The sequence below is a fragment of the Schistocerca cancellata genome, chromosome 1, assembly GCF_023864275.1.
Source record: "Schistocerca cancellata isolate TAMUIC-IGC-003103 chromosome 1, iqSchCanc2.1, whole genome shotgun sequence".
Classification (NCBI taxonomy): Eukaryota; Metazoa; Arthropoda; class Insecta; order Orthoptera; family Acrididae; genus Schistocerca; species Schistocerca cancellata.
This window is the reverse complement of record NC_064626.1, coordinates 478,353,924-478,488,874: the sequence shown is the minus strand read 5'-3', so window position 1 is coordinate 478,488,874 and position 134,951 is coordinate 478,353,924. Positions and strand designations below refer to the sequence as shown.

The 134,951-nt window shown below is 41.1% G+C and overlaps 1 protein-coding gene and 1 non-coding gene across 2 annotated transcripts; one reads left to right on the top strand and one right to left on the bottom strand.

Moving 5' to 3' along the window:
• Positions 1–45,709: 45,709 nt before the first annotated feature.
• LOC126184198 (CLIP domain-containing serine protease HP8-like) lies at positions 45,710–125,149 on the top strand. Its single transcript, XM_049926601.1, has 7 exons — positions 45,710–45,791; positions 69,875–69,950; positions 71,319–71,413; positions 101,152–101,257; positions 103,200–103,390; positions 105,525–105,626; positions 124,839–125,149. The coding sequence occupies exons 1-7, from the start codon at positions 45,710–45,712 to the stop codon at positions 125,147–125,149; spliced, it is 963 nt and encodes a 320-aa protein (XP_049782558.1).
• On the bottom strand, positions 122,293–122,366 carry Trnat-ugu (transfer RNA threonine (anticodon UGU)). Its single transcript has one exon. It is a non-coding gene; the product is annotated as a tRNA-Thr (tRNA).
• Positions 125,150–134,951: the final 9,802 nt, after the last annotated feature.

Sequence of the window (134,951 nt, the reverse complement as noted above, 5' to 3'; positions counted from 1 at the left end):
AATAAAACTTACCAAGTTTTAAAAAAAATTGTGGTTAATTCACATTTTGAAATATTTGATTGATTTGATATAATATTTAAATACTCAGCAGCCTGTAACAATTTGAACCGACGTTTTATTCATACTAGTTTATAATTCAGTGAAGTTCATAGGTTTGACATCTGGGTTGGGAGACAGTGGAACATGATTCTCTGCTTGAATAAATAATCAGTGACGTGGAAACACAGTCCAAGTGGCGCCACATCGAAACGGTTCCAACAGACATACAGAACCATACAATACTGCTATCATTGTTAAGCTTAGATACGATACCATCAAAGCTGTGCTGTTCTTTGTTCACGTGCTGAGATTATAACACTTACGATAACCATCAAAACGATGTCTGTTGTCTATACACTATTTCACCACATGAAATTGAAATTCGAAACAAATCATAACTTGACTGTAAATTTTTCTTGTCACATCGATAATATAGACTGCTATCCACTGAAAATAATATTTCATCAAATCAAATTCTAAAATCAGGTAAATCAAAGTGACTAGTTACCTGACATGACTAGAAAACCATCTATGTGAATGACATAAGACATCGCCTCATTTATTATTCATAAATGAGCGGAAAATTTTATTTTCTGCGTAGCAGGACACATGCCTATAAGAATTAATATAGCAGATAATGCTCAATGGACAATTAAAACCTTATGATGTATTTACGAAATTTCTCACATTAAACTAAGCCATTCTTGGACCATTACTCTCAAGGGAATCTCCCCATCGCGCCCCGCCCCTCAGATTTAGAGGCAAAATGAATCAATGGCTAGCCCATCAAAGACTGAACACAGATTAAGCATGAAACCGGACGGAGGTGTACTGAACTTTGAAAAAAGAAGCAAAATACACTCCTGGAAATGGAAAAAAGAACACATTGACACCGGTGTGTCAGACCCACCATACTTGCTCCGGACACTGCGAGAGGGCTGTACAAGCAATGATCACACGCACGGCACAGCGGACACACCAGGAAACGCGGTGTTGGCCGTCGAATGGCGCTAGCTGCGCAGCATTTGTGCACCGCCGCCGTCAGTGTCAGCCAGTTTGCCGTGGCATACGGAGCTCCATCGCAGTCTTTAACACTGGTAGCATGCCGCGACAGCGTGGACGTGAACCGTATGTGCAGTTGACGGACTTTGAGCGAGGGCGTATAGTGGGCATGCGGGAGGCCGGGTGGACGTACCGCCGAATTGCTCAACACGTGCGGCGTGAGGTCTCCACAGTACATCGATGTTGTCGCCAGTGGTCGGCGGAAGGTGCACGTGCCCGTCGACCTGGGACCGGACCGCAGCGACGCACGGATGCACGCCAAGACCGTAGGATCCTACGCAGTGCCGTAGGGGACCGCACCGCCACTTCCCAGCAAATTAGGGACACTGTTGCTCCTGGGGTATCGGCGAGGACCATTCGCAACCGTCTCCATGAAGCTGGGCTACGGTCCCGCACACCGTTAGGCCGTCTTCCGCTCACGCCCCAACATCGTGCAGCCCGCCTCCAGTGGTGTCGCGACAGGTGTGAATGGAGGGACGAATGGAGACGTGTCGTCTTCAGCGATGAGAGTCGCTTCTGCCTTGGTGCCAATGATGGTCGTATGCGTGTTTGGCGCCGTGTAGGTGAGCGCCACAATCAGGACTGCATACGACCGAGGCACACAGGGCCAACACCCGGCATCATGGTGTGGGGAGCGATCTCCTACACTGGCCGTACACCACTGGTGATCGTCGAGGGGACACTGAATAGTGCACGGTACATCCAAACCGTCATCGAACCCATCGTTCTACCATTCCTAGACCGGCAAGGGAACTTGCTGTTTCAACAGGACAATGCACGTCCGCATGTATCCCGTGCCACCCAACGTGCTCTAGAAGGTGTAAGTCAACTACCCTGGCCAGCAAGATCTCCGGATCTGTCCCCCATTGAGCATGTTTGGGACTGGATGAAGCGTCGTCTCACGCGGTCTGCACGTCCAGCACGAACGCTGGTCCAACTGAGGCGCCAGGTGGAAATGGCATGGCAAGCCGTTCCACAGGACTACATCCAGCATCTCTACGATCGTCTCCATGGGAGAATAGCAGCCTGCATTGCTGCGAAAGGTGGATATACACTGTACTAGTGCTGACATTGTGCATGCTCTGTTGCCTGTGTCTATGTGCCTGTGGTTCTGTCAGTGTGATCATGTGATGTATCTGACCCCAGGAATGTGTCAATAAAGTTTCCCCTTCCTGGGACAATGAATTCACGGTGTTCTTATTTCAATTTCCAGGAGTGTAGAAACAGTGAACGGTCCAAGCTCAAGCTGTGCAACATCGAGAGAACTGCAAGAACCACAGCGTGTGGTTGTGTGGTCACAGTGTGGGAGTGCGACGTGGGAGATCTGTGTTGAAATCTGTCTCGTGCCCTAGTTTTTTGTTTCCTCTCCACGAAATTATGAACTTCCCACCCACTCATTGACGTGTCTGTTCTCCTTCTGTAGTCTTGGCAGTTGTGATACTGAACATTGGTTATAGAATTTGAGTCATGTGGTAAGAATATATTATGTCACAAGTAAATGTGATGAATATTGGGAGCAGGCGAGATGCCACATAGACCTGTCACAGAAATGAAAACAACAAATAAACAGGTGAGAACTATATTAAAACGAAAGAATCCAAGAGTCCAAACTTCCAAAACAGAACGCAAGAGTCATAACATGTGGTACTTGTATAGAACAAATAGGACGTACATACATCTGGAGGCTGCTTCCTCAGACCTCGCTGTTGCAAACGGACGTTACACCATGACACAGACAAAAATTGGAATACTGAGGACAGACACGTCAGTGACCAGATGGACAGTGTATAATTTTGTGAAAAAAATGGGACACGAGGGAGATTTGAACATGGATCTCCCCCTCCAGACTCCAACACCGTGACCACATAACCACGACGACGTGGCTATTGAATTTTACATGATGTTACACATCTTGAGCTTAGACCATTCACTGTTTCTATTTTTCTTCCTTTTTCACAGTTCAGTATACCTTCTACTCGGTTTCATGCCAGATCTGTGTTCAGCTTTTGCTGGGCTATCCACTGAGCAAGCTTACCACTGAATCTGCGCGGGGTGAGATGGTGAGTTTCTATTGTAAGGCAGGAATTAAGGTGAAGAAACCGTTCAGTTATTGTGCATATGTAATTCATGGAAGATGTATTTAACGACCCAGCTACAATAAGACCATTATGCAATGATCTCAAGGTCGAATGAGGAATGGAGAGAAATGAGTAAGGAAATCGGCCTATCTTGGATTTTGGACCTTAGTATTCGGGATCCTTTTGTAGATGCCCAAGTACCGCAGGAGTTCCGGCCAACCAATTTTGCAACACGGGAGGAAATGATTACAACAGTGAAAGAAAAGCTGTTTATTCACATTCATGGTCATCACTACTGGGTGCCCAGAGAGATTATATGAATGGAAGAAATGGCGAGGCCATTTAAAAATTCCAAGCAGCAGAAACTTAAGCAAACAGCAACATTATTGCCCACCTGACAAACTAGGCGTGCAGACTGAGCAACGAAAATATAACTGCGTGAATAAAAGCCGATGTTTGTTGGCAAACTTTTGAATAGAAATTTCAGGATTTGAAAGATAAAAGTTTAGATTTCTTCGTAAGTATGCCAAATTATAAGAAGGTGCTTATAAAGAATGCATAGATAGAGGCTAGACACAGTAGCACTGCAAGAGGTAGATGGCCCAGAGAAAGGACGTTTAAAGATAAGTTCTACAGTTTGTTCTGTAATGAAAATAGAGAAAGTAAACAGGACTTGGTTTTGCAGTAACCAACAGAATAAGAGGAAATACCTTAGACTACAAGATTCTGAATGAAATAATATGCTGTATAAGAATGAAAGGAAAGTTTTACAACTTAACAATGGTCTCGTAGCATACACCTACAGAAGATAAAGACCATGGTAAAAAAGACAGTTTCTACGAAGACATGGAATCAGGAAATGAAGATGCACTGTTCTACGATGTGAAAGTGTTCCTAGGTGATGCTAGTGCCAAAGTAGGAAGATAAACCGTTATGAGACCCTAGAATGGCCCCCGTAGTCTAAACGATTTCTCCAACAACAATGGCATGAGACTAATCAATCTTGGAACTTATAAAAAACTAAAGATTATAGGTACCTACTTTCCTCAGAGAACATACATATGATAACGTGGAAATCACCTGAACAAGTTTCAAAGAGGTGCAAAAACAGAATCACACCACCATCTTGTGCTGATAACTATTCATGAAAGGACAGAATGAAGAATCTGCATGAGAAGAACAGCAGACCGGAAAATAAACGCAGATATACCGAAAGACGATTACATAAAAGACTGATATGCAATTGAAATTCGAAACAGGTTTGCTGCACTTTGAGGGAGATCATGTAGACAAGATGATTTCCAATCGCAAGGTTCAAGTCAAACATACCGCAGACAACGAGCTGAAAAAGCAGTACAAATGATAACAGATGAAACGAAAGTTGTGGAGGAATGAAAAAAATATTTCGAAAAACTCCTGAATGTGGGCGACGCCATCAACAGTGATGCCATGGCAGCATGAGACGAAGAAGAATAAGAATTACACAGAGAAAATCGAGTGAGAATAACAACAGCGGAAAATGAATTGCCAGGCATGAAAGAAGTAGGAGAAAGAGAGGAAAGACACTAGAAAGAGACGGCAGCAGAGACGCTCAAAGAGGGAATAGGCATCCTGCTAGAGAGAGTGTTCCACCTTATCCGCTTAATTTGGAAGATAAAAGGGCTCCCGGCGGAATGGAAGCAGTCTGATATCAGTCCAATATTTAAGAAAGGACACCCAATGGGTGACTCTAGACGAATTACCTTTCTGTTTACTGCTCATAATATAGTGAACATGTTATTGTTGGAGCGGCTAACACCATATGTCGAAGGCGTACTCGCATTCCAACAAGCAAGGTTTAGAAAAGGAAAGTCAAGCGTAGAGCAACTAAATATAACAAGAGGTAGTAATTTCACTGAGACGACGATTCTCAATAACGTTGATAGTGTGAACAGGCAAGCATTATGGCAAGAACTAACGAAACTACAACAAGCATCTATACAAGAGACGACATGCATAGTTCAAAGTGACGACTAGAGTGTGACAGGGAGACTGCCTCTGCCCCTTTCTGTTTAATCTGGTTCTGGAAAGATCATCCAAAACAGATAACAAGCCTGGAGACACGAATTCATTTAGGGAGAAGGATCAACAACGTGGCCTATGCGGATGATGTAGTTTTAAAACGACGTGATGAGCAAGATCTGGTTCACGTGGTAAGAGTGTTAATGGAAGAGACAATGAGAGCAGGCTTGAAGATTATTGTGCGTATAGCCAAATACCACGTAGTGAGCAGAGAGAACGATGACAGACCTTTACATGTGGATGATAAAATCCTTGAAAGGGTAAAAAAAGCTGAAATATCATGCGACAGCAGTCTGTGAAAGGAATATGAGAGACCAGGGAATAACAGCAAGAATCCAAACAGGAAACAGGTTAGATTTGTGCTTGGAGAACTGGTTTTTATTGAGATCCACGAAGATTAGGATCTGCACGACAGTAATACAACCTGTCGTCCTATACGAGTGGCCAGTCTAGTACGTAAGTATGAGAACTGCAAACTGCAACGTGTAAAGCAAGAAGGGAAGCTATCGGTACCACACAGAAGCCTGAGAATAGTTCGGAGTTTCGACTGACCGAAGAGATTATAAAATTAATTGAAGCTTAGAGATTTTGAAAACTGACCACGGATCTGTTTCTGAGAAAAGAATCATGGCATTTGAATGTGAAGAAGCGGAGAAAACCCTGCGTGAAAATGGAACTTTTCTTATTGCTGCGATATTTGACTGTTGTTCTAAACAATTCAAACAACTTTACACCGTACACATTGACATCGAATGTCACAGAACAAGAGAAGAGAGGCACAGAAGAAGACGGTATTTCCTGTTTTATTTGTTTTGTTCCCAGAAAAAAGTGGAAATACATATGAAAGGGTATTTTTTTGGTTGTAAAATAAAATACCTGGATAGCAATGTGCTGCAAGACTAAAATTAAAGCTATGAAAAAAGTGTTCACTGAAATATACCTTTGTGTTTGCAATTTTCACTTCAGCCGAAGTCTGTGGAAGAAAATACAAGAACTGTGGTAATGGGAGGTATGCACAGATAAGGAATAAGTCCGATTGTTTTGCTATATGTCTACTGCAGTGGCATATCTTCTACCAAAAAATGTTGACGAAACGTGAATAGTAGTAATACAGGAAATTCACAATCGAGAAAAAGCCATTAAATTCGCTGACTGCATGGTTGGAAAATATTTCTATATACCCATTGAATATGGAACTTTTTTAACCAGCCGCACATGACCAAGAATGCTGTCGAAGTTTCGAATAGGAATGAAAAGCCCTCAGTAAGTCAAAAACATACGAAAGAAAATTTTCTGAAAAAAAAAACAGGACGAGGAAGCAGTAAATACTACATTTTGAATTAAAAAAGTCCATTGGACTGCCCCTTCAAAAAGAAAAAAATATCATATATCTTGCAAAACATTAAAAGATATTATAAGAATACACAGAGTGATCCCGTGATGATGTTACATACTTTCAGCGATGGTGGGGAAGACTGAATGTATCGATTTCCTGTAAGCTTATGGAATGAGCATTATGAGGGGGAGAGTATGCCCAAACATATGGTTTCAGAAGGAATGGTCGTGTGTGTGTGTGTGTGTGTGTGTGTGTGTGTGTGTGTGTGCATCAGACCTTCGAGGCTTACTCTCGGTCCGTATAGCTGCTCAGAGATTCGATGTTTTTCTTTCCACACTGTGCAACACGTGGAAGCAAATTGAGGTGGAACCCTTTACGCCCATGGAGAACGCCAGGTATCTATATTAGTAAACGGATTAAATGGTTCTCCATTCCTCGTAGCAGGTCGCCTATTTAAACAGCTCCCAAAAGCAACAAAAATTTGACGTTCACTATATCATATAGTCCATAAATATTATAAAATCTCTCTCTCTCTCTCTCTCTCTCTCTCTCTCTCTGTGTGTGTGTGTGTGTGTGTGTGTGTGTGTGTGTATGTTCCAGATAGCTTCCTAAGGGCCTGGACCTATTCCAACCAAGCTTGGTATATATTCCCTTACTGCTAGGCAACAATTGCTGTGGAGGTAAAAGCCACCTACCAGCACAGCTCAGCAGATAAGACGCTATAAACAATGAGGAAATTGCCTTATCATGTATGACGTTTAAATGTATTAATTCTTTTCTACCAGTTCTGTTCTCAAAACGTTTTGCAGACAATATCCATATATGCCACTGAATGCAACTACAAAATTATATCATTGTATGACTCATAGATGAGGAGATATGACGTCATACACAATACCGTACGTGTAAAACGGCCGCATCGTCGATGACTTTCACATTTCTTACTTCTTTGCTACGGACTCTATTTGAAACACATTTCACTGACAGCATCTACCTATGCCGCTAAATATGCCTACATAAATATATCATTCTACGACCCATAGTTCAAGAGATATGACGTCATAAAAACAGACAGACATGAAAAATGGCTTATTATGCTTGAAGTTGTAATACATTTATTCTTTACTAATACGATCCGTTACACCTGGCATCGCTTTTGACAGCTTTCAACTGTGAAGCGCAAAAGGCTGTAGGCGTAAATACTGTGCTGATACATCCATATGTCATGCATGTTCCTTTGTACAACTATTTCATAATTTCAGAGATATTCGGACGAGTACATGCAAATGATACTTTTTCGATACTTTACTACAAGCACAGTTTATTTTTTGTTTTCTTTTCTAACAGAAAATTGGAAAAACGATTACACAGGGAAAGTCAGGTTTGTCAACTAGTTATTAAGTAAAATTAAAGATTGAAAATGTTCTCACAACCCACTCATTGAGATTTATAATCTTACATTAAATCAAGTATTATAGGAACTGTATATACATATTGACACATGACAAATCATGATATGCAAATTACCCAGACTGTAGTTAACCATTATTTGAGAATGGGGGCACTTAGTGCCATGCAACACACTTTTCTCGCTGAGATCCCACCCTGAATGATGAAGGAAAAAAGTTTATCGCTTTCTACATTTTAGATTTTCATGCAGTAGAACTAGTGTGACAGTTAATTCAGTCATTTGATGTTTCAAGGTTTACTAATTTTTTAGTTATTTTAGACTGACACTCTAATGTTATATTTTAACTAACTCCTTAGATTATTAACGGTAATAACTTAGTAAATAAGTTCACTGAAGATCTTTCAACTAAAATTGGCATAAATCAATTATTTGCTTCACAAATTTCTGAGCACTGACTGAAAAATAATCGAGGCCAATTTTTTGTAAATACTCCTTGGTTTAATCGGCCAGATGTGGCATGAGTTTTAATTCCTAATGCAGTACTACTCATGGATGAAGAACATCTGAGGCTCTTGTTAGTATTTTTACTTCTGTGTTCATAAGTAAAATTGTTCAATTATCTACATTTAATAATCAGAATCTGTCATTTTCTAGCTCTTATTCTGGAGCTATGTAACTGTCAAATTCTACATCTATGAAGTCTGAATATTCATATCCTGATTATCATTGTTGTCCAATTGTTTAATTTGTGATTATTGCATCTACTGAACAAACTAGTAAGTATAGTAGATGTATGTAATGCAATAAAAATTAGAGTAATAGCTGGTAATGCTCTTCCAATGGCTTCAATCAAGTGCGTGTGAAGAATACTTCGATTTGTGTAGGCAATGAATAGTATACCTCAGAGTGTAACCTACAGTTACTGTAATTAATAATAGTACAACTATAGTATGGCCATGGAAGAATGATAATTCCTCCATTAGTGGTGAAACTCTGTCTTAAAGTGATAAATTTGATCATGTCGCCATTAAAAACTTTTCTAATAAAATGTCAAAACTTTATTTGTAGTGCTTAAATCTACTGCACTAATCTACTATATTAGAGTCTAGAAATTAGTGGTAGTTCTGAATAACTGTGTTCTGCAGGAGGCTTTTTTTGTAGTCATTCATTTGATTTACTTATGTTAACTCTCAGTATAATTGCTCGATTTGTAACCATTCATTCTCATGTAATTACAATGAATATAATGAATCCCACAATTGACATTTTTGTTCCAATTCTTGATACTACATTTCATGATGTATATGAGTCTGGATAGTCAGAATAATGTTGTGGTATTAATGCTAGATCTGTCAAATGTTAAGGAAACAATGTTAGGTTCACTCCAATTAATAAAATTGCGAATTGGATTTTTAATCATGTATTATTTATAGTTATACCTGTAAATAATCGGTATATTGAATGATACCTCCTATAATTGAAAATACTGCTCCTATAGATAATATATAGTGGAAGTGTGCTACTACTTAATAAGCGTCCTGTTATATAATATCAAGAGATGAATTTGCTAATACTAGTCCTGTTAACCTTCAAATTGTGAATAGGAAAATAAATCCTAGATCTCATAGTAATGGTGGGTGAACTTTATTCCATATAATGTTGCTAATCATGTGAATACCTTAATTCCTATTAGTACAGCAATTATTATTTTTGTGATGTAAAGTATGGAGAAGTATCAACATCCATTTCTACTGTAAATATATGGTGTGCTCATACAGTAAATTCTATTAGTCCAGTTGATAATATATCATAAATTATACCTAGTGTTCTAAATTATTCAATTTTTCATCATTCTTGATGTATGATGTGTGAGATAATACCAAGCCTTGGTAAAATTAAAATATAAACCTCTGGGGCTCAAAGAATCAGAATAAGTGTTGATATAGAGTAGAGTCCCCCACCCCCCATCCTGCAGGGTAAAAAATGGTGTATTTAGGTTTTGGTCGGTTAGTAGAATAGTAATAACATCTGCTAAAACAGGAAGTGAAAGCAGAAGAAGATGGGCTGTGATAGTGACAGATCAAACAAATAATGATGCCAGAACTACAGTTCTTCTTTCTGTTTGTATATTAATTGCTGTTGTAATGAAATTTACTTCTCCAAGAACATATGAAACACCTGCTAGGTGTAATGAGAGCCAGCTAGCTCTACTGATGTTTCTCTGAGGAGCGATAGCACCTGCTAGTGAGGGCTCAACTGTAATCCTGTACCAGCAAAATTGTCTACTAGAGAAGATGTAAGAAGAAGGGTTGATGAAAGCGACAGTAATCAAAAATTTACATTATTTATTTGGGGAAATGGTATATCTGGTGACACAATTATGGTACAAGTCAATTACCAAATGCACCAATCATAATAAGTATTACTATTGGTCTTTTATTCAGTTTTGATTCTATACTGCAATTGTAGTGGTGTAAATTTTTTCCAAGACCTAAGAGATTATGCTTCTAATTATAACTGACAGTTGTTAGTTTAATTAATTTGAGTACTTAGTATAGTGAGGTTAAGGTTGATGTCCTGAATCCTATCGTTGAAGTTATAACTATTAAAGGAAAAATAAATCTTGATTTTTGAGGCTTGATTTTTATTGATCATGAGCTCTAAGTATATAATATGGGTGCTGAAAATCTAATACGTATATAATAATAAATTGTACTGATAATTAGTACTACTATGACTGTTATAAGGGTTGTTATGTTGTTTTCTGTAAGTGATTGTATAACAATTCATTTTGGTAAGAATCCAAAGAATGGGGGTAAACCCATTGATAGCCTTCTCATCACCCACGTTCTGCTTGTCGCAGATTGCATCCTTCAATGGAAGAAACGTATAGAATCTGGAAGGTGCGAGATCTGCGTTGTAGGGTGGAAGAGGAAGAACAGCCTAATAAAGTTTTGTGGGCTGCTCTCGGTTGCGCGTACTCGTGTGAGGCCTTGCATTGCTTGGACAAGGAGAAGTTCGTTTCCATTTCCTTGTCGGCAAACTCGCTGAAGTCGCTTGTTCAGTTTCCTGAGGCTGCGTGCTGCCGACACCCACACGGGAGATCGGACAGGGTTGCGCGACCTTGTTGCGATGATGAAACCCGCCTCGCCTAATGACTCGACGAGCTTTTGTTCACTGCCGCGTCTCCGTAGACGTTCTCCAAGCGAATATGAATATCTGCAATGCTTTGGTTTACCGCCAAAAGCAACTCCATGTCAGCTATCTGCTTGGAACACACCTCCGCTACAGACGCCATTTTGACCACTACGTACAGCGCCGCCAGGTATAGGAACCTCACGAAACAATGGGAACTGAAGCGAGTATATTCCACGATGTCCTACAACAAATTATACATACTTAGAACAGAAATTGTCCTAGAAAAAATTTGTTGTATTACGTATTGAAAGCCCCTCATATAATTATTTGCTATTTGAACTATGTTCCACGGTCAGCTGCTAATATTTGAAACATAATCTTTATTTATTGGGGAACCATTACTCTCTAAATGGAATTTGTATTTAATCTTATTAATATGAGCTCTTATTCACTATTAGTCACATGCATAAATATTACATAAAATATTTTATATTGAAAATGTAGTACGCTGTTCATGAGCTTTGTCTGTAATAAGACTTTTGCACGTTATTCACATTGACATGTACCTTCTTCAGGAGTTAAGTGGCTACAAGTTGGATTTTATACTGTGTAGTGGTTTTCAATAAATATTCCGAGTCGTAATAAATGATAAACCCAGTCCTCGTACTCCTTTGTCGCTCCATAACTATAAGTTGTGGAGCGATAAAGAGTTACGGTTTCCGCGTTTCAGATTTCATTGTTATACTTTCACAACAGCAAAATAAATAAACAAGCCACTGTTTAGGTAGTAAGTGTACGTAACATTTTCTTTTGCCATAAACAGCACGGACACAATTGTCCAACTTAACAAGAACGGTACGTTCCGCGAAAAGAATTTAAAAGGATCACTGACAAGAGCGTCAGTTACGTATAGAGAATTAACACCCGATGAAATGGGAGTTCAAAGACAGAAATACTAACCTAAAACAAATACGCTCAGAAGTTTAGCAACGTAGCCAATTAAGGTACAAAATCTGCGAACAGTCATACAAAATTTTATCTGAAATTATTTTGACTGTACCAAGAGATGACTGGCGCACAGGTTGTAAGCGGAGCACCTAGCGACGAACTTCTTCAGGATGACATCGCTATTAAGACAACGCCAGTCATATTTTTCTTCACTGCCTGATACTTATTAAATATAATAACACTAGTGTTGTGCTTACTTTTGCAGATGATGAAGAGATGAAGAGAAGCTCCAAGTCTAGACATTCATTTCTCCAGAAACCTTATAGTCTCACATAGCATGACCCTTTTAACGTCCGTTTCTAATGACACCTCATACTAACAAACATTTTCGAGATCCAGGACACAGAAGGGTCGTAATCATTGAACGAAAGAAAATGAGAAAGACATGCCAGATCAAAGAGCTAAAGATCGACATGTATCGTAAATACTCTCTTCGAATTCCAGGAGACGATCCCGTGTGATTGCATTCAGACACACAGATAGTTACGCGGACTACACTAATCAGTTTGGATTCATAAGGGAAATTCTGCTGAAGAAAGACTGGCTGACGACATTTCTAAGAAATATACCGTTGCTATAACAGCAGACATCGCAGACAGTAGACAGCCTCTTGTGGTCTTCAGTGTTCTCAAACGTTTAGAGACATTCAAGAAGCCTAAAAGGTTTTACAACTGTCCAGGGGCCTACTGCAAAAGGACGAACTGTTCAAAGACAAGCTGGGCAGGTGAAGGCAAAAAACGCACTTACTGAAAATAATGGTTACACGAAGTCGCTCGATTCTTTACTCAGTTGTTTGTTTGGTCACTAATGTAGAGAAGCTCAATTTTGCATGTAGATGGTAAGGATTCATATGACCTCTGAAGATTTTAAAGTCGGTTAAAATCCGTTTTCTGTACGATGTGTACATGTTAAGAAGGGATAAAATAAAGACAGCTACTTTCAGATTTTGATTCATTTCTGAGTCAAATGTAAGAAAACAACAAAGAAGACAGTACAGGAATTACATATGTTTAAAAACCATTAAGTAAAGATGGTTTTTTGGAAACATATACGGGAGCTATGAGCGTAAATGCAATTCCATGGGCGAAATTCGTTCCAGTGTTGTTAAGGTTGAAGTTTATAAAAACTAAAAACAACCAGTTGAGCAAACATCGGTTGCGTTAACTGTAATGTATGTGGCCCTGACTCGTTCTTTGAAAGTGCGTATATTAGTTTAAATATTATTAGGTACTTGAGAGAATCAACAAAGCACACCTATGACCACGACAATGGGTCTGCGCAACACTCGCAGATTTTCAGCTGAAATTCATCATATCTTCGAAGTTAGCAACCATGGAATTCAGGTTACAAATTCAGTTGCATTTTGTATTGTAAAATACTGCGGCTTACTGCTTTATAGGGATTAAGATTAAGCGTTCTGATTTCGCACGTGAGCATGAATGTTTTGTATTAACTGGGGAATTTTTAATTTCATAGCTAGCTGCACAAGACACTAGAATAATATATGTAAATATTTATTTCCGCACTTCACCAGCTCGTGATTTACGACGACCGTCATGGACTTTTCCAGAAAACCTGTCAGAATAGGCTTCCCCCTCAAGTTTGCAATCGTTCTGGTTCTCTATCAATTTCGGACGGATGTAGCGTATTATATCCTACAGAAGATCAGAAACCAATTTTCATAACTGGGGCAGGTAAATTAGCTCCTTGTAGTAGGGGGACTGCAAACGCAATGCTAAGTTGTTCAAGTACGCAAATGAACTACCAGCAAGATTATCCATTTTCAACGCAGATTCTTAACTACAACGAAACACAGTATGTAATATGGCTTCATGTTGGTAAGTATGAAAAGATTTTGACAATCTCAAAGGCAAAGTGGCACCCCAAAAAAATCTATTACCAAGTGTGTTCTACAACTTTAACATAAGTCCTTCGCAGGTAACGTTACCCGCAAAATCCTTCACGCGTATGGATGATGTTGAAACACACATCTCTAATAGATGCACTTGTGATGTTCTACAAACACGGCGTAAAGAATCAGATACATAGTAGTTGTAACTAATAACTGTTAACACGTTCGAGAATAGGAACTTAACTTCCTACTTAGTACTTGAATCACATCAAACAGCAACATTTGCTGTTATATTTTTCTGCATGTGTAGAGTGCATTTACACAAGAGAGAAAACCATTCTCCTTGAGTCAATAAGCGCCTACCTTCGTCCCGTGGTCCCTCCCCCGTTCTTAAATGCTTACAGTTCCAACACCGTATGATAGGCATAACTGGTGCTCAGGTGTTCGTGGGCGTCGTATAGTTCTTCGCTTGTAATTATCGTAAATTACGGAAATGGCAACCAGAATCGCTACAGTACACGCAGTTGAAATGAGTGTGTTCATAACCTGGTTACGCTGTTTCTCACGGTGCTACTGGATATGTTGCGACATCTGTTCTGCGAAATCCGGCCTTCTTGATGCTCTTAGCTCGTCACCATGAACCATGGACCTTGCCGCTGGTGGGGAGGCTTGCGTGCCTCAGCGATACAGATGGCCGCACCGTAGGTGCAACCACAACGGAGGGTATCTGTTGAGAGGCCAGACAAACATGTGGTCCCTGAAGAGGGGCAGCAGCCTTTCAGTAGTTGCAGGGGCAGCAGTCTGGATGATTGACTGATCTGGCCTTGTAACACTAACCAAAACGGCCTTGTTGTGCTGGTACTGCGAACGGCTGAAAGCAAGGGGAAACTACAGCCGTAATTTTTCCCGAGGGCATGCAGCATTACTGTATGGTTAAATGATGATGGCATCCTCTTGGGTAAAATATTCCGGAAGTAAAATAGTCCCCCATTCGGATCTCCAGGCGGGGACTACTCAGGAGGACGTTGTTATCAGGAGAAAGAAAACTGACGTTCTACGGGTCGGAGCGTGGAGTGTCAGATCCCTTAATCGGGCAGGTAGTTTAGAAAATTTAAAAAGGGAAATGGATAGGTTAAAATTAGATATAGTGGGAATTAGTGAAGTTCGGTGGCAGGAGGAAAAAGACTTCTGGTCAGGTGAATACATGGTTATAAATATAAAATCAAATAGGGATAATGCAGGAGTAGGTTTCATAATTAATTAAAAAAATAGGAATGCGGGTAAGCTACTACAAACAGCATAGAGAACGCATTATTGTGGCCAAGATAGATACGAAGCCCACGCCTACCACAGTAGTACAAGTTTATATGCCAACTAGCGCTGCAGATGACGAAGAGATTGAAGAAATGTATGATGAGATAAAACAAATTATTCTGGTAGTGAAGGGAGACGAAAATTCAGTAATAATGTGTGACTGGAACTCGACAGTAGGAAAAGGAAGAGAAGGGAACGTAGTACGTGAATATAGAATGGGAGTAAGGAATGAAAGAGTAAGACGCCTTGTAGAATTCTGCACAGAGCATAAACTAATCATAGTAACACTTGGTTCAAGATTCATGAAAGAAGGCTGTATACATGGAAGAAGCCTGGAAATACTAGAAGGTTTCATATAGATTACATATTGGTAAGACAGAGATTCAGGAACCAGGTTTTAAATTGTAAGACATTTCAGGGGCAGATGTGGACTCTGACCACAATCTATTGGTTATGAACTGTAGATTAAAACTGAAGAAACTGCAAAAAGGTGGGAATTCGAGGAGATGGGACCAGGGTAAACTGAAAGAACCAGAGGTTGTAGAGAGTTTCAGACAGAGCATTAGGGAAGGATTGACAAGAATAGGGGAACGAAATACAGTAGAAGAAGAATGGGTAGCTTTGAGAGATTAAATAGTGAAGGCAGCAGAGGATCACGTAGGTAAAAAGACGAGGGTTGGTAGATATCCCTAGGTAACAGAAGATGTATTGAATTTAATTGATGAAAGGAGAAAATACAAAAATTCAGTAAATGAAGCAGGCAAAAAGGAATACAAACGTCTCAAAAATGAAATCGACAGGAAGTGCAAAATGGCTAAGCAGGGATGGCTAGAGGACAAATGTAAGGATGTAGAGGCGCATATCGCTAGGGGTAAGATAGATACTGCCTACAGGAAAATTAAAGACACCTTTGGAGAAACGAGAACCACTTGCATGAATATCAAAAGCTCAGATGGAAACCCTGTTCTAAGCAAAGAAGGGAAAGCAGAAAGGTGGAAGGATTATATAGATCGTCTATACAAGGGCGATGTACTTGAGGACAATATTATGGAAATGGAAGAGAATGTAGATGAAGATTAAATAGGAGATATGATACTGCGTGAAGAGTTTGACAGAGCACTGAAAGACGTAAATCGAAACAAGGCCCCCGTTGTAGACAACATTCCATTAGAACTACTGACGGCCTTGGGAGAGCCAGTCCTGACAAAACTCTACCATCTAGTGAGCAAGATGTATGAGACAGGCGAAATACCCTCAGACTTCAATAAGAATATAATAATTCCAATCCCAAAGAAAGCAAGTGTTGACAGATGAAAAAATTACCGAACTGTCAGTTTAATAAGCCACAGCTGCAAAATACTAACACGAATTCTTTACAGACGAATGGAGAAACTGGTTGAAACCGACCTCGGGGAAGATCAGTTTGGATCCCATAGATATGTTGTGAGGCAAACTGACCCTACGATTTATCATAGAAAATAAATTAAGGAAAGGCAAATCTACGTTTTTAGCTTTTGTAGACTTAGAGAAAGCTTTTGACAATGTTGACTGGAATACTCTCTTTCAATTTCTGAAGGTGGCAGGGGTAAAATACAGGGAGCAAAAGGCTATTTACAATTTGTACAGAAAACAGAAGGCAGTTGCAAGAGTCGAGGGGCATGAAAGGGAAGCAGTGGTTGGGAAGGGGGTGAGACAGGGTTACAGCCTATCCCCGATGTTATTCAATCTATATATTGAGCAAGCAGTAAAGGAAACAAAAGAAAAATTCGGAGTAGGAATTAAAATCCATGGAGAAGAAATAAAAACTTTGAGGTTCACCGATGACATTGTAATTCTGTCAGAGACAGCAAAGGACCTGGAATAGCAGTTGAACGGATTGGACAGCGTCTTGAAAGGAGGGTATAAGATGAACATCAACAAAAGCAAAACGAGGATAATGGAATGTAGTCGAAGTAAATCGGGTGATGGTGAGGGAGTTAGATTAGGATATGAGACACTTAAAGTAGTAAATGAGTTTTGCTATTTTGGGAGCAAAATAACTGATGATGGTCGAAGTAGGATATAAAATGTAGACTGGCAATGGCAAGGAAAGCGTTTCTGAAGAAGAGAAATTTGTTAACATCGAGTATAGGTTTAAGTGTTAGGAAGTCGTTTCTGAAAGTATTTGTGTGGAGTGTAGCCATGTATGGAAGTGAAACGTGGACGATAAATAGTTTAGACAAGAAGAAAATAGAAGCTTTCTAAACGTGGTGCTACAGAAGAATGCTGAAGATTAGATGGGTAGATCACATAACTAATGAGGAGGTACTGAATATAATTGGAGAGAAGAGAAATTTGTGGCACAACTTGACTAGAGGAAGGGATCGGTTGGTAGGGCATATTCTGAGGCATCAAGGGATCACCAATTTGGTATTCGAGGGCAGTGTGGAGGGTAAAAATCCTAGAGGAAGACCAAGAGATGAATACACTAAGCAGACTCAGAAGGATATAGGTTGCAGTAAGTACTGAGAGATGAAGAAGCTTGCGCAGGATAGAGTAGCATGGAGAGCTGCATCAAACCAGTCTCTGGACTGAAGTCCACAACAACAACAGCTCGTCTAATGATAGAAAGATATCTGAATTTAGGGTATCGTTTAGAAACGTTAGGTTTTGGTATGGCAGTACCTCTTAATGGCTTGTATGGCCAAAACTGCAAGGAATTTATTAACTCCATCATTGTCGCTCCCGTAACTGTGGCTTGTAGGCGAATTATTGTCCTGGTATGTCGCAAACCATTCCGTTTATTTAAATTCCGCAGTATTTTAGCTCCATCTTAGTCATACCCTGTGGCTTTCGTTTTTTGTAACAATTCAGAATTATAATCTATGTATCGTATACCGACTATATCCAATGCGCGCACGTTCTTCCAAAATGTATATAGGGGTTAATCTTCCCTCCAACAGTACTGCATCAGATTTCCCCAGAACAACTGCACCGTACATGCCTGTGTGATATTCCACACTACTTGGTCTCGATAGACCGTGATAGTATCTTTTGATCACCCTATAACTCTCCCTTGGACATCAGTGCGTATGTTTACCTGGTTTTTGAAATTAATAGTACTTTGTTAGTGCATTCATGAACCCATTTCCATAATGCGCCCCGTTTCACCAGGTAAGGATGTACAATTATTTAATAAATCGCAGCCAAATAGCCATATACAGTTACTTTTCTTAACATTTTACATTTTTGCATATTCATTTATAGATTTCACTCTTTTACTGCACATTTCTATGTGAAATCGTTCACAGGCTCGGTTACACAGTTCACACACACATTTTGTGGTTGGGTCGTGATATTTTTGTTTTTCAGATTAAATGATGAAATCCGTGAATAGATAATCTAGTTACGACATGCCGCAGTTCGAAGTTTGGTACTCTCTGTGAGCTGTTCATCATTGCTTCGGTGCCATAATACACTGGCCATACTTTATCTCGTTTATCCTCTATGACCTTCAGGTGATTTCTTGAAGCCTTGGTGTGTGTGGCATTGTAACGCCAGAAATGCATATCCTCCTATTTCCATCTATTGTACTGCAAATTTTTTTCCTTTTTTTGTTACCTGAAGATATGACATTTTTGTGTCTTTATATATTGTAATTGTTTTACTATTTGTATATATGTATTTATGCATTTTGTCGATGTGTAATTGGATTGTTTTGTAAATATTATTTGTCTTTTTACGCTGGGTCTTGCCTAGGGAAAACTATGCTATCGACCGATTACATCAATAGGTCGTGTGGAGAACCAAAGTGTTTAGGATCTTTGGTAGTGTTAACTCTGCCGCGTGGAGCGCGGGCAGAGCAGAGTCTGGCTGGAGTAGGGCAGTGGAGCAGGTGTGTTGTGTGACGCTCCTGCGAGTTGCCGCGCTTTCGGGGTTTGGCAGCATGTAAGTGCGCTCGACTTGCTATTATAGTTTCTGACACGGTGTTGCGGACGGAAAGCATTAGTTGGCGCACATCAAGAGCCCGTTTCGCCTGGTGACAGTGTCGAGAAGAAGGCACACCAACATCCACCTTCTGCAACAGCGACGGCCTACAATGAGTGACTGACGCAACCTCCTCGACCGACGACTTCAAACCTTCCATAAACCAACAAGGAAGACTGGACCCAATTTCATTACCAAGCAGGGCCTCTTCCTTTTCCAGAATGAACCTGAGTGTCGTTGAAATTCAAACGCCAGCATTGAAGTAATATCATTCGATTTTACTGCTTAAATTTCAAAGTTCAGTTGAGGTATTCATAGCTCGCTACAATATTTAGATTACACAAGCACAAATTAAGAGTGCGAGTTTTGTTACCATATTTTAGCTTACCTGTGACTGCAGCTCAGCTTGGTACGTACTAAATTTTCCTATCCTAATTGTTCATCATAATCATCATCATCATCATCATTTAAGACTGATTATGCCTTTCAGCGTTCAGTCTGGAGCATAGCCCCCCTTATACAGTTCCTCCATGATCCCCTATTAAGTGCTAACATTGGTGCCTCTTCTGATGTTAAACCTATTACTTCAAAATCATTCTTAACCGAATCCAGGTACCTTCTCCTCGGTCTGCCCCGACTCCTCCTACCCTCTACTGCTGAATCCATGAGTCTCTTGGGTAACCTTGCTTCTCCCATGCGTGTAACATGACCCCACCATCTAAGCCTGTTCGCCCTGACTGCTACGTCTATAGAGTTCATTCCCAGTTTTTCTTTGATTTCCTCATTGTGGACACCCTCCTGCCATTGTTCCCATCTACTAGTACCTGCAATCATCCTAGCTACTTTCATATCCATAACCTCAACCTTGTTGATAAGGTAACCTGAATCCACCCAGCTTTCACTCCCATACAATAAAGTTGGTCGAAAGATTGAACGGTGCACAGATAACTTAGTCTTGGTACTGACTTCCTTCTTGCAGAAGACAGTAGATCGTAGCTGAGCGCTCACTGCATTAGCTTTGCTACACCTCGCTTCCAGTTCTTTCACTATGTTGCCATCCTTTGAGAATATGCATCCTAAGTACTTGAAACCGTCCACCTGTTCTAACTTTGTTCCTCCTATTTGGCACTCAATCCGTTTATATTTCTTTACCACTGACATTACTTTCGTTTTGGAGATGCTAATCTTCATACCATAGTCCTTACATTTCTGATCTAGCTCTGAAATATTACTTCGCAAACTTTCAATCGAATCTGCCATCACAACTAAGTCATCCGCATATGCAAGACTGCTTATTTTGTGTTCACATATCTTAATCTCACCCAGCCAGTCTATTGTTTTCAACATATGATCCATAAATAATATGAACAACAGTGGAGACAGGTTGCAGCCTTGTCTTACCCCTGAAACTACTCTGAACCATGAACTCAATTTACCGTCAACTCTAACTGCTGCCTGACTATCCATGTAAAGACCTTTAATTGCTTGCAAAAGTTTGCCTCCTATTCCATAATCTTGTAGAACAGACAATAACTTCCTCCTAGGAACCCGGTCATATGCCTTTTCTAGATCTATAAAGCATAGATACAATTCCCTGTTCCACTCATAACACTTCTCCATTATTTGCCGTAAGGTAAAGATCTGGTCCTGACAACCTCTAAGAGGCCTAAACCCACACTGATTTTCATCCAATTGGTCCTCAACTAATACTCGCACTTTCCTTTCAACATTACCTGAGAAGATTTTACCCACAACGCCGATTAAAGAGATACCTCTGTAGTTGTTACAATCTTTTCTGTTTCCATGTTTAAAAATTGCTTTTGTCCAGTCTAATGGAACCTGTCCCGACTCCCAGGCCATTTCAATTATCCTTTGTAGCCATTTAAGACCTGACATTCCACTGTATTTGATGAGTTCCGACTTAATTTCATCCACCCCAGCCGCTTCATTGCACTGCAATATATTGACCATTTTTTCCACTTCCTCAAATGTGATCCTATTTCCATCATCATTCCTATCCCAATCTACCTCGAAGTCTGAAACATTACTGATCGCATTTTCACCTACATTGAGCAACTCTTCAAAATATTCCCTCCATCTGCCCAAGGCATCCACAGGATTCACCAGCAGTTTTCCTGACCTGTCCAAAATACTTGCCATTTCCTTCTTACCTCCCTTTCGAAGCCTGCTAATTACACTCCAGAATGGTTTTCCAGCAGCTTGACCCATAGTCTCCAACCTGTTTCCAAAGTCATCCCACGATTTCTTCTTGGATGCTGCAATTATCTGTTTGGCTTTATTTCTTTCTTCAACATAACTTTCTCTGTCTACCTGGGTTCTGGTATGTAGCCATTTTTGGTACGCCTCCTTTTTCCTTTTACAGGCTGCCTTGACTGTATCATTCCACCAAGCTGTTTGCTTCATCCTACTTTTACACACTACTGTTCCAAGACATTCTTTAGCCACTTCTAGTACTGTGTCCCTGTACCTTGTCCATTCCTTTTCCAATGACTGTAACTGACTACATTCAACTAAGTGGTACCTTTCTGAGATCGCTGTTATGTACTTGTGCCTGATTTCCTTATCCTGAAGTTTCTCCACTCTTATCCTCCTACATATGGGCCTGACCTCCTGCACTTTCGGCCTCACAATCCCAATTTCACTGCAGATTAAATAATGATCAGTGTCATCAAAGAATCCCCTGAATACACGTGTGTCCCTCACAGCCTTCCTCAATTCCTGATCTGTTATTATATAGTCAATGACAGATCTGGTTCCCCTGCCTTCCCAAGTATACCGGTGAATGTTCTTATGTTTAAAAAAGGAGTTTGTGATTACTAAGCCCATACTGGCACAGAAATCCAAGAGTTGTTTCCCGTTCCTGTTGGCCTCCATATCCTCTCCAAATTTACCCATAACCTTTTCATACCCTTCTGTTCGATTTCCAATCCTGGCGTTAAAATCACCCATGAGCAGAACACTGTCCTTGTCCTTTACTCTAACAACTACATCACTGAGTGCCACATAAAAACTATCCATCTTATCTTGATCTGTCCCTTCACAATGCGAATATACTGACACAATCCTAATTTTCTTGCTAGACACTGTCAAATCTATCCACATCAGTCGTTCGTTTACATACCATATTGCAACTACGCTGGGTTCCATTTCTTTCCTGATGTAAAGCCCTACACCCCATTGTGCTATTCCTGCTTTGACTCCTGACAGGTAGACCTTGTATTCTCCCATTTCCTCTTCTTTCTCACCCCTTACCCGAATGTCACTAACAGCTAAAACGTCCAGCCCCATCTTACTTGCAGCCTCTGCCAGCTCTATCTTCTTCCCAGAGTAGCCCCCATTGATATTAATAGCTCCCCATCTCATTACCATTTGTTTGCCAAGTCGTATCTTAGGAGTCCCTGGTTTGTCAGTTAGAGGTGGGACTCCGTCACCTCCAAAGGTCCGAGGCATTTTGCTCTGATTGTTGCCAGCATCATATTTAAGATACCAGGGAAGCAGGTTGCTAGCCTTACTTGCCCCGAGTCCCATTGGGTTTTACCCCTAACGGCTGAGGGACTAACCGGTGGATTTGGTAGTCTTTGCCGTATGAGCACAAAGGTGACCACGACTCAGAATATGTCCGAGATGCCCAGCCTTATTCCAAAGTAACTGGTATCCCGACTGTCGGGACCACTTACTTGGCCACTCATACGTTGCCCGTGGTTCATGAACTAGGACATGACTACAGGAACCCACACCACGAACCACCCTAATTGTTCAGAATCATTTAATTCAAGTTCAAAGTTAAATCTCTTATTTCTAAATTGCGTAGATTCAAGTTTCTTTTGAAATGATTTTATTGAATTTCGTAGTGCTTCAGAAACGAAGTTCACTATTAATTCCAGTCACTAAATTAACTTTCAATTTTTCGGTTTTATTAATTCTTTTGCTAAATTAAGTCAGAGTGTAGCGAAATTTATTACTTCTGACAAACATTCAGTTTTCACACAACACGTGTCAACCTTCAGTTGCCACGCTTTTAGTGCTAATTATATGTGCAATAATCTTTCTTTTTCAGTTATTATAGTAGTTGTCTATAGGACTGGCGACCGTAATTTTCCCCAAATCTCAAATATCTAATTAACGCCAGTTAATTGTTAACGCAACGACCGCACATTTACTTTCTTTATTAACTTTACCCCTTTTCAAAATTAATTTCCACCAGTTTCATTTGCATTTTTCCTTTCATTTAGCTGTATCCCTTTCCTCCCTCTTTACCGACAGATTAACTTCGGTGACAATTGCTTTTCCCAAATTTCCATTAGGCAAACACGGTTTAATTTTTACTGTCATTAAGTTCGATAAGTGAGTGGGAGGTTACAGCATCATATATCGAAGTTTGATGTCTTCGATTGCAAATGTCTCTCTCGCTAGCAGGTATACTAGTCTAGATCTTGTTGTCTTTGAGAGACCTAGTGTTCTTTTTAGATAAGTCGATTTTCCCTTTTCTAGTTTGAACTGTTCTCGGGTATCCGACCGGGTAGCGTCGTAATTTCTCCACAATATTTCGGCAGACGTACACGCTGGCTTCTACAGGTGGTTCCTGACAAATGCTGTGCTGTTTCTTTCGGCGCCCTATATATACTAGCCGTTACCCCCTCCACCGTTCCTCTCCTGGTGTCTTTGGTGCGGCCGGCGCGGCGGCTACTGGAGGTGGTGGGGGAAGCGGCGCCTGGTTCTGAACTGGGGTCTGCAGTCTCCCTGCTACCGCCGTCGGGGGCGGTCCTCGATGTCTGGGACCGCATCTTTCTCTCCAGGCTGAGTGCAGGTTTCCAAGCCTGACTAAGTTGAAAGCCGCTGTCTTTATTTATCAGATCGTCCTTTAGTCGGATTTCGATAGCCTCTTTAGTAACGCAGTCGCCGAAGTAGGAGGATTGACAGAGTATTTTTGTTTTTTCATAGTCCATAGTATGGCCAGTCTTTATACAATGGTCAGCTACGACTGTTTTAGTGGCCTGGCGTAATTCGGTATGGCGCTTGTGTTCGCGGCACCTCTCTTCTACAGTGTGGACTGTCTCTCCAATGTATGATTTTCCACACTGACAGGAAATTTGATAAACGCCTGGTTTTCGAAGGCCTAGGTCATCTTTCACTGATCCCAGTAGGGTCAAGGTTTTTGCAGGGGGTCGGAATACACATTTCACGTTGTGTTTCCCCAGGATTTTGCCAGTTTTTCTTGAGGTGTTGCCGACAAACAGAATTCACGCCAATGACTTGTGTTCTTCTGTTTCTTCTTCTGGTTCTCTTGGCGCAGTCTGTATGAGTGCGTGTCTTATTTGCTTCCGGTTGTACCCATTTTTCCGAAATGTTGTCGCGAGGTGCTGCAGTTCTGCTGGAAGGCTCTCGTGATCGCAGATCGATCATGCCCTGTGAACAAGTGTGCGCAAAACGCCTTCACGCTGGGAGTTGTGATGGCAACTGAAGGCATTTAGGTACAAATCGGTGTGTCTAGGTTTTCTGTGTACACTGTGTCCGAGATTGCCGTCAGGTTTCCGTTTCACCAGGACGTCAGGAAACGTTAGGGCACCATGCTGCTCCACCTACATCGTGAACTGTATGTATGTTGGTGCAGCGAGTTGAGGTGTTCGAGAAATTCATTTAAGCTATCACAATTGAAGGTATGATAAAGATAGGAAAAATTATAAAGACGTCTATGTAAGACGATAGTAGCACGGAGCTTAACACAAGGGAAAGAGAATTCATTAATGCAGAAGCTGAAAATTTATGCATTTCAGAATGTGATCTAGAATCGCACTTTGAGAGCGATGCAAACAGTTTAACTGATGATCGTTAATGTAATGTTGACGTTCATGCAGATAATCCTTACTGTGAGGTAAATGCTTAACCCGATGAGGCTTCGTGTGAAGTAAATATTCCAGTAGATGGTATTTAACAAGAAATGAATGTGTAAATTAGTACACTGTCCACAGAACCCATTACACGTTATAAAATTTTCATGCGATGTAAAAAAGTACGAAAATGAAACTTGCAGCATAACAGTACAGTTATAAAAACAGCCACTCAACAGAAAAGAATCTCAGAAGCACTGCACAAACAATCTAATGACTCAGTAAAATTGAATACTAATTTCACCAAATTGTCAGTGCAGTATAATACTTTAGCAAGTGATGCATCACTATTAATGAAAGCTTATAGTAGTCTTCCGGATGCCATGGAGACATCAAAAATAATAAAAAGATACTGTTGTACAGTTCGAAAATAAAGTAGATACTTTCAAGAAAGACCTAACTGCGAAGGTTCATAAACAGTTTAATGATCAGTGCAAGTACATTGTTAATGATTTTTCACATCAGCTGTTGCACAAAGATGTAGAAATAAATGACGAACTACGTTGGGAATTGGAACGTGTCGTAAACGAATCAGTCAAAGCTGTGATGTCCCCGAGACCACGAAGAAACATTATTCTTTGAATACGATAAGTACCAGTTGTGGAGATGAGCACTTCTATAAGTTCTGTTCATAATAGATAGTCTCGAAATTGTACGTAAGATGATTTTTTCAGGGAAATTCGAAACTTCATTAGATATTATTATCCGTCAACAACATCCAGCACTTCAAAGCTACCGTACGAAGCATAAATGTAGTTGTAAACAAACGGCAAAGGTTATATGGACATGGCAAGAATTCTGAGGTCACCAAGCTATGTTTTTAGTAGCCATTTTTTCACCACATCATTTAATGATGCGCTGTCTCTGTAATGGACACCTAACGCCAATTGTGGTACTGCAGTGACAAAATCGGCTGAAAAGGATCTTAACATGCCTGAAAAATCTTAAAATAACAGCCAAAAATTATGTGAAACTGGAAAGACTGTGAAGTCAGTTAAATATTTCGAACAACATTTTCACTTATTTAAGACACAAATCATAAGTCAGGCGTTTTCAGTGAATTGAAATCGATGTGCAAAGTATCCAGAAAAAATGTAAAGCAAACGACTTCTTGTTAACATTATTTTATGCATATTTATTTGTTACTTATGTGTGTCAACGCACTTAAACGTGTGTCGAAGTATGTAAATAAACTATCAAACCTTTAGTGGTATATAGAATTTGTTTTACACAATGCACACAGAGTGCTTTAGCACTGAAAAGAAGGGAACGAGCAGCAAAATGCTACTCTAGAGCACAAAAAAGGCGACTGTGTTCTTCTTTAAAATACTGTGGTATAGAAGTGGTCTGCTGAATCAATCCTCATTCCGCCTTCCTCACCAAAAAATAATCTATGCAGACATATTCGTGCTTTTTTATGGTGAAAGAGAGTAGCAGAGAGACACTTACAGTTGAGGAGAGAGGCTACAAAGCCAGTGGGAGAGAAAGAGACAGTAGAGAGTGATGGTGGGAGACAGAAAGTGGCAGTGAAAGAGAATGAGAGATGAATGAAGACAACAGCTGTGAGAGCTAAAGAGAGAGGGCGATATTAGTCATCAGTGAGAGAAAGTGGCAGTAAAAGATAAGTAGAAATAGATGGAGATTGAAGGAGTCTGAGAAAGAGAGAGATGAGACAGTGGAAATCAAAAATATACGTACATGCCTCCTTTTTTCTTAGTATGGTCTCCACTATCCCCACCCCCCCACCCCCACCCCCAACCCCTTACGACTATTGAGCCGCCGAGGAATGGTGGAGACGGTGGCAGTGGGAAAGAAAAACAAAATAAGGCAGTGTAAGTGAGAGAGAAAACAGTGGCAGTGGGATACACTGCAAATCAATGGGAGAAAAGGGAGATAGCGGGGGAGGCACGTGTATAGGCACAGGCAGTGACAGGGAGATGTTGATCTTCACGACAAAGAGAGACTGGGTACGAGAATTTAGTGTGTTATGTGCTGAAAGAGTGAAAATATATTCGCACGCCAAAATTTTTGGTGAGAAAGGCGGAATGAGGATTGAGGCAGTTGATCCCCACTTTTCTGTCGCAGTCTTTCAAAGAGTAACATATCTGTCTTTTTTGTGCTATAATAGGAACTGTTTCACGCTGGTTGGTGTATGTTTTCAGGCTAACGTGGCCGAAGTCAATTTCTACAAGAGTCTTCTGAACTGTAGCCTGCGTTTTACTGTAAAACACTGAATTAGCATTCTGGCCAATACCGAATGTCAGCTTCATCTGGATAATGACACAATATATTTATAAATAATCGTCCATAAATGAATGGAATATGTTCCTGATATCATAACAACACAAAAACTCCATAAGACCTTGTGTGCGAAAATCTTTCCTTAGGGAGTGACACCGTTTTACTACATTGTCACAGCACTACATTGTCACAGCACATTTAACGATATACGTTTAGAAAAGTTGTTGAAAGTGACCTACCCCATTTTCGATGCACACCCTGAGTCTGCGTTCCATTCTTTGCCGTTCTTTGTTTAAAATTCCTGGAGAGTGTCATATTTGGTCAGATTCAGTACGGATGCACTCCCTCAGAACATCGATATTAGGTACAGAAGTCAAATACACCGAGGATCTCAAATGTCACCACAGGAAAAAATCCATTGTATTGTAGTCTAAAATGAGAAGGGCATGCTATTCACTGGATCCCTTATACCAACCTATCGATTTAGAAATCGGTTATCTAGATACCAGCAAATGATCAAAATGAGGTAGACCACAAATGTACGTAAACCACATCCGTAAGATGACGTCTAGACGTACATTATCAACTACCTGAAGCACTTCATTTCCGAGTAAGAGGTATGTTAATCCAGAATGAGATTGTGGGAAGAAATTTGGACCAGAAATGTGATCATTACGGATTCGAACTCAAACGTTGATTCTGAACAAAACACAACCAGTCGAATTTATAATAAAGGCCAAGGCCATCTGTAAAGGAGAATATAAGTAAACATGCACGTTTGAGGTGTATTGTGCTACCAGGGTTAACTGCAGTAAAAACGAATTCCTTCCATAATGCAATATTGAAGGAGTTTTGAACAATTGTTCATACTGACTTTGATTAATCTTTTACTGTCAGTAACATACGGCTACATTCGACGACACCAATTAATAAACACGATTTACATTAATTATTATGAGGGTCGCTTGCAGCATGACCACAATGTTTTGTAACCGTTTTACAGTAAGGCGTGGGACACATATCATTCCCAGATTCATAGACTCATAGATTCGAGCTTCATGCACATTCCGTATTCCAATAACAACCGAAATTTTCGTACCGATGTACATGATTCACCAATTTGCATTCTCATTAAGCAAATTGAGGAAACGGCCGTCGTGTTTTCGTTTGGTGTGGGGAAGGTTCTACTAACGATGTTTTAAGTACTCTGTGTTATCATCCTGTGTGACGTTCCAAGCTCCAGCACATTTATATAGGAAGACACACCAGTTTTACTTGGAAAGAAGAGAACTGCAGGATGACGAAGTGAGAAAGACTGTCGGATCGGTTTCCTTGCATTCGATACAATATTACGAGACAGAATAAATATATTACTTACTGGAGAAGCTTTCTGGCTTGCGGGCTGTGTAATATTACTCTGGGAAAGTGACGTATGGCTTAACGGCACATTCTCTGCAATCTGCAGTAAAAATATTGAGATAGAACAACGAGACTGCTGACTTCATAGATATCCCGCATGAGACAGGAAGGTGCAACGTACCTAAGGTGTGACTTCTGTCACTATGAAGGAAACACGACACAACTGTTCGCTGCACGTCTGACATCCCAGCAGTTTAATTTACACCATAAAATGAACAGAACGTTCCTTTTCAGAACATATTTCATTTATTACACATCTAAGATTGTGTTTACATTTCTTGGAACCACGGAGGATTTTGCTGCACTAAGACAACGTGGAAGTTCCTCTTCGCGTCTTATTTGTACTTTTCAGAATCTGTTTCTGAGTCATGCAACATATATTTCGATCGATGCTTTTCATAGACTCTTTTAGTGTCGGTGACTTCTGGGATGACAGTCAAGATGTCTGTCACAGCCTGTAGTAAAATATCTCTCAGTATTTTCTTCTTAACGATTACGCTCTAGGACATAGATAATGACGAGCCACAAAGAAATCGGACGGAACTCAGTACATATGAGAAAAACAAATTGTTACAATTTCAGAAAAACTGGATGATTTATTTAAAGGGATGATCTTCAGAAATTGAGCAAGTTCACAACGCGTTGGTCCACCTCTGGCCCTTAGGCAATCAGTTATTGGGCTGGGCGTTAATTGACAGTGTTGTTGGATGTCCTGCTGAGTGATATCATGCCAAATTTCAGTCCAATTGGCGCGTTAAATCGTCAAAATTCCGAGCTGGTTGGAGGTCCCTGTCCATAATGCTCCAAACGTTCTTAATTGGGGAGAGATCCGGATATCTTGCAGGCAAACGTAGGGCTTAGCAAACATGAAGTCAAACGGTACAAACTCTCGCTTGTTGTGGTTGGACATTATTTTGCTGAAATGTAAGGCAAGGATGGATTGCCATTAAGGGCAGTGAAACAGGGCGTACAATATAGTCGATGTAGTTGTCCTGTAAATGTGCCGCGGATGATAACTAAAGGGTCTCTGCTATGAAATGAAAGGGCACGCCAGACCATCACTCCTGCTTGTCGGGCTGTATGGAGGGCGACAGTCAGGATGAAATCCCACTGCTGTTCGGGCGCCTCCAGACACGGCTTTCCTGGTCAGTGGTGCTCAGTTCGACGCGGGGCCCTTCACTGAAGGCATTTCTACTGCAGTCAATGACATTCCAGGCAGAAGGCATGTCTGGAAACCCCCGGACAGCGGTGGAATACCAACTTGACTGTCGTACGCCATACACCCTGACAACCAAGAGTGATGGTTCGGGCGGCCATTTATTTTCATAGGAGGACGCCTTTGGTTGTCATCCGCAGCACCCTTACAACCCAGTGGTACGTGACAATAATCTACGCCTCATTTTGTTGTCTTTTTTGGCAAGCCATCCTGGGTTTACATTTCAGCAAGATAATGGCATGTACACAGCGAGAGCTACTACTGCTTGTCTTCATGCTTGCGAAAACCCTAGCTTGACCAGCACGGTAGCCGGATCTCTCGACAACTGAGAACATTTGGAGCTTTATGGGCAGGCCCCGCCAACCAGCTCGGGATTTTGACGATTTAATGCGCTAAATTAATAGAATTTGCCACAATAACTCAATGAATAAATGCCAAGCCAAATAACTGCTTGCATAAGGGCCAGAAGTGGACCAACGCATTATTGACTTGCTCAGTTTATGAAGCTCTTTCTCTTGAATAACTCATCCAATGTTTCTGAAATGATGTACATCACTATGTGGGCAAACGTGGGCTAAAGTACGCCAGAAGTGCGCTAAGAGTCTGGTATAACCACTCTCTTTAGTACATCTACATCTGCATCTACATTTATACTTCGCAAGCCACCCAACGGTGTGTGGCGGAGGGCACTTTACGAGCCATTGTCATTACCTCCCTTTCCTGTTCCAGTCGCGTATGGTTCGCGGGAAGAATGACTGCCGGAAAGCCTCCGTGCGCGCTCGAATCTCTCTAATTTTACATTCGTGATCGCCTCGGGAAGTATAAGTAGGGGGAAGCAATATATTCGATAGCTCATCCAGAAACGCATCCTCTCGAAACCTGGACAGCAAGCTACACCGCAATGCAGAGCGCCTCTCTTGCAGAATCTACCACTGGAGTTTGCTAAACATCTCCGTAACGCTATCACGCTTACCAAATAACCCTGTGACGAAACGCGCCGCTCTTCTTTGGATCTTCTCTATCTCCTCCGTCAACCCGATCTGGTACGGATCCCACACTGATGAGCAATACTCAAGTATAGGTCGAACGAGTGTTTTTTAAGCCACCTCCTTTGTTGATGGACTACATTTTCTAAGGACTCTCCCAATGAATCTCAACCTGGTACCCGCCTTACCAACAATTAATTTTATATGATCATTCCACTTCAAATCGTTCCGCACGCATACTCTCAGATATTTTACAGAAGTAACTGCTACCAGTGTTCTTTCCGCTATCATATAATCATACAATAAAGGATCCTTCTTTCTATGTATTCTCAATACGTTATATTTGTCTATGTTAAGGGTCAGTTGACACTCCCTGCACCAAGTGCCTATCCGCTTCAGATCTTCCTGCATTTCGCTACAATTTTCTAATGCTACAACTTCTCTGTATAGTACAGCATCATCCGCGGAAAGTCACATGGAACTTCCGACACTATCTACTAGGTCTTTTATATATATTGTGAAAAGCAATGGTCCCATAACACTCCTCTGTGGCACGCCAGAAGTTACTTTAACGTCCGTTGACGTCTCCCCATTGAGAACAACATGCTGTGTTCTGTTTGCTAAAAACTCTTCAATCCAGCCACACAGCTGGTCTGATATTCCGTAGGCTCTTACTTTGTTTATCAGGGGACAGTGCGGAACTGTATCTAACGCCTTCCGGAAGTCAAGGAAAATAGCATCTACCTCGGAGCCTGTATCTAATATTTTCTGGGTCTCATGAACAAATAAAGCTAGTTGGGTCTCACACGATCGCTGTTTCCGGAATCCATGTTGATTCCTACGGACTAGATTCTGGGTTTCCAGAAACGACATGATACGCGAGCAAAAAACATGTTCTAAAATTCTACAACAGATCGACGTCAGAGATATAGGTCTATAGTTTTGCGCATCTGCTCGACGACCCTTCTTGAAGACTGGGACTACCTGTGCTCTTTTCCAATCATTTGGAACCTTCCGTTCCTCTAGAGACTTTCGGTACACGGCTGTTAGAAGGGGGGCAAGTTCTTTCGCGTACTCTGTGTAGAATCGAATTGGTATCCCGTCAGGTCCAGTGGACTTTCCTCTGTTAAGTGATTCCAGTTGCTTTTCTATTCCTTGGACACTTACTTCGAGGTCGGCCCTTTTTTCGTTTGTGCGAGGATTTAGAGAAGGAACTGCAGTTCGGTCTTCCTCTGTGAAACAGCTTTGGAAAAAGGTGTTTAGTATTTCAGCTTTACGCGTGTCATCCTCTGTTTCAATGCCATCATCATCCCGGAGTGTCTGGATATGCTGTTTCGAGCCACTTACTGATTTAAAGTAAGACCAGAACTTCCTAGGATTTTCTGTCAAGTCGGTACATAGAATTTTACTTTCGAATTCACTGAACGCTTCACGCATAGCCCTCCTTACGCTAACTTTGACATCGTTTAGCTTCTGTCTGAGAGGTTTTGGCTGCGTTTAAACTTGCAGTGAAGCTCTCTTTGCTTTCGCAGTAGTTTCCTAACTTTGTTGTTGAACCGCGGTGGGTTTTTCCCGTCCCTCGCAGTTTTACTCGGCATGTACCTGTCTAAAACGCATTTTGCGATTGCCTTGAACTTTTTCCATGAACGCTCAACATTGTCAGTGTCGGAACAGAAATTTTCGTTTTGATCTGTTAGGTCGTCTGAAATCTGCCTCCTATTACTCTTGCTAAACAGATAAACCTTCCTCCCTTTTTTTATATTCCTATTTACTTCCATATTCAGGGATGCTGCAACGGCCTTATTATCACTGATTCTCTGTTCTGCGCTTACAGAGTCGAAATGTTCGGGTCTGTTATCAGAAGGTCCAAAATGTTATCTCCACTAGTCGGTTCTCTGTTTAATTGCTCGAGGTAATTTTCGGATAGTGCACTCAGTATAATGTCACTCGTTGCTCTGTCCTTACCACCCGTCCTAAACATCTGAGTGTCCCAGTCTATATCTGGTAAATTGAAATCTCCACCTAAGACTATAACATGCTGAGAAAATTAATGTGAAATTTATTCCAGATTTTCTCTCAGTTGTGCTGCCACTAATGCTGCTGAGTCGGGAGGTCGGTAAAAGGAGCCAATTATTAACCTAGTTCGGTTGTTGAGTGTAACCTCCACCCCTAATAATTCACAGGAACTATCCACTTCTACTTCACTACAGGATAAACTACTACTAACAGCGACAAACACGCCACCACCGGTTGCATGCAATCTATCCTTTCTAAACACCGTCTGTGCCTTTGTAAAAATTTCGGCAGAATTTATCTCTGGCTTCAGCCAGCTTTCCGTACCTATAACGACCTGTTGCATTTTCTAAATGTTCTGTCAATAAATCGCAGTCTTTCATTTGCTTTCCCCACAAAATTATCTATGTGATCGTTCAAATTTAACGTGTTCGTAATAGTAATCCCTAAGTATTTAGCTGATTTTCCAGCCTTCAGATTTGTGTGATTTATCGTCTAACTGAAATCTTTTAAAACTCATGTTGATGACTTGGCACGTTTCATTATTTAAAGTCAATTCCCACTTTTCGCACACATAATTTTCCTTTGGTTTTGAGCGTCTGATGACTTTACAAGACACTATACAACAGCATCATCTGCAAGCAGTCTAATATGATTGTGACAAAGCAGGTTTGCCCCCGCCACCCTACTTTGTCTCTTACATTCCTAATCGCAATAGCTAGGATCTACACAACTTTTTTTATCCTTTCTTATTGTTACTCTCCCCATAACTTCTGATGACAGAATTCGCCATCTTAGCATATATTACATGAATTTACAAACTAATGTATTTCAATTTCCCCTATGAAACCTATTTATCCAGATTACGCAATTCACAGCTCTGAACGTTTTGTATTAATTAGTTTTGCTGGAAATGATGTATTTCCAACGTTATTGTTATTGTGTTTCAAAGTTATGGATCTAGAAGGCATCCATAAAAATAAAGTGAGCTAAAAAATAGTGTCAGAAAAATAGATTATCTCTAAACTGAAGACCTACTTTTGCTCATTCCCAAGACATGTTTATTTTAGTTCAAATCTAATTAATTCAGAAGCTATAATTAATTAAAGATTTCAGTCAGCCAATACCTTCAGCTTATATTGTGACCAAACCACTACACATTTCTGGAATATATTAACATACTATTGATGGACTATTTTTTCTGAAGCCAACGACATGAGTAATATATATGTAATTGCCATAAGTAAGAACTGTTTAATTTTTATATCCAAATTTTAATAATCAATATGGATGCCATACTTAAAAGTCAGACTGCGAGTGTAACATTTGTAAGCATGCCACTGTGCCCTTTTTTTTCAGTTATCACTCTTCTGAGTGGTTTGGTGTGGCCTGCCACGAATTCCTCTTCTATGCCAACTATTCATCGCAGAGTAGCACTTGCGAACTACGTCCTGAATTATTTGCTGGATGTATTCCAGTCTCTGTCTTCCTCTACAGTTTTTACCCTCTACAGCTCCCTCTTGTGAGGTAACAGGCGAGTCATGGTGCCTTGAATATATTCTAAGTTCGGTGTTGGCGTGGTCGACCTGCGGCCTCTCGGCAGGTCGCGACCCGGCAGCAGCCACGTGGTGCCGAACGTTAGCTTAGCATCCGTGTGACGCGGCGCAATGGCCGGTCCAGCTGCGTGGCTGGGAATTCCATGGTGACGCTGTGTTGTTGAAGGAGACAGGCTGGGAGTGCCTAAGATGGCGGTCTATGTGAAACCTTAACGCAGACATTTCACAGTTCGTATAGAAATTGATAGTAGCCAGATGAATCATGATACCTCAAAAAGGAACATGTACATTACTATTATTTGCACGATGATTCTGATGGTGTAATCAGATTTTCAATATCTTTATTAGTTTAAAGTTTAGTATCTGACAGTAAATTATACAAGTAACACCCAGAAACGAATTTCTAAAATCTAAGCGCTTCTTCCAATTTCGTCGATCGACGTGTCTTTAGAGAGCTATTAGTGTAAACCTAAATTGGTATAAATTACAGGCATATAATTTGAGTAGTACATGAGTTATTGGATGTCAAAGTGGCCGATTACTATCGATCGCGTCAAGCCATAAGTACTCCACAGCTACACGAAAAAACGGTAGTAGCATGCTTATAATTAAATTTATTCATCTATGTCTTCGTTTATACCCGATATATACTATTCATGAATAAATTGGTTAAATATTTACTGTGTTTTAGAAAGCAAAGAGACATTAGGCTACTGGCCTGCCCTTTGTTCTATTCCTTTGATATATGTTTATTTAATTTGTTTATGTATCTAATAATGTGTGTTAGAGCCTGTTTATGGTCCAGTAGTAGGAACATTTATTTAATTTAAAGTTATTTAAATGTAAATCCAGTACTTAGACTGTGTTTCATTATGTCTGTGCGGGTGCGGTGGCTTGAAGACAAGGCGCGAGCGCTCCAGCCAGTCACAGCACTCGTGAATGGGGAGACTGGATGGAAGTGAGGACAGAGGAGTACAGACAGCATAGGGCACGGCAAGTGCTGGACGGTACGGCGCGACGGACGCAAGGTCGGTGGAAAGACTTGGACAGTGAAGCAGTTTGCGCGCGGTGCGGAAGATAGAAATATTTCGGAGTGCTGACCTGTGCACTTGTGTGATTTCCGTAGCTTCTGCAGTGGAGACATAAAATGCGTTCAGAAGTGAATATCTTGCGAGCTAAGTTGTTGCTCATAACTAATTATGTGAAGTAGGTATCTATTGTTTCCCTGTTATTCAACATATATTTTATTTAATTGCTGGACCATCGACACCAAAAAGTGTTTTGCAGAAATATAACGCATTCTAAAGAGTACTTCTACTATCGTACTCATCATTTAAAGTCGTTAAGATAGCACCTGCAGATTTTATTTATTTAAATCTTTCATTTATGAATCTATATGTTACATTCATAATTTTCAATTTCCGAGTAATAGAAACCTTGGACCATTCGATTCTTGTGTATATTCTTATCGTATACCGTAGACTCATCATTATATGACCTGTAATGCCGCAACTACGTATCCCAGCCCCCAGACAACGAAACCAGCCAAAACTTTTAATATTTCAACGTTGAGTCAGAGGGTACGTAGTTGAGGGTCACCTCATTTCATCACACCACATCATATCTATTTGAAAGCCCACACTCTTGTACCATGGAAGTCATTTCCTGATATCTTAACAGATGTCCTACCGTCCTGTCCCTCCTCCTTGTCAGTGTTTTCCACATATTCCTTTCCTCTCGGATTCTGCGCAGAACCTCCTCATTCCTTAGCTTATCGATCCACATAATTTTCTGCATTAGTCTGTAACACCACATCTCAAATGCTTCGATTCTGTTCTGTTTCGGTTTTCCCACAGTTCATGTTTGACTACCATACAACGCTGCGCTCCGAACGTACATCCCCAGAAATTTCTTCCTCAAATTAAGACCTATGTTTGATGCTAGTAGACTTCCCTTGAACAGGAATGCCTGTTTTGCCAGTGCTACTCTGCTTTTGATGTCCTCCTTGCTCCATTCGCCACTCATTATTTTGCTGCCTAGGTAGTAGAATTCGTTAACATCATCTACTTCGTGACTGTCAATCCTGATGTTCAGCTTCTCGCTGTTTTCATTTCTGCTACTTCTCATTACTTTCGTTTTTCTTCGATTTACTCTCAGTCCTTATTCTCAACTCATTACACTGTTCATTCCATTCAGTATATCATGTAATTCTCCTTAAGTTTCACTCAGGATGTCATCAGCGAGTCGTATCAGTGATATCCTTTCACCTTGAATTTTAACTCCATTCCTGAAACTTTCTTTTATTTCCATCATTGCTGCTTCAGTGTACAGACTGAACGGTAGTGGCAAAAGACTATATCCTTTTCGAACATCTTTTTTAATCCAAACACTTTGCTCTTGATCGTCCACTGTTATGATTCCCTCTTGGCTCTTGTACATGTTGTATATTAACCGTCAATCCCTATAGCTTAGGCCTCTTTTCCTCAGAATTTCGGTCATCTTGCACTATTTTCAGATCGACAAATCCTACGAACGTGCCTTGACTTCTATTTTGCTTCCATGATCAAGCGGAACGTCAGAATTACCTCTTCAGTACCTTTACCTTTCCTAAAGCCAAACTGATCGCCATCTAACTCAACCTCAATTTTGTTTCTCATTCTTCTGTATGTTAGTCTTGTAAGCAACTTGGATGCTGATGTATGATAATTCTCGCACTTTTCAGCTCTTGCAGTCTTCGGAATTGTGTGGATGATATTTCTCCTGAAGTCAGACTCATACGTTCTACATATCAAGTGAATAGTCTTTTTGTTGCTACTTCCCCCAATGATTTTATAAATTCTGATGCAATGTTAGCCATCACTTCTGCCTTATTTGACCTTAAGTCCTCAAGAGCTCTTTGAAACTCTGATTCTAATTCTGAATCCCCAATCTCTTCTAAATCGACTTCCGTTTATTCTTCTGACACATCAAACAAATCTTCCCCCTCATAAAGGCCTTCAATGCACTCTTTCCACCTACCCGCTCTCTTCTCTCCATTTAACAATGGAATTTAGGTTACACTCTTAGTGTTATCACCCTTGCTTTTAATTTCACCAGAGGATGTTTTGACTTTTCTATATGCTGAGTCAGTCTTTCCGACAATCATTTCTTTTTCGATTTCTTCACATTTTTCTCGCACCCATTTCATTTTAGCTTCCCTACACTTCCTACACTCCTGGAAATGGAAAAAAGAACACATTGACACCGGTGTGTCAGACCCACCATACTTGCTCCGGACACTGCGAGAGGGCTGTACAAGCAATGATCACACGCACGGCACAGCGGACACACCAGGAACCGCGGTGTTGGCCGTCGAATGGCGCTAGCTGCGCAGCATTTGTGCACCGCCGCCGTCAGTGTCAGCCAGTTTGCCGTAGCATACGGAGCTCCGTCGCAGTCTTTAACACTGGTAGCATGCCGCGACAGCGTGGACGTGAACCGTATGTGCAGTTGACGGACTTTGAGAGAGGGCGTATAGTGGGCATGCGGGAGGCCGGATGGACGTACCGCCGAATTGCTCACACGTGGGGCGTGAGGTCGCCAGTGGTCGGCGGAAGGTGCACGTGCCCGTCGACCTGGGACCGGACCGCAGCGACGCACGGATGCACGCCAAGACCGTAGGATCCTACGCAGTGCCGTAGGGGACCGCATCGCCACATCCCAGCAAATTAGGGACACTGTTGCTCCTGGGGTATCGGCGAGGACCATTCGCAACCGTCTCCATGAAGCTGGGCTACGGTCCCGCATACCGTTAGGCCGTCTTCCGCTCACGCCCCAACATCGTGCAGCCCGCCTCCAGTGGTGTCGCGACAGGCGTGAATGGAGGGACGAATGGAGACGTGTCGTCTTCAGCGACGAAAGTCGCTTCTGCCTTGGTGCCAATGATGGTCGTATGCGTGTTTGGCGCCGTGCAGGTGAGCACCACAATCAGGACTGCATACGACCGAGGCACACAGGGCCAACACCCGGCATCATGGTGTGGGGAGCGATCTCCTACACTGGCCGTACACCACTGGTGATCGTCGAGGGGACACTGAATAGTGCACGGTACATCCAAACCGTCATCGAACCCATCGTTTTACCATTCCTAGACCGGCAAGGGAACTTGCTGTTCCAACAGGACAATGCACGTCCGCATGTATCCCGTGCCACCCAACGTGCTCTAGAAGGTGTAAGTCAACTACCCTGGCCAGCAAGATCTCCGGATCTGTCCCCCATTGAGCGTGTTTGGGACTGGATGAAGCGTCGTCTCACGCGGTCTGCACGTCCAGCACGAACGCTGGTCCAACTGAGGCGCCAGGTGGAAATGGCATGGCAAGCCGTTCCACAGGACTACATCCAGCATCTCTACGATCGTCTCCATGGGAGAATAGCAGCCTGCATTGCTGCGAAAGGTGGATATACACTGTACTAGTGCCGACATTGTGCATGCTCTGTTGCCTGTGTCTATGTGCCTGTGGTTCTGTCAGTGTGATCATGTGATGTATCTGACCCCAGGAATGTGTCAATAAAGTTTCCCCTTCCTGGGACAATGAATTCACGGTGTTCTTATTTCAATTTCCAGGAGTGTATTTATTTCAATCCTCAGTGACTTGTATTTCTGTATTCCTGAATTTCCCAACATTTTTTAACATCCTTCTTTCATCGATTAACTGAAGTATTTCTTCCATTACCCATTGCTTCTACGCAGTTAACTTGTATGTACCTATGTTTTTCTGTCCAACTTCTATGATTGCCCGTTTTAGAGATGTCCATTCCTCTTCAACTATACTGCCTTCTCAGCTATTCCTTATTGCTGTATCTATGGCCTTAGAGAAATTCAATCGTATCTCGTCATTCCTTAATACTTCCATGTTAGCGAGCTACTGTCGTCATTTTGTGTGCCTTTTAGACAATTTGTTGATCAGCTGTACTTTATTTTGTGTGACAATTAATTCATGACTGTCATCCTTTTGGCGGAGTGTAACTGAAAGTTATCCGTCAAGTGTGAGTACAAGCAGACCTGCATAAACATTTTTGATCTGTAATGATGCGTGAAGGTTACACCTGTGGTGCAGGGGTAGCGTCTTTGATTAGTAATTGGAACGCCCGCCCCTGGTAGCTGAGTGGTCAGCGCGATGGATTGTCATACCTAACGGCCCGAGTTCGATTCCCGGCTCGGTCGGAAATCTTCTCCGCTCAGGGAATGGGTGTTGTGTTGTCCTTATCATCGTTTCATTCCCGTTGACACGCAAGTCGCCGAAGAACTCGGAAGTGTTGTGGTTGGCAGGAGAGCCAACACCGTGTTACTAGAGGAGGCCGAAAGGCACGCGTTTTAGCTCACGCAGGCTGGCGTGAGGTCTGGAACATGGCACGGAAATTAGAAGTTAGAAAAACGGACGTAGCTGGTGGAATACTTAACTTTAATCCATTAATGATGAACGTCGGTTTTGACGGTACATGATTCACAATATCAATAGTAACTGATAATGGCGGCTTGCTAGGTCGTAGCAAATGACGTAGCTGAAGGCTATGCTAAACTATCGTCTCAGCAAATGAGAACGTAAGTAGGCAGTGAACCATCGCTAGCAAAGTCGGCTGTACAACTGGGGCGAGTGCTAGGGTGTCTCTCTAGACTAGACCTGCCGTGTGGCGGCGATCGGTCTGCAATCACTGATAGTGGCGACACGCGATTCCGACGTATACTAACGGACCGCGGCCGATTTAAAGGCTACCACCTAGCAAGTGTGGTGTCTGGCGGTGACACCAAAGGAAGACTTGCACCAGGCGAGCGGTGTACCCGACGGGAGGCCCTAGCCACACGGCATTTACATTTTAGTAATCAAAACGTCCTGTGTCCCAGGTTCGAAACCAGCAATTGCTTAAATTATGATTAGTAATCAGCACTGGCCGCTGAAGACTTCCGGCATAAGAAGTCACCCTATCTCTGCCAACGGCCTTGGCAAGGAGGGTGGAGGAGCGGAAAGAGGTTCAGGACACACTCTTGTCCTTGGGATGGTTAACTGTGCCTAAAGACGGAAGAATCAGCAATTATCAACGGGATGAAGATACAGAAGGCAGTGGAAACCACCGCATTAAAGACACATAACGTGTATCCACAGGACATGTAACATGTAATTGAAAAGATGTCATGATGATCTCTCCGTTGGCAAAAGATTCCGGAATTGTCCTGCATTTGGATCTGCTGGAGAGGACCATGAAGGAGGAGATGACTATGAGAAAAAAACTCAATAGTCAACGAAAGGAGTCGGAGCGTGAGATGTCAGAAGTTTGAACGTGGTAGGGAACCTATAAAATCTGAGAAAGCAAAGTCTAAGGCTCAGTCTAGATATAGTAGGCGTCAGTGAAGTGAAATGGAAAGAAGACAAAGATTTCTGGTCAGATTAATATACGGTAATATCAACAGCTGCAGAAAAAGGTATTACGGGAGTGCCGTTCGATACCGTCAAATGGGAAAGATTTTCGAAATTCTGAGAAAAACAGGGACGAGCTGTAAGGACAGACGGTTAATATACAATATGTACAAGAGCCAAGAGGGAATCATAAGAGTGGACAACCAAGAACGAAGTGACAGGTTAAAAAGGATGTAAGAGAGGGATATAGTCTTTCGCTCTTACTTTTCAGTCTGTACATCGAAGAAGGAATGATAGAAATAAATGAAGGGTCATGAATGGAATTAAAATTCAAGGTGAAGGGATATCAATGACACAATTCGCTGATGACATTGCTATCCCGAGCAAAAGTGAAGCCGAATTACATGATCTGCTGAATGGAAAGAACAGTCTAATGAGTTCAGAATATGGATTGAGAGAAAAAGGAAGAAAGACGAAAGCAATGAGAAGTAGCACAAATAAGAACAGCGAGTAGCTTAACATCAGTTACGAAATAAATAGGCAGTAAAATAACGAATGGCGGACGGAGCAAGAAGGACATGAAAAGCAGACTAGCACTGGCAAAATGGGCGTTCCTGGTCAAGAGAAGTCTACTAGTGTCAAACATAAGCCTTAATTTGAGGAAGAAATTTCTGAGGATATACGCTTAGAGCATAGCATTGTGTGGTAGTTAAACATGGACTGTGGGAAAACCGGAACAGAATAGAATCGAAGCATTTGAGATGTGGTGCTACAGAAGAATGTTGAAAAGTTGGTGGACTGGTAAGCTAAGGAATGATGAGGTTTCCGCACAGAAACCAAGAGGAAAAGAAAATGTGCAAAACACTGGCAAGAAAGGGCGACAGGATGATAATACATCTGTTAAGACATGATGGGATGACTTCCTTAGTAGCCGGCCGGAGTGGCCGAGCGGTTCTAGGGGCTACAGTCTGGAACCGCGTGACCGCTACTGTCGCAGGTTCGAATCCTGCCTCGGGCATGGATGTGTGTGATGTCGTTAGGTTAGTTAGGTTTAAGTAGTTCTAAGTTCTAGGGGATTGATGACCTCATAAGTTAATTCCCATAGTGCTCAGAGACATTTGAACCATTTTTGAACTTCCTTAGTACTAGAGGGAGCTATAGAGGGCAGAAAGTGAAGAGCAAGACCGAGACTGGAATACATCCAGCAAATAATTGAAGATGTTGTTGCGTGTGCTACTCTGAGATGAAGAGGTTGGTACAGAAGAGGAATTCGTGGCGCGCCGCATCGAATGAGTTAGAAGACTAGTAATTTAAAAAAAAAAAAAAGAAGGGGCTTGGCCTTTAACGTTAGGACTCAAACTCCGTAAATAAACATGCGAAGTGATTTCGTGTGAACATTTGAAAAAAAAAACACTGCAATTCTTTTTTTATTTATTAATAGATACAATCCTATCACGGAAATTTTCAGGTTAAGGACCACCGGCGCACCCTCCGAGAGACAACATGAGCCCACAGGTAGGTTCCCATCGTATCCTTACAGGCTGCTCAGACTGTCGCCTATGTCCCTTATGCAGATCAGGAACAGCAGAGGGCCTATAACACAACACTTCCTTTGGGAACGCCAGATATTACCACTGTTTTATTCGATGACTTCCCGTCGATTATTACGAACTGTGACCTTTCTGGCAAGAAATCATTAATTCAGTAGAACAACTGAGGCAGTACTCCATAGCCGCGCAATTTGATTACAAGCCGCTTGTGAGGAACGGTGTCAAAAGACTTCTGGAAAGCTAAAAATATGAAATCCATTTGGCGTCGATTGTCGATAGCACTCATTACTTCGTGAGAACAAAGAGCTATTTGTGTTTCACAAGAATAATATTTTGTTATTCTATTTGTCTATTTGTCAGTAAATCTTTTTCTTCTGGATAATTCTTAATATTCTAACACAGTATACGTCCCAGAATCCTACTGCTAAGCGGCTTTAGCGATATGGGTCTCTAATTTAGTGGATTACTCCTGTTTCAGGTTCTTAGGGTTTGTGTGCCTTGTTCAGTCTTTATGCATGTGTTTTTCGACGAGCCAGCGCTTGTATATAATTGCTAGATATGGAGCTACTGTACCAACATACTCTGAAAGGAACCTGACTGTTATACAATCTGGAGCGGCAGACTTGCTTTTATTAAGTGATTTAAGGTGCCTCACCAGTTCGAGGATATCTACTTCTATGTTACTCATATTGTCGGGTTCGTCTATATTCGAATTCTGGAATATTTTCCTCCTCTTCTTTGGTGAAGGAATTTCGGGAGGGTGGTGGGGGCTGTTTAATAACTATGCTTTAGCGACAGTGTCATCACTGACATGAACATTGTTATCTAGCAGTGGAGCTATTGATTGCGTCTTGCCACTTGCGTACTATACATTGGACCAGAATGTCTTCGGGTTTTCTATCACACTTAGAGGCAAGGTTAGGTTTCATTGTGGGAACTACACTCCTGGAAATGGAAAAAAGAACACATTGACACCGGTGTGTCAGACCCACCATACTTGCTCCAGACACTGCGAGAGGGCTATACAAGCAATGATCACACGCACGGCACAGCGGACACACCAGGAACCGCGGTGTTGGCCGTCGAATGGCGCTAGCTGCGCAGCATTTGTGCACCGCCGCCGTCAGTGTCAGCCAGTTTGCCGTGGCATACGGAGCTCCATCGCAGTCTTTAACACTGGTAGCATGCCGCGACAGCGTGGACGTGAACCGTATGTGCAGTTGACGGACTTTGAGCGAGGGCGTATAGTGGGCATGCGGGAGGCCGGGTGGACGTACCGCCGAATTGCTCAACACGTGGGGCGTGAGGTCTCCACAGCACATCGATGTTGTCGCCAGTGGTCGGCGGAAGGTGCACGTGCCCGTCGACCTGGGACCGGACCGCAGCGATGCACGGATGCACGCCAAGACCGTAGGATCCTACGCAGTGCCGTAGGCGACCGCACCGCCACTTCCCAGCAAATTAGGGACACTGTTGCTCCTGGGGTATCGGCGAGGACCATTCGCAACCGTCTCCATGAAGCTGGGCTACGGTCCCGCACACCGTTAGGCCGTCTTCCGCTCACGCCCCAACATCGTGCAGCCCGCCTCCAGTGGGCCGCGACAGGCGTGAATAGAGGGACGAATGGAGACGTGTTGTCTTCAGCGATGAGAGTCGCTTCTGCCTTGGTGCCAATGATGGTCGTATGCGTGTTTGGCGCCGTGCAGGTGAGCGCCACAATCAGGACTGCATACGACCGAGGCACACAGGGCCAACACCTGGCATCATGGTGTGGGGAGCGATCTCCTACACTGGCCGTACACCACTGGTGATCGTCGAGGGGACACTGAATAGTGCACGGTACATCCAAACCGTCATCGAACCCATCGTTCTACCATTCCTAGACCGGCAAGGGAACTTGCTGTTCCAACAGGACAATGCACGTCCGCATGTATCCCGTGCCACCCAACGTGCTCTAGAAGGTGTAAGTCAACTACCCTGGCCAGCAAGATCTCCGGATCTGTCCCCCATTGAGCATGTTTGGGACTGGATGAAGCGTCTTCTCACGCGGTCTGCACGTCCAGCACGAACGCTGGTCCAACTGAGGCGCCAGGTGGAAATGACATGGCAAGCCGTTCCACAGGACTACATCCAGCATCTCTACGATCGTCTCCATGGGAGAATAGCAGCCTGCATTGCTTCGAAAGGTGGATATACACTGTACTAGTGCCGACATTGTGCATGCTCTGTTGCCTGTGTCTATGTGCCTGTGATTCTGTCAGTGTGATCATGTGATGTATCTGACCCCAGGAATGTGTCAATAAAGTTTCCCCTTCCTGGGACAATGAATTCACGGTGTTCTTATTTCAATTTCCAGGAGTGTATTAAAAGCATCTCGCATTGAAGTTCGCGCTAAATTTCGAGCGTCTTTAAAATTTTGCCAATCTTGGTGATTTTGCGTTATTTTAAATTTGGAATGCTATTTTCGTTGATTCTGCAACAGTTTTCTGAACTGTTTAGTGTGGTATAGGGGATCAGTACCGTCTCTTATTAATTTGTTTCGGATATGTTTCTCAGTTGCTGTCGATACTGTTTCTCTGAAATTAGACCGCATGTGTTCTACGCTTACATAGTCAGATTGGAAGGAGTGGAGACTTTCTCTAGAAAGACATCAACCTATTTTTATATTTCTTTTTTAAAGAGATATACTTCTAGTTTATTTTTTGTGGGTTTGAATGTTGCAGTTTTCAGTCTCGCTACGGCAACCGTGTGGTTGGTGATCTCTGCAACCGTTATGATGCTCCCCATCTCTTCACGATTGTTTGTTATATTGGTCTGTTAACGACTATTTGTTGGTAAGAGGTCAAGTTTGTTTTTGCAGCCAATTACACTTAGAGTGGACTCCTGAACTAACTATTTAAAATAATTTTCTGTGAAAGCATGAATAATGTTTTAGCCTGTGTACTTATCGGAGCAGTAGCCTACCGTGTCCACGACGTCTGCAGTGCGTCGCGTGAGATTAACCCTTAAGGCCGCGCTGTCTGGGGGAGTCCGCAGAGCTATTTATTGGTTTGGTGTCGGAATCGCGGGCGGTGTGTGTCAGCGGGCTGCGACCGTCGCCCATTTATAACGGAGCTCTGCGCCGTGGGCCGCCAGTGCGTGTGCAGAGCCCACAGCGCAGCCATGGCCAGACGAGGAGCAGGGCTCGCCTACCGATCGTGCGCGGTCGCCGTCTTCGCAGCCTTCGTGGCCACAGCAAGTGCGCGTGAGTACACTGCCACCGCCTACTAAGGGTAGCGTGATCCTCGTATTTCAGCTCGAAACTACGCCGCTCTTGACCGATGCCCAGTGTGTTCCATCTGCTGTTTGTGAAGGCTTTCTGTAGCTGTATTTTGATGTTAGCAAACCGTAGAAAAGCGCACGGGTACTGCCCAAGTTTCTTATGTAGTGTCCAAGCCGTAAGAATGCAAGCAAAAGAGTCTGTTATGCCTATGACTCCGACGCATATAAGATGTTTCAAATTTACCCACAACAACAAAGTGGCTGTGGGGACTGACCCATTCGAATAGTTGTTATTTAATATCGTGAAACTGTTCTTTTTAGTTCAAATGGCTCTGAGCACTATGGGACTTAACATCTGAGGTCATCGGTCCCATAGAACTCAGAACTACTTAAATATAACTAACCCAACGACGTCACATACGTCCATGCCCGAGGCAGGATTCGAACCTGCGACCGTAGCGGTCGTGCGGTTCCAGACTGAAGCGCCCAGAGCCGCTCGGCCACACTGGCCGGCGTTCTTTAGTTACTGCGGTTAATATTTTTGAGTCTTGTATTATCACTTGTGAACCTACGAATAATGATTTTAATTATTCTTTCCCACCCTTCTGCAAAACTGTTTCTTATTTACTTCAAATTCGTCGAGGTATGTTCCGTCTTTGCAGCTGAATGAAAGGCAGTTTGTCTTTTGCCGTACGCGTTTCGCTTCTTTTATTTATTTAGCATATTCAATGGCCTGTAATACATGTTTCTTTTAATATACGTAATAAACGTAGTATATAATAGTTACTATGTTAGATTTGTCATATTTTTCTCTCGTTTTTCAAATTGAAAACAACTTTTGTAGCGCAAATTTCATGAGATTCAAGTATCGTTCGGTGTAAAGATTTCCCAGTGTCGTTAGTCCATGTATGTGGTCCTGGAGATGTGTTCATTCGGTTCCCATATTCCACCTGGCCCATTTCCCCCACATTTATCACAACACATAACTTGAACTTAGCATTTTGTGATCAACATGCGTGTGTTTACAGTGTTTAGTGTTACCAACAGTCACAATGTGTTTATCTTTCGTCTTTTTTGGAAAATTTGTGGAAATTTGTAGTAAGTTCTTATGAGACCAAACTGCCGAGGTCATCGGTCCTTGGGCTTACACACTACTTAATCTAACTTAAACTGACTTACGCTAAGCGCACACACACACATTCCAGAGAGGACTGACTTCTACTCGAATCTCCGACGGGGGAAGCCGCGCGACCCGTGACCCGTGACCCGTCTTTCATCTTTTGTTTGTGCTCTGTGTCATCCGAGCTTTTCCATTTGTGTGTGTGTGTGTGTGTGTGTGTGTGTGTGTGTATTGGAGAGAGACAGAGACAGAGACAGAGAGAGAGAGAGAGTGGAGGAGGGGGGAGGGGGACAGGGAGAGAAGGGTAGGAAGATTCCTTAATTATTTACTCTGATTATGTTTCAGATTTCCTAACATGACCAGTGAGTTATTTCTTGTATTGATTTGGCCACTGATTACTTTCGATTTCATTGGAAGGGTTCTTTGTAAGTGAAAGTATTCATGTAATGTCAGGAGTCTTGTTGTGATCGTTCACTCTAATAATTTTCATGTCTTGTTCCATGATGAATGGCTCATGTCCCTGTTTCATCGGGTGTTCAGCAAACGTAGAATGATTATTTTCATACTTCGAGCTTCTTATATGTTTTGACCGAGCGAGGTGGCGCAGTGGTTAGCACACTGGACTCGCATTCGGGAGGACGACGGTTCAATCCCGTCTCCGGCCATCCTGATTTAGGTTTTCCGTGATTTCCCTAAAATCGCATCAGGCAAATGCCGGGATGGTTCCTTTGAAAGGGCACGGCCGATTTCCTTCCCCATCCTTCCCTCACCCGAGCTTGCGCTCCGTCTCTAATGACCTCGTTGTCGACGGGACGTTAAACACTAATCTCCTCCTCCTCTTATATGTTCTTTATATCTACTTTAAAAGCTCTCTCTGTCATCCCAAGATATATTGATTCACATTCTTGGCATTCTAAGTGGTATACACGTCCTCCTTGGTATTTATCTAGTTTCTCTGTTGTTTTTGTTTGTAAATTTGACTGGTGTGTGTTTCTGTAAGCAATGTGTAATCCCTGTTTCATTAATATACATGCTATAGTATGTGTTGATTTGTGTTTGTATTGGAAAGTGCACCATTTCTTTCCGTTTGTGTTACTGTTTTATGTTTCCGTATGTGCTATAGCGTCTGTTGTTTTCTTTTCCATTTTTTTCTTTTTTTTGTATTTGCGTTATCTGCTTGTTTTGGTTGAGTATTTGTAATACATGGTTGTTGTAAGCATTGTTTGTGGCTATGACTTGTCTTGTTTATTAAGCTTTGGGGGGGGGGGGGGGGTGTTTGATTGGACCTGAAGGTCCTGGTCCAAAGTGCAGCTCACTCGCAATGAATTTTATCTTTTAATAATATTGTTGGCGAAAGTCTAGATAAGGGCCAGTGGCATTCACGGCGGCGCTCATCTACTGCTCATAAATTGGCAATGCGTCAGTTTCGCGTAGGTAATGGGATAATACTTTCAAATAACAAGTGAGAGGCGAGGATAAAGCAATGTATTTCTAGAACCGAAATTGAAACCATTCTCCTGTTCGCTGTTTTTCTGTGTGTTAGCGAGTTTACAGTCGTATTCCGTGATTGTCAGCGAATGGTTTAACAGATTTAATTATACATGGAGACGACGTTCGTTGGTGTATGGGTCACGGATTAATTGCAGAGACATGGAAGTGTATTAAATGTGGGAGTGAAATAATTATTGAGTGTAAAGTTTGTACTGGTGGAGTCTAAAATGTACCAAAGCAGCCACTTGTCGAAGTGTTGTATTAGAAAGAATTCCGGCTTTTCATGCAGTAAGCTACAAATTGCCATGATTTTGCCATTCACGTGCTTATGGGTTTATGAAAGCCAATATAAATTTATATCTCGAGAATTAGATTTAGCGAAGCAAACTCTGGTCGACTGGCGACAATTCTTTTGAGAAGTTTGCGTGCAGATTTGCCACAGACAAAATGACAAACTAGATGTTGTCGAGATCGACGAATCACGTTTCGGAAAGAAGTTTGACGGAGGAAACAAGAAAACACGACGATGGATGTCTGGAGCTATACAGCGAAGTATGTACGAGGTTTTTTTTTTTTTCCCCTCGAGTTGTGCCAAGACACTCAAAAGCAGTTATTTCGAAACTTATTAAAGAAAATATTTTGCCAGGACAGTAGTTACTTCCGACTGTTTTTCAAAGAACAGATGCTTGAAAAATGGTTTCCTACACCTTCAGATGAATCATAAACTGTTTCAAGGATCCCGGGACAAGTGCCCATATAAATACGATAGAAGGTACATGGGTCTCCACTGAAGGGTCCCTCCACGGCGCGAGGTAGTGCAAAACTTTCTTTGACAGCTACCTCTTTGAGTATGTGCGGAGGAAGCAGAATCAACAAGAGCCACTGTTGGTTTATGGCCTTGCGGGCTGATACATTAGTCTGCAATCCATATGAATAAAATTTGTTAGACTTAGTTTTTTCTATCTAATTATTCGCAGCATTCAAACAACATGCAATTACATTTCTTGATCCTATTTCATGGCAGTCCTCCCATGCTTTACTTAAAAAGCATTGATCCACATATCTCCTCCCATTATTTAATTCAAAACCATTGATCCACTTACTCATTGCGCTTGCGCAGATCAATTGCGTAGCAGCAGAGGGCAGAGAAATATTTCAGTGTTTTCTGAACACATCATGGATTGCGACGCTGTCTTTCCATCGTATTTGTAATCACGTTTACAGAAATATTTAAATTTCTCTTCCGAATGTATTCAAAATACATCGTCTGTTTGCTGCTATTTCATTTTATGCGTAACACAAACAGCTTACACGCTTTACTTTGTTCCCTCATACCGCACGGCACGCGGTGGCAACAGTCCTGAGCGGAACACGTTAAGTACCCACTGGCCCTATTCTAGTCACTTACCAATACTGTTGTGAGTTTTTCATGCTTCAGGGGACATAGCAAGGGGAGGGGGGAATGAACGAAGAAAACCATTTCAACTGTAGCTTATTCAAAGCTTAATTTTGTTGTGTAACTACTGTAATAGTTCTATGCAAACATTTTGGCGTCTGGCAAGTCTTACGACGTTTATACTCGTGTAATGACCATCTTCTTCAAATTTAGCTTACTATGGCGCAGGGCCAAAACATAAAATGGAAAGTTACACAGCGCAGCTGTCAATGGTTATCTAAGAGTTATCCCCCAAATTTAATAATAGAATCTGCATGTCACCTTGATCACTGTGCGTGAAGTATCTTATTCACAATGCGTTGTAATGGTCACGAGAAACGCTGTACATACTAGACACATAGCGATCTGCGCCCGAGCAAGGCACAAACAATCTTTGTGTATATCCATTTCGAATGGTGCGGACTAGCCATCGAAAGGATGAAATATCAGAAAAGAAGTTGCTCTAGGTAAGTTTCCTGAAAGGGCAAAAAAGAAAGGAAACGATAAATTTATCCGCAGCAGTCTTTACATTCATGTCGTTCAAAGCTAGAAGATATAACTCCCTGCCACGTAGAATTATATTACAGGGAGCATTACGATACAGACACAGATTCTTTCTGCATTGTAAACGAAGGAAGAGATTCAGTTTATCCTATATGCACGTTTGGCTTCCAGTCAGTGAGCGCTGTCTCCTAGGTTAACGGTCGTCGGAATACGCCAGGAATCCTTTACCTTTCACCATTTAAAAGGTTGCTACTGAAATAAAATTGGACAAGTTCGTATATTCTATCTAGTGAAAGCCGAAAGACGATGAATTTGGCAAATCAACCAACGCGCACAAATAATTTCGAAACTGTTTCGTAAATGATGCTGCAGGGAAAACCCTTGTGCAAAACCTAGGAATTGGTAATCTTAAAATACTGCAATTAGTTCTCGTCTAAATGCATGATGTCTCTGTGTGGCAGCATCTCACAAAATAATGTTTGACATCCACAAAATCTTTCCAGTCGTTCACGAATAGTGGAAAAATGCCGTCACCACGTTTATTAGTGTTAATATCTGAACTTTTTATACAGAGTGTATCATAATCAATGGCGTAAACGCATACAGTTGAAAGGACACGATACTACAAGCAAAAAAGTCTCAGTAACGTAGGGTCGAAAATGCATATCTCATACGAGCAATTTTTCGTATTCGATACTGTGATACAAATCTCTTAAACTGCAATTTCTTTGCTTTCCGTATTTTGGGAACTGGTAGTATGGACCAAAACAAGACAAAAAGTCCAGTAAACATGTGCTCTAAAATGCATTCCTTAAGAGCTATGAGCACTTGCTTATCTTTGCTACTTTGAAACACAACTCTTCTAATGATCAAGTGCTCGTAACTTTTAAGGTAGGCGTTTTAGAGTACATTTTTGCTGGACGTTTTTTATTATTTTGTTCCATACCACCACTTCCCAAAACACGGGAAGCGGAGAACTTGCAGTAGAAGAGATTTGTTTCACTGTATCGAGATGAAAAATTGCTAGTAGCTCTTAAGGTATGAATTTTCAACCATATGTTTACTGAGACTTTTTTCGTCTAGTGTCGCGTACTTTCAACAATATACGTTTACGCCATTAATTATGATACGCACTGTATAAATGGCACTGCCACGGAGGCACCAGCAGTTTCCGTTTCGCAAAACAGCCAGGTGGATGCTTCAGTTTTTAGAGCAACGTATTTATTCCTACTGCTGCATTTTCAATATAAGGTTTCTTGTGATAGCCCTCGACCGTTCATAAACGCTCTGCAGAGTTTTAAGTTATAATGAAGCAGATTGTCCAACAACTGGAAACTATCACAGGCGGATAATTCAGGCTGCGGCGTTAGGGAAGCGCATATGACCTTTAAATGGATCCGTGAGTTTTCCAGTCTGCTTTTCAAAACTGTATGTGAACCTAATCTAACACTCGAAATTGGTGACCTGCTATTTCCTCCTAAGTATCCTTGTCATGGTGGACTTACAAGCCTTTGAAAGAAGTGAAAGTAGCACGTATTACATAGACACACAAATTCATTGTATAAGTGCGTTAGCGACAATGATTAAAGCAGCAAGTACTTGTAAACTGGAGAACAGTGTGTTGGGACAGAAGATTTGTACGTAGCTGTAACGGCATAGGTTTCCAGATAACGGTAGACGTCACTGCAAGCGTAACAGTTTTCCCGCGGGAGATACGGAGACATCCACCTGGGAAACTAGCAGCAGTAAACCGTTACGGTACAGGGTGGCACAAGCGTCGTGCGTTTCTCAAGAACTTTAAAGACAGCCTGTGAGCACACAGTTTTCATACTATCTCTAAAAATATTTTGCTAAATCGATGAGAACTTGATCTCTAGATATCGCTATAGTATTTAATTTCATTAGCCAGGAGTTAAATAAGCTCTTGTCGACATGTGTAAAGACTAGGAGACATTCCTTGCAATAATTTCGTATGTTTATCATGTCGGTGTAGTTCCTCCTGTCTTTACATCACTATAATATAAATAATAGGTAAAAGTAATGTTTTTGTATACATATCAGGATGACAGAAGAAACCGGGCAAATTGGCTGTGAAAACATGCCGGTAGTGTCACTTTTACAGCACCTTGTGCACGCAGCCTGCAACGGTACATGTCATCAGTATGTTCCTTCGCGTCAAGTTAAGACCACGCTGGGATTTTGTCGACTAACCAGAACGGTGTATTTACAGTTTTACCACATGAATTTATTATTATTATTATTTATTAATTCCAGAGTGACCGTCCAAAAATGGCTCTCAGCACTATGGGACTTAACTTCTGAGGTCATCACTCCCCTAGAACTCAGAACGACTTCCTAACTAACCTAAGGACATCACAAACATCCATGCCCGAGGCAGGATTCGAACCTGCGACCGTAGCGGTCTCGCGGTTCCAGACTGTACCACCTAGAACCGCTCGGCCACCCCGGCCGGCGTGACCGTCCATAAAGTAGAATTGGAAAAAACATTACTATATTCTTAAGAAGAAAATAATACACGAAAGGAAAGATTTAAATAGTAAAATAGGTTCCTTTACCTAGCTGATACAAGTGGGAGGGCTTTGGTAAACACTTCGAGCCTGTCTCACCTAATGTAGCTCATTCTGTTCTTCTATAGCTACTACTATATGTGCGTGTGTAGTGATATTAACTCTACGTGATTTGTGTACAAGGTTGGACAGTACTGTTTGTTACTACAATTGCTTCCTCCACCTAACCGCTCCGTAAGCAGGAGAGGAACCTGGGGAGGTGACCTCGAGCCTTATCTCCCTAAAGTGCGCTTCCTATCTATGTTGCGTGTTTGTGTATTTATTATACTGCATTGGTACGTTTGTACACAATTTTATAACGTTCACATGTTTTACAGTTTGTGTCTTATACATTTCATGAATTACACATTTACATGTTTGAAAATAATGATCCAAGGAACTACATAATTACTTGTTTTACTTGTGCAACTAACTTATTTAATTCCATGTTTGTATTACACGCAGTATTGTTGCAGTCGTGTGATCCGCTACTATGCCGTACACGAATGGTTCAAATGGCTCTGAGCACTACGCGACTTAAATTCTGAGGTCATCAGTCGCCTAGAACTTAGAACTAACTAAACCTAACTAACTTAAGGACATCACACACATCCACGCCCGAGGCAGGATTCGAACCTGCGACCGTAGCGGTCGCTCGGTTCCAGACTGTAGCGCCTAGAACCGCACGGCCACTCCGGCTGGCCGTTCACGAATCTGGTGTTATTGGAGTTTCATGTCATCTGTGTCTATACTTTCAACTGTTACCATACCAGTGTTTGGATATCTGTTCTCCCACGCATCATGTTGCGGTGTAGGTTGTGTTTGGTGTAGTGATCTTGTATATGGTTGTGGCTGCTTATAAGTCGTGTGTAGCGCTTTCGGTATTTCATCAGTGATGCGGTTAAGCATGCTCTGGATCTCTTAAAGCTTGTCCTGTGTCTTCGATTTCTGACGTCGGCGGCCTTACATGTGAGTGACACATTTCAGTTTTGTGTGTTCGGGGGATCCACGTTGTCCACATTCACACGTATCACTTTGACTAAGGCCACAGTGGTGCAGGTGTGTAGGGTATGGGCCATGGCCATGGCCCGCCCGCGACTTGGGTCAACGTGTCTCAGCGTCAACTATTCCTGGATATTCAGGAAGGAGGAGAAAACCCGACGGTCCTAGTCAGATGATTCCCATTCTTTTCGCCATGTCTCAACCTTCCAAATATTTAAATGGCGTTTTTCTATAATATGCTTCCGTGGTATCTCATACACCTCATCCAGTCTTCCCCTTTTAAGCCAGTATGCTGGTGCTCTGTGGCTAATGGATATTCAATAGGGTATGTTGCAAGTACAATGCATAGGGCTTCCACAGACGTGGTGCCAAATGCCCCTGATATTCTGAGCAATACACATCTTTTTCCACGCCTCACAATAGTTTTTCATGTCGTGATTGACTGTCGATGTGTTCAGAAATTCGCTGCGAAACACATTATAGATTCAAAGACGGCTGTATGATACATTTGCAGTGTCAGTAATAGCAATCTGTAATAAGTTGAGTTTAGTCTGGCGAGTTTGTGCATTAGTCTTGTCGCTTTCTCAGTTGTAAGTCTTACGTGCTCGTTGAATGTCAGTCGTCCGTCGAGGTGTATGCCCAGGTATTTTGTTATTTTCGTATGTGTGCTAATGTTGTTCAGTCTAATTGTGCGTTTTCTATGCAGGGCACCTTTGATCAGTAAATATACTGTCGTGTTTGCCGCAATTGTGAGCTTTTTATGGCTGAACCAGGAACTTATTTTTATAAAGAGTGCAGCCTTGCTTTAGAGTTCCGTTCTCGAGTTTGCAGTTACTACTGCCAGCAAGTTATCAGCATAGGCTACTGTACCCTTCACCCTATCAACTTCGTGCAGGTTGTTTAGGAGGGGTTCAATGGCAATATTCCAGAAAACTGACCCACAGATTGAGCCTTATGGGCATTTGATTACTTTTTTGATAACCTTTTGTGTTCCTGCTAGCCATACACTACCCTATGTTTGAAGAATCGAGTAAGCTATTGCATAAGACTGTTGATGTCTGCATCTCTCGTAGCAGTGCGAACAAGACAGGCCACCAGAGATTGTCGAAGGCGACTGCTATATCTATTACTTTTACTACTGCGTATTTTTCTTATGTGTTCTGTATTATTTCCAGAACGCTGTTAACGGCATCGTCTACTGAGCCTTCTGGTCTAAAACCATTCTGATTGGACTATAGCTGAACAACGTATTGTGTGACTGTCGTCGATTACACAGGATCCTCTCCTGCACCTCAGCCAAAGCGTTCAAGAGGCACACGGGCCTGTCAGTTTTTGGGTCATTTGGGTCGCGATCCTCTGATATTTTGGAGAGATGGCAAGGACTCCACTTGTAGCGGTGCTTCATTCAGTAACTCTGATAGAAAGAGGGTGCCATGTGCAATGGTATTTTTTAGTGTCTCTGAGTGTACGCCATGTTGGTCGGGATTCCTATTCTTTAATTGTTTTATTGCTAACGCTACCTCTTCTTGGGGGAATGGGACAGTAATGGGGCCATTTATGTAGGTGTTCTTCATTTGTATTCGCAAGTCTGTGCGATGTTGCTGGTTATTCGCCTTTTCGTCATCAGGGAGAAGCTTGCTCAGCAGGTACTGTGTTGGATATTTCCAGCCCCTTATAGTAGAGCCGTCCGTGGGCCTAAGAGTTGCCGGCGTCTTTACCTAATCTGTTAAAAGTTTAAATGGTTCCCCCATGTATTGTTTTGTAGCGAAGTTTTGTCAAAATGGTACCAGTGATCGTGTCAGGTCGTGCCTAATTTCTTTTTATGTTTTTGCTTTGCATCACGATATAGTCCCAATCTTACTACCCTCCTTCGTGCTGTTTTTGCTTTTTGGTAATGTTCCCTTTTGTCTCCAGCGCCATTCCTTAGTTTTGTTGTCTTATCTGACCAGTGGAGTTTCGGTTTCGGTGCACAGTCGATCTTTGGGACAACTAATTTTTGTGCTTTTTGAAGCAGGTCCGTCGTGATGTGAGCCTTATAGTCAAAACAACCATTGCCTGGATGGAGGGAAAATTCTTCCAAATATATCCCATAATTTTTACGTCAGCCTTGTTTAGAAGAAGTCGTTGCTTTTGTTCTTGTGAATATTGTGTCTCCATGTATGTTTTTGTGTGGGTGAGTGTGACGTTGCGGTCACTGCATGTGGCATTTTCTAGTCTTCCCATTTGTAACGTATATTATGGACTTCGTATTTGCTAGTGACATGTCAACATTGCTGGATCCTCCTCCATTAAGTAAGTAGGTGTTTGTCCTGCTTTGTTTAAAACAAAGATGCTGCGTTCATTTATTGTATCAATTACTATTTGTCCCCTCCTGTCTGTTCTGCCTGCGTCTCATAGTGTCGACCGTACATTGATGTCACTAAGTATGAGTAATATTTTGTTCGTAGAAATCTTGTTTATGGGAGCATAAATTCCTTTTGCAATTGATAACTGTTTTTTCTTGCACTCTGTCTTGAAATTCTTGCGAATGATGCACTCTACTCCTCACATCTGCATGTTTCTATGTGATACTAGATGTTGAAAACAAATTTTAAAAGCAACTGGGTCATTTTGCGGGAGAATGCGAAGTACCGAAGACACACATCAGAGTAGAGTAGCTTACGTTTATCCGATAAGCAATAATAGGCCCAGAAGGGAAACCATGTTAAAAACGTTAATTTTTAGAACAGGACTGGCTGTCTGCCATTTCATCTATGTTCATCAATATCAATAAAATTATTTTAAGCTTTTTAATATTTTTTCAACGACTCCAAGTAATTGGTTCGACTAGGTGTTATCGTTGCCATAATTTTCCCGATCCCTAGTACAAATGAGTCACTTCGTCTGTCCATCTCGTCTGTACTGTGTACAAGAAATTTGTCCAGATAATTTATGCTGTTTACACTTGTGTTCGAAGAGGCTACGCCAGTTACCGAGAGGAAGATCAGCGTTGCTAAATCTCTGGACGCAACGTGATGAGTGCTGTTTACTTATTCATTTTTTTTTTCGCTTGATACTAGTTTGCAGATGTAACTAAGTGTAAAATATGAGCAAGTTGTTGTTCGGCCAGTGATGCAGCGATACCTAAATAACTGTATCATTGACTTCAGCAGAAATATAGTCGAAAGTAAAGCAGGCATGATAATATATCAATACATGGTTTCGCGTCCACATGTACTGATAAAAAATCTCTCGAGCTTTCAGCCGCTTCAAGTGGTTTAAAATCCAGCGGATTCTGGAAACTCGACAAAATTTTATAAGGCAGACATCCTTTGTTAACAATTAACATATTCGGGATGATTTCACTACAGACAGGGAAATGAAATAACAAACAGAATAAGAAGAATTTATACTAAATGAAAACAGGACTGCAACCAACTCCTTTATATGGCTTATGTTTCAGATTTTTTCAAGGAAAAATTAACCGTTTGAACGTGATCACTTTAATCAAATTCCAGGACTCGGTGCACAGACGTAAAAGACATAAAATCAATATACGAATTTAACGGATATAACTTAACATGTACCTGTAGCCGAAGTGTACCGCCTTTCACTAGTAGTCAAAACGTTCTGGATCCCGGGTTCGAAACTTCTGGCAAAAGAACTCACCGTCGTTCTGCCAAAGAGGGCGGAGGAGCGGGCACAGGTTCTGCAGGTCTCTTTGCTTCGGGATGGGAAACTGCCACTAAAAGACGGAAGAATCGACGATAAGCAACGGTATTAGGATGCAGAAGGCAATGGAAACCACTGCATTAAAGCCACATAATGTGTATCCATAGGGCATGTGACCTGTCACTGAAAAAGTATTATGATGGTCTCTCCATTGGTAAGAGAATCCATTCTGATCTCCGGGAGGGGCTGCCAAGGAGGAGGTAACCATGGCAAAGAGATTCAATAACCAACAGGAGGATAACGTTCTACGAGATTGGGCGTGGAATGTCAGAAATTTGAACGTGATAGGGAAGCTAGAAAATCTAGGCTCAATCTAGATATATTGCGGGTCAATGAAGTTAAATGGAACGAATACAAGGATATCTGGTCAGACGAGTATAGGGTAAAATCAACAGCAGCATAAAAAGGACATAACGGGAGAAGGGTTCGTTATGAATAGGAAGGCAGGGCAGAGTGTCAATTGCTGTGAAGAGTTGAGTGATAGAGTTGTTCTCATCAGAATCGAAACAAAACAGTATCAACAATAATAGTCCAGATAATCCTCCCGACGTCGCAAACCGAAGATAGAGATGGGAAATGTATGTGAAGACAATTAACGGATAATACAGTGCTTAAAGGGAGATGAAAACCTAACAGACAAGGCATAGTGGGATGCGGTTGTAGGATAAGGAATGGAAAAAAGAATTACGGGAGAATAAGGCTTGGTAGTCTGAACGAGAGAGAGGAGAGAGACTAAACGACATCTTCAGATGCAAATTTCAGCTAGTAACAACGAATACTCTGTTCAAGAATCACAAGACGAGGTGATATACTTAGAAAACGCCGTTAGATATGGAAGTATTTCAGTCAGATTACATCATGAGCTGGCAGAGATTCCGAAATCAGATACTGGACTGTAAGGCGTATCTAATAATGATGAAGAGTATGGTGAATTTTAAGAGACTAGTCAGGAAGAATCAGTGCGCAAAGAAGTGGGATGCAGAAGTACTATGGAGGGAGGAGGTATGCTTGAAGTTCTCTCAGGCTATAGATACTGCGATAATGAACAACTGGGTAGCACTTCACTTGAACAGAAATGGACATCTCAAAAATGGACCACCATAAGATTTGGAAGGAAAAACATAGGTACAAGGAAGGTAACTGCAAAGAAACCATTAGCAACTGAAAAAAATGCTTCAATTGATCGACGAAAGAAGGAAGGAGACAAAATGTTCATCGAAGTGGCGGGCGGGGGGGAGGGGGGGGGAGCTGAGGTGAAATGCCTGCATGAAAAATGAAAAATGTGAAGAAATCGAAAAAAGAAATGATTGCTGGAAGGACGGACTCAGCATACAGAAAAATCAAAACAACATTCGATGTAATTAATGTCGCGGGCAGTAACATCAAAAGTTCAATGGGAATTCCACTATTAAATGTAGACGTGAGAGCAGATAGTTGGAAGGAATACAGTGAAGGCATTTATAAGGACAATGACTTGTCTGATGGCATGATAAAAGAAGAAACAGGAGTCAACAGGGAAGAGATATGGGATCCAGTATTAGAAGCATAATTTAAAACAGCTCTGGAAGATTTAAAATCTAATAAGGCTAGAAGGATGAATACCGTTCCATCGGTGTTTCTAACATCACTGGGGATATAGCAACAAAAAGATTATTCACGATGGCGTGTAGAATGAAAGAGACTGTGAGACTGGCGTCGTACCATCAGACTTTCGGAGGAACATCACCTGCACAATTCTGAAGAGAGCAAGAGGCGACAAGTCGAGAATTATCATACAGTCAGCGTAACAGCTTATGCAACTAAATCGCTGTTAAGAACAATATACAGAAGAATAGGAAAGAAAATTGGGAAATGGTTAGATGACGATGAGTTTGACTTCAGGAAAGGTAAAGGCACAAGAGATGCAGTTTTGACATTGCGGTTGATAATGGAAGTAAGGCGTAAGAAAAATCAGGTCACATTCATAGAAGTTGTCGGTCGGGAAAAAGCGGTTGAGAATGTAAATTAGTAAAAGATGTTCGAAATTGAGAGAAAAAAAGGATCAAAGTACAGGGGAAAACGGTTAATATACAATGTGTAGAAGGTCCAGGACGGAACAATAAGACTGGAAGACCGAGAACGAAGTGCTCGGATTGAAAAAGTGACAACGGAAATAAAAGAAACGTTCAAGAGTGGGATTGAAATTCAAGATGAAAGGATAACAAAAATACAGTTATCATATGAAACTTGTATCCTCGTTGTATTTAGTTGTATGGAACGAACAATATAATGAATACGGGGTATGGACTCAGAGTAAACGGAAAAAGACAAAGGTAATGACAAGAAGCATAAATGGGAATAGTGAGTAACTTTGCATCAGTATTCGGAATTACGAAGTGGGCGAAATTAAGAAATTCTAGACAGCAGAATGAAACATGACAATTGGAAGCAGGCTAGCACGTGCAAATAGAACTAGTATCAAACGTAGGCCTTAATGTGAGGACGAAATTTCTGAGAATGTACGTTTGGAGTACACTATTTTGCGGTAGTGAAACATGGACTGTAGGAAAAACGGAACACAAGAGAACCGAGGCACTTGAGATGTGGTGCTATAGAAGAATGTTGAAGATTACATGGAGTGATAAGGTAAGGAGTGAGGAGGTTCTCCGCAGAATCGGCGAGGCAAGGAATGTATGGAAAACATTGACAATAAGAAGGGATAGGTTGATAGGACATGTGTTAAGGCGTAAGGCAATAACTTCCAAGGTACTAGACGGAACTGTATAGGATAAAAACTGCAGAGGTAGACAGAGGTTTGAATATATCTAGCAAATAATTTAACTGAGGATGTAGAGAGGAACTCGTGGCGGGCCGCGTGAAAACAGTCAGAATACTGATGGCACACATGGACAAAGAATTGTCGCGTAGTTCACCTCACAAAATAATAGCCCAGGTAACAAATACTAAAAAAGTGGAATCAGTAGGTAATTGCAAATTTTTGTACAGTGGTAGAAGAACATAGCATGAACCACATACTAAAAATCCTGCTCGGTAGTGTGTGAGCGGTGGATCTGGTCCTTCATAGGTCTGCAAACTGAAGAGCAAACAGGTGAGTCTCCCACTCTACCACACTACGCCACAATAAGAATTTATAGTATGTTTCATAAAGTTATAACGATCCGCCGCAGTGCACCTTACGAATCACTGGCGAAACATTGCGCATACATGCCTGCAGGGTGTTTCTTTTCCACCAAGTGCGCTAATATTACATGTAACACAGATAGTTACTAAGAATACTAACGCAAGGAAAGGTTATGGACAGATTATGCGCAGATCTGTGCACACTGAAGATGATCAGTCTCATTCCATCATACGTATTCATACCCAACCTGAAATACATGCTGTGGATATGTGGTAAGTCGCTCCACTCAGTGCATAGCTCTCTAAAAATGCTAGCAATTCCTGAATGCAGGAGATTCATACAGTTTACCGGTAACACAATTAATGGTGTGAGATGTGCAATAACTTCCTGGTCATTCATTAATCCACCACCAAGTGGTGACTACAACTTGTTTACATGGCTTTACAATATGATGTCAACAATAGAAAGCAGCAGGATACCACATTTAGCAGTCCAATCCTTTTCCCACAAACATTACACAGGTCCACGCAAAATCACCGTTACAAATTAAACGCATTTCAGCCATCGCTTACAGGAAAGTATTTTACACAAAAGCTTACTAACAACTGAAAATAAGTACTTATTTAATAAACTGAAAATAGATAAATAGATCAACAGTGTAAATACGTGCTCAGTGAAATTCCAGGTAGGTATAGTCTGTAAACTGAATTGCGAGGAGTGCCCGTATTGGTGGAAGTTTCCTTTCGCGCTACAGCATTTGTACACAATGAGTAAGAATAAATTACCCGTCTAGCAGTGTAGAATAATGTGCTGAGATTTATGTAGATTCTGTCCACATGCATTTCTTGCGTTAGTATCATTAGTAACACATACCTGAGCTCCGTGTAATGTTCGCACACGTTACAGTATTGCGGTGCTTGTCTTAATAAGGAAAACGATTCAATACTTCTTAGGACATGCATGCATATCCAAACGAACATTGCATCGTTCTTCTTAACAACGCAGGCGCTGCTGTACCGTATTTATCCGCAAGTACAAGGCAGCTACTTTAAACCGTGCTCCCCTGTGTGGGAATTACATAATGTGTGTACGAGTACAGGTTGTGACGCAGGAGAGACGACATATAAAAGTCTGCGTCTGGCTGTGTGTCGTGCACGGATAGCCAAACGGTTACGGCCACCGCTCGCGTAAAGCGAGACATCAGGCTTCAGGTGCCAGTACGGCACCAATTTGCATTGTCGTCATAACCTTACAGACAAGTTGGTCGTACGTATTCGCAACTGCGAATACATTGCACGTGTTAACGCACTATGTGGAAAATAAACACCCCACCAGTCACGTCTGCCGGCCGCGGTGGTTTCGCGGTTCTAGGCGCTCAGTCCGGAACCGTGCGACTGCTACGGTCGCAGGTTCGAATCCTGCCTCGGGCATGGATGTGTGTGATGTCCTTAGGTTAGTTAGGTTTAAGTAGTTCTAAGTTCTAGGAGACTGATAACCTCAGATGTTAAGTTCCATAGTGCTCAGTCATTCGAATCTTTTTTTTTTTTTTTTTTTTTTTTACTGTGAAACATTTTCACTAGAATGCGCTGCCTTCCAGTTATCAAGAAAAACACAGAAAGGTGACATTCAAAAAAGCCCACGCATCCCTCTCCCCACATGTCCCAAAGCCTACATCCCGCCGCTCAGGACTTTTTAATAGTTTGCTCATGGCACTCCCCTCTACCTTTGTAGAAGAATGTGTGACTACACGAATTTTTTCCTCTAATTTCCCCTCTTTGACTGGAATATAAAGGCACATCGCAAACTCTCAGCAGTGCACAAGGCGGGACTTGAAATCAGTACCACAGCTTTAGCAGGCTGTTTGTTTCGTTATCAGCGACAGTTTGTTTCTCAGTTTCCGTTTACAGGTGTCACATGTTTACAATCTGTAGCTTGTTCCAAGATGGGTTTGGTATTTTTTTCCATTATTCAGAGCATTTCACAAAATGATTCAAAACGTTAGTGACCAAACAATGTAACTAGAATCGGGAGATGTGCGTCTATAATGTGGCAGGTTTTAAGTGTAAACGAACAAGAGAGCCGTCGATAAATAAGCTACTTGTTCTCGTGGATCAGCAGTTAGTACTTCTTCTAAGATACAGGATTTTGGTGTGGCGCCAGTAGTATCACTGATGGTGGCCACGTGAACTCAAAACGACTTTTTCAACAATAACATGATGTTCGCCATTTTATCAATTCGCTAATGTGTTATGTGCCTTGTACGACATGTTTTTATATTAAAATATTTGAAAGCATTTAGTGAGACATTAGCACTTCGTATGTCCATAGGGGCTTCCGGATTTAACCAAACAATCACCCTCACAACTTCTACTATCGTCCTCAGACTGAAGTACTCTTGGAAGGATCAAAGTTTTGAAGTAGGAGATGCACTGCACAGTGTTGTGATTTCAGTGACAGACTACTCTTGCTTAATGTGGTGTCACCGCCAGACACCACACTTGCTTTAAATCGGCCGCGGTCCGGTAGTATACGTGGGACCCGCCTGTCGCCACTATCAGTGATTGCAGACCGAGCGCCGCCACACGACAGGTCTAGTCGAGACTCCCTAGCACTCGCCCCAGTTGTACAGCCGACTTTGCTAGCGATGGTTCACTGACTACATACGCTCTCATTTGCAGAGACGACAGTTTAGCATAGCCTTCAGCTACGTCATTTGCTACGACCTAGCAAGGCGCCATATTCAGTAATTAGATTGGTTCAAATGGCTCTGAGTACTATGGGACTCAACTGCTGTGGTCATAAGTCCCCTAGAACTTAGAACTACTTAAACCTAACTAACCTAAGGACAGCACACAACACCCAGCCATCACGAGGCAGAGAAAATCCCTGACCCCGCCGGGAATCGAACCCGGGAACCCGGGCGTGGGAAGCGAGAACGCTACCGCACGACCACGAGATGCGGGCGTAATTAGAATGTATTCTGAACAGACAATATTGTGAATCATACACCGTCAAGAGCGACGTTCATCATTAATGGATTAAAGTTGAGTATGAAACTAATTATGTCCGCTTTCTGAATTCTAATTCCCTGTCATGTTCCAGACCTCACGTCAGTTTAGTTCGTCCCTCCTCACGCCAGCAAGCGTGGGCTAAAACGCGTGCATTTCGGCCTCCTCTAGTAACACGGTGTTGGTTCTTCAGCCAACACAACACTTTACGTATCTTCTACTGTATTTATCGTTTAGAAACAAGTTTTAATGGTAGCCTACATATCTTTATCTTGGTTCTTCAGTGTTACTTTGAGCTACCTAAGTTACATAAACAGCCAGTAACATTCACAGTTAATTTTACGTTTTCTGATACGAAACTGTCTTATCATCAGAAAAATCGACGGACACCGGTAGCCGAGTGGTCAGCGCGACAGAATGTGAATCCTGTTGGCCCGGGTTCGATTCCCGGCTGGGTCAGAGATTTTGTCCGCTCAGGGACTGGGTATAGTGTTGTCCAAATCATCATTTCATTCCCATCGACGCGCAAGTCGCCGAAGTGGCGTCAAATCGAAAGACTTGCACCCGGCGAACGGTCTATCCGACGGGAGGCCCTAGTCACACGACATTTACATTTATCAGAAAAATCCATTTATGCATAGGGATGCTTAAACTGTTGGAGATACCAGAGACTGTTTCCTGAGAAAATAGTTCTGCTGTTCTAATTTCACGCTCATACAGAGTGCGGGGCATAGACTGAAAGTCTTTTTGTAATGAAAAATAAGCAGCGTGGTACTATGGTTCACTTTCGCTATTTACATTCGCTAACAGCTTGTATCCAAACTGTATGTGCCATCACATTTTCCTAAATGTATTGACAATATGGCAATATTTTGTGAAGTATTGGTATGAAAACTCGGAGCTTCCGTGATTGTTGTTTTTGTAAGTAACATTTTAAGTTCTTTGTTCAACTCTGTTGACCTGCGCCGAAAAGCCATATTAGTTCTTCGGAAGGAGCACAAGAGTCGATCTTTATTATACACTCACAATGTACAAGAGAGGATTATTGGAATTGTTGTAGTGGATGGTTCAAATGGCTCTGAGCACTATGGGACTTAACATCTGAGGTCATCAGTCCCCTAGACTTAGAACTACTTAAACCTAACGAACCTAAGGACATCACATACATCCATGCCCGAGGCAGGATTCGAACCTGCGACCGTAACAGCAGCGCGGTTCCGGACTGAAACGCCTAGAACCGCTCGTCCACACCGGCCGGCTTGTTCTTCTGGACAGCTAGACATATCTCTGCTCTCTCTCGCTCCCTCGTTCTCTCTCTTCCCGCCCCCCCCCCCTCTCCGCCCCCCACCACCCTAACAGTCACATTAGCGTGACCACCGCATATATGCGACGTCAGCATGAACTAACCCCTCACAGACGGCAGTGTAGTGTTAGCAGTAGAAGGTATATAAAGCGTGTCGGAGATTCGGAAAATTGTGGAGTCGTTGTCGCAATGCGGAAACTCAGCAGTTCATCTGACGTCCAAAAGCGCATTAACTTTGGATTTCGTGCCAAAGATGGAAGTTTGTAAACAGTTCGCTTCCCGCTCTAGTTACAGTATACCGTGCATGGCAAAATGACGGTACCCAAAACCGGCGCCGAGGCAACTCTGGGGCGCACCACAGGCCATAGATGACAGGGGTGAACAACGGCTGCGGGGATGTGGATGGGCGAATACAAGGTCAACTGTTGAGCAACTACCACCCAGACGAACCAACTGGCTACCAGCAGTGTCTCCACAACGAACGTCGCTGCAAAAGGGCTCCGCAGCAGCCGCCTGGTTCATGCACCTGTGCTGAATGCTGTTCATCAGCGACGACCGCAACCAGATGTCCACTGAGTGGCGACAGATGGTATTTTCGGGTGGATCACGTTTTCTCCTCCATCGGACAGATGACTGTTGACGTCGTGAAACGTCTGAAAGCAAGCAACCTCAAACAATCAAATGGTTCAAATGGCTTTGAGCACTATGGGACTCAACTTCTGAGGTCATTACTCCCCTAAAACTTAGAACTAGTTAAACCTAACTAACCTAAGGACATCACACACATCCATGCCCGAGGCAGGATTCGAACCTGCGACCTTAGCGATCTCGCGGTTCCAGACTGCAGCGCCTAGAACCGCACGGCCACTCCGGCCGGCTACAATCGTCGCAAGGATCCAGGCTGGAGGTAGGAGCGTTAAGGTTTCTCGCTATTTCTAGGAAATCTCTTCATTGTGGAAAGGACAAAGGTTCAACACAAGTATGCACGTATCGTTGTGGATCAGTTCAACCCTTACATGCAATTAGTTTCTGCTCATCTCGCTGGCATCTATCAGCAGAACAATGCAACGTGTTACACAGCTGGCAGTGTACGTGCGTGGTTCAAAGAGCACCTGGGTGAGTTTACAGTACTTCCCTGGCCACCAAATGCCCCGGAGTTAGACCCAATCGAGGATCTGTCGGACCACTTCGATCGGGCTGTTCGCGCCATGGATCCTCAGCCGAGAAACACAGTGCGTCTGGCCACGGGATTGGATTTGGCATGGCATCCACTCAGTGCCTTCCAGAACCTCATTCGCTATCTATCTTCCTGCACGTCTCGCAAGCAGTCCGCACTGCAAGAGATGTTAGCCTTGTTTCTGACGGGTGGTCACATTAATGTGAATGAACAATGTAGAGTCTCTGTATTAGTTACCTGTTGATTGTGTGCTCCCGTAGCAATGACAGTAACAGACCGTGACATACACAGGACACAGACAGGCGCTGCAAGAGTGTAAAGAGCGATGACAATTGGTGGAAAGAAAACAAATGAATAAAGGATGCGAAATAGGAGTGCTCAAATGGCAACACTTAGTATCCCATTCTAGAAAACGTGCGTTACAAGTAAACAATAAACAGTACGCATGAAGTCTACCACTGACCTCTCCTCGACATTGATGAAATCAATATTGGCGTAGTGTGAGAACAAATCATGTTACAACCGTAGACAACGAATTTCGGCGTCCATCGGTGTCAGTGCTGGAAAAATACAAATATTCCACATGAAGATGCAGAAATTCATCAAAACACCAAACATTTTCAAAGCACAACACAAGAGTCCAAAGGCTAACGAATAAATTATTTCTCAACGTTGTTTCTCAACTGTATGAAATTTGTTTATTGGAAAAGCGCTAACATGGCAATCACTGTGAGAAATTAAAGAAGCGATAAGTTGCAGAAAAAGCCGCAGGACTCACTAAAGATTGAACCATATACCACCGAATTTCTAGTCAGAAACTTACACACTCGTTCACGGAAACGTACATAGGCATTATTACAGTTCCAAAATTCAGAAGAAAAATCGTCTTGATCTGAGTTCTCACAGCTACCTTCGTCTATTTTATTTGGACTGTTAACCGTGATGATGTATCTACGTTTCTTCTTCGTAAAATGTTCAACCTTAGATTATTCCCGCATACTGTTTTGTAAATAATTAGTAAATGAGTCACAGTTGGCTTAAGAATCAGTCATTGTACAAAATGAAACGACAGGTAAGACCGAAATGCTGTCTTCATTGAGCCACAGTTGTTGATTTGTGTAAATTGGTTTTGCAATGTATCAGTAAATGTATATTTGGATACGATATTCAGTGGTGTAATGGGGAGAAAAATAACCAAAAGTGAGTTTTAGACAACGTTTTGTTATTCACTGAGTATCCGTGTGCCACTACCGGGCAAGTGACTTTCAAGCGCAGCGTCTGATCTGTACGAGAGTATACATAACGGATGCACGAGTACAGGCCGCAGACGCATGGTTGACGACGTATGGAAGTCTGGCCGTGAGTCGTGCACAGGTAGCCAAAAGGTAAGACGACCGCAAGCGATAAGTGGGAAATCCGGGTTCGATCCCAGTACGGCACAAATTTTCATTAAACAGCTGATGGTTGTCCTCTTACGCAGTTGCGAATTCATGTAGAGTATTATAAATATCACATTACCTTCGTCGCTGTTTATTCGTACCATCACCAGATTATTAGTAAAGTTAGCGCCGCTTAAATTCTGTTTCTTAAGCAAGTTAATATATTTTAAACTCAGGCACATTCCATATACTGGGAGTGATAAATGACTATATTGACATTAGTCCTGGGCTCCATACACTATGCATATTGATTATTCAGCTACGGATCAGTTGAGAAATATCGTACATGTCATTGGGAAAGTTAATTTTAAAAAACATTTATTTCCTAATTCACCATACAAAAATATTACCTAACGTAAGTGTAGATTAACATATTTTATTGTTAATTTTGATACTTTGCGTGCAGTGTTTTTATATACTGGGTGTTTAAAAAAGAATTACCCGATTTCAAAACTCCATATTTATAGATAAAACATACTACAAACATGGGATGAATTGCAAAGTACTCATAAAATCTTAACATTTTAGCTGTACTATTACAAATGCTCTGTGTTTCCACCAGCAGCAGCATGAATGACATCTAGACGATAGCTAAATAGGTCATAAACTGTACACAATATATTTGCTTTTACAGACGTTATGGCGCTCTTATTCTGTCCTTCACTTCTTCTGGGTCACGACATAGAGGGGAGATGAACAAACTTTCCTTCATATATACACACAAGGGAAACTCGCATGGAGTCCCACCTAGCGATCTTGGCGGCCAAGAATGCAGAGCGTGTCTCTGGTCCCGTGTGACATACCCAGCGTTGAGGCAGAGAGCATTTGACAAACTGATGTGCGTTTTTATGCCAGCATGGCGGAACTCATTCCGTCTGAAAATTAAGTCATAGGAGTCCTCTTGAAACCGTGGAATAAGCTCGTTCAGCAACATTTCAAAATAGCTCATTCCCGAAAAAAGGACCACACACCTTTTCACTACAACTGGCACTAAAATGTTCACTTTAGGTGTGTTTCTTTGGTGCTCAATAGTGTTATAAGATTGTAGCCCCCATATACCCTAGTTATGTCTGTTTACCTAACCGCTAACTTGAAATGTTGCTTCATCTCTGAAAATTAGCCGGCCTGGGTGGCCGAGCGGTTCTAGGCGCTACAGTCTGGAACCGCGCGACCGCTACGGTCGCACGTTCGAATCCTGCCTCGGGCATGGATGTGTGTGATGTCCTTAGGTTAATTATGTTTAAGTAGTTCTAAGTCTAGGGGACTGATGACCTCAGATGTTAAATCCCATAGTGCTTAGAGCCATTTGAACCATTTTTTTCTGAAAATTAACCATGGGAAACACGTATCGTCTTCCATGTCCTGTAGCAGAGCATTGCCGAAGTCAACCCGTTTCCTTTTACCACCAACCCGAATAGACTGCACTAACTGTAGTCTGTGTGGTTGACAGACCAAACGACGCCGTAGCACTCAGCAGAGAGTCGTGTGAGGAAATGCCAGTTCTGCGCTTACGCGGCGGGCAGACTTCCGCGGACTCCGCTCAAACGTTTGCTGAATACTTTCCACCATGTCATTGGAAGTGCGAGGTCGATCGGGCCTCTTACCTTTGCACAAACATCCTGTCTCCCAAACTGGCGATGCCAACGACGAATGTTTTTGGGTCCAGGCGATCAAAGCCAAAACGCTGACGAAACGCACGCCGGACCGAGAGCACTGACTCACTCTATGCAAACTGTAAAATACTGTTGAGCGTGCGCCATCTGACTTCTGACTGAATGCAAACTGAAAAAAATGCATTGACTGACATCTAACGGCGATTTTCTAAAACTCTAGGCCACGCCCATTCAAACAACACACATTTCAATTCCAACAGGTCCTATGGTTCGTAATTATTACCATCCAAGCTCAGATCATTCATTTTGATAAACACTGTAGATTTGCAGAGACGTTTAGAAACTTGCTCGTGGGTACATCATTGTATTGAATTCGTGTTGTCTCCTTGTTCCACCTGCAAAAGCTGAATCCGCATCTCAAGAAAATCAGTGAGATGTGCTCAATGCACGGGAAGACGTTAAAAGCGTCCATGACAAATTCTGTGCAGAGAATTTTTACAACAATGCTATAATATGACAGTTCACTGTAAGATGTTTGTTATTAAATTTGTCTTTTCATTCGCCACTCTTTGCAGAGCCGCACCCGCAACCAGAGGGTCCCGTCTGGCCGCAGAGCCTGCTGCAGCACCCCAACCTGCGGCTCCTGCCCACGTGAGTGGCGCCGTCTCTTTCCGAGTCTGCTCTATAGCATCACGTCTTCAGTACCTGCACTATTTTTCTTTGTTCTTCTTTAATTTCAAAAGTTGTGAAAGATTTTGCTGCGCGGAATGGCCGCGCCGTTAGAGGCACCATGTCACGGACTGCGCGGCCCCTCCCGCCGGAGGTTCGAGTCCTCCCTCGGGCATGCGTGTGTGAGTTGTTCTTAGAATAAGTTAGTTTAAGTAGTGTGTAAGTCTAGAAACCGATGACCTTAGCAGAACATTTTGAATATTTTGAACATTTTGTGAAATGTCACAGGTAGTTATTTGTCAATTTCTAAATTCATGAAAGTAAATAACGTCATTACGCTATTCAGATATGGAAGAATGTGTGTTGCCACTGCAAGCCTCGTTACTTGCCTCTGAGGAGAAGGCAAAGTTTTGTTCCTTAGGTGGTGTTCTCATTTTGCAAAGCCCCGCGGTGTGTGTATGTGAAGCCGTACCGGAATGATGGAATTTTCAAAACTGTCACAGATTCCTTAAGACTCTATGTTGAACTTTAATTGTCCAACAGAATCGCCATCTCAAAAATGCCCCTAACAAGGAATCTTAATGTGGGGAACTGCTACAAAATCCTACTGAACGACAGTGTTTACGCAGTCGAGTAATAGTAGAAGTGGTGGTGGTGGTGGTGGTGGTGGTGGTGGTGGTGGTGGTGGTGAGCAGTGACACTGCATAAGACTCAGTGACTTGACTCTTAAAAGTGTTTGCAATCAAGGTATGAACCAATTGGAAAGGGCTCACTAATACAAATGCAACCCACCAAACGTTTTAATTACTCCAGTGGTTGATTGGATAATAAGTAAAAACGGTACTCTCACTGGAACCGGGATTAACGATACTGTGGCAACGGTACGTCCCATTTTCGAACATCAACAACCTTCTGTTGCGGGTACTGTGCATACTGTCAACAGTCTACTGTAGCGGCAAGTCGGCACTGTGTGGTCGCATGTGAAAAACCACAATGTCGCTCGTCAGAACACGGATACTGTGAAGTCCCGTCCACCGTCTGAACTCTGTCCTCGACGTCTCAAGCCAGCGACCTTTCACCTTCCATATACAAACTAAGAGTGTCTATCTTCACGTGTTCTGTGCCAACTGAGCGGTTCTCACGCTTCCTTAAAGTGGAACTACAAGCCTCGGCCGATAACCACTGCAGGTTCATAAAATACATTCCCCAACGTTAAATAACGTCATGGGACTTGTAGCATGATGAAATAAAGCGTCCTGCCTGTAGCTTGTGTGACAATGGGCAGATGAATTTAGCGTATAAATCGAAGGAGGCAAGCCGGGTGGCTTGTGACATTTCAGTCTTTTGCAGGGACACATGTGGACAGGACTACTCTGACCGCATCACCGCCGGCGTGGCTCCCATCAACAAGTACCCGTGGACGGCGCTGCTCATCTACTCCCCAGGTAAGCTCTACGCCTCACTCTTACTCGCCACATATTTCTTGTTGGCGACAATTGCCAGTACTTTTCTGCTTACCACTGAAAAGGTGAACGGTTTCTGAGGTCCTGGAAACGTAGTTCATGTCGATGACATACGGGAGCAGAAATTCTCTCTGGTTAGTATTAAATAACAACGAAAGCTTCTGACAACGTCTTTCGTTCTTACTGTCAGGAGGTGGTTGACACTGGCAGCATGTATAAATTTATTTACACTCCACATAGGGTCATCACGACGTATTCGATCAACTGTTGCACTCTAAATACCTCAACAGCATCACTTAAAACAGCCAAGTCCTGCGATGAGATCGGAGGAAATAGTCAGATGCTTCAGTTCAATCTTTAAGTGATCAAAAGCGAGTTCCAATGTTCTCTTATTTTAAACTTGCAGATACCGAAAGGAATCGATGAGCTGACAGCAGCTGTTTGCTAGGACATCTTATTTCCAGTGTAGTTTGAACTGGAAAATGAACTTCCCTCTAGGACAGTGCTTTTCAACCTTTTGTATAAGCGAATATTTTCCACTTAAAAATCTTACGGCGACTCTCCAGAACCGTAATGAAACTGCAATGAAATTGCAAAGACAACGAATTGAATTTTCTTTCTATTGATATTATAATGATCTAGAAATAAAGTGCACTACACAAGGTAGTCGCGGCGCTCTGCAGGCAGTGGTATACGAAGGCCATTCGCAAAGTAAGGTCCGACAGGTCGCGAAATGGAAACGACAGTGAAAATCCGAAGACGCTTTGCACAGGTGTGTTAGGCACTGTCCCTAGTATGCCCGTGAATGGCGTCGCGTCGCTCTCTCCAGTTCTGAGAACACAATAAGGCGTAAATATGCCTAGAGCCAACTACGGGTGTCCGCTGCGAAGTTTGACCTGCTTTCATGCACCTTGAAACACGTATGTAACATAGCAGCGATGGTGAGGCACGTTAAAATCTTTGACCAGAGAGCCTATAATCGTGGCTAGTCTGCGCTTGACCGCGCGAGTGTTGCGAGCAGTACGATAGTAGCAGTGCAGTTGAGTAGTACTCTGTCAGTAGTCGTTGAGAGCAGTTCGGTTGTAGTTGTCATGTAGTTCAGTTCAGTAGTGGTCTGGTCCTGTCACGGTCGCGAGCGGGACGCAGTCGGGGAGCGCCGACATGGCATTCTGGTCAAGATGCTGAATGAGGTATATTGTTAATTAAGGTAATCATCAGATAATTTAAAGTTCATTTATTGTAATTAATTTCCAACAAGTGCCCCAATAATAATTATGATTTCAAATGCAATTTTATTGAACTAAATTTCGTTCCACTTCCCTTAAACAAATTTCAGTTAAATTACAAAAAAAAAGGAATATTATTATTTGCAATGCAGTTCCTCCAAGCTGTGCACAAGAATAAGAGCAGAAATTTGATTAGCAGTTACAATGAGGTAAGAATTTAATTCTGATTTTTGCACAGGGCCAAAGACCGATATTTCGGTTTGAATTGAAATTTCATTATCACTGAGATTTTCTTATCACTGAATTGACTTTCATTATTTTCGTGACGAGCTTACACCAGAGTCAGATTGCGAATTTCACATTTTTGTTGCCTTTGTCAGTACATTTCATTGCAGCGAGGTTATTCTTGGGTCCCATTTATTATTATAATTTTTTTTATTTAATTATTTCTGTGGGGACAATATTGCTTCTTGGCTCCATTTCTATATAATATTGTCATACGAAATTTTTGTGGGGAGGTTTCACTTGGCGACACCCAGTCCAGGATCGTATTTCGTTGAGAATCTTTTGAACAACAGTCAGATATCTGCTCTTATTTGCTTAAGTATAATTAGAATTTGGCGCAACGCTTGTACTAATCTTGTGACTTTCCATCTACAGGTCAACGGCAATTGGTTGCTCTGTTGTATTTGTGTGTTGTTTTTGCATTTGTGCTTATTTGTTTTGTGAATATTTGTGACTATTGTAAAAATGCCGCGAAAGACTGTGAATAGTGTATCGCGAGGTATTATGAACGAAATTACCGACTTAAACAACGTGACCGATAGGACATGTGACACGCAGTGTAGTGATGACAATCCTGCGTTCACTAACAATCAGTGTATTCCAACCACTAATGATGACTTTTACCTTAATGATGAACAAACGTCATCAATTGTCTCGTCTGTTAATTTGACGACAATTGATGACGCGGAACGCTCTATTGTAATGAGCGCTGCCCAGCTTAATATACCCGATTTGGAAAATTCAAGTAACGTACAGACAAATTTGTCTAATGAAAATGAACAGGATACTCAAAGTACGACGGATCTATTTAATTCCGAAATAGTGTCCGACAGTGTACATTTGACTGGCAAACCTTTTTATAAGTCTCAGAATAACCAAATGGTTACTGAAAGCGAAACAATTTCAGATCCACCATTAAACAGCACAGATAATAGAAATGCTAATTTAGGCTCGGATCCAATTTTGGCAATACTGCTACAATTTAGGGAAGAATTTAAACAACAGAATGAAAAACAGGACAAAAAATTTAATAAAATTCATGAAAATTTCAAACAACAGAGTGAAGATTTCAGACAACTTAGGGAACAGAACGAACAGCTAAACGAAAAATTAGACAACAATTCCAGACAGTTAAGTGAACAAATCAGAGCCGTTGCCGCGCAGTGTCATGACACTAAGGAACAGTTACGCGTGGAAATTGAGGTTTGTTCACAAAAAAATAGCGAAGAAATTAAGTCTGTTGCGCAAGAATTAAGGGAAATGCAAACAGCCGCAACAGAAACACTCAGAGACGAAATTAGCGGAGTCGCTAAACAATGCTCTGAAAAAGCTACACAATTACGCGACGAGTTTAAAGCAATGACAGCAGAACTTTCGCGCACAGTGGACGCAAAGATAGACGCGAAATTCGAACAGCAGAACACTCAGATTGACGAACGCTTTAATCAGCACATACAGAACAGTGATACGCGTTTCCGCAAATTTATTCAAGATCAAAACAAAGTAAAACGACAAGTCATGGAAACAATCACGGCTCAGAGACAAGAAGACAAACGTAAAATGTTCGCGAAAGCGAAGACGTATGTAGACAATAATATTACTACAGTGTCCGACAAAATTAATACCATAGAACAGTTGAACGCGGAATTACGGGATGAAATTTCTGATCTTAAATCAAAAACAGATACACACACAGTAAATATTCAAACAGTGACAGACAGATTCGAACAATTAGAACTAACGCAGGATTGCGATGTCTTCAAAGCTGATGTTAAAAAACTGAGCGAAACTACGCGTAAGTTGCAAAAACAGATTAATGCGTCCGATTCTAAAACCGATGATCAGGCAAAAATACTGACTGAAAAATATGATGAATTGGCCAGTCGCATCGATGCTATCGAAAGTGCTAATGACAATAAATCAGACGATACTTCACCGGTTTCATTTAATCAAACACCTGAATTTCAAAATTTACAGCAGACAATTAATGAGATCGATTCATCTAACAACACGTTACGTAGGAAGTTGTCAAATTTACAACAAGAAGTAACAGAGATGAAAAACATTTCAGTTAATAACATACCACAACAGACGCCACTTTATGAACATTTGTCAGACTCGCGCAACGCGTATAATTTGAGTAATCTACAGAGAGTACGGGACTTAGATTCCGAACAACCACAGTTCAATAGATTCCCTTACGATCCTGAACATGTTCCATCACACAGAGATGATAATTTCGATTACAAACATTTTCTGTCAGTGAGAAAGTTTAAAGTATTTAAAAACGATAGAACGCAGATTCACCCACTGGATTGGATTCAACAATTTAGCTTTGCTCTTCCACCGACTTGGCCTGTTACGCATAAACTTGAATTTATTTGCAGCTTTTTGGAAGGAGAACCGGCAACTCGTATGAGACCGATCGCGAGACAATGTAACTCGGTAGAGGAATTTCAGAATGCCTTTCTATCAGCGTACTGGTCGAAGACGACACAGCGCGGAATTAAAGACCAACTAATTAGTTTGCCAAACTATGAAAACTCAAATTTTCCCAGTGTAACGCATTTTTTTGAGCACATGGTACAACAAAACCAATACCTGAGTGAACCGTACAGTGAATCCGCACTTATACAATTATGCATTTCCAAATTACCACGGTCATTACGAGTGTCACTGCTAACGGGCCAGCAAAAAGAAAACATTTCAGCATTCAGGGATCTTTTGCAGCTTTTAGAAGTACAGCAATCTGATTATTCATTTGTGAACAAAAACTTTTCGTATAGTAACCAAGGTCAACAAACTTACAGTAATTATGATCAGGGACGTAACTTCAATAGGAAAAGTAACAGACGCTTTAGAAACGATAACTACCAGAACTTAAATCACAGACAAAATTCAGATTATCAGTATCGTCAAAATTTTCAGCAACAGGAAGCACATTTTGGTAACAATAGAGGTTTTCCACCGCAACAGCATGAAGGTCAGCCGGTTGGCATACGTAACCAACAATGTAATGCACAAGGTCAACCAGGCTTTAATGTTCCGCCGCGAGCACGTATAGTCCCTGATACAACAAATAGTAACACACGACAGCAAGGAAACAACTATGTACAAAGAAGACAGTATTTCAATTCCTATCGCAATACACCGTATAGGAATGACTATCACGACAGACGTAAAAATGATGAACACAATTATCAGCGTACATATAATAACAGTCGGTCATACCAACAACAAAATTATGCACGAGAACCTATTCTCATGAACGAACCCGACAGTAGGTATCATCCAGAGCGTAATACGTCTGGAAGAAGTAATAGAACTGTTCAAATAGTAGAAATGCCACAGAATCCTCCTAATAATAATAACACGTCAGATAGAATCTGACTAGATACTGTTCAGGACGCATCTTCCAATAATACAAGCACTACTTCAGACACGCAAAATGTTGTTCACGAAAATGTAATTACTTTTGACGATATCAGAGACACTCTCTTGCAGGAAAGACCATTTGTTCAGAAAACTATTTCACATCCTGTTATCGAAATTAAAATTGGTTCATCAAAATTCTCAGCAGTAATTGATTCCGGATCACCTATATCAGTAATAAATGAGGAGACTTTTAACGAGTGCAACAAAGAGAATACTTATCCGACATTACCTTTAGGCAAAACAAAAGTGAAAGGAGCAGTATCGAGTAAAGGAGTAGACGTTAAATTACAGACGCATTTATCATTTTGTATTGGAGGTCATACTTTCCACTCTAATTTTTGGATTGTTCCTTTATTGACAACAGACGTAATTTTAGGTACGAATTTTCTGGTACAACACGACGCAGTTATCGATTTTCAGAATTCTTATTTAATGCTAAAGGATGAAAACGTACAACTTGCTTTAGAATTTCAGCACTCTTTATCTGCGGAAGAACAAACAATTAACCGCACAGAGGTCATTTCCGCAACACGTAACATAGACTGTAATCCCACATTGTTCACGAATACGTACGTACACAACGATAATACTCCAGACGAAGCTGACTACGACGTAATGCAAATGATTTCCGATAAAGTTAGACAAAGCAGTGCAACAACAGACGACGAACGAATGCAACTACACAAAATTCTTTTACAGCAAGCTCCAGTTTTTGACAACATTCCTGGTACTATGTCCGGTTTTATGTATGAATTTCAAGTGAAACAGCACGACACATTTAAAGCTAAACATTATCCCATTCCGTATATCCACAGAGAACAAGTTAAAAAAGAATTGCAGGATATGCTTGACCAAGGAATTATTGAACCGGCAGTTAGTCCGTACATAAACCCGCTACATATTGTTAAGAAAAAAGATGGCTCACTTCGCCTCGTACTTGATTCACGTCACATTAATGACATTATTATTAATGAAACAGATCGACCACAGACACTAGAGGAACTTCTACAGAAATTTCACGGTACTGCTATTTATTCCACATTAGATTTGAAATCGGGATTTTGGCAAATTCAACTTCATCCAAATTGCAGAAAATATACAGCTTTTCTCTGTTTCGGCGACTGTTATCAATTTTGTAAATTACCATTTGGCCTAACTTTCTTCTGCAGCTTTTATTCGCGGTTTGAACACAATACTTCCGACAGAACTTAAGGACAGAATTACGACGTATGTGGACGACATTCTTATTGCAGAAGCTAACTGGTCCGAACACAATCTGATTCTTGAACAACTGTTACAAACTTTCCATTCACAAGGACTCACAGTTAACCTTAGTAAATCGCACTTTGGCAAAACTTCTATAAAATTTCTTGGTCACGTAATTTCAGCGGAAGGCATTGCACCTGATCCGGAAAAACTTCAAGCTCTACGTGACATTACTGTTCCTACGACAAAAAAGCAACTACGCAGTTTTTTGGGTTTAATTAACTTTTTTCGTAAATTTATTCATCACTCTGCTTTAGACACACCTAGACTATGCCAACTAACAGGTAAAAACACTATTTGGTCTTGGGATAAGCAAGCACATTCTGAATTTGTGAACCTGAGAGAAGCCTTATTGAATGCTCCACTTTTATCGCACCCAGATCTTACCTGAAATTTTTCCATTGCCACCGACAGTTCTAACACCGCTTTAGGCGTACACATTTTCCAGGAAATTGAAGAAGATGGTTCGATAGTAATTAAAAACATCGCATTTGCAAGCCGCATTTTGTCACCTGCTGAACGAAATTATTCCGTTACAGAATTGGAAACATTATGTGTTGTATGGGCTTTTACGAGATTTCGGCACTTTCTTTATGGCAGACATACCACCGTGTACACAGACCACAGAGCGATACAATTTTTACTTTCGGCCAAATTCACGCACGACAGATTAAGCAGATGGAAACTCTATTTACAGGAATTTAATTTTACAATAGTTCACATTCCCGGTACGCAAAATGTTATAGCAGACGCACTATCGCGTTCTCTCGGCAACAATCAGCAAGACGTAGCAACCAACTTCTGCAAAACAAATTTCAGTGTCATGTACATTCAGCAAGTAGCATTTGAAAATTTTATTTCATCGTCATTACAGGACATAGCACAAGAACAAAATAAAGACAATATGTGGAAAGAAATTAAACACCTTTGGCAAGATAAGAATAATGTTACGATTAGAAACCATTACACTGTACGCAATGATATTCTGTTTCGCCGCTCTCATCCTGACAGCAACAATTGGTTATTATGCATTCCTGACGAACTTGTTAACAAACTAATCTGGTACACTCATTTAAGTTACGCACATTACGGAGCACGAAAATGTTTTCTTATACTGAGACAGAACTGTTATTTTAACAACATGGAGAAACGTATACGACGAGTTTTAGCGTCTTGTAAAATTTGCCAGAAAGCTAAATCAGACACCACTTCACATATTCCTCCTTTATATCCCATTATACCTGTTAAATTAAGACACATGGCCGCAGTAGATATTTTTGGTCCGATTCCGAGAACTAACAGAGGTTTTTGCTACATCTTTGTCGCTGTTGAGCTCACTTCAAAATTTGTTACCTTCACTCCGTTACGCAAAGCTACTGCTAAAACTGTTTCGAAAGCATTTGTAAAACATTTTCTATTTCATGTAGGGCATGTGATGAGAGTAATTTCTGACAATGGATCACAATTTCGTAGTAGCGTATGGACACGCATGTTACGAGCCAGAAACATTTCTCCGATCTATATATCCAAGTACCACGCTTCTTCGAACCCCTATGAAAGATTAATGAAAGAAATTGGTAAGCTGTGCCGAATATACTGCCACAAAAGACATATTGATTGGGATACATACATACTCTCATTCCAAGATGTAATTAATTCCATTCCAAATGAATCCACTATGCTATCTCCGTCTGTTATACTGAAAAACGTTGAACCACCAAACAAAATTAAAGAATTAGTGAATTTCCCTAAAGGTCGTCGCTTACGACACCACGAAATAATTGACATTGCGCTGAACAACATCAAACGTGCCGCAGAGCGCCGGAGAAGACAGCAAAAACAGGTTTGTACACGCCGCGACTTTCACATTGGACAGAAAATATTAGTACGTACACACTATTTATCCAGCAAATTAAAAGGTAAGTGCAGTAAATTTGAACTTCTATACGCAGGTCCATATCGGATTCGCAGCATCCCTCACCCCAATGTTGTACACGTCGAAACTTTGAGAACCAGAAAATCGAAAGGCAATCACCATGTCTCAAACATTAAACCGTTTATTGAATGAAATCACTTTATGATGTAACATGCTATGGTGCCATTTACTAATGCAATTATATTCACATGAACACTTACTGATGATTATCGTATTTTTTCTTGGCAAGTGCCCGGCAAGGTAAGGTTAGCAAGTCGCTTTTCTTGTCGTTACACATCAGACCATGCACATTTTCCACTTTTTTATGTACGATTGTATTCCAGTTTTGTCTATATGCACTGTGAGATAGTTAAGATATAAAACACACCAGTCGACTTTGACATTTTTTTGGCCTTATGACATCTCAACATCGTGACTTTTACATTTTTTTTTTTTTTTTTTTTTTTTTTTTTGCTGCTGCATTGTGATATTCCGTATACATTTTTGCCTTTGAACACTGTCTGTGCTTTCGACATATTACGTTGTCTGTCATGTTATGCTGTATGGTTAATTGTGTCACCATAAACCAGTCATTATTTAGTGGGTATATGATTTAAATGCAAGACGTTAATCTCTGTTCATCATTTTCAGAAAGAAATAACGTGTAAATGAAATAAATTAAACAGAAATGGGACTTTCAACTACGGAATAGACGAAAGAGGATACAAAAACCTTATGAAGAAGAGTAAATGGATCAGGATTAACAAGCATTAACAAGAATATACTATACTCATCGTAGAATAGCAGTCTTAACTAATTTTTTCTTTCAGAATACAAGGTGATTGATGCAGGCTGTCGGACAGAACTACACATCTTAGTTTTAGTGATGAAATATGCTAGAGATAAGGAATAGTTGTGTAATGAGTAATGAAGTGATTTTTTGCAGATGATAATGAGTGATGATGAATAATGATGAAGAGTGTGCTACTATGGATAATGAAGTTTTTCTTTACAGGTGATGATAATGATGGAGTTATGAATAATGAAGTGATGAATAATGAAGTTTTTTCTTTGCAGATGAGGATAATGTTGAAGTTATGTGTTTATGCTATGTAGTTATTTAAGTATTTGTTGCAGTTTGTTTCGACAGCAGGTGTTATATTGCATAGTAGGATGTTGGAAAGTTTTGGAAAGGACAGCTATGGAACACATGTTTATACACATTTCACTACCTGTTAATTCGGAGTTCACTACTTTTCAGCATAGTGTGCGTTTCTTCTTTCAGGTCAATAATCCATTTTGTATTTTTTCCAGGAGAAGCTTTTCATGATACTAAACCTGTTACTTATTATACCTGTTCTAGTACTTGCATTTTTTTTCCCATTTGTGTTTATCATTTATAAATGTGATCACATATACTGCCTTGTTACATAACCTTGCTACAGCTGACTCATGACGAATGACGTTACACATTTTTGATTTACAGGAACAACCCAGTACCAATTTTTTTTCTTTCTTTTTCTTTTTTCTCTTCTTGCTTTCTCTTATAATTACCAAACGCAATGCATTGCTAATAAAAAATGTATTACCAGTCCGAAATAGTGATACCAGTTTGAGAAAGTTCCGAATAATACTGATCAACTCTGAATAGTATGTCACTTCAGTAATGACTTCGTAATGATACAAAAAAATATATGTATAAAATAATGCTTTGTAACTGGCTAATAATTGCCACTGTTTATTGTAATGAGACTACTTATAATGCCCATGATTATTAATGCTATGACTGTAATTAGCTGATTTTTAATAATAACTTCGTAATGATCTGAATGTCACTCAATGAATTGTTATTACTTCTTAATGATCTGAATAATACTGAATGAGGAACAATGTTCTATACTATTCGATACTTGATGGCCACTGAGTGCCAATAATTAATGTCACTCAATGAACTAGGTTATTAATTATGCCATTAATTAGCTCTTGTTTTCAATGTTGATACTTTGTTACTGGAAAAGAATATGATTCTTACTATATTGAAATGACAAATGATTAACTATGCTTTATAATTGGGAAAGAATGTGATTGTTTAATAATGCTTTGTAATTAGGAAAAGGCTAATGATTATTACTATATTGAAATGACAAATAATTAATTAACGATGCCATACTTTGTAACTGGAAAAGAATGATTGTTTCATAATGTTTTGTAATTAGGAAAAGGCTAATTATTCTTACTATATTGGAATGACAAATAATTAATTAACTAATTGACTATGCCATACCTTGTAACTGGAAAAGGAATATGATGTTTCATTATGCTTTGTAATTAGGAAAAGGCTAATAATTAATACTATTGAAATGACAAATAATTAGTTAACTATGCCATACTTTGAAACTGAAAAGGAATGCGATTATTTAATAATGCTTTGTAACTAGGAAAAGAAGGTTACTGATTCTATGTAAAACAATTAATGAACATTTTTCTGTAATACTACATACTTGGTACAGAAATGTTCAATCACTGGGCTATGAATGCCCCAAACTACTAATGAAGACTGTAATTGTCAATATTAGGTGACTTAATGTCCTTCACCTCATGAGCTAACTACCCTGAATTACTGCAATGTCCATTTGTCCTGTCTATCCTAGTGATCATGGAGCACTATCTTTGGTTTTGCACTAATTCTACGTTGGTGTGCCTTGTAAGAGCGTGGTGTTGACACGACATGCTGTCCACCACCGTGAGTGATGAAGACGTTATTATGGTCCCACTGTTTGGTGTACCTAATGTACTGCCAAAATGAGAACATGAAGTGTTACTACGAGAGTTCAGTGTCTTGACTACACTGATAAATTCTGATGGGAAAAGAACTTCAAATTGTGTCACTTGGTGATGTACTTCTGTGGAAAGATATGGACTTTCAGAACAGCTGTGTGCAATCTAAAGTGCTACAACCATGATGCAATCCTTCCCTTTCCTATCCTAATTCTTGTCACATAGTGAAAATCATTTTTGCTAACATTATTTATGTTCATGGGTTATACATTTTTTTGATTCGCTGAACTCCAGTGCGAGTACACTTATGTCACTTGTCGATATGATTTTTTGCCATTATGTTATTTATTGCAAAAATGCCTAAGACATTTTTTCGATTTGTTCTCAAGTACAGTATGTGCACTCTTGTCTTTTATATTGTATATACATTTTTTTATTTATTATTTTATTTTAATGATATGTTCTGAACTACAGTGCATGTGCACTTATGTTGTGTGTTAATATGTTTTCTACTGAACTTCAGTGCCTGTGCATTTTCAATATGATTTGTACTCATTCTGTATATTCAATACTTCTGTACGTATGCACTTATCTCATTTGTTACTAATTATATATATACATTTCGTAAATTGCTAATATGTTATCCACTCCAGTGCGAGTACACTCATGTCACTTATCAACACGATTTTCTGCCATTCTGTTTATTTGTTCTGAAAATGCTAAAGAATTTTTTCAGTGCGTGTGCACTTTGCTATCTGTCAAATAATTTGTATATATAGTTTTCTGATTTACTACTATGTTTTGTACTCACATCCTGTCTTTGTCTGATATATTTTGTACTCGGTGCATGTGCACAACATTTAATTTATGTACTAAATTTGAATATTCTGTAAATTGTAAAAATTTCTTGCGATGGCAAGTCCAAATGACTCACCATCGCTGCCAAATTTTTGCCCCCCCAGTGGAGGGTTATGAAACACGTATGTAACATAGCAGCGATGGTGAGGCACGTTAAAATCTTTGACCAGAGAGCCTATAATCGTGGCTAGTCTGCGCTTGACCGCGCGAGTGTTGCGAGCAGTACGATAGTAGCAGTGCAGTTGAGTAGTACTCTGTCAGTAGTCGTTGAGAGCAGTTCGGTTGTAGTTGTCATGTAGTTCAGTTCAGTAGTGGTCTGGTCCTGTCACGGTCGCGAGCGGGACGCAGTCGGGGAGCGCCGACATGGCATTCTGGTCAAGATGCTGAATGAGGTATATTGTTAATTAAGGTAATCATCAGATAATTTAAAGTTCATTTATTGTAATTAATTTCCAACAAGTGCCCCAATAATAATTATGATTTCAAATGCAATTTTATTGAACTAAATTTCGTTCCTCTTCCCTTAAACAAATTTCAGTTAAATTACAAAAAAAAGGAATATTATTATTTGCAATGCAGTTCCTCCAAGCTGTGCACAAGAATAAGAGCAGAAATTTGATTAGCAGTTACAATGAGGTAAGAATTTAATTCTGATTTTTGCACAGGGCCAAAGACCGATATTTCGGTTTGAATTGAAATTTCATTATCACTGAGATTTTCTTATCACTGAATTGACTTTCATTATTTTCGTGACGAGCTTACACCAGAGTCAGATTGCGAATTTCACATTTTTGTTGCCTTTGTCAGTACATTTCATTGCAGCGAGGTTATTCTTGGGTCCCATTTATTATTATAATTTTTTTTTTATTTAATTATTTCTGTGGGGACAATATTGCTTCTTGGCTCCATTTCTATATAATATTGTCATACGAAATTTTTGTGGGGAGGTTTCAACCTGTCATCCATTTTCTGTCTCATTGACAATTCTCGGCCGTACACTGCAGGGGTAATGAGGTCGCTCCTGCAGCGTTTGCGGTGGCAAGTATTTCAGCACCCGCCGTACAGCTCCCCCTGATATTCACCTCTGCTCACATGAATCACTGCCTTATAGAGGAGTATATTGGAAAGTTGGTACAATGCTACGACTGATGTCTAATACTAGGCGCAAATTGAGACGTGTATAGCGCATACGATGCGCGCAGGACAGCGCGCATTTCTGTGACTTTACAGGTTCAAATGTGACGGCGTAAATTGGGACGCGACACGATCGTGAACGCGGCGTTCTGGTTGTGACACAGTTTCTCGCTCCACGCTAGCACTACGGGAGGGGTGAGGCAAAGCAGTCCTGCCATATGCTCACATCGGCATGGCGCCTATGGTCAGTGCTAATACTGGGCGTCCGAAAAATGCTGCTTTACTGTATACTGAAATGTATTGTCATTGAATAGTGTTTCGTTTTTCAACATTTAAGCGCGTTTTTTTTTTTTTTGCTAATACATTATACTATTCAGTTATTTATATCTATTCAGTTTTTTTGTTTTGTTTTTTCTTTTGTCACACAGTTAAATAACGACTGAGCCATTAGCGACTAGGATTATATCTTCTGCCGCCACAATGTTTTCAGACGGCAAGAAGGGGCAGCCGATTCACTACAGTGTGCACTCCCTACTAGTGTTGTGTCCTACATACATTTTCAGCCTCATGACTGATTGAAAACACCGGAGAAGTGACCATTAAAAGCTGGCTGCGGCTGTGAAATTCCTGCACCAGAGGACAGGCATAAGTGCAACACCACTACCTCAAAAATTTCGTCAGTTTTTGTTCAGTTGCAAACGGATCCCTTCCATTGCATCCTATTTCAGTCAATTGCGTACTGTGTGATTCTATGTACTTCAAAAAACTGCTTTCTACTCATGCTGATCTAATTTGTAAAATCAGGACCACTCATGTTAGCCTTAGTTTGAAATTGTCAACCTCTTTTCCTCTCAAACAAAATACACTCCTGGAAATTGAAATAAGAACATCGTGAATTCATTGTCCCAGGAAGGGGAAACTTTATTGACACATTCCTGGGGTCAGATACATCACATGATCACACTGACAGAACCACAGGCACATAGACACAGGCAACAGAGCATGCACAATGTCGGCACTAGTACAGTGTATATCCACCTTTCGCAGCAATGCAGGCTGCTATTCTCCCATGGAGACGATCGTAGAGATGCTGGATGTAGTCCTGTGGAACGGCTTGCCATGCCTTTTCACCTGGCGCCTCAGTTGGACCAGCGTTCGTGCTGGACGTGCAGACCGCGTGAGACGACGCTTCATCCAGTCCCAAACATGCTCAATGGGGGACAGATCCGGAGATCTTGCTGGCCAGGGTAGTTGACTTACACCTTCCAGAGCACGTTGGGTGGCACGGGATACATGCGGACGTGCATTGTCCTGTTGGAACAGCAAGTTCCCTTGCCGGTCTAGGAATGGTAGAACGATGGGTTCGATGACGGTTTGGATGTACCGTGCACTATTCAGTGTCCCCTCGACGATCACCAGTGGTGTACGGCCAGTGTAGGAGATCGCTCCCCACACCATGATGCCGGGTGTTGGCCCTGTGTGCCTCGGTCGTATGCAGTCCTGATTGTGGCGCTCACCTGCACGGCGCCAAACACGCATACGACCATCATTGGCACCAAGGCAGAAGCGACTCTCATCGCTGAAGACGACACGTCTCCATTCGTCCCTCCATTCACGCCTGTCGCGACACCACTGGAGGCGGGCTGCACGATGTTGGGGCGTGAGCGGAAGACGGCCTAACGGTGTGCGGGACCGTAGCCCAGCTTCATGGAGACGGTTGCGAATGGTCCTCGCCGATACCCCAGGAGCAACAGTGTCCCTAATTTGGTGGGAAGTGGCGGTGCGGTCCCCTACGGCACTGCGTAGGATCCTACGGTCTTGGCGTGCATCCGTGCGTCGCTGCGGTCCGGTCCCAGGTCGACGGGCACGTGTACCTTCCGCCGAGCACTGGCGACAACATCGATGTACTGTGGAGACCTCACGCCCCACGTGTTGAGCAATTCGGCAGTACGTCCACCCGGTCTCCCGCATGCCCACTATACGCCCTCGCTCAAAGTCCGTCAACTGCACATACGGTTCACGTCCACGCTGTCGCGGCATGCTACCAGTGTTAAAGACTGCGATGGAGCTCCGTATGCCACGGCAAACTGGCTGACACTGACGGCGGCGGTGCACAAATGCTGCGCAGCTAGCGCCATTCGACGGCCAACACCGCGGTTCCTGGTGTGTCCGCTGTGCCGTGCGTGTGATCGTTGCTTGTACAGCCCTCTCGCAGTGTCCGGAGCAAGTATGGTGGGTCTGACACACCGGTGTCAATGTGTTCTTTTTTCCATTTCCAGGAGTGTATATTTATTTTATTTGAATTTTTTATTCATTGACGAATAGAGCAACACTTCGTCTTCAGCATAAGTATTTGCTTCGGAACTCAAGTCTAACAATAATCTTTTAGTCGCGAATCACGCATTGTTAGTTTGGCAAGCAGTAGGTCAGTAATTGGCGTCCGGCAAGTGCTCATCACCACGACTGCGGCACTCTCGTCTCAATATGCGCAGGTCCGCACGTCGCGTATTAAAAGTGCGCGTCGCGGGGTGTCACGTCACACCCACTACACGCGTTTCAGTTTCCGCTGAGCCTAAATCGGAGCGGCGACTATGCAGAGAAGTATCTAGAACGTGTAGAAAAATGTTGCAAATAAAATATACTTTATTTTCTTTGTGGTTTCCATTTCGCGACCAATCGGATTTTCCTTTCAGAATGTTTCTCGCACTGCGTCGTCGAAGTCTTTCGCGAATGCGGCCGTATCTGTATAGGCCAGACAATTCGCTCAGTTGTAGAGTGATGTACCGAGCACAAGCGATATATAAAACAAAGGGAGCTTGACAAGTCGCCCATAGCTGAGCATTACCTGAAAAACGGACACAAAATACAGTCTGAAAATGCGAGAATCTTGGGATACTGAAAGGTAGCAAAGGCTTGTAGGGAGGCGGGAGCGGCAGTTTCAAACGTGGCGCCGGCCCCTCGCGCCACCTGACGTCATTTGGACCCGTGCAGGGCCAACGAGATGTACGGAAACCGCAACGAACTTGTGACGTCACACTAATCGGCTCATCGGCAACACTTTGCGAATGGTCGGCTCCGTGCAGGGCCTACGGGAAATCAATACTTAATTAAAAAGATACTCACAAAAGATCTTAATTTTGTCGTGTGCTATCGAGAAATAGCATGCATTTAAACACGAAGTCAGGTATTATTAAGCTCGTGTGTAATAGTTACTTGCTCCCCGCTGGAGACAGTTCTGGCCCTCGCAAGACCAGCAGCGCCACGCGCCACGGCCTGTCTTTCTCGTGGGCCTCCGTCCCACGGCGGGCCGGAGCTGCTACCAGCTGCCCAACTCACCCCGCGCTTGTACTTTAACGGTAATTTTAAATTCAAGAAATTTGAGTAGATACATAAATTCCTATCAACCCTATAGTTTTTCTACTTTGAAACTGATCTGTTTTGCTTACCTAATTTCTATTAAATGATGATGGATATGTATTGAAGTTGAGGAATCCTTCATTTGACCTTATCCTCCCTTTTATAATATTTTTTTCATATCAATTATGATTTAAGCATGGAGAGCTGCATCAAACCAGTCTCAGGACTGAGGACCACAACAAAAACAACAGTTTAACTTCTTAAAGTAAAACTTTATGATATATAACTCAACCATTCCCATGACTTCAGTCATAATCCTATGCATCAACATATTTGTATTCCCCAAAAATCTTAACTATATGCATTATAACTTTACAACATTTTTCAGATTTGACTTTCACTAACATATTAAATTTCTAATCCTACTAATTACTTTACAGTATTTAAACTGACATCTTGGAATAGCTAATCCCTTCATATTTATCTATCCTATATTTTAATGAACAGATTACACTAGAATCTTAACCCTCCAAAAATGTTAATATTAGATTTTCTTAACTTAAACATGTTGAAAAATATAAAATTCAAGGATATATTATTGATATCTCAACATAAAAAACGTTGTTAATAAAATGTGGTGCTAAATAACAAAAGCTGTCTAATTCACATTATTTTTAAACAAAAATTGTGTTTCCTTTTTGTTCAGATAGTAGTCTGTCACAGACAGTTATTTTCCTACATCTTCACCATGGTTCATTACATGTCATTTTTTTTCTTCATGTGTTTCGATGCGTCTCCGTCGCACGTGGAGGGACGGTCGGCTGTGTGCCTCGTCGTGTCTCTGTTGAGCATGGAAAGACGCTTGGTATGCGTCTCGCATACCAAGCGTCTTTCCGTTCAGTATGGAATGACGGTCGCAAGAGAGAAAGGTTGCTGAAGGTCTGAGCATGTCGTGAGTGAGTGGTTGCCTTTGTTCCTGTTGGATATGCCCATGGTGACGTTGTATTGGAGATCCCTTTTTTGAGAGCATAAACTTTTCATCATCTTTCGTCGAGTTTTTATTCCGGTTCATCGTTGATCACTTCGTCTCTAGGTTTCCATACGTTTTGTTTTCTCCCATTTTCCGGAATGACATCTGAAGGTGTTGCAATTTGCCATAAAGAATATGGATGTTTATATCGCTAGAACAGTTAAATTGGATTCTCGGTGGTAGTTAAATGCAATAATGGTCTTGTATGGGAAGGGATTTGAAAAGCTGTCTTGATCTCTTCTGGTCCAGGCTCTTCCTTCTTCCAAATCTTCTGCGTTGCATCTTCTGTTCTTGGTGCATCTTGCTGTCCTCTCACTTGTATCTTCGCTCTTCTCTGGACTGGGAATTAGGACTGAAGACCTGTTTAACCTCGTTCTAGTTTAATCCGTTATTATGGCGTCTTCCTTGCAATTGTTGTTTATTTTTCATTATAATCCATTGTTCATCTAAATAAGTTGAACAGCCTTCCATCCGTTTCTTGTTCCGTCCCATGGGTGCTCAGGGATTGTTTCGCAGTTGTCGAATTTCGTATGATCTGATGACAGTTTCCGCTATTCTGCACATTGACTTACATAAATGCGTTTCTTCTTCTTCTTCTTCTTCTTGTAGTGAGTCTAAGCCTCCGCTCGTTCCCGCCATAATATGTCCGCCTCCGTTCCTACTCGGTGGATATCCATTATCGCTTCATATGCTGCTTTCAATAGTTTGCGATAAAAGTGCCATGTATCGAACACTTTCACAAAACCATTCTTATAACACTTGTGTGTGGCTTTCATATGAATAAATCTCACGTCGTGGTACATGTTGATTGTATCCAGGATGCGTTATAGCTCTCCAAGCTTTTCCACAGAGGAGCTATCCTCTAGGAACATTCTTCCACCAAGGCCTCTTCTTTCATCATCTCTTAGCTGACGCACCAGGCACTCGCACTCAGTGTCCCTCCCTCTCACGCCTAACTGCTATCCTCAGTCTTGTCGTCGATCTGGCCGCAGTGATGAACCACCTTATCTGCTGACTTCATATCTAAAACAGAGTTTGTCGCTGATGTGATAATCTTACTTTCCTTACTTCCTTACGTACGTTCTGTTTCCTCAGTTATTTATCTTATATTATTCTAACCCGTACTCCCTTAGATTACGCTATCAACTTTACAGATATTGAACATTTTTATGACTTTACATCTAATACAATGTTTCTCTCTTAAATTACGCTAAAACTTTACAAACATTAACCTTCTTTTCATGACTTTACAAAAAGTATTATAAAGAAAAAATGTATTTCTTATCACTGTCTTCCTTCTTTTTGCCCATTTAATTAATTCTTCCTTAAGATAAAAGTCATGGTTTCCTCATCTTCATCACGATGGATAGTAAGAGTGAGATTGAAGGTGATGACGGTTAGTAAGTTAGTGACTGCCCATTACCTCTTCTTTTTAGTTTTCTAACTACAAGTATAATATGTTGTTTTGAAAACTTCGCACCTTGACTCCGACTCCAACGTCTTTTTCTCTGTAAGCCCTTCTTTTTGTCCTTAGCTGTAACAGAACTTCAAAATACCCTTTATCTGTGCTATTTTTCTTTTGCCTTTCAAAAATCTTCTCAATACATCTATCACATTATTTCAAAGTTTAAAATTTCTTTTCTCAGTTGTACTTATCCCTTTCTCCTTTTTTTTCGATAGTAAACTTTTATATTCCTTTCTTCTCTCATCATACTCTTCCATATAGAAATTTTTTTCTGGGTCAATCTTATTTCCCATTGTTTACCTTCTTCCACGAAATAACATGTTTTGTGCTTAACTGCACACTTCAATTCTCTTTCCTAATTATTACCTCCTAACGACTTCTAATATTTATTTCCCTCGTGCCTCTCGTTCAATATCAGATTTTGGTACTTTCCAAAAATCATATAAGCTTCTCATATTCCCCCAAAATATCTCCTCAATTACTGGTTCTCCGTCCTCAAAGGAACAAATTAAAATGGCTATTTCGTTCCTACCTCTTCACTTCCTTTCATCATCTGCAAAAATCAACTTCCCCCTCCTTCACACTACGTCTTTAAGAGAGAATCTACTACTATTCCGTCAAACTATGCTGATGTTTATTTTCCTCCTTATTTTTCACTGCTTCCCAGGACACATTTCGTTTGTAGAAGAGTTATTTTCGTTCTTATTTTCCTGTCATTTCTTCATCAGTCTACCTTTACTTTCTTAACAACCTTTATTTTATTTATTTAACTGAGATAAGTACAAGTTAAAAGTTTTATCTGTGTTCATTCTGCTATCTTTCATACTCTTTGATTTCTGGACATTTAATACAACTAAATTCTTGTGTGGAGTTACTCTTTTTTTCTTTTGTCTAACTTCTATATACCCTTAAATGACTCACATGGTACAAACCTAACGATTTTCCAGTTTTTTGCTTCATCAATTCGACTGCATTATTATCAACTACTTTACTTACGTCCATGGGGCCTTTGTATATCGAAAAGAATTTGTTTTCAACGCTGTAACCTTCCTATTGCTTCGTGCTAATTTTATAAAATGACGATGTTTTACTTCAGGTACTGGAAGGACTTCACTTCTAACTTGGGTATTCCTATTCGTCTTCCTGCCCTTCATATCGTCAATTCTGTCTTTTATCTGGGTTTGGTGGCCTCAACTCGACTTCTTCTACCGGTTCATTTCGCGTGTTTTGTCCCGCTGAAGCTTGATTTTCCCAACTTTCTGCGTTCTGGCCATTTCATTACCACCTGAATAACCTTGATTTTTGCTGCTGAAAACCTCTAAATCTTCCGCCTTCGTTCGCACGGGGACTGTATCTCGGGTCATAGTTACCACCATAGTTTCTAGGACCAAATCCACCATTGTAATTCCGCGGCCCATCAAAACCATAATTGTTATTTGCCCTCTGTGCGTTTCCAAAACCATAATTATGATAGTAATCCCATGGGCGATTACCACTCCTTCCAAAACCATTACATTTTCCTGCGTTATTATTGCCATTGGAATTATTATTATTAAAACCTGATAGGTTGCTGTTATTTCGCCTATTATTATTTTCTCTCGCCGTTCGTTGTTTCTTCGCGTCATCTTCACTGAAAATGAATTCAAGTTCCCTTAGCATCCCTTTAAATGCTTGTATATTGTCTCCTGTCCTACCAACCAATAACTGCTGATAACATAACGGTAACTTCATTGTGCACATCCGTATCAGTTCCCCATCACTGTATGAATTATCTAAACACTGATTCTTTTTTGTCTTTCCTCGAAAAATCTAACGTTTTCCATTTCTCCTGAATTTTCAAACAACTCTTTCTGTAATAACTCATACTTTATTCTATTTTGTGTTTCTATGGACCAGTATCGCTCCAAGAATGAGGATTTAAATTGCTCATACGATTGACAGTTTACAGCTACTGTTTGCATGGTTTCCGCTATTGCGCCGTCCATATGTCCACAAATGAAGTAAAGTTTATGGCTAAGTGACCAATGCTCTGGTGAACCGATCTGAAATTGATTTATAAATGTGCGTGGATGTAAGCCGTTCCCGCTTTCTTTGTAATGTTGGAATTTTCTGACTGTCAAAAAGTGATCATTGTCAAATTTTTCTCTTTCACCATACGACGTTTGTGTTTTCATAACATTACTCGTTCTCTTCGTCTGTGTCATGTTCTCTTGTACTCGTTATACCACATTTGGGTCTTGATATGAAGTATTTATGTCCCATCTAGCATCGTATCTACGCAGTAGTGTGCAGTTATCTACGCCGTACCGTTCCTCGTGCATCGGACTGAAAGATTCGTCTACATTTCCCGTTAATGGTGCAGTGTTTTGCCTTTCTATTATATTCATATTGTCTTGGGGTATATAACCTGTTGTACTGTAACTTGGAAATCGCGAAATTGCTACACGTGTCGCCGCAAGTTGCTCTGTTCTCGCGTTACTCGCGTACGTTCGGAGGGCCGGCTGCCGCTCTGTTGGAATGCGAGCGTTTACCGTTTCACGCTCTCTTGTCTGCTGTGACCGTTCATCACCTGCTTCGCTCAACTGCGTTAACTGTTCTTTTCCTGTTTACTTTTGTTTCGCTTCCGTCATTCTGGACGCAACCTCTTGTGGATATATGACTGGAATTTCAGGACGTTTTTGTGTTTCTGCTACTGCTACGAAAGATTGCACAACTTACTTTTTATTTCTGGATTTCTATCCATCACTATGTTGGATGATACTACCGATTCCGTTGCTTCGCTTCTGCTTTCTGTACGATTCTCGATACACTGTTTCAATTCTGTACGGAGGTCTTCGTACTGTTTCTGATTTTTCGAGGCTATGTTTTCAATTCGTGTATCGAATCGTTTTAATGCGGCTCGCGTGACAGGTTTTCTGACATTGAGCTCTTCCACGATTTACTGCGCCTTACCAGACGTCTTACGTGCTAACTTATCCATTCTTTCCATTCTTTGATTAACGTTAGACACTGCATCCTGCACTTGATCAACGTCAGAACGCATCTTTTTCTGGTCTGCCATTAACGATTGTATAGGCTCCCGCGAGTCTCTCGCCTCTCTCCGGATTTCAGTAAACTGTTCATTAACCTCCGATCGTAATTTTTGCTGATCTTCGCGGACTTTTTCGAACCCAGTATCCAATTGCAAATTGGAGACTAGTTAAGGTAGCACTGGTTGCCGCTCACCCTGCATCTGTTGCTGTTTTCAAATTCGTTAATCCTGCATTTGTTTCGGTTTTAAAGTCTTCTAACCTTGCATTTGTTTCGGTTTTTAAATTTGCTGTTTCAGTTTTTAATTCTGCTAACCCTGCATTTGTCAGCTTTACGACCATAGTGAGTTGCTTCAAAATTGCAAACACACTGTCTGACTCTTTGCCATCGTCACCTGTCACCATTTGATGATAATTCTGCTGTTCGCGTCTTTCACGTGGCGTCTCACCGACTTTCGTGCAAAGTGCGGACGCACTTAAACACATTCTTTCTGTTAGAAACTGTCCTGTTTGGTTCAACATTACTATATTCGATTCAACGTACCGAAGTTCTTCATCCTCTGATTCTATTTCTGACCGACTACATCCGTCATTATTTCGTTTTTGTGCATTCTCAGACTGTGATACAGCTCGTGAAACTGCTGCCATTCCCTCCGCACTATCACAACGTACCGTTCCGTGACTCGCACTCGATACTTTTTGTTCTACGTCTATCTCTATGTTGCCAAGATCTTCAGTTTATAATTATCTGCGACACTCTCCATTCTTCCGGCATGTCTGATCGTCTCGCTAACCTCTGTCTTTGTCGACTTGCGCGAGCTTGCGCTCTCGTTAACATCAAGTTATATGATCTTACACGTTTCCAAAATATCATGGAGAGTTTCTTAGATTATGTACACGTCATGAGCAACATTGTTCACTGTTTGTGTATTTTCAAACCCAACCCAACAACGCGGTGAATAACTTCGCGCACGCCAGCAAGGTCTTGCACAAGTTACTTCTATACAATGACAAATGTTCATCTACTTGCTAATATAGCTTTTCTAAACTTTGGATCGCACATTTACTGTATTCAGTCCACTATACATATACATACATTGGGTAACCTCGCCACAAAACAAAACCAAAGTTATTTTTTTCTTTCAAAATTCAAAATCTTTTTATTTTTCTTACTAATTTGACTAATTGCCATCCAGGCGGACCAATCGACTTCCAGGCAGACCAATTGCCATCCAAGCAGGGTCGCCATTTGTAAGGTGCAATATTTTGTGGTTTACTTATTCTGCGATTGAAGACAACTGCGTAACTTGAAATGTCCCAATATTAGCACAAAAATACACGCTTTTACACACTTTTCAATGCGACAACAAAAAACAGTTGTGAGGATAACGCATCTCATCAACATAGCAAGTGAAATAATCATAAACACAAAAATATTAAATATTAACTCTCAGAAGGTTAAATTTTCCTAAACACGACAGTATTAAAATTTAACTAGAAGTTTCTTTACAAAATTGTTCCTACGCTTAAATTATATTGTTGGTCGGTACTAAAAAAATCTTCCCATTCCGATTCAAAGTTCGGTACGATTTTTAGGATGACAATGAAGTCTACGGTGGATGGTTAGTTGTGTGACAAATTTCGCTAAAGATTACCCAAGTTCGCTCGAGTTTACAGTGGACGCAAGCTGGTGAACCAACAGTTTTACGCCTCTGCACGCGGTAATTACCTTAAGCTGCAATGAGCTGTCGTCTGCTAGGCCGCTCTCTTCCACTGAAATTCCTATAAAACTAGTTACACCTTTGCTGAATTTTCCTGCAGGCGAGAGAATTTGTACTCATCCCTAGTGTTAGAATGTGGCGATATACACGTGCATGGTTGGAGCAGTGTGCATATTATAATGCCCTCTAAGTTCTTGCAAGAACAATTAACTAAATGACTGGTTTGTTTCTCCACAGTTGAAGCTAAACGAAGCTACAGCTAATTTCTAGCTGTAGCTAAGCCGCCGTGAACGCAGTGTTCACACAAGTTACTCCTCTGCATCGTACAGAGCATTAAGCGCTCCGTTTTGCACTTGATGCCAGTTCAGAGAAGAGTCTCCTGAAATTTCCGTCTTGTCTTTCTCATAGCTGAACTGTCTCCCCATCTCGGTTCTTTCAGTCTTCATGTCACGGCTTTTTTTCGACCAATAGGAGCATTCCTCTTATATTGTGGAAACTCTCTCTACCAATCGCAAAGTCCCTTCCATTAAATTGCATCGAAACTTTGGCTCTTTTCTCTTTCCTAGCGCGTTTCCCACAGTTGGACGTTTTGTGCTCGTTCCAGACGCCTAAATGGATACATTGACTCTCATGTGTGTAGCACTCACTGGACACATGATCGAAAATGTGACACTGGTCTTGTTCATATCCCTTTGGAATTCCGAAACAGTTTTCTAAACGCTTTCTTTCCTGTCCTCCCTCAGAGGGTCATCATCCTCGTTCTTCCCATCTGAGTCACCTGGTCGGTCATTGACTTTCCGCCTGGAACTCCCCTTTAAGTGGTTTCTGTGGTACCCCTTGTAGCGCGGCCTTGCCTCTGCTCACTCCTCTGAAATTCCAAACTAAAACGCCTCTTGCTGCTTGTTGCACCTTCTGCTCATAGACATGCATTATATAGGAACAGTGTGTTCATTATCGTCGATTGAGTGTTATCCCTGTTTTGCTTTAAATACTGATAGGAAAATTTTCTCATTACCGCAGAATTAAGTGACTTATTACATTCACCTTCCCGTTGTGATGTATAAAGCTCTCATATAAGGTGCAAATCTGACCTTCATTTATTCTGCCACTTTACAAAATCATTGCCTCATGTCTCAACAGATGTCCTATCACTCTGTCACCTCGCCTTATCAGTGTTTTCCACATATTCCTGTCCTCTCCAATTCTATGTAGAACTTCCTCATTCATTACCATATCAGTCCACATAATTTTCGATATTCATCTGTAGCACCACATCTCAAATGCTTCGATTTTCTTCTGTCCCAGTTTTCCCACAGTCCATGTTTCATTAACATATAATGCTGTACTCCAAACGTGCATTCTCAGAAATTTCTTCCTCTAATTAAGGCCAACAGTGCCCTTTTTGCCAGTGCTACTCTCCCTTTGATGCCCTCCTTGCTCTGTTCGTCATTTTTCAGCCTAGCTTTCAGAATTCGTTAACTTCATCTGCTTCATTTCCATCAGTCCTGATGTTAAGTTTCTTGTGTTCTCATTTCTACTACTTCTCATTACTTTTGTCTTTCTTCAGTTTACCCTCAATCCATATTCTGTACTCATTATACCATTAATTCTATTCAGCCCATCATGTATTTCTCCTTCACTTTCACTGCGGATAGCAATTCCATCAGCGAATCATATCATTGATATCCTTTCACCTTGAATTTTAATTCCACTCTTGAATATTTTATTTCCATCTTTGCGTTTTCAACATACAGATTGAATAGTAGGGCTTAAAGACTGCTTCCCTGTTTTAAACCCTTTTTAATCTCGGCACTTGTACATATTGGCTCTTGTACATATTGTATACTACCTGTCTTGCCCTATAGCTTATCATTATTTTTCTCAAAATTTCAAATATCTTGCGCTATTTTACATTGTCAAACGCTTTTCCCAGGTCGACAAATCCTATGAAGATGTGTTTATTTTTCTTTACCCTTGCTTGCATTATCAACTGCACCGTGATCTCTTAAGTAGATTGTGCGATAATTCTCGCACTCAGATGGTATGTCGCTGGACTCATACATTCTACACACCAACATGAATAGTCGTTTTGGTGCCATTTCCCCAATGATTTTAGAAATTCTGATGGAATGTTATCCATCCTTTCTGCCTTATATGAACTTAAGTTCTTCAAAGCTCTTTTAAATTCTGATTCTAATACTGGATCCCCCATCTCTTCTAAATCGACTCTTATTTCTTGTTCTATCACATCAGACAAATCTTTCCCCTCATACAGGCTTTCAGTGTATTCTTTACACCTATCCGCTCTCTCCTCTGCATTTAACAGTGGAATTCCCGTTGCATTCTCAATGTTACCACCCTTGTTTTTAATGCCATCTAAGGCTGTTTTGACTTTCCTGTATATTGAGTCTGTCCTTCCGACAATCATTTCTTTTCTTATAAGCTGCACATTATTCACAAGTACTAAAATCCCGAATATTCTGGCTGTATTGAGATGTAAATTTAATTTGGCACTATCGTCATATAGATACTGTACTATATTAATCGTAAAGGATGAAAGTATTTTTAAGGTTTATGCAGTTTTTTAAATGTTTGTGTTTAACATCTATTTATAACAAAACAGTCCATCTTTTAATGTTGGGAAGAACGAACAATGCATTGCCTCTAGGGAAAACACAACTACGTTGCTCAACAATGAATCCTTATTTGTTTAAAATATATTGACGTATATCTGCTTAATTTCATAGTCACGACAATGTTTTTAACTTGTTCTGTGTATGGATACTTAAACAAAAATATCTATGTTGTGCCAAACGTAATGTCAGTTTGTGAAATATCGATATTTGTGTGTCGAATTTTTTGACTCATTTTGGAAACTAAAAGAAAAATCGAAGTGTACATTCCAGTTGTTTCAGCAAATGTTGAAAGATTTTCTAACTAGAAGCACGTATTGTCCGACAACACACGTTCTCTCACTTAGGAGACTCTCTACATGCCGTCATATAGTGTAATAGCTCTAAGGTGGTTATACAACAGTATTCGTACATCTTCAAATAATGAGATTTTGAATTAATTATCGTTTTTATTCTTTCAGTTCCAACATCCTAGTTCACTGGTAAGAAGGAGATGTAATTCTAGCTTGAGCGAACAATTTTTGTTGTTTCACTACCCATACATATTGCGAAGAAGTTTCCCCAAATTCAGTGGGTTTTATTTATTACTTTATTATTACATACTGGTGTTCACACGTCTGTTTGGTATCTGCTGCACAGTTACCATTATTGCCTTCCAGTATGTCATTTTTCTGTAGATCTCTCGTTTTCGTGCTTATACAGGACATTGGCGTGGAACTGTTTCAATGTTTAACAAGAACAACTATTTTCTCAAAGCAGAACCACATTTCCTTATGTGTCCAATGGTAGAGTTTCGACCACAAAATGATTATCTCCTTGCTCATTTCACACAGAAGTGACCAAAGTCATGGGATGGCGTTAATTTTTTTCAAATGTTTTAATTTACTATATTCAGAAAATTGATAATTTAAATGCTGACAGACTTTACACGACTTGTAATTATTCCACCATATCCACACTCAGTAAACACGGTCCTGTCCACTACAGAGATACGAATATGACTCCTGAGAAAAATAGGGGTAAGCTATAGGGCAAGACGGGTAGTAAACAGTACGTACAAAAGCCAAGAAGGAGTAATAAGAGTGGACAACCAAGAATGAAGTGCTGAGATTAAAAAGGGTGTAAGACAGGGATGTAGTCTTTCGAACCCTACTGTTCAATCTGTAGCCTGAAAACGCAACAATGGAAATAAAAAGATTCAGGAGTGGACTTAAAATTCAAGGTGAAAGGATATCAATGATACGAGTTTCTGATGAATTTGGTATCCACAGTGAAAGTCAAGAAGAAATACATGATGGGATGAATGGAATTAACGGTATAATGAGTACAGAATATGGATTGAGAGTAAATTGAAGAAATACAAAAGTAATGAGAAGTAACAGGAATGAGAACACATCAGGACTGATGGAAATGAAGGAGATGAAGTTAACGAATTCTGAAAGCTAGGCTGCAAAATAACCAATGATGAACGGAGCAAGGAGGACATCAAAAGCAGGCTAGCACCGGCAAAAAGGGCACTCTTGGCCAAGAGGAGCCTACAAGCATCAAACATAGGCCTTAGGAAGAAATTTTCGAGAATGGAAGTTTTGAGCACAGCATTAGCAGTAGGACAACAGGTGCACCAGTGCGTTTTGTTAGTGCCTACATCAGGGGAAGGTATGCACTCAGGGGCAAACTTATTGTTCTCCTTTGATTGACAAGTGATTAACCTATTGTTGTCCTTTGACACCAGCCGGAGTGGCCGAGCTGTTCTAGGCGCTACAGTCTGGAGCCGCGCGACCACTACGCAGGTTCGAATCCTGCTTTGGGCATGGATGTGTGTGACGTCCTTAGGTTAGTCAGGTTTAAGTAGTTCTAAGTTCTAGGGGATTTATGACCTCAGCAGTTGAGTCCCATAGTGCTCAGAGCCATTTGAACCATTTTTTTTTGTCCTTTGACTGACAGGTCCTTCACCTATTGTTGTTCTAAGAGGATCCACTTTGCAGAATAACAGGTTAATGACCCGTTAATCAAAGGAGAACAATAGGTTAATGACCTGTCAATCAAAGGGGAACAATAGGTTCCCCCTTAAGTGCATACCTGCCCCTTATGTAGGCAACCTGCACTAACGTAATGCACTGGTGCCCCTGTTGTCCTGCTACTAGCGTTGTATGATAGTGAAACATGGACTGTGGGGAAAACCAGAGCAGAAGAGGGTTGTAGCATTTCAAATATGGTGCTACTGACGAATGTTGAAAATTAAGCGGACTGACAAGGCAAGGAACGAGGAGGCCCTTCACAGCATGGCTCATTATATCTACAGGGGCTTCAAACGATTTGTCCATTCCACACAGAGTTTCTGCACTACACTGGGCAAAAGGAGATCTGACACGATATTAGGAGGCTTCCCATGACTTTTGTCACCTCAATGTATGTTGAACATTATGATACATGTTGTATGTGTCCTGCTCAACATTTATGAGACATAATCGAGAGATCACTTTCCACATAAATCGATTTTAAAATCGATGTTGAAACGTTGATAGTTGTTCAAACGAGTAAAACGTGGGGAACGAAATAAGTACGGAAACTTTTATGGTGGAAAAACAGTTACTTTCCCTGACCAAAAAAAGTAGCATCCAAAAGACGTGGTGAGATGTCTATGTAACTTCTTACACGTGCATATCATTGACGGATAGTAATAAGAATAACAGAGGGACTAAGTAGTTACTGTCCCATTCGTAGGCTGCCATTAGCAACACAATAGAAAAGGCTGCATTTGGAGTGATGATGTGATCTAGAAGCATGGACTGCTGATGAAAAGCATCGCACTGTTTTCATCGATGAATCGCATTTCTGCATTACCCTGGATGACTCTTTGGCATATATGGCGGTGACTGCGGAGAGGTCTCATTCTTCCAACTTCTGGAGAGGCATAGCAGCTTTATTCCTGACATCATATATTAAGAGCAGTCGGGTATGAATGCACCTCATGGCTGATAGTGATTGAGGCATGTCTGATGGTACAATGGTATGTCAAGGGCATGTTACCTGTCATGATGAGCAGACAACAATTTCCACAAAATTTCTAAACATATGAATGACGAAAATGTTTTGCCCTACTGATATGAAAACCTGCAGGCGTCTATGGTTCCATAGATGAGAACGACCAATTGTGTCCCAATAAGCATTATTCAGTCTCGGGCAGAACAATGTTATTATATTGTAAATATAGTTACTTGTGGTATGCTTTCCACTTAAGACTGCAACCAAATTCTACCCACTAATTTTAAAGAGAGAATGAGTGAGATGTAATCTCAATCCAGTATTGTTTGTTACTATGGTATTTCAGTTTGGATGAATTGTGCTTATGGAAAGAAGAATAAAGCCATGCTGTTCTATCCGATTATCCCAAGCAGTGTATTTGTAATCTGTATGGTACTAGCTATAATTGATCAACTAAAGAAACATTACTGAAACAAAAACAATGTACTCCTAACAATGTGGCAACTCAGAAGATAAAGTAGTAATAAGGAACATGTAAAACTCTAAATGAAATCATTTTTAGATGTTTTGCTGGGTTAGAACTGCGAGGTCTAACGTTTGCAGGTGACAGTGACCTGGTTATCCGGTGTGGCGGCTCGCTCATCACCAGACGCTACGTGCTGACCGTCTCGCACTGCGTCGACGGCAGGAAGCTCGGCTCCTACAAGCTGTGAGTACTGCTCTCCATACTGACTCCCAGCAGCGTGTCGTTATCGGAAGTACGTAGGTAGAGAGAGAAAGAGAGAGAGAGAGAGAGAGAGAGAGAGAGAGAGAGAGAGAGTGAGTGCAATTTTCCATCTTCTACAGGGCTTGCACTGTTAGACATGATGACGTACGGCTAGTTTATGGTGCCTCGTATGCGATAGTTGGTTGACTAGTCATCATATGGATGATCTGCTTTATGGTAGCGCATCAGATAAGCACCATATGGATTCTCTGACTGCTTCAAACGATGGGTATTCTTCTAGTGGGAGGGTTGGACCTGAGGTAAGTACAATCAAGACAGTTCCAGGTGAAATAGCTGACCGTTTATCGATTTTGTATAAATGGCGACACAAATCCAGCAATAGTCGCTAACCAGTCGGATTCAAGATCAACAAGTTAATTTACTGGCAGGGAGCGGCCATACTTCTCCACAAGCGCGATGAAACCCTCTTCACATTAATGTAAAAACTTCTATGTAATGCTAGTGAGAATAAAGCTATACATGCAAAAATCTCTCAGTGGTAGCCCACTATTTTGCATTTTTCGAATGCTCTTGTCATGTTCAACAACTTTGTAAGTGCCTGTGATAGTGAAGACTGTGAGCTGAGGGTTTCAGAAAAGTGTGGTCAGTTGGAAACGCTTGAAATGCCAATCCATGCCAAAATACACACTTATGTACCCTGGGTGTAAATATTGTAAGTTTACTGAATTAATAATTATTAAAAAAATTGTGCTTGTGTCTTATTAAATACCCATAACGTCAATGACCTGCAAAAATTTCCCCACTGCCTGTGAGTTTTTTCTTGGAACCTTAATGACGTTTCATCTGTTGGTGATGGCTCTTGAAGCCTCCATCACAGTCTGTCAGGACAAGTCTGGCCGGTCCACATGTAGTTCTACCAGTATTAGACCTAGAGCTGTTTCAGTCGATATTAAGATGCCAGTCTTGGGCTAGCCCTGGGCGTGTGCCTAGTAACAGTATGCAATCCATCTGTGTAATTTTGTTTGATAGCCGAGGCATCATACAGACAAAAGTTGCATGTTACATGGTCCAAAAAACACAGTCGGGAAAAGCTACTTAGAAGACATGTTTAATAATATATTGTAATCTCATTTATTACCATTCATGTCCTGATGAGGTGATTCCTTAATATCATCTTGTAACACTTAAAAAAGTTGCTGATTCATAAATCTGAAATTTGTGAGTATTATACATCAAAGTTAGTAAGTAAATCATTAAAAAAAGTAACTTCGTGCACCACCAATGACGGAGGTAGCTACAAAGATACTCTTAAAACAACTTCATGAGAATACACAAAGATATTTTTCAGCGACGTCACTAACGGTTTAACATATAAGTAAGGCCAAAACTTTAGACATGTTTTAAAGAATTCTGCAATCGCTGTGTTGCAACATTTACACACACATTACTACTAGCATATTGTTTTTGTCCGTTTGTAAAGAGATGTTTTTTCTGTCATTTAACTTAGTAAACAAAAGCATTGTAGTACATATTTCCCTAACAGAAATTTGTTTAAATATAGCGTAGGGAACGGAAACCACTATGGTCATGTAGATTTGAGTATCTACGTTCCTATGACCAAAGTAATCACAGAGGTATTACGTGGCATTGCTAAGAAATTCGTAGGTTATGTAGCACTTGCCATACGAGCAAAGCAGACCCCATGACTAATAATTTTTTAACCAAAACGCTATCGGTAAGAAACAAGAGAACATCGAAAAGAACTCAAAGATAATAAGTTTATTTTGAGAAATAGTATACAGGCGTCACCATTAACAGCAAGCGAATTTGATATCTAGCAGTAAGATAACGAAACGGAGGACGTTCGTATCTAGTGTTTCGCTTTGAATGATGGCAGCGACTGATGTTTTCTTCTGCGTGCCAGACTGAGCGTACGGCTGGGCGACTGGGACCAGCGCACAGACGTGGACTGCGACGGCGACTTCTGCGCGCCGCCCGCCGAGGACTACGGCATCGAGGAGGCCATCCCGCACCCGCACTACGAGCCGCTGTCCTCCAGAAACGCCTCCAACGACATTGCGCTGCTCAGACTCGACCGCAACGTCCCCAACTCTCGTGAGTGTGCCACTCTCTGCTGCTCTTTACCACAATTATGTAGCTGTACTGCCGAGCAGAAGAATACAACGTTTCGTATCACACGAGTACAGTATGTCAGAGATAAAAGCTGCGCCACGCCCATTGCCAGTAGTTTCTGCAAAAACAGATAAACCCTGAAATGACTATCGTGCCAAATTACTCAATCGACCGGCCATATACACATACGTCTCAAACCACTCAATGTTTGCAATAATAACCAAAACAATGTATTTCTATTGTGTTATCACACTATTGACGATGAGTCACTGGGAACAGTATTGGCCAGACCCCAAAATGTGCAGAACATGCAATTGTATCAATACAATTTTACTTTTGCAGTGTCAGAACATACTAAAAAATAATGCAAGTGTCACCTATATCTGCGGAACAAATACAGAGGGTGAAGAAAAATAAGAAAACACCAAAAACACATTATCATGACAAAACAGGGTAGGAAGACTGTTGGTTTTAAAAAGAGCTTCCAGTTGTCTCTGAATGGGTAATTACAGGTCCTGTATGGTTTTTAAGAGAACCTCATATCATCTTCCTGCAAAACTAGCAAGCTGCATGGAGGTGGACAGCGATGATGCAATCTTCTCTCCAAAGCAGACCATAAAGGCTGAATAGTATTGAGATCTGATGACTGTGGTGACCAGGAGGGATAAGACTTTCATCCTTGTGCTCACAAAAAATTCTGGCTGAAGCGAGCTGTTCGAACAGGCGTCCTGTAGTCCTGGAAAACATCATCTCTGTTGGGAAACAAACATTATAACATAGCATTAAACCGATCACCCAAAACGGCCACATAATCCTTGGCAGTGTGAACCTTCACAGTGCCCGTTGGGCCATGGTATGGCTGCCCAAATCATCATCGAAACCCCAGCATGTTTCACTCTTGGGGTGTAAACTGAGCCAGAAGCTGGAAACGATGTGCAACAAGACTCGTCCGACCAAATGACGTTCTTCCATAGTCCAGGTTCTATGGATTTGGCACCACGGTTTCCTGTTAACGGCATTTGCATAGATCATTCGCAGTTTTTGAATGGCAGCTCGACCTGCAATTTCCCGCTTATGCAACTCTCTTCGTGTATTTTTGATGTTGATATGATTCGTGAGCGCAGCATTAAGTTCTGCAGAGACTTTTTCAGTTCTCGCACTCTTATTTTTCGTCACAAACATCTCCAACGGCCGTCCATCACGATCACTCGGCGCACACTTTCGTCCGAGTTGTAACTTAGCGGATGATGTTGTTAAGCTCTCCCTGTATGCGGTGTAAATCGTCAGTTTCAAACTCAAAACATCTCCGCTCTCTTTGTAATGGAAGCACTCACCGTACGAGAAGCAGTAATATGTCACGTTCTAATTCGCTCGGGTGAAACCTAATGCACTCAGAACTACACACAACACTATTCTGACGATGGCTGACACTTGCAGCTTATTGAGAAAATTGCACAGATCCAGATGTGTACATCTCCGTCATGGTCAAATAGAACAAAGCAACAGCAGGCTTGGTCAGCATCTGCTCCTGTGTTCAAGCATGCATTTCTCGTGGTGTTCCCCTATTATTGTCCAGCCCTTGTGCATTTATATAGTTTCTATGGTTACATATATTCAAATGAATAAAAAGTATGCAGTAACGCCGTAAAATTCTTTCTTCGCAATTCATTACCAGTCTAAATCAGTCAACCTGAGTAAAGGATTTTAAAAAGTTCTCTTCCTTTATTACACCATTAAAGATGAGAGCAGATGAATTGAGGCATAACTATACCTGAAGGTTATTTGCGCGAAGGAAGTTACAAAACTGTTCATTGTGGCCAATTTTGTGTGTGCAAGGCTGGCTATGCTTTTAATTTTGTTTGTTTACGGTTGGAACAATGATTATGACGTCGATAATCTACTGGGCCTCAGTAGCTTTCGTTTCCATCTTTCTTTTTATTTTTTAATTTGTAAAAATTGGCAGTCATGTTAAGTCCTAACACCTTTTCCTGTTTACTAAGCTGTATTGATAAATTTTAGAAATGTTGTATACATTAAGGATGTCATATTTGCTAATAATTTATTCTCAATCTTGTTATAATCGATTTTATAAGAGACCCGTTTCTTTAAATTCCAGCTTTCATTAGAACAATATGCTTGCCGATCACGCCTGCGATGAGGCAAGCAACATTCGTCGGGAAGAATCTTGTTTTGGCTGGATGGGGTAGAAACGAAAAAGGTAAGCCTCTCCACGCGTGAATTGCTTTCAAAAATGTATTCTCAATATTGAAACAATATTATTGTGTAGAGTCTTCTTGGTGAACCTCGACATTCTTATTTTCGGGTAGCTAAGATAATCACCACCCACAAACGTCATTTCTTGATTGAAAGAATAAAGAAACCCACATACTGTGTGTCGCCGATTTGAAGATCGGTAACAATGACACAAATTTTAAAACGATTCTCATTTTTCTCTTCTCTCTCTTTTCCCCATTGGTACCGCCATTAAAAATAAAGTGGGTATCTTAAATATTCCTAAGCTGTTATTGTCAACGTACAGCAAACAGCAAGCCACTTCTTAGTTTATTTTGTGCCAAAGATGTAAAGCTTGATCGTAGATTGCCGTGATGGTGGTTGATTGTTCACTGACACTCTTTTTCTTACTTTTATCCATTCAGCATAATTCCTGATAAATTTTATTGATCCTGGTTTGAAAAATCCAATTGTGCAGCCATCTTAAAACGCAGTCTTGTATTATGACGACCACTGTTTGACGTAACAGACTTTATGGTGTTGAAATAGATGCAAATAATCTGTGATCGATCTTTTCAAGTGTTCCATACATATTAACAGCTCTAACTTCTTCAAAAGTTTCATAAATTATTTTAAAATAGTGCATGATTAAATTCTGCCTCTTTTCAGATAGGATATCTTTCCTCATAGGTAATATTACAGCTGTTAAAGAATTGATATGCTATAAAATGAGATGCTTAGAAACCATTTTTTCGAGCTACCGTTAAATTTCTTGTTTTTCATAACTTGAAAGGCACAATTCAGTAACCTAGTCGGTCTTCCCTATCGTATTATACGTAAATTTGACTTGTTACCTTAGTCAGGTCAAATAACATAACACACATCGGTATCCTACAAGAGAAAATAATGAAGGACCAGACTCTGGCCACAACATACAAGCTGTAGATTGTCTGCATCAGGACGCTGTTGTCTAACAAGGCTGGGTGGATCAAGTGCTTAGGAGATCTGCCTATGTGATTTTGCAAATCTGAAGTCCAATTACACCTTCCACACCTGTCAGACTTACCTGACGTGCCCACAGGTCAGCCCAAAGTATGTTGCACACCAGCCTGCGAGTTCTGAGTACGAAAGTACTACGAAAATAATACTCCTGGGGAGTGGTTACCCTCGTAAACAAACCACAGACAAATCTGTTAATACCCTGATGCATTGACGAGGCCCATTGTCCTCCAATTTCATGAATGTACATTCGTTACAGCGGTCGCACTAAGCTCCAGCTGCTTCGATTAGAAGTCGCAGTGCACTCACGAAAGTAACGTTTACTCTCCGTTCGACATTAATGATATGCAAGACAAGTTACTTCCACTAGAACGCACATTAAAAATCTGCCCTCATTCTAATGTTTGAAACTGTACCTGCCACGCGGGTCTTGCTAGCACCCACTGCCAGGGTGATATTTTTTATTATATAACTGCTGTTACGTAATATTTGCGACAGTGATTTTAAATCGCCAAGAACACACGCCATTTGGCCTGCTTAAGACTCTTTTATTGACTTTACTTAGCAGTTATCCCAGAATCATCACATCTTTGCTACCAAAGAATAAACAAAAAAATAAACTTTTAAAGCTATTACATCATGTTATCAGTAATGAACTATAACTATTAACAGTCTTGGTAACTTCATAAAATATAAAAATTCCATTTAGATTTCATAACTGTTGCCTTTACATACTCTTCCATTGTGGTTTTACATAGGGTACAATTATCTGCATCGTTGAGGCTCGGAAGATACACTGTCGTGACAACATGTATGGCTCATGTGTGCGACAAATATGAAGATAAAAAAGTCCTGTATTAACGAAAGCTGAAACAAATCAAAGGATTACGGAAATTTCTAAATGGGGTACTTGACTCAGTTGAGTAGTTAGCACACTTAACTGGGATGCCGAAGTTTGTTTCCTGGTACAGTAAAAGATTTTTCTTGCTGATTGAAGTAGAAAAGATTGCACTCAACCTTTTAATGACAACTGAAGAGCCGCCTTAGTGGGATACTACAATGGGACAGGCGTTGTAAACTGAACAATTTTCTCAATGTGTAAGTAAAACCGCAGGTTGATGGATAACAGCAGTCTGTCGCTTAAGTATGTTTGAACTTCATCACTTACCGATTCAGTCGATTTGCATGTGGGGCTATAAAACTGCTATACTGCAATGCCCAAAAAATTGAATAATGTGCACAAGTCCTGACAAATTGGTTTCAAATTTTCCAGTTCACTTTGCATGGTTTCAGGAGACTAATTTGATAACTGTGTAAGTGGTAACTATTCACAAACCAGACGAAGTGTAGTAGTTGCATAAAACATTCTCAGACTTCTCGCCTTGTCAGTTCAGGATTAAATCTTTCCATCATCGTCTTCGTCAAAAGCAACTGACTGTAAAACCTACTGCTATGGTGGCCTAATACAGCCCAAAGACGGCTTCTGATAGGTCGGTAGTTATGTCATGCTGTCGCAGATGGTGTCAACGTCTGGAATGGTGCCACAACCGATCCTGTCATTTCATAAACACTGCGACGAATATATCTGGCTCTTCTATGGATCGAGAACTCGTTTTCATGCACCGCTAATTCTCGCACATGAAGAGCACCTAAAAGCAACAAATACAGAGAAAAACCAACAACGTATGTACAGATTGTGAAGAGACCAAAGTTCTCACTTCTAGTTGATGGGTCAGATGGCTCTGAGCACTATGGGACTTAACATCTGAGGTCATCAGTCCCCTAAACATAAAACTACTTAAACCTAACTAACCTAAGGACATTACACACATCCATGCCCCAGGCAGGATTCGAACCTTCGACCGTCTCAGCAGCGCGGTTCCGGACCGAAGCGCTTAGAACCGTTCGGCCACAACGGCCGGCCTTCTAGTTGAGGTGTGGGAGTGGTATCTGCGTCCTCTGTCCACACTCCCAGTACTCCTCGCCCCTGTTTGGGTAAATTAGAGTAATTAAAGAAGAATGGAGCTAGTATAAGCATATTTACCTGTAAAGAGCATTTTATCAGAATAAAGGAGATGAAACCCGCAACTTGATACGAGTAACGGATCACGAGTTTTAATTCAAGATGACTGATCGTAATTCATGAGTGACCGAAACAGACGGGCTCCGCCAGGGTCGCGGATTGGGGCGATGTTGACCGAGAAATGCAAGTCATTGGGGCGTGGGCGAAGCCACAGCTTCTAGAAGGTTCGAAGACTGACGGATAGATACGAAAAGAGTCCTAAACAAACGTACTGTGTAGTATGCAGCAGCGGTTACCCCTTCTTTTCTAGCATGTGGATCAGTCAATATTAACATAAAATGTCAGGGGCAAAATAGGTCTTGATAAAGTTACGGACTGTAATAAGAGGGGTAAAATTCTGGCAGATATCATTCTGTAAGGACCTCATGTGGAGCTATCGACGGAAGGTATTGTAATGTCAAAAACGTCTACAATTATGAAAAATGCTAGCACGATGTCATTGTCGTCTTGGTGGGGCAGCAGGGAGGAGGACGCTCCACTGTTCCAGGAGAACGCAGCTGGGGTCAGAAGGGAGCGGACGTATCGAGAGGCGGCTCCGCAGTTACGGCAAAATACGCTTTTTCTTTATACATATTACATAATTGTCGTCGTTAGTCAAGTCGCGTAGAAAGATACTTTTTTTCGTGATTATAAGTGTATTTGGATTTGTGAACGCTCGCAGGCTTAGAAAATGTCAGACAATGGGCAAAGCTTTTGCCAGTCGTGGCGCCATTGTTACAATCCAAGTTGGTTGTCTTTACTGTTCCGATGAGTGCTGCCCCAGTGTTGGGAATTTATCGTTGCTGATGACCATTTGGTTGCCAAACACCCCCCAGCTGTCGATCTGAGTCTGCGTTAGGCATCACTTTCTCCATTTTCTACATGGATTACTCTTCCTTACTAACCACTACGCTCTTCTTATATCGAAGACCTGTAGGCCATCTCAAAAATGGAACGTTATGCAGGCAGACTGGTCACGGTATGGAGCAATAATGGATGCCCAACTATCGTCATTCCTCACCGTGGTGTCCTCGAAAGCAAGGTACATTAGCTTTAGGAATTATATCAACGTAGCATATCGCATTTTGCTCCACAGAAGAGGATGATGACTAGCACCAGCCAAAGCCCGGTTCCCTAGACGGACCCAGAATGTTAGAGTCGGGTGGCGCGGCGGAGACTGGCTTGTAGTCATCTTAAACGGCATACCACTCGGAGAACAATGCTGCCTAGAAACGGACTGATGCGTCCACCTAAGCGCTTTCTGAAGGCCCGCAAGACAAAACACAAGAGCAAGTTCTGCTAAAAGCTATCTGTGCACACTCCTGTTGAAAGTATTTGGTCGGTGGTGAACTCACTCAAACGGAGACCGGTACCTCCCAAGAGGTTGCAGATCTGGATAGAAGAGTTTGCTGCTATTGTGGCACCCACAACTACCATGCCAGAATCCATCGATCTCGCGGATACAGGTGCCGCTGTCGATCTACGAAATGGTATAACCGCGCCATTCTCTCTCGTGGAAATCAATAGGGCCCTGACACATCGTCCAGGTATGACCAGATAAACTACTGCATTGTTCTCAGTATGTCTGACGATTCAAAACGTGTTCTTCTGAACATCTTTAATGACATCTGGAGGGGTGGGAACGTTCCTGATGACTGGAAGACTTACTTATTGGTGCCCATATTGAAGCCAGGGAAAGACCCTGGTCAAGGAGCATCGTATCGCCCGACTACCCTGCGTACGTATCACTTTCGAACGTCTCCTCAAGTTTAGAATGGTCGTTGGAACATGAGAACGTACTCCTGCGGACGCAATACGGCTTCCGTAAGGGAAGAAATACTTATGCTAATATTACCTCGCTTGCGATGGACACTGAAAACACCTTCTACGGTAGCGGGTATTTAACGGCCATTTTTCTTCACTTTTCGAGAGTGTACGACAATGTCCTTATACCTGAACTTATCAACAAATTGCAGTTGTTCCATCCCCCGGCGGTGATTGTACGGGTTATATACAGTTGGCTTTGTTGCTGTACCGTACATATCCGCGATCAGGACAAAGTGTTGCATGGACCCCGTATGTGTCTTGTGGCCTCCAGCAGGGCGCGATACTGAGTCCCTTACTATATGTCCTACATGTTGTCGACCTAGAGACTTTGTTCAGCCCCACCTTCAAAGTTCTGCAGTATGCGGATGACGTCTATATATACCCTCACTCGTCCTGCTTTTGGGTCACACGCCTATGGTTTACCGACGCATATGACATTCTGGCCGAATGGGAGTTAAAAAGTGGGCTCACTTTGTCACCTGATAAATCAGTTGTTGTGGTATTGACGAGGAAATAGCGTAATAACTTCTCATCCCAACTTCGTCTTGGCCCGTAAACATTTCCTGTTCGGGCACAAGCTAAGTTCTTTGTCATCTACTTAGACAGAGAACTCACAGGACAACGCGTCCACCTAAGCGCTTTCTCAAGGCCCGCAAGACAAAACACAAGAGCAAGTTCTGCGAACAACTATCTGCGCACACTCCTGTTGAAAGTATGCTGCGGAGCTCACTGACAAGGTGGACAACGCTATGACTATCTTGCGTATGCTTGCCCGACTGTGGTGGGGAGCGGAACCGTTTAAGCTCTTGAAAGGTTTTGATCCGTTCTACCTTGATTATTGTAGAATTGTCTACAGCACAGCAACTCAAGCCTTGATGTAGTCCATTATAGAGCGATTCGTGTTGTCCTCGGAGCCATGAAATCATCGCTGGTGGAAGCATCCGTCATGCCGTTGTCCGTAAGACGGCAGATGTTGTCTGACATTTTTCTCCTCAGACGAACTTCGATATCCGATTGGGCCTCTTCTTAAGGCGTTGGTTCGATTCTGGAGACTCATACAGTCACCTCATGGACGACAAATGACAAGAACTCATTTACTAGTTTGCAAATACGAGCGTGCGGAGTAGCCGCGCGGTTCGAGGCATCATGCACGGATTGCGTGGCCCTTCCCGCCTGAGGTTCGAGTCCTCCCTCGGGCATGGGTATGTTTGTTGTTCTTAGCATAAGTTAGTTTAAGTAGTGTGTCAGTCTATGGATCGATGACCTCAGCAGTTTGGTCCCTCAGGAGTTCACAAACACTTGAACATTTTTTTCAACTAAGAGAAATGGCGCTATCTCTTTCCACTCGTTCTACAGGACACATAACTCCCCTGTTTTCATTTTTCGTTTAGTCTGTTCTTCACTCCATCCCCAGTGGCATAACAGCCGTCCGATTTCCGAACGGAGAACATCATCACTCGCGACGTGGAGCACTTTCTCAGCATGCAATGGGGGCAGAGCGCTCACGTCTACACGGACGGTTCTGAATTTAAGGCCGGTGTGGGGTACGCCTTCCTTTGCCCTTCTAGTGGCGCCTACCAAATGTTTGCGCTTCCACCTGAATCTTCTATGTATACGGCGGAACTACTGGGCGTCAAGGAAGCTATTCATTATGGTACGTGGACATTAAAGTTCTTCCTGATAGTTACGGACTCTCAAAGTGTGTTTCAGAAATTGCAACATCCCTGGTTTCATAAACAGACCAAGAGGTATGATCTGGACGTCTTGGCGGTCGTAAGAGATGCACAGATCTCAGCACTGCGTTCAGTAAATCTGGATTAAAGAACATCATGGTATTCTTCACAATGAAAAGGTTGACCGCCTTGCCAAGAGAAGTATTACAGAAGGCCAGTTGCACCCAACGCTGATCCCTTATACGGATCTCACATCGACGATACGGATGACTGCTTATCACGCTTGAAACTGTAAATGGTATGTCTCTCCGCACTCGAAGGGCGGCCACCTTGCGGTCATGGAACCGAACACCTCTTGTCGATCGTGGTTCGCCTCGGTGCAGCTTCGTAGACGTCATGTGACTTCTACCATTCGCATGAGGCTGGGACGCAGGTGTGACCCCGCGCTCCTACATCGGTTGAAGTTTATCACGTATGGACACTGCGATAAGGACACAACGACAGTAGCGAATCTTAACCGCATCATACTGGCGTGTTCCAAGTACAAGACTGCACTATCAGGTTTTTGTAAGGAACTGATTGCGAGAAGTTACCCCCTCCCCACAAAAGTGAGAAACACAATACAAGCAACGGTACGTATAGTAGTGCCAGTAGAACAATGCCATATAATGCACAAGAGAGCAGTAATGAAGATTTAATGTGCGAATAGAGGTCTGTCACGTGGTATCAGCCTGGTTCATAATCTGGTGCGTAGTTTAGTGTTTTAATTTGTGTACAGACCTCTATTTGTACATTAAATTTTCATTATTACTCTCTTGTCCATTTTATGTCATCGTTCTACTGGCAATATTGTACATACGGTTGCCAGTATTGTGTTTGCCATCTTGAGTTTTTATTTTATCTTAAATAGGTCTGTGTGCATGCTACACTCATCACATTGTTGTGTGATGTTATCTGCATTATTGTTCTTCGGCTATTGTTGTGCTTATTGTGTGATGTACTGTGTTTGACCTTTCATGTTTTGTCTTTTATTATAAGAGCGTATGCATGTTCGTCATAATGATGCTCGGCTGGTCCTGGCGGAGGTTAGAGTCCTCCCTCGGGCATGGGTGTGTGTGTTTGTCCTTAGGATAATTTAGGCTAAGTAGTATGTAAGCCTAGGGAATGATGACCTTAGCAGTTACGTCCCACAAGATTTCACACACACATTTGAACATTTTTTAACATAATGATGCTGTTTACTGCGGTTTGTAATTCCACTCCAGAGTCCACTGCCGCCGGCTGTGTAGTGTTTGTCTAACTGCGCTTTTGTTTTACTTTAAGAGTGTGTTTGTTTACTGACTTCATAATTTTGTGTTATTCTGCTTTTTTGCGATTATGTTTCTTTGGCACTTTATAATCTTTGTTGACTGTATGGTCCTTGTAACCCAAGGTCAAAATAAAAAGGTGAATAATAATTTTAAGGGCAACAGTGATGAAATCTAAATGGAATTTTTATATTTTATGAAGTTGCCAAGACCGTTAATAGCTATCGTTCATTACTGATAACATGATGAATTATCTTTAAAAAATTTTTTTTGTTTATTCTTTGGTAGCAAAGATGTGATGATTCTGGGATAGCTGCTAAGTAAAGTCAATAAAAGAGTCTTAAGCAGGCCAAGTGGCGTGTGTTCTTGGTGATTTAAAATTAGACTAAATATCGTCAAGCAACATCTTCTGGGAACTGCCGCAAATATTACGTTACAGCAGTTATATTTGGTGACCCAGATGTGATAGTAAAAAGATATGACGACAAACGGGAGCGTTTCCGAAGATCGCCTCGAAGGAAACAAGGTTAGCATCAAAATTCCGCCGTTTTGGAGTGAAAACCCCGAAATTTGGTTCTATCAAGTAGAAACACAGTTCAGCATTTGCAAAATTGTCACAGAAAAAACTAAATTTAACCACCTAGTGTCACAATTAGAACCAAAATACATCGAGAATGTTTGGGACATTATTTGCGGCACAGATGCGAATAAATATTCTTGGGCTAAGGAACGTCTACTGAATATTTTCAAAGAAAGTGAAGATAAGCTTATTAAAAGAGTAGTTACTGGAATTGATTTGGGAGACCAAAAACCTAGTCAGTTATTACGCAAAATGCAAGCCTTGGCAGGTGTAGATGTGTCAGAAAAAGTCCTAAAGACATTTTGGCTAGAAAAACTTCCGGATTCAATCATGAACATTTTAGTTGTCAGTGACGAGGGACTCGAAAAGGTGGCTATAATGACTGATAGAATAACAGAAATAAGTCCCCGTAACGAATTGTTCGTCACAAAAAGTGGTGCTTGTAGCCAACAGGATGTTTCGATAACAATGAGTGACTTGATAAGAATTTCGGGGCTAGAGCAACAAATGGCCGAGCTGTCAACTGGTTATCGAGACAGGTCTCGTAATAGAAGCCGTGAGCGTCAATGTAAAAGAAGTTGTAGTAAGTCTCGAAATAAATACAACCCCAACGGCAAGTAGTGTTATTACCACTTTCGCTTTGGGCAGAACTGCAAGCCTGAAAAAAATGCACACCTCCATACAGCTGGACTGAAAAGCGAAACGCGACCCAGCAGCTGATTTAGCGGCAAGTTCTGCTGCCCAAGTCCATTGCCGCAAAACCCGCTCATTTGTAACCGACAAAAAAAAACGGGATTGCAATTTTTAGTCGATAGTGGGGCGGATGTTTCTGTAATTCTCGCTCACGCGAATATTACGTCACAGCAGTTATAAGTATCTGCTGTGAGGCAAGACAAATGTGTGTTTCCTGAAGTGGGACCCCACCCTTTTCAGTAGTTGGAGGGGCAACAATCTGGATGACTGTCTGATCTGGCTTTGTAACGTCCACGAACATGACCTTGCTGTAGTAGTACAGCGATTGGCTGAAATCAAGGGGAAGCAGCTCTACTGTGTTGTTAAATGCTAGCATCCTTCCGGGTAAAATATTCTGGAGGTAAAACAGTCCCCTGTTCGGACCTATGGGCTGGGACTACCTAGGAGAATATCGCCAGGGAAACCAAAACAGAATGTTGAATCCTTTAATTTGGTAGGTAGGTAAGTTGTAAATTTAAAAAGGGGAATGGATAAGTTGAAGTTACCTGTAGTGGTATATTAGCGAAGTTCGGTGGCAGGGTAGCCTGGATGTCTGGTCAGAAGGGTACAGTGCTGTAAATACGAAACCAAGTAGGGGTAATGCAGGGTTAGGTCTAATGATGACTAAGAAAATAGGAACGAGGGTACGCTGTAGTGAAGAGCAGAGTTAACACGTTATCATAGGCAACATAGACATGAATCCATAACCCACCACAGCAGTAAAAGTTTATATGCCAATTAACTACACAGATGATGAAGAGATGAAAAGAATGTGTGATGAGACAAAAGAAACTGTGTAGACGGCAGAGGGAGACAGAAATTTAATTTGGATGGGGGACTGGAAATCAGTGAGAGGAAGAGAAGGGAAAATAGTTGGTGAATATGGACTGAGGGATAGGTATGATAGGGGAAACTGCCTGGCAGAATTTTAAGCAGAGCACAATTTCATCATCGCTAAAACTTGGTTTAAGGATCATGAAAGAAGGTTATATATGTGGAAGAGACTTGCAGGCATCGGAAGGTTTCAGACTGATTACACAATAATCAGAGAGAAATTTCTAAACCAGATTTTAAACTGTAAGACTTTTTCCTGGGCAGATGTGGAATCCAAGCACAATTTATTGGTTACGGATTGTAGAATGAAACTGAAGAAATCACAGAAAAGTAGTAAATTAAGAAGATGGTCCCTGGATAAGTTGAAAGACTCAGAGGTTGTTGAGAATTTGAGTGTCAGGCAACGATTGCCTGAAACAGGGGAAAGGAATACAGACGACGACATTGGGTAGTTTTGAGAGTGAAACAGTGAAGACAGCCGAGCTTCAAATAGGTAAAAGACATAATCTAGTACAACTCCTGAGATATTGCACGAGCTATTCAATTTAATTGATGAAAGTAGAGATTATAGCAATGCTGCAAATGAAACAGTGAAAGGGAATACCAATGTCTAAAATATGAAATTGACGGGAAGTGCAAAATGGCTAAGCAAGGATGGCTAGGGCACAAATTTAAAGATTTTATAAGTAGAGAAGCGCACATCACTAGGGGAAAGATGGATTTAGAGAAAAGAGAAGCAGCTGTATGAATTTCAAGAGCTCAGATGAAAAACTAGTACTAAGCAAAAAAGAGAAAGCTGAAAATTTGAAGGACTATATAGAGGGTCTATACGAGGGTAATGAACCTGAAGGCAATGTTATAGAAAGGGAAGATGACGTAGATGAAGATAAAATGGGACATATGATACTGCGAGAAGCTGTTACAGAGCACTGGAAGACCTGAACCGAAAGAAGGACCCTGGAGTGGTCGACATACCGTCAGAACTACTGATAGCCTCGGGAGAGCTAGCCATGACAGAACTCTCCCATCTGTTGTGTAAAATGTAGGAGACAGGTGATACATACTCAGACATCAAGAAAAAGGTAATAATTCCAATTCCAGAGGTAGCAGGTGCTGTCAGTTTAATGGGACATGGTTGCAATATTATTTACAGAATAATGGAAAACTGTTAGAAGCAGACCTCGGGGAAGATCAGTTCGGATTCTGAAGATATGTAGGAAGACATGAGGCGATACTGACCCCATGACTTAGCTTAAGGAAAGGAAAACCAATATTTATAGTAATAGCAGAGATGGCGAAAGCTTTGACTGTATCGACTGGAATATAATGAAATTCTGAAAGTTGTTGTTGTTGTGGTCTTCAGTCCTGAGACTGGTTTGATACAGCTCTCCATGCTACTCTATCCTGTGCAAGCTCCTTCATCTCCCAGTACCTACTGCAACCTACATCGTTCTGAATCTGCTTAGGGTATTCATCTCTTGGTCTCCCTCTACGATTTTTACCCTCCACGCTGCCCCCAAATGCTAAATTTGTGATCCCTTGATGCCTCAGAACATGTCCTACCAACCGATCCCTTCTTCTAGTCAAGTTGTGCCGCAAACTTCTCTTCTCCCCAATCCTATTCAATACCTCCTCATTAGTTATGTGATCTACCCATCTAATCTTCAACATTCTTCTGTAACACCACATTTCGAAAGCTTCTAATCTCTTTTTGTCCAAACTATTTATCGTCCATGTTTCACTTCCATACATGGCTACACTCCATACAAATACTTTCAGAAACGACTTCCTGACACTTAAATCTATATTCGATGTTAACAAATTCCTCTTCTTCAGAAACGCTTTCCTTGCCATTGCCAGTCTACATTTTATAACCTCTCTACTTCGACCATCATCAGTTATTTTGCTCCCCAAATAGCAAAACTCCTTTACTACTTTAAGTCTCTCATTTCCTAATCTAATTCCCTCAGCATCATCCGACTTAATTCGACTACATTCCATTATCCTCGTTTTGCTTTTGTTGATGATCATCTTATATCCTCCTTTGAAGACACTGTCCATTCCGTTCAACTGCTCTTCCAGGTCCTTTGCTGTCTCTGACAGGATTACAATGCCATCGGCGAACCTCAAAGTTCTTATTTCTTCTCCACGGATTTTAATACCTACTCCAAATTTTTCTTTTGTTTTCTTTACTGCTTGCTCAATATACAGATTGAATAACATCGGGGAGAGGCTACAACCCTGTCTCACTCCCTTCCCAACCACTGCTTCTCTTTCATGCCCCTCGACTCTTATAACTGCCATCTGGTTTCTGTACAAATTATAAATAGCCTTTCGCTCCCTGTATTTTACCCCTGCCACCTTTAAAATTTGAAAGAGAGTATTCCAGTCAACATTGTCAAAAGCTTTCTCTAAGTCTACAAATGCTAGAAACGTAGGTTTGCCTTTCCTTAATCTTTCTTCTAAGATAAGTCGTAGGGTCAGTATTGCCTCACGTCTTCCAACATTTATACGGAATCCAAACTGATCTTCGGCTTCTACAAGTTTTTCCATTCGTCTGCAAAGAATTCGCGTCAGTATTTTGCAGCTGTGACTTGTTAAACTGATAGTTCGGTAATTTTCACATCTGTCAACACCTGCTTTCTTTGGGATTGGAATTATTATATTCTTCTTGAAGTCTGAGGGTATTTTGCCTGTCTCATATATGTTGCTCACCAGATGGTAGAGTTTTGTCAGGACTGGCTCTCCCAAGGCCGTCAATAGTTCTAATGGAATGTTGTCTACTCCCGGGGCCTTGTTTTGACTCAGGTCTTTCAGTGCTCTGTCAAACTCTTCACGCAGTATCGTATCTCCCAAATCCATCTTCTTCATCATCTTCCATTTCCATAATATTGTCCTCAAGTACATCGCCCTTGTATAGACCCTCTATATACTCCTTCCACCTTTCTGCTTTCCCTTCTTTGCTTAGAACTGGATTTCCATCTGAGCTCTTGATATTCATACAAATGGCACTCTGTCCTCCAAAGGTCTCTTTAATTTTCCTGTAGGCAGTATCTATCTTACCCCTAGTGAGATAAGCCTCTACAGCCTCTACATCCTTACATTTCTCCTCTAGCCATCCCTGCTTAGCCATTTTACACTTCCTGTCGATCTCATATTTGAGACGTTTGTATTCCTTTTTGCCTGCTTCATTTACTGCATTTTTATATTTTCTCCTTTCTTCAATTAAATTCAATATTTCTTCTGTTTCCCAAGGATTTCTACTAGCCCTCGTCTTTTTACCTACTTGATCCTCTGCTGCCTTCACTACATCATCCCTCAGAGCTACCCATTCTTCTTCTACTGTAGTTCTTTGCCCCATTCCTGTCAATTGTTCCCTTATGCTCTCCCTGAAACTCTGTACAACCTCTGGTTTAGTCAGTTTATCCAGGTCCCATCTCCTTAAAATCCCACCATTTTGCAATTTCTTCAGTTTTAATCTACAGTTCATAACCAATAGATTGTGGTCAGAGTCCACATCTGCCCCTGGAAATGTCTTACAATTTAAAACCTGGTTCCTAAATCTGTCTTACCATTACATAATCTACCTGATACCTTTTAGTATCTCCAGGATTCTTCCATGTATACAACCTTCTTTTATGATTCTTGAACCAAGTGTTAGCTATGATTAAGTTGCGAGGGTAAAATACAGGGAGCGAGAGACCATGTACAACTTGTACAGAAAGTATATGAGAGCTTGAAAGGGAACAGTGTCTGAGTCGGGAGTGTGATAGGCTAAAACCATATCTCCGATGTTATTCAGCTTGTACATTGAACAAGCAGTGAAGGAAACAAAGGAGAAATTTGGAAAAGAAAATACAGTTAAGAAAGAAGAGACATGAAGTTTCAAGTTATCCAATGACTATGTAATTCTGTCAGAGCATAGGACTCTGAAGAGCAGCTGAACGGACTGGCCAGTATCGTGAAAGCAGGATCTAAGATCAATATTAGTAAAAGATAAAAAATGTTAATGAACTGTAGAGACATTATCTAAGGCGATGCCGAAGAAATTAGATTAGGAAAGGAGACACTAAAAGTAGTAGATGAGATCTGCTATTTGGAGAGTAAGGTAACTTGTGACGGTCTAAATAGAGGGCAAAAACGTTAGCATGCCAATGGCAAGAAAACCGTTTGTGAAGAAGAATGAACATCAAATATGAATTTAAGTGTTAGCAAGTCTTTTCTGCATGTATTTGCCTGGAGGTTAGCCTCGTACTGAAGTGAAACGTGGAGGTTAAACAGGTCAACAAGGAGAGAACAGAAGCTTTCTAAATGTGGTGCTAACAGAAGAACACACGATTAGATTGTTATATCGTGTAACCAACGAGGAGGACCTGAAAGGAATTGGTGGGAAAGGAAATTTGCGGCATAACTTGACTAAAGGAAGGATTGTTTGATAGAACTGATTCTAAGATGTCAAGGGATCACAAGCATAGTACCGGCGCGAAGTGTGTGCGGGGACGGTGGAGGGGGTGGTAAAAATGGTAGTGGAGACAAAGAGATGAATACAGAAGCAGATACAAAAGGATTTAGGTTGCAGTAATTATTCGGAGATGAGGCTTGCACGGGATAGAATAGTATGGAGAGCTTTATCAAACCAGTCTTCGGACTGAACACCACAATAATGATGTTTGGTAGACATTCTGGTTACGTTACTTGTTTTCATTGGACGCGAAATTAGTTGGGTCGAAACAAAATTCTGGAAGAACTTTGTTACGAAAAGCAGTTTCGTAATGAAAGGGGAGCATATCTGATAATGTATATGCGTGGTTACGATTGGCATACTCTAGCCCAAAGACATTTTATATTTAAGCGTAGTAGCTTGCACTCGCTCTTTTGTTATTGTTACGTTTAGGCAGTAGTTGCAACAGCGGCAAAGTTTAGTTCATCTTTATTACATAACGTAACATGTTCTTCATTGTCTGTAGTAGATGAAAACAATACTAAAACAGTGACACAGAACCACTGCTCCCCATGTGAGCTGGAGGATTTGGGTGTAAAGCAGTGGTTACATGTACACATTGTTACCTAGACTCTCTTCTTCTAACGCTGGCAATGCCGCTAAAAGGTATCCGCGAATTGTAAAACCTTTCGTGATTCGTTTCGTGCTCACTTAGAAACAATAACGCGGTAGTTTGATTGTGTAGACGCCCTTTAATTAATACAATAATACGTTAACTCCAAAGCATCGTTTCTCCTGCGGAAACTAGCTTGTCTATCCAAGGCTGTTTCTGACAAAACCTTTAATACGCGCTTTATTCTAATTACTTCGTAGCGTAAAAGTTTGCTAAATGTCGTCACTGTATGTTTTACGGACTGTCATAACTGCAGTTCAAGAGCAGATGTTCTTCGTGCGTCCGAGCGTTCACAAGAACGTGGAGTTAGTTCAGTAGTTCAGTCTCACACTTCAATGTAGTTTTAATGAAAATGATCATGATACAATAATCTACCAGAAGACTGATTTCAGCTGGAATTGATCTTCCACGAAATCCAGTTCCTTGCAGTTTTCTGCAGTTCTTGGTAAGTTCTCTCTTCTTTCAAAGCTTTTGATATTTTTTTAAAAGACATTTTTCCCTTACAATATATCCGACCCATTGGGTGATTTCTTCCTTCCTCTCTTTTCTTTTCAACATTTAATCTTTCATTAGTCTCTCTTCCTATCTATTTAATTTTCTCCATTCTTCTCCACAGCCAGATTTCAAAGCTTTCAAGCTATTTCTTGTCTTATTTCTGTGTTGTTCAATTTCCTGTGCCGTTTGTAACTACGTTCCATATAAAGCATTTGCAAATCTATTTCCTAAATCAATTCTTATTGGTCCTCTTGCCGGTAGTTCTCGTATGTTTTGTAAATGCTTCAGCTACACATTCCGTTTAGTTCTTTTCTGTTTAAAATATTATATAAAGTTATGCAGAGAGTGGAATATAACGACACCTACAAACTTTGAGGGATTGTTGAGTGTGTTTTGAAAACCAAACTTGGGACAGAATCCCATGTCTGAAACGTCATCTAAGGACGCTACAATGCATCCAAACTACAGTGGCCAATGGGTGCTCCAAAGTCACCTATTGATAACAAAAGGAAGTTTGTATGCTGTACAGTGCTGTGACAGGCGTGGACACGTCCGCTGCTCTCTAACGATTTGAATACTGGCAGCCCATTCGCGAGGAGTTGCGATTAGGTCTGTCAGCGAAAAAACCACGTTAGCTGCAGAATAGGTAGCCTGCAGATCTGAAACTTTTACGTTGTGTGGCAGCATTAGACGTTCCGGGCACGAGTTCGTATTCTTCTTTCTCAAGACACCCTCTACAACCTTTCAAAGACGGTTCGTGTCGTTTTGTTCTTTCCTCAGATCACAACAGCAAATTTGATATATTTATTACATATTTTGAATCACCATCTTAAGTGAAATGCTTTTCAATGACACAATTAAAACTATATCTGCATCTATACTAAGATGGTATCTGTCCTTTCAGGCATGTCCGAAAGAAGAGACACCATCGGTGACCATGCAGCTCGTTAGAACGAAATTACAATCAAGTGAACACCCTTAACTGCTTACAGGCGTTGACATACGTCAACGGGGACAGATGAAAATGGGTGCCCCAACCGGGACTCGAACCCGGGATCTCCTGCTTACATGGCAGACGCTCTATCCATCTGAGCCACCGAGGACGCAGAGGATAGCGCCACTGCAGGGATTTATCTATGTCACGCCTCCCGTGAAACCCACATTCTCAACGTATTGTCCCGCACTACATTCGTAGTGCCCCCGCCCATTATACTCATTACTCGCGGCGCGTTGCCGATTCCCGTTAAGAGTTCGGGCACTGTTTGTGCATTCGCACAGAAGAAGAAGATGGTCAAGTGGCCGGTGAGCCTTAACTATATATATACACTAAGATGGTATCTGTTCTTTCGGACATGTCCTCACTTAATACTAGTTCTTGAAAATACGTTAGTAAACTTTGACGGGATAGTTGTTTACGTTAAACTGTCTGCCAGTTCCTGTTTGTCAGCAGTTCCATTACACATGTATGCCAAATTTCCGACGCACGACTAAGGTTGTGCAATCCATTTTATGTTCCCACAAACTATCACACTCATGCTTAAGTTGACTGATGGCAGTTGTGACTCGCTGATATTGTTGTGAAGAGATAAAAACGTTTTGAATTTCCTCCATTGCACAATGTTACATTTTTGTTTATTTAAAACAGGTTGCTAATCTTTGCACGACATTGAAATCTTATCAAGAAGCTGCAAGTGCACATCAAAAGTTGTTGGGCAGCACATGGGATGATTTAGTGTAAAAGGCACAATATTGCTACAAGACAGCTGTTCGTCATCATCAGGTATCGCGTCATAGAAATGTTGTGCAGTATCTACAACACCAACTGATGCTTTTCCCGATAAGCTTCCAAGCCGTTACTAGGTTTGGAAAGTCTCAAGCAGAATATCTGCCTGATTAGTGATGTTTTTACAAACATTATTTCTTTATAGATAAGTGTCATCGACTAAATCTCTCTTACGTTACTATCACCATTATCCGCCATGTCATTTAATCTAATACACGTATAGTAAGTGTCCCAGCACACTTGCCTCGGGAACTTCTGAACATACGTCTAATCTATTGATGACTCTTCATCCAAGATAACATTCTGGGTCGTCTTCACCAAGAAAACCTCAGCCCAATCACAGATTTAGTTTGTACCTCATATCTACATATACGTCTACGACATACTCCGGTACTCAGCAAGACTCCATGCGGTGCAGGGTGTCTTGTGTTACTAGTAAGTCATTCCCTTTCGTGTTCCAGTCGCAAATGGAGAGAGTGAAAAAGCTGTATATATGCCTTCGTACGTACCCAGATTTTTCTTATTCTCCTTTCACGGTCCTTATGCGAAATGTACGTTGACGACGGTAGAATGGTACTGAAGTCATCTGCAAATACCGGTACTCTAAATTTTCTCAGTAGTGTTTCGTGAAAGGAACATAGACTTTCGTCCAGGGATTCTCATTTGAGATGACAGGTTTTTTACGTAACAGTCGCGTGTTGATCCAACCTACCACTAACAAACCTAGCAGCACGCTTCTAAATAACTGTAATGTCTTGCTTTAATCTGACCTGGTATAGATCCCAAACACTTCAGCAGTTTTTAATAATGGGTGACGCTAATGTTCTACATCCGGTCTCCTTTGTAGACGAATTAAACTTTTGTAGGATTCTCTGAATACATAAACTACCGACCTTACGTACTGTTTCCATTTTATATCACTTTGCAATGTTACGCCTAGACATTTAATCGACATAACTGTATAAAGCAGCACACCAAAATTACTGCATTCGGACATTACAGGATTTTTTATTCGATTCATCCACATTAAGTCACATTTTTAAACATTTAGAACAAGTTGCCATTCAATACACCAAATAGAAATTTGTTTAAATCAACCTGTATTCTCCTAGTCACTTGATGAAAACGCTTTTCCTTACTCTACTACATCCTCTGGGAACAGCCCCATATTGCAGCTCACCTCTCATTCAGACCTGTCCTATAATATTTCCCTGGTAAACTCTTGAGGGGCCGGCCGGTGTGGCCGAGCGGTTCTAGGCGCTTCAGTCTGGAACCGAGCGACCGCTACTGTTGCAGGTTCGAATCCTGCCTCGGGCGTGGATGTGTGTGATGTCCCTGGGTTAGTTAGGTTTAAGTACTAAGTCCTAGGAGACTGATGACCTCAGATGTTAAGTCCCATAGTGCTCAGAGCCATTTGAACCATTTTTTGAACTCTTGACGGTGCCCTTGTCTCTGATGAACATTTGCATCCAGGACAACATGTTCGGTTGTATTACTTAAGTCTTAGAGCCACTCATATATCTGGGAACCTATTCATTTTGCTCAGATGCTCGTTAATAGTCTGCAGTGGGGCACTTTGTCAAATACTTTCCTGTACTCTAGGAATATGGAATCTGCCTGTTGCCGTCCATCCATAGTTCGCAGGATACCATTCGAAAAAGTGGCAGGCTGAGTTCTCCATGAGCAATGCTTACTAAATCCGTGCGGTTATGTTAAAAGAAGTTTCTCTGTCTCAAGGAGATTTAGTGCGTGCACTTGCTTTGGTTAATAAACTCCTGTTTGGAGTTTGCAGGTGGCTCCACCCCAGTGAAGCTGTACATAGAGGTGCCGGTGGTGGACGAGCAGACCTGCCAGCAGCGGTACTCGCGCTGGGACCGGCGCATCGTGCCGTCGCAGATCTGCGCCGGCGGCAGGGGCGGCGATGACTCCTGTGCCAGCAACGGCGGCAGCGCGCTCATGGCCTTAGAGGGCCGGCCGCCCAGGGCCTACCTCATCGGGCTCGACTCGTACGGTCGCCGCGATTGCGGCGTGGTGGGCCACCCTGACGTCTACACCCGTGTCTCCTCCTTCCTCACGTGGATACTCGACACCATTCGGCCGTAACGTCACTTACTTGTCATACACCAAACCACATTCGCAACACATCATTGTGGTCTATCGCCATTTGCACCATTCGACTGGATGTATCCAGACGAAGTACATGAACTCTCAAACCCTAATGTTCACAGTAATACAATAAAAAATAGCGATACTACCCATTAAGAGATTTTAAGTCAAAGCAGGATCTGTTCTCGTGCCATTTCTCACCATCGTCTTTAAGATATTTTTAATTTAATTCTTTAGTTTTTCTTCGTCGTTGATTTCTGTATAGAAAACACCTCATTTACAACAACGTATCATTAAAGGAGGAAAACTGAAATACATTTGTCACGTGATCTACATGTTTGTAATGGGGCTGAACAGCCGATTGTGATAGTAAGAATTTCGAGTAATTTTTAATAAGACCCATTGTGTGAACAAAAAAATCTCGTAAGGTTTTGATATCTGCAAAACAAGAATATCAATGGCAACCAGAACACCAAAGTTGAAAGGAATAATCTTGATAAATAATAATTGCTATATCACCTGACGCAACATACTATTTTATACAGCAACATAACTAAGTTATCCTTCTTTCTCAAGCCTCTTTACGTTCTAGTTTCAACAACTGTGTTTAATCCAATTGTGCAGACTTAGTTTTTAAATCACGGAAAACAGGATTGCTCTGATGTTGTTTTTGTAGCTTCTTCCATCAGAAAAGCTATTTATTTACGACAGTTATTAAAAATTTACAGTTTTTTTAACCTTATCAGAACGTAAATTCTCTTCTGGTTTCCTTTCTCATCGATTGGTGGTTGCATTTATGAACGTGTTTTCCATCAGAGAAAATGATTTTGAACATTGAAGCCACTCTGAGTATTAAGATAACTTTACAAACTGAAACGAAAAGTTTGTTTTTGCCCACCAGACTGCCATAGCTAAATGAAATAAAACAGAATTAGCTCAATGGTCAATTACATAAATTATGATATACTCTCAGAATTGCCCACGTCATTTCCAACATTAAAAAAGACATGTTTAGGACCATTATTAAGATAGGAATTAAGGTGAAAAAACTGTTTAGTGATGGTGCTTACATTGTTAAGGGAAGAGGTTTTTAATGACCCTCCGACGATGAGGCTAACAGACATGGATCTCAAGGTAAAATGGGGAATGGAGAAAAATGGATACGGAAATCGTGGTGCTATGGTGTGGCTGAGCCTTCGAGATACTCTTGCAGATGTTAGAATGACGTACTTCTGTTGGACTCGTATACAATTAATACCAGATAACACACGGGACAGGTGTGGTCCAAGCAAACATAAGACACAGGTGCTGTACCTTATAAGATAACAAACAGAGTGTTTATATAACTATGAAACGAAACAGTGTTCCATATTGATCCCTGTTTATTACGAAATTCTCTCCTGACATGCACGAATTACAAATTATTACAGGATCATTTTGTTCAGAAGTAATGCAGAGAGTTAGACAGTTATCAGTTGTTAACAATACTAATCTAACACGTGAATACCTCAGCAAGGATTATCTACACAACAGTTCTCGGAAAGTAACTACCCAGTAATCGCAATGTCACTGCCTGAATTTGACATATCAGTGAAAGAACTACACGCGCGGCTAACATTTCCGATAGTCGTAATGAATCTTCAGTCGCTCGTGACAGTATTGTAATCCGAAGTGAGCGTAATCGGACCTCCACATAAATTCTCTAAGTCAAGTGTTCTCTTCTGCCACCTCAATGAAAGTGTGCTTTCTGTCATTCCTCGAACAAATGTCTTCCTTGCCAAATTTGAAACACAACTGCTGGCCAGTGATCCATTTGTTAGCTAGACAATAATCTTCCCTCGATCCAAAAGTTTTGCTAAATTTACTATCCTTTACTGGCCTGTGCTAGCTACTCTTAAATTATTGTAAATTACTCTCTTGCTCTTCAACCAGCTCGATGTTTTAGCCAAAGCGATCACTTCCACACACGCAGTTCACGGAAATTGGTGTCCAGATTTACCTTACTCGTTATCTGTTTATGTTAACCCATGACGATCTCTCTGCTGTGCTTCAGTCCGGTTCTAGGCGCTTCAGTCCGGAACCGCGCTACTGCTACGGTCGCAGGTTCGAATCCTGCCTCGGGTATGGATGTGTGTCATGTCCTTCGGTTAGTTAGGTTTGAGTAGTTCTAAGTCTAGGGGACGGATGACCTCAGCTGTTACGTCTCATAGTGCTTAGAGCTATTTGTACCATTTATGACGATCTCTCTTACGAAGTTTTAGGCCAGTTATTATTCACCTCAGACAAAGCAGTGACAAAGTCGGCTCAATGCTTCACAAAGCGAAACGAATTAATCTTCATAAAGACGGCCAGCCACTTCTCACAAAACGCCGTTTATCTATTACTGACTGTCCCAAGCCTAGCATTCCCAGAATGTAACTTCTTGCCGCTAAAGGGTACCTTTGAAGTTTGTTTTGCCCGAATGTCCATGCTTGTAGGAACTGAGACTCCGTGAGCGAAGGTCTTTGCCACGCCACATTAACTATTTCTGCGAATGTAGCCACGGACCCATATTGAGAAAAGCGCATAGAACTATACAAAAGCTGCAGAAAGGCGATTGGGAAGTTCAGTATGTCCATAGTGGATGACGAATTGCGACTGTGATTTAAATTGGCGATTTATCTGATAATAAATATGCAACCAGTCACTTTTTTACGATTTATTCAACCATGAACATGTTTTCGAGCCATTGCAGGCTCATCATCAGATGGAGTCGTAACAAGAGCATTATGCTGTGGACCAAATGTAGCTAGATACTGTGTTGGTACTGCTGGCGGAAACAATGGAAATTTAGTAATCGATGACGAAAGTTTTTTATGTTTTAGATACTTACAGTGCACTGCCTTGTCGTCTTCATATCAGATCGCGTCCTATAATGTGCATTATTTAGCTATGTTCACAAATATACACAGTACTTAGCTATACTGGGTTTTACACTGATTCACAGAAAATAAACACTACATGTCTTTGCAAAAAAATGTGGATATGGTAGATATTACACTTTACTAGATAATGGTCTTTGGCAAGAGATACGTTATACTATTGGTACAAATATTACTGGTACAGATTTTGCATTTCCATAAATGACCTGTGGATGAAGCCAGACCCACAGGCATTACATGCATTGATCAAACATGATAGTGCATTGAGAATGGCTAATTTCTAGCTGAAATCTATATCTGACAATAAAACTTAAAAAGGACGACTGATAGCTGAAACCTGTGATTTACAAGTCAATATAACAGTCGCTAATTTCAACAGCCTTCTGAATGGAAGGTAACCTGATTGCCATAAATGTTGCTAGCTGCAGGAGTGTCTTCATATTGGTAACAAAATTTTTAATATTTTCCATAACATGGTATTCTGTAACTTACAAAAAGTTTTTAGTCATGTATTAAATATTTGGCTCAATCTGTTTACCATCTGTTTAACTATTAATCCATATTAAAAATGTTGTTGTTAATATGAAGACACTCCTGCAGCTAGCAACATTTATTGAAATGTAAAATCTGTGCCAGTAATATTTGTACCATAAAGCAACGTATCTCTGGCGAAAGACAATTATGTAGTTTAGTGTAAGATCTATCACATCCACATCCTTTGCTAAAACATGGAGTGTTTACTTTCTGTGAATCAGTGTAAAACCAAGTGTAGCTAAATATTGTGTATATCTATGCACATAGCCTGTAAGTAGGCTGTTTAGGTTTTTATGTTGGTAACGCCACGTAGTGCTCTGTACTTCGACCATAGATATTGGTAGACTGGTCATGGCGTATATTTCGTGGCACCAACATCTCTACTGCTATACCACGTGACTATTGGCAAAACAATGGTGGTATCCTGTTGTGCTTATGGTTGTACCAAGCGTTTTGTGAAGGGAAGTAACATTAAATTTCACGTGTAAGTATTATTAGTATAATTTAGCGGCATTTCTTGAGTACTGATAAACTATTGTGTGTATCATATCCTTAGACAGAACGCCACAGTTACGTAAATTGGCGGTTTGAAGTGCTGTGTGTGTTTCCAGGCGCACATTGCAATCGTATATATTTCTTGAAATAAGCTACTTTTTCTCTTTCGTATAGGTTTCCAAAGGATGAAGGGCGCAGGCAGATGTGGATACAGGCAGTGAAACGAAAAGATTTCAAGCCTACTACGCACACACGCATCTGTTCGAAGCACTTTGAAGCATATATATATTGAGTGTGTGTGTGTGTGTGTGTGTGTGTGTGTGTGTGTGTGTGTGTGTGAGAGAGTGAGAGAGAGAGAGAGAGAGAGAGAGAGAGAGAGAGATATTTATTACCAATAACCCTTCCCACTCCAAAAGCAATGGCAATTTGCATTGCTACTACATAAGAAGAAAGGATGATTTTTACTATCCTGGATTAAATCTGACTTTGGTACAAAAAGGGGTGAATTATGCTGATATTATTTTAAAGAACAATTTGCAAAAACAAGTTAGGGGTTTGATTTCTCATCAGGGTTTAGTTTTATTTTGTACTTCCCAGTTACAAAACATACGAATATCAGAAACAAATACTGAATACCATTTGCAAAAAGATAGTTGTATGGCCTATGTTAGTTTCTAGATAATAAGCTGTAATGTATGGGATAAATAATATGCTGCTACAAAAATCTTTGGTCATTTACCAAAAAGCATTAAAAGCCTGACAGATAGCCAATCAGCATTTAAAATCAAACTAAAAGAATCTATGAATGACAGCTCCTACTCAGAAGACGATTTTTTAGGTATAAATAAGTGATTGGAAGAACTGTCATGTAATGATAGGTCTACCTTTCATTAAACTGACACATCATTGTGAAGTATCGTATTCATGATCTGTGGAACAAGTATTCATGTAAGTAGGTACAGATTTTGTAGATATCTTATTTGATACATCTACGAAACAAACTGTTTAAACCAAAAAAGAGCTTTCAAATGAAACTGCTTTACGTTTTGTGGGTGAACGACACAATTGAGTTCGTTACATTCGATGTGAGCACGTTTGTTTACATTACAGGTTTCGTTGTTTATGCCGATTTATGAAGTCTATAACACCTTCTACAACCAAGGCACTAAAACATATACACGCAATATTTACATTTTATGCAGTGCATAACGCGTATTGTTAGTAGAGAATGCATCTCATAATTGGTAACACTGAAATATTCGCGGCGAATATATTGCCGAACATCGAAAGTGTTTCAGCAGTTCACAAAGTTCATTGTGAAGTAATGGCTGTAAAACTAAATTTGTACAGTGGTTACGCAATAATTTATCACTTCTAGCTGTGTTTACATAAGCTACATTTAATGTGGTGAAGTTAGCAGGAAATCCACTGAAAAATACTGGAAGTGAAATCAGGAATCAGAATGCCGACTTGAACTCCCGCCGACGTTCTGCCAACAGTCACGTGATTCTATGTTGCAGCCACGCCAGATGTATAGCCGCTGCACTGCTTGCCCAGTCTATTAGTATCTATGGTCGAAGGCTCTGTATGAAAATCATGGAGGTATAAGGGGGGGAGATGCCATGACGTCACAAACTTGAAGCCGACAGAAACCGAGCTCCGCCATTGCAGTTTGGTCAGAAGACTCGTTTCCGATTGTGCTACTATGTAGAGCTGCTGAAGGTTTTTTCATTTTAAAATGCCGGTTTGCGTTGTTTACGGGTGTACTAACCGTTGGAATAGTGCTACCAAGTTAAAAGGAATCATGTTCCATGCGTAAGTGGCCCCGTTCGTAAAATATTGTCGTTTATATTCGTGAGATGTGCGGCCTTGTTTACGTTTTGTGAAACTGTTTTCTTCTTATTTTATTTCAGATTTCCGATCAATGAAGCTCGTAGGGCTCTGTGGGTACATATGCTTATTTTTCTTGACAAAGCACAAACGATGTTTGTATTTACAAATGAAATTTTGTATAAGTGTGTAAACGAGTAAGAAATATCATCCGGTATGTAAACTAGCATAGCTTTCGGATTCTGCTTTCGGTTTACATCGACACAAATACAGTAAAAGGTGATTTGAGTTTGAAAAGAGCTTTGTGCACTGTTATTTTTCATCATTCGAAGTTCGTATCCAAAAGAAACACTTAAGTTAACGAGACCAAATCAGTTGTATTGCTGGGGCAAAAACGCATTAACAACAAAACGAAAACACCTGAAAAAGCTATTCTGACGTTGTGTTATGCATGTAAACGTTGTAACACTCATCATCTGAAATTATTTCGCAGACATAACGTTAAATATGAAGAACACGCAATTCTAACAAGAGCTCTGTCACTGTTTTGACCAATCAAACATGGCGGCCCACCGGCTTCAAACAGACGTACAGCATATAACACTCCCTTCTGCTACTACTGTACCATAACCTCAATGCTAGAAGCAGATTGTGACATAAAACAATTTTGTAAAAGCAACTATGGCACAAAGCAACAGAGCAGTGTTACCCTCTGAGAGGAATTTTGTTAATTTGACCGTGTTGTTCCTAACGGAGGTGGCTTATCGGAAATGAAAGTAAGAATTACGTAAATATTGGAATAGTGACAAACAAAATTTTGCCTAGCTATACTATTCCTAGAATAAGGGAAACGGTCGCCAGCCTAATTAGGCAAGAGAAAGATTAACATTCTCGTTTATGAAAGTAGGTATAAGTAACTATAATGGACAACACAACAAACACAACCTAGATTTAGCAACTCTCGAGTGCAATGAACTCTGACACACATATGTTTTAAGATTGAAGCTAACAACTGGAGCAGCACAAAAACAAAAAAAAAACTATTTGCAAAATTATAACACATACAGAAAAACACTATCACTTTCAGGGTTTACACAAACTGAATGGTCTTTATACTGATAATATGCACACAAGAGAGATAAACACTTAGTGATCATGAACATATAATTTCCTACTATGCAATTTTCTACTGTTACTACCGTAAAACATAAAATTAACATTAATGTAAGATACTGACCCACTTTCTGATATTAACAATAGGCAGTAGTGTGATTATTTACTAAGCAAAACTCTATAAACCACTGTCTTGAGAAATTTTAATTTGCAGTTGGCAATAACACTTTAATAAGCAGTTTTACTAGGAAAATTATTTCAGCAAGCATCATTAACCATAACTTTCTCTTTACTATGTTCAAAGGGGCATCATTTAGAAAACTGGGTTTCAATGTACTTTCAGTAAGGACACTCGGTAATCACTTTACTTCAAACGGAGAGGACCCTGAGAGGTGTTATGATGAGGAGTAAAATCAAGGTAGGAACATAAATTCCGATATGAATTACCTTATATTTCAGCACTCTAACACATCCATTAGGCTGATCCTTCACTGTACATCAATGCAGTATTCCGATACAATGATTGCGCAATGTGGTGGCAACTGCATGTTGGTAGGTGGAATTGCAGGTAGAATTGCTGGACTCTGTCATTTCTTGGTGGCGATGATAAATACAAATTCCAGAATAGTTCCAGCTATTTATCCACCCATCCGAGGCATTGGAAAGAAGCAGGAAAAGCCTCTCTCTGAATCAGCACAATATGCACCTTTACAATGGCAGTGCACGGACTCGTAGATCGTCCCAGACTGCTGGCTCGTCTCCGACTGACTGCTCGTCTCCGACTGACTGCTCGTCTCCGACTGACTGCTCGTCTCCGACTGACTGCTCGTCTCCGACTGACTGCTCGTCTCCGACTGACTGCTCGTCTCCGACTGACTGCTCGTTTCCGACTGCCTGCTCGTCTCCGACTGACTATCAGTTCCACCTTTTCCACCTATGCCAACCACAATTTGCACGCGCTACACATTTCCGTTCCAGAGGGGAACCACTACACCATTTACATACAAACTAACTAAAAGCCCTAAGTGAAGATCAGCAGTTTACATAATAGCAAACAAATACATTAAATAAAACAAAACATTTTCACATATTGACACTTCTACAAAAAAAAATTATTCACACAAAATTACAATTATATACAATAAGTTCTGTGCCCTCCAAATGGGACAAAGAACTTTAAATTACATATACACTACTTTGCATAGAATCAAAACATGACTTCAAAGTTTATATAAAGAAAAGAGTACACAATTTTATGTTATCGATTTAAACACATTCACAGACGATCAACAATGTGACATTAAATAAAGCAAAAGCAAAATAAATCCATACAGCATAAGAGCTGTGGTGTTACACATGCCCCATGTTTCGTTGAAATTTCCTGTCAGGGATACTTCAAGGAAACATCTATAACACCTAAGTGGTGCTGGCTGCAAAAAAAATTATTCCATCCAACCTCAGTTGGGAAAAAAAAAAACACACACACACACATTACAAATATACAGTATATACACTAAGAAATTGCATACATTTCTTCCAAAAGATTTTCAAAATAAGACATTTACATAAATTTTCATATTCACACTAGTTTAAGGAAACTAATTTTCATCATTACACAAAATATCTTTAAGCATGTTCATTTCATACACACACAGTTCAATTAATAGGCAATCAGTACACAAAATAGATCTGCATATTAGTAGCAAAGGTATAGCCTTCAACATAAAATAAAAGAATAAACACATATACAATAACACAGAACATTCTAACTTAGCAAAACAGAAGTTTGTCTCTCAATAATTTTAAAAGGAATGTAAGTTTCAGACACACAAGTAGAGTCATGATCACAGTACATTTTACAAGGTTCAGCAATTAATGAAATATTGAAAATATCAGTTTGCATCCAGATATGCACAAATATTTATACAAACAACTATGGAAACCTTTTTCCAACTGACTCTTTAAATACCAAAGTAACTTTGCAAGGATGTTTCAAAATAAAGCTGCTCTTTATTAATAGCAGTCCAAAAATATTTGTTGCACATAAACACACTAACCTATTCAAAACCTATCTTTAATCATCACTGCTGTGTTTTAAAACAAGGCAGTCCAAAACTTTACGTTATTTCAAAAAACCTAGTATCAAAACATCTACATCCATTTAAATAAGAATGCATATATATTTTATAATAACTTTTCACTGACTTCAATAAGAATTGACAGTTCATAACATATTGCTCAAAAATATAACTTAGTTCACTGCTTGCCTCAGCACTAGCAGTCCATGTTACACATTCTGCCCATTATTGGTTTGGCAGTCTTTACCTATAACATCTAGACACAAAACACAATTTAGATTAAGAACACACAAAAAAAACACATTTTTAAATTGACACACTGCCCCATCCTCTAGGTTTGGCAGTTCGTGACCACTTATCAACTTCTTGCCCCACAATGGCAAGTCCTTTGGCTACTGCTCACATAGCATATATGGTAGTCCTCAACTTCAGGACCACAGCATTTTTATTATTTTGTCTTGTTTTACTGCCCATCAACACATTTTTGAGCAGTTTATTGACATCATTTCCAGGTTTTTCATCATTCTGTCACACTTTTGGTAAAATTTGCATTAGTGGTATAAAACATGAAACCTGTAACTTTGAAACAGTAATTAGACACTGGTAACAAAACCATTTCTTTTCAAATGACATAATCCGGTAACATATACATTAATCGAGAAAAAAATTAAATGTCATATTCAGGATCAAGTTAGGATAAAGTATTTTTACTACTCATTTGTCATTGCTTTTTCATTACACACATCAAGATCAGGACAATAATTTCATATCCTATTGCAAGTGATTTCTGCCACCTTTTTGTGGCACAAGACATATTCATCTCATACA

What these genes read in the sequence shown, in the direction of transcription:
- LOC126184198 (XM_049926601.1), top strand. Translation starts at nt 45,710, where the DNA reads ATGGCCAGACGAGGAGCAGGGCTCGCCTACCGATCGTGCGCGGTCGCC. An exon ending in AACCTGCGGCTCCTGCCCAC is followed by an intron (nt 69,951 to 71,318) that starts GTGAGTGGCGCC and finishes AGTCTTTTGCAG; the next exon opens with GGACACATGTGGACAGGACT. An exon ending in CCGCAACGTCCCCAACTCTC is followed by an intron (nt 103,391 to 105,524) that starts GTGAGTGTGCCA and finishes TTTAAATTCCAG; the next exon opens with CTTTCATTAGAACAATATGC.